Source organism: Pleurodeles waltl, chromosome 4_2 (genome assembly GCF_031143425.1).
Source record: "Pleurodeles waltl isolate 20211129_DDA chromosome 4_2, aPleWal1.hap1.20221129, whole genome shotgun sequence".
In the NCBI taxonomy this organism is placed as follows: domain Eukaryota; kingdom Metazoa; phylum Chordata; class Amphibia; order Caudata; family Salamandridae; genus Pleurodeles; species Pleurodeles waltl.
The window spans coordinates 32,749,539-32,893,717 of NC_090443.1; the positions used below are offsets into that span (position 1 = coordinate 32,749,539).

At 45.8% G+C, this 144,179-nt stretch overlaps 1 protein-coding gene across 2 annotated transcripts; it reads right to left on the reverse strand.

The window, feature by feature from the left end:
- Positions 1 to 13,663: 13,663 nt before the first annotated feature.
- On the reverse strand, positions 13,664 to 99,676 carry CCDC65 (coiled-coil domain containing 65). 2 transcript variants are annotated; one of them, XM_069230497.1, is made up of 10 exons: positions 99,624 to 99,676; positions 91,337 to 91,374; positions 87,920 to 88,068; positions 84,646 to 84,813; positions 65,623 to 65,792; positions 51,083 to 51,221; positions 37,452 to 37,649; positions 36,548 to 36,766; positions 15,986 to 16,138; positions 13,664 to 15,314 (listed from the first exon to the last, which is right to left on the reverse strand). In XM_069230497.1, exons 3-10 carry the CDS (start codon positions 88,058 to 88,060, stop codon positions 15,009 to 15,011), a joined length of 1,494 nt encoding a protein of 497 aa, XP_069086598.1. In that variant the 5' UTR covers positions 88,061 to 88,068; positions 91,337 to 91,374; positions 99,624 to 99,676; the 3' UTR covers positions 13,664 to 15,008. The 2 variants fall into 2 exon arrangements, with proteins under 2 accessions (XP_069086598.1, XP_069086599.1); XM_069230498.1 differs by lacking the exon at positions 99,624 to 99,676 and having other exon boundaries at positions 14,877 to 15,314; positions 91,347 to 91,374.
- Between the last annotated feature and the right edge of the window lie 44,503 nt (positions 99,677 to 144,179).

The following is a 144,179-nucleotide window of genomic DNA, read 5'->3' on the forward strand; positions in this document are numbered from 1 at the left end:
AAAGGCTGCTTTTGTCTCACCTGGTGGCAAGGAAGAAATAGTCACTATCCATTTACTCTCAGAGAAGCCTACGGTCACTGACATAGGCAATCAGAGTGGAGCTCTCTAAATTTCTGATTATCTTGGATTAAGAGGCTTGGGGGCAGATGATCGTACGTTTGGAATTGCGAGTTCCTAATTGCAATTCAATGCGATTCGCAATTAGGAAACCGCATTTCCAAATGTTCAAAACTCCACTGAGTTACATTTGTGATTTCCAGTGGGTCGCAAATAGACCTACCTCTTTAATATTCATGAGGTAGGTCTCGCTTTGCGACCCACTGGGAATCGCAAAACATCACAGGGATGGTGGCCTGCTCGGGACAGCAGACCACGATGTCTGTGATTTCTTTTAAATAAAGCAATCTTTTTTTTTTTTTTAGATGCAACCCGTTTTCCTTAAAGGAAAACGCGTGCGTTTAAAACGAAAATGAAAAGTTTTCCTTTAATTTTTTAAGAGCAGGCAGTGGTCTATAGGACCACTGCCCGCTCTTAAAAATGTTTTTACAGACATTCACAGAGGATATACTTTACCATCAACTTGAAGTTGGTGGTAACCTGTGAATGTTTTGCGACCGCATTTCAGTTGCAAAACATTCAATCAAACCACTGCGATTTGTTTTTAAAAAGAGACGCCCTAAACACGTTCCTTCCTAATACTGAATCACAATGCCAAATTGCGATTCGGTAACAGGTTACAGTATCAAAATTTTGGATTTGGGACACCCAGGCACGTTTTTAGCAGTCACAAATGGCCCAATTCTGTGAATCGGACTGTTTCGGACTGCTAAATAGCTTTGATCATCTGGCCCTCAGAGTTCTGAAGGTTTTCCCTTCATTTTTTCTAAAGGGAGTGCGTGCAAAAAATGTACAAAACTGTAAAAAAAACTATTTTAGAATCTTGATGTGCAATGTAGTCACACACATTTCCTACTACTGCAGATGATCGTTGGTTTAAGTACCAGTTCAGAAAGATAGATGGTACCTGTAAACACCTGTTTAAAGTGTGTAGTGCTGTAGAGTCGCAAGGTCTGCTCACTCCTGCCATCTAGTGTTGGTTGCGAACACTTGCAAGTTATTTTTCTTCCTAAAAGTCTTTTGAGTCCCAAGTTATATAGTGACTCTTGCCTTAGCTTGCAATGCACATGGGCACCGACTCCATGTTAAAAAATGTTGTCCCAGGGGGTGAGAGTAGCATGGAGTGGTGAACATACAAAAGCCTGATTTAGATTTTGGAGGGCGGGTTACTATGTCACAAACATGATGGTTATTTCGGCTGTATTACTAATTTCCTTAGGATAAAATGGAATCATAATACGGCGGACGGGATATCCGTCACATATGTGACAGAGTAACCCCCGTCTGCCAAGATTTAAATCAGGCCCAGAGTGTGGTGCACATGTGTGCAAAAAGATCATAATTTGAAAAGAAAAGAGATCTGTGATCACACCCACATGCTCCTGGGGATGAAGGTGGGCACGTGAATCTACAGCTCTAAACTCCATGAATAGATGCTAATAGGGTAATTAGCTTTTTTAAATTGTAGGATGTATTGCTGTATATAAACAAGCTCTGCTTAGACTGTAAAGCAGTAACCCTTGCAAGCAGTGGCTAGCATGTACAAGAGGCAGATATCTGAAATTAAGTCCTTAGGATCGTCTGGCCAACCATAGTCTGTTGTCTAGCAGGGACTTCCACACAGTAGTGTTTGGTACACGTGTGGGGTTGACTAGGTGGCTGCTTCACAAATGTCTGCAATGAGAATGTTCCTAGGAAGGCTATAGTCGCAGCCCTCTTTCATGTTGAGTGTGTCCAGAGTGTAACAGGGAAGGCCCTCTTGGCTTTGTGGAAACAGGTGTGAATAGATTTAACTATCATTTAGTAATACCTGCTTTGGATATAGACTGACCCATGTGAGGCTTCTGGGGATGAAATAAATAGCATATGATATGCGGCACAGCAGGTTTTAAGGGATTAAGGTGCCTAGGAATGCAGTAGTGGACACATCTCTTACACTTTGCTGTGTTACAAGCTCATGCAGTTGAATAGTTGGTCTACGAGCCTCGCACAAGATGCGCATACATTCTTGTGGGAGACGTAGGTATCTGAATTTTAGGATCTCAGGAGCCAGATTGCTTGATTGAGTTGCTTGGAGTCTGGGTGCCTGATCTGCCCTTGGTTCTTGGTGAGAAGTTCTGGCCTGTTGGAGAGCTTCTCTCGGGGACTGATAGACAATTTAAGGAGTGCTGAGTACCAAGGCTATCTGGCCCAGGTGGGGACTATAAGGATGAAAGTCTGAGACATTTGCTGCATCTTCTTTATTACAAATGCAAGGAGTGGGAGAGACCGAAAAGTGTAAGCAAATATCCCAGATCTGCCCATCCATAGTGCATTGCCCAGGGATGGTGGGTGTAGGTACCTGGTGGTGAAGCTTGATCATTTTCCATTCTTGGGGAAGGCAAAGACGTCTATTTGTGAGGTGACACAGCGGTGGAGGAAGCTGTGGAGGATGTCTGGATAGAATTCTCTCTCCTGGACTTGGTGCATCCTGCTGAGCAAGTCTGCTTGTTGTCCACTCCTGGAAGGTACTCTGCCATCAGGTGAATACAGTGGTGGAAAGCCCAATGCCAAATGCTTTGAGCTAGCAAGGAAAGAGATAGAGAGTGAGGGCCTCCTTGCTTTTTTAGGTCATACATGGCAGCCATGCTGTCTGTCTTGGCTAGTACGACTTTGCACTGAATGAGGGGAAGGAAGACTTTGAGGGCGCGCAGGAATGCTTGCAACTCACTGTAGTTGATGTAATTCCCATGTTGATGTGAGGCCCACATTCCCTGCAGTGTAGTAAGATTCAGATATGCTGCCCAGTGTGCTTAAGAGGTGTCCGTAGTTATGGCAACTTGTGGGGTAGGGTCAAGAAAAGGCTTGCCCTGCAAACGTTGTTGCTGTTCCTCCACTGCTGAGAGCGATGTATGCTAGGTAAAAGTTACCGACACTAGATACTTGTGAGGAAAGCAGTTTATTATACAGTGTGGTTGTGTGACCTCACAGTGTAATAAACTCACAAACCCATCTTGGATCCAGTTGGGTACATTTGCAAAACCTTAGCTCAACCCGGGGTGGCTGTGGCTTCGAGCAGTCAGGCTTTGTCAATGGAGCAAGTGCAAAGCATTTAAAACTACCAAAACAGTTGAATAAGAAAGCAGGGCAACACAAAGGAAATCTGACACAAATGTATAACAAGCATTGGCAAAGCACTTCTATACAAGAGTTATTGGCTTTGACAATGTGTTTTGCCATGTTGTACACCAGTATGGCTGATGTTCAGCATGGCTAAAAGTTATTGGCGTGGAATGTGATAGAGTGGAGTGTGGGGGGAGTAGAGTATCGGAGAGTGGATATGTTGGAGTAGAGTGCCAGAGAGTGGAGTGGGATGGTAGAGATGAGTAGAGGGAAGTAGAGTTCAGTGCAGAGGGTGTTGTGGAGTGGAATAGGGTGGAGTGGGTTGGAGTGGATTGAGGTAGTGGGGTGGATTGGATTAGGGTAGAGTGGTGTGGATTGAGAGGAGTGGGGTGGATTGGTTTTGGTGGGCTGGATGGGGTTGATTGGATTGGAGTGGGTGGATTAAAATGGGGTCAGGTGGATTGAATTAGAGTGATAGGACTAGGGTGTGGTGGATTGGATTGGAGTGGGGTTGGGTAGATCGGATTGGCCTGGAGTGGGGTGGATTGGATTGGACTCATTGGTGTGTGGTGGATTGGGGTGGATTGTACATGAGTGGGCTGGATTGGTCTGGAGTGGAGTGGGTTGAATTGGAGTGCAGTGGGCTGTATAGATTTGATTGGAGTGGGATGGATTGAACTGGGGTGAGTTGGATTGGACTGTGGTAGAGTCAGGTGGATAGGAGCAGATTGGATTAGAGTGGAGTAGGGTAGATTGGATTGGAGTGGGCTGGATTGAAATGGAGAGGGGTGGACTAAAGTGGGGTGGGTTGGATGGACTGGGGTGGATTAGACTGGAATGGGGGGAATTGTTTGGGATTGCAGTGGGGTTGGTTGGATAGATTGGATTGAAGTGGGGTGAACTGTAGTGGGTTGGATTGGATTGGGGTAGAGTTGGATGGAATGGAGTAGAATGGATTAGAGTAATGTGGAGTGGAGTGGATTAGGTTGGCTTGGATTGGTGAGGGGTCGGTTAAATTGGGGTGAGGGGGTGTGGGCTGGATTACTGTGGTACATTGGAGTGGGGTGGATTGTATTGATATGGGGTGGATTGGATTGAGTGGGGTGGATTGACTGGAGTGGGATCGATGGAATGAAGTGGGGTGGATTGGAGTGGGTTGTGTGGAGTGGAATGAATTGAGTTGCAGTGAGGTTTATTGGTTTGAGTGGGGTGGATTGGGAGGGGTGGATTGGCTCTGGTATATTGGACTGGAGTGGCATGAATTAGATTTGAACGGGATGGAGTGGATTGGAGTGGGGTGAGTGGGAAAGGGGTGGGGTGGATTAGAGTGGGATGGTTTGGATTGAAGTGGGGTGGATTGGTTTGCTTTTGTTTCGGTTGGGTTGGATTGGTGTGGGTGGATTGGATTGGGGTATATTGGACTGGAATGAGGTGGATTGGAGTGGAATGGATTGCGGTGAAGTGGATTGTGTGGGGTGGACTAGATTGGATTGAGTTGGATTGGATTGGATAGAGGTGGATTGTATTGGAGTGGGACGGATTGGTTTGGGTTGAGGTGAATTGGATTGGAGTCTGGTAAATTAGATTGGAGTGGGTTGGATTTTTTTGGAGTGGGATGGATTGGGGTGGGGTGTATTTGATGGGTGTGGAATTGGATTGGGGTAGTGTGGTGTGAAGTGGACTGGATTAGAGAGGGGTGGATTGGAATGGAGTGAAGTAGGGTGGATTTGAGTGGGTGGATTGGAGTAGGGTGGACTGGATTGGATTGGGTGAATTGGATTGGATTGGGGTGGGTTGGGGTGGATTAGACTGGATTGGAGTTGGGTAGGGTGATTAGAGTGGGTGAATTGGATTTGTGTGGGGTGGATTGGATTGAAGTGGGGTAGATTAAGGTGGTTTGGAGTGTGGTGAATTAAAGTGGTTTGGAGTGAATTGCAATGGGGTGGATTAAGGTGGACTGGATTGGAATGGAGTATGGTAGATTAAGGTGGATTAGATTGGCGTGGGATGAATTGTAGTGTGGTGGGTTGGTTTGTAGTGGATTGGATTGGAGTGGTCGGGTTGGGTTGGATTGGAGTGGGGTGAGTTGGAATGGGGTGTGGTGGATTAGAGTGGGATGGTTTGGATTGGAGTGGAGTGGGTTGGCTTACTTTTGTTTGGGGTTGGTTGGATTGGATTGGTGTGGAGTGGATTGGAGTGGTGTATATTGGACTGGAGTGGGTTGGACTGGACTGAAATAGAGTGGATTGAAGTGGAAGGGATTGTGGTGGAGTTTATTGGGTTGTGGTGGATTAGATTGGAGTAGTGTAGATTGAATTTGGGTGGATTAGAGTGGGTTGACTGGTGGATTGGATTGGAGTGTGACGAACTGGAGTGGGGAAGACTGTTTTGGATTGGAGTGAGGTGGATTGGTGTGAGGCAGATTGGATTGGGATAGATTGTTTTGGATTGGAGCAGATTGTTTTGCGGGGCAGAATCATTTGGATTGGAGTGGGGCTGAATCTTTTCGATTGCAGTGGGGTAAATTCTTTTGGATTGTGTGGGACAGATTTGTTTTGAATTTGAGTGGGGCAGATTATTTTTGACTAGAGTGGAGCAGATTGTTTCAGATTGGAGTGTGGCATATTGGAGCATGGCGGATCGTTTTGCATTGGAATCGGGTGGATTGGTTTGTAGTGGGTGGATTGGGTTGCAATGGATTTGATTGGATTGGAGTGGGCTGAGTTTGATTGGAGTGGGCTGGTTTGGATTTGACTGGACTGGGTTGGATTGGACTCAACTGGAGCGGATTGGAGTGCTATAGATTGTGGTGGATTGGTTGAAGTTGATTGGACTGGAGTGTGGTAGATTGAATTGGGTGGATTGGATTAGAGTAGGGTGGATTATAGTGGAGCTGATTAGAGTGGGGCAGATTGTTTTGGATTGGAGTGGGGCAGATCGCTTCTGATTGGAATGGGGCAGATGGAGTGGGCAGATTGGTTTCGATTGGAGTGGGGCAGATTGGTTTGGATTGGAGTGGAGTAGATTGTTTTGGATTGGAGGGAAACAGATTGCTGGGGTTTGGAGTGGAGCAGATGGTTTTGGATTGGAGTGTGGATGATTGTTGTGGATTAGAGTAGGGCAGATTGGACTGGGACCGGCTGGTGTGGGCCACATTGGAGCATGACAGATTGGTTTTGGGTTGGAATGGGGTGGATTGGGGTAGAGTAGGGTGATTTGGATTGGATTGGAGTGGAGTAGATTGGATTGGTGTGGGGTGAATTAGATTTGAGTGGAATAGATTGTGGTGGATTGGAGTGTAGTCAATTTGGATGGAGTGGGGCAGATTGGAGTGGGGTAGAAAGTTTTGCATAGCAGTGGGGCTGATTGTTTTGTATTGAAGTGAGGCGGATTGTTTTGGAGTGGAGAGGAGCAGATGAGAGTGTGGCAGATTGGATTGGATTGGAGTGGGGCAGATTGTTCTGGACTGAAGTGGGGGCAGATTGGAGTAGGGTAGATTGTTTTGGAATGGTATTGGGCAGATTGTTTTAGATTGAAGTGGGGCAGATTGTTTTGGGTTGGAGTGGGGCAGATTGTAGTAGAGCAGAATGTTTTGGATTGGAGTGGGGCACATTGTTTTGGATCAGAGCAACAAAGATTGGAGTGGGGCACATTGATTTTGGTTGAAATGGGGCAGATTGGAGTGGCCAGGTTGTTTTGGATTGGAGTGGGGCATATTGTTTTGGATTGGAATGGAGCAGATTGTTTTGGTTTGAAGTGGGGCAGATTGTTGTGGATTGGAGTGGGGCACGTTGTTTTTAGATTGGAGTGGGGCAGATTGTTTTGGATTGGAGTGGGACAGATCTCTTTTGATTGAAGTGGGTCATAGTGTTTTGGACTGGAGTGGGGCAGAATGATTTGGATTGGAGTGGGACAGATTGTTTTGAATTGGAGTGGGCAGAATGTTTTGGATTGGAATGGGATGGGTTTGGGAGGACTGGAGTGTGGTGGATTGGATTGGGGTGAGTGGTTTGATTGGAGTGGCTTAGATTTGAGTAGGGTGATTTGGATTGGATTGGAGTGGAGAAGATTGGATTGGTGTGGATTGGATTGGTGTGGGGTGAATTGGATTTTTGTGGAATGGGTTGTGGTGGATTGGAGTGGAGTCAAATTGGATGGAGTGGGGCAGATTGGAGTGGGATAGAAAGTTTTGCATAGGAGTGGGGCTGATTGTTTTGTATTGGAGTGGGGCGAATTGTTTTGGACTGGAGAGGAGCAGATTAGAGTGTGGCAAATGAGATTGGATGGGAGTGGGGCAGATTGTTTCGGACTGAAGTGGGGCAGATTGGAGTAGGGTAGATTGTTTTGGAATGGTATGGGGCAGATTGTTTTAGATTGAAGTGGGGCAGATTGTTTTGGGTTGGAGTGAGTCAGAGTGTTGTGGATTGGAGTGGGGCAGATTGTTTTGGATTGGAGTAGGTCAGGTTGGAGTGGGAAAGTGTTTTGGATTGGAATGGGGAAGATTGGTTTGGATTGGAGTGGGGCAGATTGGAGTAGAGCAGAATGTTTCGGGTTGGAGCAGGCAGATTGGAGTAGGGCAGACTGTCTTTTGGATTGGAGTGGGGCACATTGTTTTGGATCAGAGCAAGAAAGATGGGAGTGGGGCAGATTGCTTTTGGTTGGAATGGAGCAGATTGTTTTGGTTTGAAGTGGGGCAGATTGTTGAGGAGTGGAGTGGGCACATTGTTTTGGATTGGAGTGGGGCAGATTGTTTTGGAGTGGGACAGATTGTTTTTGATTGGAGTGGGTCATAGTGTTTTGGACTGGAGTGGGGCAGAATGATTTGATTTTCTCAGATTGTTTTGAATTGGAGTGTGGCAGAATGTTTTGGATTGGAATGCAGTGGGTCTGGGAGGACTGAAGTGTGGTGGTTTGGGTGGGGGCGAGTGGTTTGATTGGAGTGGCTTAGATTTGAATTGGGTGGATTGGATTTGTCTGGGGTGAATTGGATTGAGTGGGGTGGATTGAGTGGCTGGATTGATGTGGGGTGAGATGCAGTGGAGTGGAGAGGGTTGTACTGGGGTGTACTGCACGATTATGTGTTAAAGCATAATTTTGGAAATCACACATAAGAAAGAACAAGGTCACTTTGCAATATTTAGAACATGATAATCATCACCTTTTGAGAAAAGTGCCCATGAGCAAATACAAAAGAAAACATGAGTGCAAAGTGAGAAAATACTTGGCAAACTAAAAGAAAAGAGTTAACTATAGAAAATAAAACTTTACAAATTTGTCTTGCTGGTCACACACACCTTCTGTCTGCAGGGCCCTGGAAGTTAAAAAGAACAAAATAGTACCTCAGTCACGTCCGGAGCAGCGGACGGGCACTGATTAAAATAAATCAATCAGTGCTTGGTCCCTACTTCACGGAGAGGAATGGAAATGATGATATGCCTGCAGTGACCAATTACGGGGCTGTAAAGAAGAGTGCCATACAAGCCAACAAATTGTAAGCAACAGGCGGGCTCCAAGAACTTTTCTGTTTACAAAAGTGTCTTGAAGGCCAGACGCATTTGCCAGCACATGCTATCACAGGCTCAACCCTGAAAATAGCTCCTATTTTTATGAACTGTTGAATACCAAAGCAAACAAAATCCACCAAGGGGTTCTGGAGATATAACTTTTTAGGCATATGAAAAATCACTACTTTTCGTTCAAGCTGTGGTTAGTAGTTACTTTAAAAACCTTTGTGTACAACTACTTTGGCCCAGTCTGAGTAATCAACTTCAGCAGGTAGCAGGGCACAGGAGCCAATGAGGCTTGGTAGGACAGTTACCTTACAGCGAAGGCAGTCTCCAGACCAGTTACAGGTTCTATAGGCAAACCACCAGAGACTTCAATTGAGGGGTCCTAATGCAAGGGATTAAGGATGCTGATCGGGTGACAGGAGTCTTCCTGGGGTTACTCTATTATCAACAGTCACTGTAAAGCAGTTAACACAGGCCTACTAGTCTCCAGTTATAGCAAAGCCAACATGTAATATTGTAAATACACATTTAACAACAGAGCACTAGGATCCTGGTGGTAGAGGGAGCCAGGAGAAAAGGAAAAGGTGGTGGAGGAACTGGATGGGGAGGGGGTAGAAACAGAAGTGAAGATAGGAAGAGTATTGTGTTGAGGGAGGTTTCCTGTGCTCTGACAGTATCTGAATAAATGCATAACTTCAGATATTGGGTGTTGTCTATTTTATTATTGTGTTCCAGATACTACAACTGGCAACGAAGGAGGGCACCCACTGTGCTGCAGCATCCGTTACCACCACTGCAACACTTCAGAGGAGAAACGCAACTGCGGGAGCCCACCTCGCTCTATTCACCATTACTGAGTGCCACGCAACCACAGGAGCCAACCCCGCTTCACTGAGGTATGCTGCGACAGTAATTAGCACCATGCAACTGTAGGAGCCCACCCTGCTCTACAAATCGCCAGGCAATACTACATGACGGTGGGAGCCCAACCCTCTTCGCAACCTGACATCCAGAGCGCCATGCTATTCATGCATCGCTAGCCCACCCCGGTTGGGCGCCATACCTGAATGGACTTCTGTCCCATGCCATCCGCGCAGCACCTGGGGTAAGCTGGATGACAGCCATTTGCCAATTTGCTGCATTCCCCTAAGCCGACTGCTGTCATGGCTGCATTCCCACGGGTTTTGCTCTCTTCTATGCAACCATCTTTAGATCAGGCAGCTCATCCAATGAGTTGTGAAGGACTGGTGGTGGCCATCTTAAAGTGAGGCAATCACATTATCTATTGAGTTTTCTTATCCAAACAGTCTATAATGACTGCTAACTCCCATCTACTCCTCAAAAAATATTACAATTTAACAACTTGACTTCATTCCCATTTGCCACACGCATAAAAAGGATAGATTTGTTCAATGCCCAGCATCTCTTTATGCAAGAGTAACTGCAACTATTGCCCTTTGTCAGCAAGTCAGCATATAGATATTATGTTGACCCATATCTGTGTGCAGGTGCCTTCTCCTCTCAGGAGCACATATCAGCTTCACAAGACATCAGCCTTACAAGGCTGATTGTGTCTCTAGTCATCCAGTGTTCTACATAACTTCTGTGCCTCACCTCAACAGCGGTGCTCTCACTTAGCCTAGACCTGTGTCGACACCGCCAGACTCCACACAGAACGCTCAGATGGGCTAAGCTTGGTGTGTCATTCCTACACCCACCTGAGCCGCTGACTCTCATGTCTGTCAGTGCCATGAGGCCTCAATGGCAAGAATGGCTAGATGATATTGAAGCAGTTATGAAAAGGTCTGAATTAATTGACCCAAATCAACAATTCATTGCCCTGTGCAGCTTAGTAGGTAAAGATGTTGGGCAAATCATCAAAGAATTACTGGCCGACTACAACATTCTATCAAGACATATGTGAGGCGCTCAACAGAAAGTTTCTCCACAAAACAAATGTTAACTATGAAAGATACACTTTCAAGTTAGTTTCTCAAGAAAAGGATGAATCTAAGTGGGAGTTCATCACATCTCAAAAGACTAGCAAGCTACTGTGACTTCGACAGCATTATGACGGAAGATGCCATTTGCCTCAGACCTTAGCAGGATGTCAGTTGGAGCCTCTACATCAACGTCTCCTCCTGAAGAAAAGTTACTCTCTGGATGAAACAGAAGAAATTACCACAGTCAATGATTGTAGGGAGCTGGGTTCTGGTTGCCCCACACACACACATTTTCACCTGGTTTTTAAATGCAACTTTGACTGAAGTGCATTGGATTCCTGCTAACCAGGTCCCCCAGTGCCAGTGCTTCTTCCCCAAATCAAGACATGTGGTCACTTGATCCCCATGTAACCAGGCCCTTCAGTCCCTCTGCAAGTCCCTAGTAAATAGTACCCCTGGTACCTAGGGCCTGGGTACTGAAGAGGGCCCCTCAGAGCTGCAGCACAACTTGTGCCATTCTGAGGGAGCCAGCACCAACCTTATGCAGACTGCCATTGCGGTCTGTGTGCCAAGGTGCTCCCAAAATTGAAAACATGACATGGCACACATTTCCCCTAAAACACTGCTTGTAATATTTTTAAGTCACCCCTACAGCAGACATTCAGCCCTAAGGCAGGGTGCATTATGTGACAAGTGAGGGCATATATGCATGAGCAAATATGCCCATACTATGTCTTTGTCGATTCTTAGACATAGTATGTGTGTAGGGAAGCCATTTTAAATACATCTGCTGGACACTTGTCAATATGAGTTCCCCAGCTACATGATGGTTTCTCTGAACCTAGGGATGTTACATCTTGTACTAATAAACCCTCACTGATTTCAGTTATGGATATATTAATACATGCACTCAGAGGGCACCTTAAAGGTGCCCCTGAAAAACCACCAACTGCTGGTGAGCTCACTGACCGTTTCTAGCCTGTCTGCCACCAACTGAAGAGGATCTGACCGCCCAGGATGAGAGCGTCAGCTCTCCAGAGGTCAGAAACAAAAGCCTATTCGGGCTGCAGTGTTACACATCCCTTCCCACAGGGTGACCTGCATTCCAAGGCAGGAGCTTCAAAGAAGCCCACCGCTTTTGGTATACAGATCTGCCCTTCCTCAGAGGGCGATGCCAACCCCTTTCCCCCATGGCCCATCTGGCACTTGGACAGGCTGGAAAATTAGCTATGCAAGAGGTGTGTCACACTTCCAGACTGGGAACACCCCAAGGTGACCAGCCAGAAGTAGACACGACTTAGGAAATTCCGCCATCTTGCCTATGGTGGAATTTAGGAACTCTGGACAGGGTGATGCCCACTCCACACAGGAAGTGTTTATCTGGGGGGGTGTAGTGAAACCAAGGGTAAGTAGCACATTGGCTACTACCTTTCACTCCCCGTAACGCCCCCTAAATTGAGTGTTTAGGAAACCCTCTGATACCAGAGCCTCAGGTCTTTGCTGCACCCAAAAGAAGGAGCGGACAAGAAGCCTGCTAAACCAAGGAGCATGACTGACTTGGTGCCAAACCTGCTGGCCTGGAGGCTGCAGCCAACCCTTGAGGAGCAACTGACCTGTCCTGCCGCTGCAGCCTCCAAGAAACTAGGAGAGCTGCTAGTGCTTCACCAATCTCCAGGAGGAACTTGCTGGGAGTAGAGGAGCTGTTCCCCTGCATCCGCAGGCATCCAAGAAAGACATAAGAGGACCTTGACTGTCAGAAACCCGACACCAGACATCACCACTGCACCTGAGTCGCCCAGCCCATGTTGAAGTGGGACAACAGTGTCAGCGTGGTTACCAGGCCCTCCAGAAAAGAAGCTCACCCTTTGCTCGCCCACTGTGAACTTCATGACGGTGTCTGCAGACTGCTTCTGCAGACCCCCTGCAACCACAAGTGACAAGGAGACAAATACCCGATGCCCTAGGACACCTCTGCACCAATCTGCCCGTGCTGTGTGATACTGTTTCTGCCAAAATCACGCTTGATGCTAAGGGCTTCATTGAGGTTCCCAAAGGCATAGATTCATCGGGAGGCTGGAGCTCTTGGGGCTCGGAGTCCGAGCGGGAAGAAAAGATGGCTTCTGGATTGGGTGATGGTTGGTGGAGCGGAAGGCTTGAGAGCCTGGCCTCTTGGCTTTTCTCCACGCCAGGGGAAGGCTGTTCAATGAAAATGTTGGGGTGTCGTAAGAAGCCTGCCTCTATCTTGTGGTATGCCCACCATCTCTTCCGCTGATATCAAAGCGTTTTCTTCACACGGAAGGTCAGGCAGGTCTACCATGTGGTGTCGTCATGGTCGGGAGACTGACAAAGGTTACACTCTAGGTGGTGGGTGGTCCAGGGTAACCATGCATGGCACTCAGGACAGTTCCGAAAGGGTGCCTGTTCTATTACCCTGTGTACATTTTCCATTAAGAAGACATTGAACGTCATTGAGGAGACGGGCACAATGGCTCAGTCAGGCACGTGGCTCTACATCACACAGTCAATTGAGAAATGTGAAGGATGAAAAAGAAGGTAACGCCTGTTATTTTCTGGATATCAGAGTTGAGGAATATACTGATTGGGCCCAAACAGAAGCAAAGAAACATGTTGAACTCTGAGCCTCAGCCATACAAGTCTGAGCCTGATGGAAGAAAAAACAATGTAACATGGAAGCTGTGTCCATGCTCTTTGCGAGCTAAGGGAGGAGTCACTATATACGTCTTTGAAGAAAAACAAGCTGCAAGTGTCTGAGCCCAATACTAGATGGCAGGAGTAAGCAGGGCATGTGTATCTACAGCAACAAATGCATTGAACAAAGCAATCCACTGGGCATTCGCTTGAATGTTAATCTGTGATCACACCCCATTGTAACGTTGACTGGAACCCCAGAAAGTCCTGTCACTGTACTAAAATTGAACATTACGGAAGCTAAACTTTGCACTCACCCCAAGGAAACACACACACACTTTTCATGGACAAATTTATTCTTCTTTTGACATTTATCATTGGAAGTTTGTCCCCAGCTATGATCACCCTGCCGCTTGCTTATGGTGTGCAGGTTAGCATTTTTCCCTTTTGACTGGCACCTGATCTTGGTCCTTTTTTCTCCTCATGAAAATTGCACTGTAACTCCGCATTCAATAAAAACTTGTGTGGCAACAAAATACATTCAAAGCCTTTCCAACTCAGCCAAGGAAAAGTAAAGGGCGACGTTTCATCCTGAGAAGCTTTCCCAGTTCCACACCTTGAACATTGTTGATACTTTGACCTGTAACCACACCCACCAAAGTTTTACGAGTTGCTCCTGTAAGTTACTACACTTTATTTGGAATCACACATGAAGTTCTGAGTCAAGGTCAGTTTTAATTGCTGTACTGCCTATTTGATATCTGCAGCAACACAAAAGGATGATGGACGGAGTGCTGAACAATGCAAACACTCCCCCCAGTCACAGATTTGGGTTTAATCCATCGTTCTTTTACTCACCATGCCACCCTAGTTTGGACCCAGCCATATGCAAATCAGTCTTGACCCTGTTCCTCATGGGAACAGTCCAGCCCGAACTGCCAAGCCAGGTCCTCCTTGGACCGGAAACACGCATCCTGGGACCGGTTTCAGGGTATCACCCTTCATCAGCCAGGCTAGCTTGAATCCAGTGGCACAGCGAGCAAGGGACCCACATCTGGGCATACCCTTCCCACTTAGGGCAACTTTAGCAACACAAAAGGGTGATGGACGGAGTGCTGAACAATGCAAACACTCACCCCCAGTTGATATCTGCAGCAAGCTCTGTCTGTACAAGACATTTGGTCTGTCCCTCGGAAGGCTTCTCCTTGGACTCCCCTCTCTACAATGTGCTTTATTTTGGACTCTCTCCTTTGCTTTCCAAACTCACACCCTTAATTGCGTGAGACTATACTCATATATGCAAGTTTCAGGCAACACTAGAATTTGTTTTCGGCTTTTATTGACTTTTTAGTGGGATCATACCAGTTGTTCTCAAGTCATTAATTATATTTTGGCCCAGATCCTGGAGGTAGGATTTGAAACACATAGAGGGGTGCAAACACCAGTGGTCATGCACCTCTTTGGTGTTTGTTTCTATTCACAGTGTGCGTTATACCAGTGGGTTCTTGTGCCATCATGCATCACATATTTCAGAGCCATATCAAGAGTTTGCTCAAATCAGTTGGTGCCACTTGTGACAAGCATGCAAGGGACATCCCACAACGTGCAACAGAGGGCAATGAGAAGTCAAGAGGCAACTCCTCTGGCTATGGAAAGGTGTCCCTGGGCAGGGACAAGGAACCAAGTTTCACAAGGTGCGGCTAACCACGTGAGCAGCCTCAATGACGGTGTACACAGGCCTCTGCACCCGGCTGTCTGTGACAGGCACGCGGGGCAGGATGTTGCTTTGGTTGTTGACGATCAGCAGCGGATTGCGGGTGGATAGGACCTCATCACTCACAGAGATACCATCCAGGTACTGCTTCAGCAGGAGCCGCAGCTTCTGATTATCCTGGCACAGCACTGCCTTCTCACGCTCCAAGGCCCACTGATCCAACAGGGCCTTATTATAGCGCTTCCAAAATAGATCCAGGGCCACATAGTCCTGCATGAGCTGTAGAGGAAGGACAGAGACCAGACAAGGTCAGAGCTCAGCAACACGAAGAACCCCACCCAAAAAAACAGATCCTAATTTGACATCCATTCACCAGCAGCTAATCAGAATCTTCAAATCTAACGAGTGTGCTGGCATGTTGGTACTACTCAATTATCAGCATCACCAAAACTCCTCAGACGTCAGCTGTTCTCAGGACAAAAACAACCCTAAAAAATAGACACTCATGCTCTTCTATTTATAGGCGTTTAGCTTAGCTGAGATTATCCCACTGTATACCATGTGCTGCCTATCAGCTCTCTCCAGTATCTTCTAGTGGACATTAAGTTCATCCAGAATCTAACATTGTGCCATAATCTCTTCGAGTCTGTGCTAGTGGACATTAAACTGCTTTAATACCATATGCTGGAGGATTCATGTTTTACTATGTAAGCATATCCGTCCTCTAAAATTTCACACGGGTCATTAACTCCCACTTTTATCGGGCATTAAGGACCTCTAAAGTTCACAAGAGGGCAGCAATCCTTTTGAGATCCACTACTGGGCACTACCCTGCTGTAGTAACTCTGAGTCTTGTTTCTTGAGTCGCCTTCTGCTGTTACCCCATACCACACCATCAACATGCTCCTTTTCCATAATTTGCCAACATTACCAAAGCAGCGCTTCCTCACCTGCGCCAGATTCTCAGTAGGCTTCTCTGTGCTAGCTTGCTCTGCCTCCTGTTGCTCCTCAGCACTCAGGGTTGAGGGGTAGAATGGCAGCACCTTCTCCTCTTCGGTTTCCAGCTTACGGCACATTTCAGCGAATCGTAAAATACGCTCTCCCTGCAGAGGGATGAAAGAGATGAGAGGGCGGGATTAGCACTAGATCAGGAGAGTAGAGCAGCAAATACGGTGCAGGGCCAATGTCATGCCTCTCATAAGGACTAAGGAGGCTCCCATCTGTAGCACAGTGCCCTCTCCCTAGATTGACTGTCATCCTCTTAGCTATTTCCACTGAGCAACTCTCCAGGTCAACAGCCTCTGCCATGTTTAATTCTTCCATTTTGGTGGCAAAGTCAGTAAGCATTGGTGAATATACCACGGGCTATTGCCTGATTGGTTGAAAAACCTAGGGGCATATTTATACTCTGTTTGCGCCAAATTTGCGTCATTTTTTTTAAAGCAAGTCCGGCACAAACTTAACTCCATATTTATATTTAGACGCTAGACATGTCTAGCGCCAAAATATTGGAGTTAAAGTCATTTTTTGCCTGGGGAAATCTATCTTGCATTAATAAGATGCAAGGTAGGCGTTCCCGGGCAAAAAATGACTCAAAGGCCCTGGCGCCTTATTTATCCTCCTGTGCAAAGATCACGCGCGGGAGGAGGAGGGCCTTAAATAATGGCGCTAAGGCTGCTTAGCACCATTATTTAAGGTCTGGGTCAGGGCAGGCGTTAGGGAATCTATGGGCCTTTTTCCATGGTCAGAGACCATGGAAACAGCTCACAGGAGCCCTTCCCTGCCCCCAGGGACACCCCGACCCACCCGCACCCACACCTGGAGGACACCTAAGGATAGGGGGGGACCCATCCCAGGTAAGTCCAGGTAAGTATTTTTTTTTTTTGCAAAGTGCCACAGGGAGGCCTAACTTGGGCTCCTCTACATGGCACTGTGCCCAATGGCCATGCCCAGGGGACTTAAGTCCCCTGGGCATGGCCATTGGGCTTGGGGCATGACTTCTGTCTTTACTTAGACAGGAGTCATGTCCATGGGGGTTGTGCATGGAAATAATGACGCTAATCAGGTTAGAGTCATTTTTTTTACTCTAACCTGACTAGCGCCATTCTTTTCTGCACAACCTCCAGTTTCCCCTACGCATCCCCCACCCAGTTAGCGTCAAGAATTTTGACATTAACTGGACCTTACCGCCGGCTAGCGTCATAACTTAAATATGACGCCCGTCTGGCTTCCAGAAATGGCGCTAGCCGGCGTTATACTTTTTGACGCAAACCTGCACTGGAGGGCATTTGTTAGGCCACTGGTCTAGTGTCAAAAAGTGTGGTTGAAAATTTAAAAGCTATTCACCACCATAACATCTTGCTTCCCAGCCTCGAAGCCTCTGCGTGAAATACATGGTGCTAGAGGGAGCTCTTACTGTTACAGCCTCCACCCTACTGCCATCTCAATTTAAGGTGGCAAGAGGGTGGAGGGGGTTACAATAACAGCTTCCTCTTGTGTCATATATTTCACCAGATAATCATTTGAGAGTGAGATGTGGGCAGGAAGCGCGGAGGCAGGGGAAGGTTGAGGTCACTCGAGATCAGTGGTCCCTGCGATTGGGTGCTATTGAGAGAAAGCAGTCCAGGAAAACTGGGGAAGGAAGGTGCAGAAAAAGGTACTGCAGGGCAAAGGGGGGAAAATGGGAGACAGGATGGAAACAGTGCTCTAGGGTGAGTGCCAAGGGTGGCAGTAGAACAGATGCCACAGGGAAAAAAGAGAGAAAAAACAGTGCCACAGGTGGTTAGGGGCAGAGAAACGAGTGCCACGAGGGCATGGTAAGGCAGGAGGACAAGTGTCACTGAAGAGAGGAGACAGAAGAATGACTATCAAAGGAAGCAGGACATTTACTTATCAGCTGGGTCTCAGTCTGGTATTCTCCTGCCTGCTATGGTGGCTTGTTTGGAGGTGGGATGCATCTTCACAGGATACTCACAGTGGCATCACAGGCTGCACAGTCGAGCGAGGAAGAAAACATCTCTCTCCGGCCCAATTCTCTTTTACTGCCCAGTAGCAGCGCAGGATCAATAGAAGGATGATCAAACCAAGGATTTTTAGATTTTGCAAAACAATATTGCATTTATTTTGCAAATCTTGTAAATCGTGAAATCCCGGAGTGTATGACTAGGATATAGTGGCTGTTGCCGATTAAATGAATGGGACTATTTTAACCAGTGTTGCAGGCTTCACGAGGCCTAAGGTTCAACAGGATCCCAATGTCAGTGAAGCCCTCAATTTTCATTTCTTAGGTTTAATTAGTATGACTGGTTGGTATTTGATACCGTCAACAGCCAGTGTTGGTTTGCAGAGACTCAGTTCATAAAGGGTTGACAGACAATCATGTACAATTTAACAATGACAAGATCACAGTACTGAGAAGCCTGCAGTGATTTGTAATGCAGCAGATGGATTCTCCTGTTCTGGTGGCAACTGTGGCCAAAAATCACTGATCCACAGGAGTTTTCTTGGTTCTTTTGATCTTGGTCATACTAAGGCCACTGGTGTCCTGAGACTCCTTTTTCTCATGATCGGGTAAGGTAGGAATCTAAAAAAACTAGTAACTTATGTATGTAAGTGGACTTAAGAGTGAATCTAGCTGTAGAGAAAGAGAGTGATTGTTGTGTTTTTCTGATGCCCCTGGAATGCCTTGGGATTCAAGCACCACACAGACAGGGTGTAATGAATCTCAAACATTAGTGGCCTGGACCTTGCAGTCAGGGCGACCAGGAAATCTTCTTTTTTATGTTTTATAATTGAAAAAAAAAAAGTAAAAAACGTCTTCCATTACCATTCTTGCCCACTTCAAACTTGGTAGATTCGCAATAGAGTTTTTGTTTTCCCAGACTGGATGGTGCTAACTGCATTGTGACCCACTTTAGATGGGCATGGGAGCCTTAACCATTAAAACAGGCACATCAGGGTTTGCAATCACTGGATCCCATGATGAGGTTTCCAGTTGCTGAACCTTGATGTCAGGTAGGTTGGAGAGTAAAAGGAGCCCAAGGTGGCTCTAGAAACTCTTGGAGTGCAAGTTTGTATTTTATTCCCCCCAGCTCAGCGCTACACTGAGCACAGGAGGCATATTGCAGTACCTCAAGGTTCCAAAAACACATTGATATCTGGGATGATTTTCATTAGGTATAGTTATTACTCTGGTTGCTCACCTACACTTGTTGCCATTTTGGCAACCAGATCAGATCTCTGTCATGGCACAGCTCGGCGAGGTTCCTGGGGATGGCACATTTGTGTCAGGAGGCAGGCAGCCTGGCCCTATGTGGCACTGATCTTCTCCTCTGGGAGTAATTCTAGTCCACAGACAAGCATTTTAGGCAGGCAGGCACAATTCAGGGTCTAAACAGAGCTTCTTTCAGTCTGGCCGCCGGCAGAAATAGGTGGCATTTAGCTCAAACACAGAGGAAGCGCTGTCCAGTTGCACTCTAGTCTTAGGAGTGTAATTCATCTGAATACTTGAAGTTATGGGCTAGTAATATTTCATTTCAATCGGTTTGTACAGTGGCCAGTAAAGAACTTCGTTTGAAATTTACCTAAGGAATGGGGAGTGTTTACTGACACCCTTTTTCAGACAAACGGATGAAATTGGCTTGGGTTCGCTAGATGTGTATTTCACCCAGAAACCAAACATCTCAATAACAACCCCTAGCTCATCATAGAAGATGATTACTTAGGAGTGGACATCTGGTGGAGCGTCTGCAGGCATGCAATAAAGCAGCCATTAATCCCTTGGGCAGGTTTGGCATTCAAGACAATGTGGCCAGTTACTAGAAAGGCATGGTCAGCGAAGTTTACCCCGGGGAGTTCAGACGACCTCACCCCTGCTTTTATAGACTGCTACGCAACAGGTCGCCTCTTTACATGTAGTCCAGGTTGAATACTCTCTTGATATTAAACAGGGGACACACTGGGAGCCCTTTAACCAGTCAAAGCCTAGAGCTTCCTTGGTATTGAGCTGGCACTGGGGTGGTCTCTTGTATGAGAGAACAACAGTTGAAAGAGTGTTCTGTTATTACTACTGTAGTGCACTTCAATGTCATTGGGTCAGCTTTTAAATGAAAAGAAGTAGTATACCACTGGTCGCTTACATCTACGCAGCGAAAGGGGGGGCGGGTCTGTCAGGAATGTGGAAGTAACCATCCTCTAGGTCTATAGTACACTACCATGCACCTTGGGAATTCTAGCATCAGTGAGGTTTTCTTACAGACCCAGAGGCTGTTTCATTGATTTCTTTTCTTTGACTGCATGTGCACCAACTAATATGTTCCATGAAAAAGGCGTCCCCAAAAACAAGACCAGAACAATATTCTCAAATGAGGTGCTTACCCATCTGTGGTGCAATTGCACGGGGCTCCTAGGAGTGTAGTGCCTCAACACAAGTAACAAACTTGACGTCAACTGGAAGTGTGATTTTGGAAGGGGAGAAAAGCTGCATCTGTAGACTCACTGGAAGTATTGGGGAAAGGGACACTGCTGGACCTGTCCCTTTTTACAGGGTCATCCCCAAACATTTTGCCTTCCTCTTCCTATTTTTTCTGGCCCCTTTTTGTTGACGTTAGGACTCTAAGCACTTTATCACTGCTGATCAGAGCTAAAGTGCATGTGCTTCCCCTTCTGGACTTAGTATGATTGGCTTACACCTGATCGGCACAAAAGTAGCCTTTCAAACCTGTCTCAGGCCTGCCACCGCAGAGCCTGGGGCACAGTTTACTGCCACAGGGACCTGGCATCTAAATTCACTTGCCAGGCCTAGAACTCTCCTTTTACTACATATAAGTCCCCCTAAGGTAGGCCCTAGATAACCCTATGGGCAGGGTGCTGTGTATGTAAAAGGTCGGACATATGTCTTTATGTACTACATGTCTTAGTGGTGACAAACAGCATATTTGGTTTCTCAATACTGTGAGCGCTGCCTCTCACAGCACTGCATTGGAAATGCCCTAACATGTCTAAGTGGCATTGTCTGATCTATGAGGGGTGGCATAGGCATGTTCGGTATGGTTGTAATGCTAGTGAGAAATGCTGCGTTCGATGGCATCTGTCGCTGTAGATACGCATGTTCTGCAATAGCTCGCCATCTGGTGTTGGGCCGGAGTGTTACAAGTTGTTTTTCTTCGAAGAAGTCTTTCGAGTCACGGGACCGAGTGACTCCTCCTTTTGTCTCCATTGCGCATGGGCGTCGACTCCATCTTCGATTGTTTTTTTTCCGCCATCGGGTTCGGACGTGTTCCTGTCGCTCCGAGTTTCGGAACGGAAAATTAGCTAATTTCGGAAGATTTTCGTCGGTATTGTTGCGTTCGGGATCGGCGTACTTAGATTCCACACCGCATCGAAGATCGAAGAGCTCCGGTGCCCTTCGGGGTAGTTTTTCGATCCTCCGTCGGGGCCTGGTCGGCCCGACCGCGTGCTGAAGAACGCCGATGGAACGGACCCCGTTCCGTTTCTGCCCCAAATGCCACAATAAATACCCCTACACAGACCAACACTTGGTCTGCAACCTGTGCCTGTCACCTGAGCACAGCGAAGACACCTGCGAGGCCTGTCGTGCGTTCCGGTCCCGAAAAACACTCCGAGACCGTCGAGCCAGAAGACTTCAGATGGCGTCCGCACCGACAGCCCAACGGGAGTTCGAGGAACAGGAAGAGGAAGGTACCTTCTCGATCCAAGACTCAGACTCCGAAGGATTCGACGATACACAAACCGTGAGTAAGACGTCGAAATCCACTCAGAGGAACATTTACAAGGCTCAGGGGACGCCACTGCCACCAGGCCATGGCTCGACCCATAAATTCGGTGACCGACCGTCGGCACCGAAAAAGGCCCAAACAGTGCCGAGATCGTCCGACTCCGGTCGAGACACCGGCACGCAGCCATATCGGGACCGAGAAAGTGCTGGAGACAAGCCTCGACACCGAGATGCCGGTGTGGACACGGCTCGACGCCGAGACAGCGGCACCGAAACAGATCGACGCCGAGAGGTTTCGGCCCCGAAAAGGAAAAAAGTCACCTCGGAGCCGAAAAAACACGCAGACAAAGTTTCGATGCCGAAACAAACTGCAAGCGACCCAGCTTCAGGCTCTTATACAGAAGAGCACTCGCTAACCTCCCAAATGCAGAAGCATAGGTTTGAGGAAGAGCTACAAGCAACTGATGTGGACCATACGCAAAAGCGTATCTTCATTCAGCAGGGGACAGGAAAAATAAGCACCCTTCCCCCCATTAGGAGAAAGAGAAGGTTGGAGTTCCAGACGGAACAAACACCACAACCAAAAGTGGTGAAAAGAGTTACACCACCACCCTCTCCTCCGCCCGTGATTAACGTTTCACCAGCACAAACTCCATCACACTCCCCAGCTCACACCACCATGAGCCAGGGTGACCAAGATCAGGACGCATGGGACCTATACGACGCCCCAGTGTCAGATAACAGTCCGGAGGCATACCCTACAAAGCCATCTCCACCAGAAGACAGCACCGCGTACTCTCAAGTGGTGGCTAGAGCAGCACAATTTCACAACGTAAGCCTCCACTCAGAACAGGTCGAGGATGATTTCTTATTCAACACACTCTCCTCCACCCACAGCTCATACCAAAGCCTGCCTATGCTCCCTGGTATGCTCCGGCACGCAAAAGACATCTTTAAGGAGCCGGTCAAAAGTAGGGCAATCACACCAAGGGTGGAAAAAAAGTATAAGCCGCCTCCTACGGACCCGGTTTTCATCACTACACAGCTGCCACCAGACTCTGTCGTTGTAGGAGCAGCTAGGAAAAGGGCCAACTCTCACACATCTGGAGATGCACCACCCCCAGATAAAGAAAGCCGCAAGTTCGATGCAGCTGGTAAAAGAGTCGCAGCACAAGCTGCAAACCAGTGGCGCATCGCGAACTCCCAGGCACTACTTGCGCGCTATGACAGAGCCCACTGGGACGAGATGCAACATCTCATTGAACATCTGCCCAAGGACTTACAAAATAGGGCAAAACAAGTGGTTGAGGAGGGACAGACCATCTCCAACAACCAGATACGCTCCTCCATGGACGCTGCAGATACAGCTGCACGGACAATTAATACATCTGTAACTATCAGAAGGCATGCATGGCTCCGAACGTCTGGATTTAAACCAGAGATTCAACAAGCAGTTCTCAATATGCCTTTTAATGAAAAAGAACTGTTCGGTCCAGAAGTGGACACAGCGATTGAGAAACTCAAAAAAGATACGGACACTGCCAAAGCCATGGGCGCACTCTACTCCCCGCTGAGCAGAGGGAATTACAGCACATTCCGTAAAACGCCCTTTCGAGGGGGGTTTCGGGGTCAAAGCACACAAGCCAGCACCTCACAAGCCACACCGTCCAGTTACCAGGGACAGTATAGAGGAGGTTTTCGGGGACAATATAGAGGAGGGCAATTCCCTAGAAATAGAGGAAGATTTCAAAGCCCCAAAACCCCTACTACTAAACAGTGACTCACATGTCACTCACCCCCTCCACACAACACCAGTGGGGGGAAGAATAGGTCATTATTACAAAGCATGGGAGAAAATCACTACAGACACTTGGGTTCTAGCAATTATCCAACATGGTTATTGCATAGAATTTCTACAATTCCCTCCAAACATGCCACCAAAAGCACAAAATTTAACAACACACCATTCCAATCTCCTGGAGATAGAAGTGCAGGCACTATTGCAAAAGAATGCAATCGAATTAGTGCCAAACACACAAATAAACACAGGAGTTTACTCACTGTACTTTCTGATACCAAAGAAGGACAAAACACTGAGACCAATCCTAGACCTCAGAGTAGTGAACACTTTCATCAAATCAGACCACTTCCACATGGTCACACTACAAGAAGTATTGCCATTGCTAAAACTACACGACTACATGGCAACTTTAGACCTCAAGGATGCTTATTTCAATATACCAATACACCCATCGCACAGGACATACCTAAGGTTTGTATTCAAAGGAATACATTACCAATTCAAGGTACTGCCTTTCGGATTAACAACCGCACCAAGAGTCTTTACCAAATGTCTAGCGGTAGTCGCTGCACACATAAGAAGGCAGCAAATACATGTGTTCCCATATTTGGACGACTGGCTAATCAAGGCCCATTCGTTCATACAGTGCTCAAATCACACAAATCAGATCATACAAACCCTCTTCAAACTCGGGTTCACCGTCAACTTTACAAAATCCAACATTCTGCCGCGCAAGGTACAACAATACCTAGGAGCCATAATAGACACATCAAAGGGAGTAGCCACTCCAAGTCCACAAAGAATTCTAAATTTCAACACCATCATACAACGCATGTATCCAACACAAAAGATACAGGCAAAGATGGTATTACAACTCCTAGGCATGATGTCTTCATGCATAGCCATTGTCCCAAACGCAAGACTGCACATGAGGCCCTTACAACAATGCCTAGCATCACAGTGGTCTCAAGCACAGGGTCACCTTCTAGATCTGGTGTTAATAGACCGCCAAACTTACCTCTCGCTTCTGTGGTGGAACAACATAAATTTAAACAAGGGGCGGCCTTTCCAAGACCCAGTGCCACAATACGTAATAACAACAGATGCTTCCATGACAGGGTGGGGAGCACACCTCGATCAACACAGCATACAAGGACAATGGAACGTACATCAAACAAAACTGCATATCAATCACCTAGAACTTCTAGCAGTTTTTCAAGCACTAAAAGCTTTCCAACCAATAATAGTTCACAAATACATTCTCGTCAAAACAGACAACATGACAACAATGTATTATCTAAACAAGCAGGGGGGGGACGCACTCCACGCAGTTAAGCCTGCTAGCACAAAAAATTTGGCATTGGGCAATTCACAACCAAATTCGCCTAATAGCACAGTTTATACCAGGGATCCAAAATCAACTCGCAGACAATCTCTCTCGAGATCATCAACAGGTCCACGAATGGGAAATTCACCCCCAAATTCTGAACACTTATTTCAAACTCTGGGGAACACCTCAGATAGACTTGTTTGCGACAAGGGAGAACGCAAAATGCCAAAACTTCGCATCCAGATACCCACACAAACAATCCCAAGGCAATGCCCTATGGATGAACTGGTCAGGGATATTTGCTTACGCTTTTCCTCCTCTCCCTCTCCTTCCTTACCTGGTAAACAAACTCAGTCAAAGCAAACTCAAACTCATATTGATAGCACCAACTTGGGCAAGGCAACCCTGGTACACAACGCTGCTAGACCTATCAGTGGTACCCTGCATCAAATTGCCCAACAGGCCAGATCTGTTGACACAGCACAACCAAAAGATCAGACACCCAGATCCAGCATTGCTGAATCTAGCAATCTGGCTCCTGAAATCCTAGAATTCGGGCACTTACAACTTACCCAAGAATGTATGGAAGTCATAAAACAAGCCAGAAGGCCATCCACCAGGCACTGTTATGCAAGTAAATGGAAGAGGTTTGTTTGCTACTGCCATATTAATCAAATACAACCATTACACACAACTCCAGAACATGTAGTGGGTTACTTGCTTCACTTACAAAAATCTAACCTAGCTTTCTCTTCCATTAAAATACACCTTGCAGCAATATCTGCATACCTGCAGACTACCTATTCAACTTCCCTATATAAGATACCAGTCATTAAAGCATTCATGGAGGGCCTTAGGAGAATTATACCACCAAGAACACTACCTGTTCCTTCATGGAACCTAAATGTTGTCCTAACTAGACTTATGGGTCCACCTTTTGAACCCATGCACTCCTGCGACATACAGTTCCTAACCTGGAAGGTGGCATTTCTCATCGCCATTACTTCCCTAAGAAGAGTAAGCGAGATTCAGGCGTTTACAATACAGGAACCTTTTATACAACTACACAAAAATAAAGTCGTCCTAAGGACCAATCCTAAATTTTTGCCAAAGGTTATTTCACCGTTCCATCTAAATCAAACAGTGGAACTTCCAGTGTTCTTTCCACAGCCAGATACCGTAGCTGAAAGGGCACTACATACATTAGATGTCAAAAGAGCATTGATGTATTACATTGACAGAACAAAAAACATCAGAAAGACTAAACAACTCTTTATTGCATTTCAAAAACCTCATGCAGGAAACCCAATTTCAAAACAAGGTATAGCCAGATGGATAGTTAAATGCATCCAAATCTGCTACCTTAAAGCTAAACGACAGCTGCCCATTACACCAAGGGCACACTCAACCAGAAAGAAAGGTGCTACCATGGCCTTTCTAGGAAACATCCCAATGCAAGAAATATGTAAGGCAGCCACATGGTCTACGCCTCACACATTCACCAAGCACTACTGTGTAGACGTGTTATCCGCACAACAAGCCACAGTAGGTCAAGCTGTATTAAGAACATTATTTCAGACTACTTCCACTCCTACAGGCTGATCCACCGCTTTTGGGGAAATAACTGCTTACTAGTCTATGCAGAACATGCGTATCTACAGCGACAGATGCCATCGAACTGAAAATGTCACTTACCCAGTGTACATCTGTTCGTGGCATCAGTCGCAGTAGATTCGCATGTGCCCACCCGCCTCCCCGGGAGCCTGTAGCAGTTTGGAAGTTACCTTCAATTATTTATATATGTGTCATCTCAACCTTAAATAGGTGCATACTTAGGGCCATATGTACGAACACTTTTTCCCATAGACACAGAATGGGTAAAAACCTTTGCTACATCTGGCCCTTAGTCACTCCATTGCATGGGCACTATTACTACAATTCAACTCCTACCTCACCCTCTGCGGGGAAAAACAATCGAAGATGGAGTCGACGCCCATGCGCAATGGAGACAAAAGGAGGAGTCACTCGGTCCCGTGACTCGAAAGACTTCTTCGAAGAAAAACAACTTGTAACACTCCGGCCCAACACCAGATGGCGAGCTATTGCAGAACATGCGAATCTACTGCGACTGATGCCACGAACAGATGTACACTGGGTAAGTGACATTTTCATTACTGGTGTAAGTGGATTTTTTATTACCATTATAGAAATGCCATTTTTAGAAAGTGAACATTTCTCTGTGCTTATGTCTCTAGTGTTTTGCAGCTTGCCTCCAATCCACGCCTGACACAGAGTGAGAGCTGGGCTTTGTGCATACTTTTCGGGCAGCCTGTATACAGGGAGGGAGGAGGTGTCATAAGAGTGCATCTGCATAGTGAATTGTCTTCCTTGGCTGGGAGAGGTAAAGGCGGGGTACACCTGCATCTGTAAAGGCTGTCCCCTGCCCTTACACAAAGGGATTCTTTACCCCCCGATCTCTGGAGCCAATGCTGGAGGAGAGGGGGGACATTCCTGGAACCGGTTAGTGCTGTTGGCACCCCTTTTTGTGGAGGCTGCGCAAAATGAGTATAAGTACAGGGGGCTGCCCCCCACAATATTAGAGCACTTTTGGAACAGGGACCGAACCTCGGCCAGAGTGTCTGCCTGACTGCACAAATGACACATCTGGACTGCTCTTCTTTTGTTGGCCTGCTGCCTAATGGTTGCCTAATGGCCAAAAGGACTCATCTGGATTGCTTTTCTGCATGTTGCCCTGCTGCCAGCCTTTCCCCTGACTCTGGACTGCCAAGGTTCTGGGGGAGTTAGAAGGAACTGCCACCTGAATTTCTTGCTCTGTGTGCTGGCCTATCTGCCTCTCTGTGTGCCCTCCGGTGCTTCCCAAGGAGCCCCTGGTATGGGGAGCGTTGTGCCCAGCTCCTTGGCCCTTTACACACACTTGCCCATGAAGAGTGCTTTATTTCCTCGTCTTTGCAGAGCATGAGGAGCATTCCACTCTTTTCCCTACAGTGCAGGAAGAGCGCTTCACCTCACTGGCTTTCAAGAGTTTTTCTTTTTGTTTTCACCTTTGGGCACAGGAAAGCGCCCCAGGGTCACCTTCTGTGAGGCTCCCCCGTTGCAGGAGCGGTCGCTAGGAGCCCCACTCGACTACACAGATGAGCGTGATTCCATTGGTGCCCTAGGGGCACAAGGGGGCATCCATTTTGGGAGCCTGTGACCACCTTGGCCCGCGCTACAGGAGGGAAGAAGCTGGCTCCCCCTTGGAGATGCTGCACTGCCTAGGCCAGGTCACCTCAGTGAAGAGGTGGGTGGTGGTGCAAGAGGCCCTGGAGGGCTTCACCCGCACTACCCACCGAAGGAGACCAACGGCGACTGCCAGAGGGCCCCAGGAGTCCGCAGTCGTGCCGCAAGGACGGAACCTCGACGTGGCCACATTCCCATGGGAGGTGAAATACTGTCCCCTGTGGAAGAGAGCGCAGAGGCTATAAAGGATGCACTGTAATGTTTCACTGACAATCTTTTTTCACATGTACAATGAGGGAAATTATTCTCTTTATTTTGCACACATGCTGCTGATCTGACAACTGCTGGTCTAGCAGAAGTATCACTGATTTATGGGATTGTGGTCTACAGTCTAATTAGGTTCTTCTTTTGTGCCATATGGGAATGTTTCATTTTATGTGCACTCCTGATGATGTCTTGGTCTCTCTAATAATATGTTTTTCCTGACCAGGGAATTGAGGGAGTCTGACCTATGCCTTATAGGAATGTTTCATTGTATGTGCCTTCATGAGGATGTTCTGGCATTCCTGATAATGTGTTTATTCTTACATGTGTCTTTTTGGTGGTAATGACAACCTGACTACAGCTTGTGTTTCAGAATACCAGTAACCTATGTGTTTACCTGACTACTGCTTATTTTCGCAGAGTACTAGTAACCTGTGTGATGTCCTGACAACTGCTTGTGTAGCAGGGTATTACTGATATATGTTGTGTTTGGTCTAATGATGTTTTATGCAATACAGTTTATTTTTACATAACTTTTTGTGTTTCCTTTGTGGTGTATTTTTGTGTCACCTGTGCTGCTTGTGTTGTGCAGACGCTTTACACATTGCCTGTGGGATAAGCCTGACTGATTGTGGCAAGCTACCAAGGGGGTGAGCAGGGGTTATCTTGGGTGTGTAACTCCCTAGCCCTGACTAGAGTGGTGGGTTCTGCCTGGCTGAGGTGCATACCCTAGCCAACCAGAAACCCCATTTCAGACACAGGTAAAACTGGGGTAAAGGTACATGGGTGTCTTCCTTCATTACTTTGGTGATGGTCACCTCTCTCCTGAAGATTCGCTCTAGTAAGTTCTAAAGAGGGGCTTGTGAGGGTCCTGTCTCCTGAACATGCACACCTGTTTTTATTTCTGGCTAGTACGCAAAAGGTCTATTAGCATTTCTAAAAGAGGGGACTCCTTGATCCTGAGAAGAGATCACTGAAGCTACCTGATCCTTGGCAGAATACTGTCAGGGGAGATCACCACCAAGGATAAATTGGGTAAAAATCCCAGCATGGTAAGCTGCAGAAAAAATGTAATGTAATTTAGGTGGACAGTTGTGGAAATAGTTTTGAAGAGATACAAGATACTGGCAAAGCAGTCCAAAATCTATTTATATGTGGATTTAATTCAACTATGGTTGATGACATTGTGATTCATAAAAATGTTCAGGCTGCACATTTGAACTCTGATCACTGTGACAAACCACTTGAAGACACTATTAAACAAGTTATTTATCTTCGGTAACGCATTATCTGGTAGAGACTCTAGCTAGCTGCAGATTCCTTACCTTTGATTTTCCCCGGGCGTCAGACTGGATCCAGAAACTTTTGCTCGAGCAATACCCTTGCGCGCATTGTCGGGTGGCTCCATTCGGCTTCACGTGGCATCGTTGGTGCCAGAAGTGACATTGCGGTCACCTATATAGGTGCCACCCAGTTACTCCGGTGTCAGATACTTTAATCACAGCTTTACATGCCAGAAGCACAGAGTCATGACAAAAACTGACACGTATGTGTCCAAATTAGGGCCCTGAAAAAGGGATCACCCTAACCGTAGTAAACAAGTCTGCAGAGAGGGGAGGCATGGGCGGGTGTAAGGAATCTGCAGCTAGATATAGCCTCTACCAGATAATGCATTACCGAAGGTAAGTAACTTGTTCATTTGATAGAGATTTTTAACTGCAGATTCCTTACCTTTGATTAGATACCCAAGCAATATCCTCCGGACGTTGGGCTGGGGACTAATGTTTTTAGACTGGAAAGTCCTGCAGGATCGAACAGGTGAAATGCCCGTCCCTGCAGACCTGACTGTCCAGGCAGTAGTGTTTGGCAAATGTGTGCAGGAATGCCCACGTTGCTGATTGACAGATGTCCAGAATTGGGACTCTACCAACTAACGCAGTGGTTGCAGCTTTTCACCTGGTGGAATGGGCTCATAAGCCCTTGGGAGGCTGCTTCTTAGCCAGAGCATAGCAGTTCTTAATACAGAGAATGACTCAGCACAAAATGGTTAGTTTCTGTACTCGCAAGGGGGCTCTTTGCCGGAGATCTTTTAAGAATCGATTGTGGCCGGTCGAGAAAGAAGTGAAGTGAAGGATTGGTAAACAGGAAAAAATAAAAAATGTCTAGAGGTAAAAATTAATAATTTTAATACTCATGACTCTACCTCTGACAAGATTAAAATCAAATAAAGCTGGGAATTAGTGGAATAATGTCCATAATTCCCATGAAAGCTAGGTAGGTATAAACGTCAAAAGACGGAGCACACAGGGTCCCCTGTGTCACTCTATATAGTTGGTCAACATGTTTCTCGCTTATTACCAAGGAATTACCTTATGCGATTCGTCAGGACCTAGTAACATACCTAATCCTTTAAATTGTGAAATTGTCACATATGAAAATTTCACACCTACCTAGCTTTCATGGGAATTATGGACATTATTCCACTAATTCCCAGCTTTATTTGATTTTAATCTTGTCAGAGGTAGAGTTTACCAATCCTTCACTTCACTTCTTTCTCGACCGGCCACAATCGATTCTTAAAAGATCTCCGGCAAAGAGCCCCCTTGCGGGGCCCGTCAGGCATTGCAGTGCCGGCCTGACGAGGAGCTGGCCCTATGATGAAGCATGTCACCGGATGGTGAGTGAGGGCTCTTGCTTCGATAAAGTTCGCTTTTCATTGACTTGCTGAACTATTTTCTTGAAAGAAACCCTCAGTATTAGGTGGAACCGTGTGTAATCTTTTTTGATTTCTTGTCTATTGGGAACCTTACACACGGGACCAGGAGTCACTCTCCGAATATCCCATTTTTCATGCCCCTCTTTTGTTGCTTTTTTGATAGTTTCTGTACTGCCAGATACTTCTTTGCTCCCACATACCCCACAAAGAGTCGTCCACCCGGAACTCTTTTGTGTGGTCAAGGTACAACAACGCTCTTTTTGGGTCCAGCTGGTGGAGTCGCTCCTCTTCCTTAGAGGGATGCAGAAGAGCAAAGAAGGTGAGCAGGGAGACAGTTTGACGCAGATGAAATGGAGTCACCACCTTTGGAAGGAAAGAGGCAACCTTATCTGGAAATATTGTGAGATATGGGGGCCTGGATGACAAGGCCTGTATCTCACTCACCCTCCGAGCAGATGTTATTACCAGTAAGAAGGCTGTCTTGATGGTAAGCAGCCAGAGGGGCCAATTGTGCAGTGGCTCGAAGGGAGCACACATGAGGTAAGTGAGAACTAGATTAAGATCCCACTGAGGCATGATAAAGGGTGTAGGGGAAAACATATGTACGAGCCCTTTTAGAAACCTATATACAATAGGAGATCTAAATAAAAAGGGTTGGTCAGGCAGCTGCAGAAAGGCGGACAGAGCAGAGAAATAGCCCTTCAGAATGCCCAGAGTGGAACCCTGGTGGGCAAGAGAAAGAATGAAAAGAAGACTATCAGATAGAGAAGCAGAAAGATGATTTACTGACTTCTCTGTACAACATTTTACAAATTATTGCCATTGGCAGGCATATACTGTTTTGGTGGGGAAACCCCTGGCTGCCAAGATAAAGTTACAGCCTTCAGGAGGAAGGTCGGAATCTGTTAACTGTTGCAGCTGAATCTCCATGCATGAAGGGGCACAGTTAACAGGTTTGCGCTGAGAACCCTCCCCTGCTACTGTGACAGAAGATCCTCCCAAAGGGGCAGCCTGATCAGAGGATCAATGCTCATTTTCAGAAGCTCGGGATACCAGACTCTCCTGCCCAGTCCAGAGCCACAAGGATTACTTGGGCCCGGTCGCTCTTGATGTCCTTGAGAACTCTGGGCAGGAGTGGTATGGGTGGAAAGGCGTACAGGATACCAGAGCTCCACTCACAATGAAAAGCATTGCAGAGCGATTGCCACCTTGGAAACTGCAACGCGCAATACTGCTGACATTGCGCATTTTCTTTGGAGGTGACTAGACCTAACCAAGGCACCCCCACTGCTGAAAGAGACCTTGCACCACCTCTGAATGGAGATGCCACTTGTGATCTGCTAGGCATTGATGGCTGAGTTATTTTGTCAAAGTGTTCAGCGAGCCTACCAGGTGTTGAACCACTCAAGTTATGCCCTGCTGTTCCAGCCATATCCAGAGACACAGGGCCTCTTGACAAATGGTACACAACCCCACCCTACCCTGTGTGTTGAAGTACCACATGGCGGTGGTGTTGTCCGTGAACTCTTGCACCAACCTCCCCTTGACAGAGGGAAGAAATGCCTTCAATGTGAGTCGGATCACTTGGCACTCCAACATGTTGATGTGGAGTCTGGATTTCGTCGGAGTTCAGAGTCCTCTGATCTCCACCTCTCCCGGATGGCCACACCATCCCAGAAGTGACGCATCTGTCACTACTGTAAGGTCTGGTTGGGGAAGGGAGAGAAGCCTGCCTCTTACCCAATTACGGTCCATAATCCACCACTTTATGTCTTTCGCAGTTCCCTCCAAGATCTGGACTATGTCAGAGAGATTTCCCTGATGCTGAGCCCACTGGAACTTCAGGTTGCACTGCAGAGCTAACATATGCCATCTGGCATGTTTTACCTGCAGGAGGCCATGAGGTCCAGCAGCCTCAGACTCAGTCTCACCGAAACCTAGGATAGAGGCCGAAACACCAGTATGATGGCCCGAATATCCTGGACTAGCTGCTCGGGAGGATAAGCCAGAAACTGCACTGTGTCCAGAACAGCTCCTATGAGAAAGTCTGAGAGGGAGTAAGGTGTGACTTTGGTAACCCCAGTGAATGCAGGAGGATCGCTGTAGTCTGGAGTTGGGAGATGACAACCTGGAGTAAGCCCGCCTTCAACAGCCAGTCGTCGTGGTAGGGGAAAACTGAAACCTATGACCTGCACAGATGAGCTGTGACCACTGCCATCACGTTGGTGGACTCCTGAGGGGCACTGGTAAGACCAAATGGCAGTATGGTGAAATGAAAGTGTTCTTGGCCTACTCTGAACCACAGGTAATGCCTGTGGGCAGGCAGGATGGGAATATGAAACTACACATCCTGTAAGTCCAGCGCTACCTACCATTTTTCTAGGTCTAGGGCAGACACAAATTGAGCCAACGTGGGTATCTTAAACTTCTTCTTGAGGAAGAGATTTATGGTCCGTAGGTCTAGAATAGGGCAAAGACCCTTGTTCTTTTTGGGTTTCAGAAATTAGCAGGAATAACAACCACTGCCTACTTCTGATATCGGACCCTTTCTATGGCTCTCTTGGACAAGAGAGCTGTAACTTCCTCTTGAAGCAGTGACAAATGATCCTCCACCAGACATTCGAATCTTGGCGGTATATGGGGAGGAAAGGATTGGAAAGGCGGGGCATAGCCCTTCCTGATGATCTGCAGTACCCATGCATCCAATGTTATGAACTGCCAGTGGAGGAGATGATGTTGTATTCTCCCTCCACCTGGGCCAGCATGGTCCCGCAGAGCCAAACTAGGAGGGCTTTGAGGCTGCAGCTGCCGGGGTATGGGTCAGATTAACCTGGCATCAGCTGTCTACTTCAGAGCCTTTCTGTCCAGAGCGTTTATTATCCCATGAGGGTTATGTGTTCAGGGAGGCAGTGGGCGTTGTAGGACAAGTGGGGCTCTAGTCTGGAGAGTACACTATCTGCAAGCTGAATCAAACTGAACTTTTTCCCTCCCTTATAAAAATTAATCTGGCTTGAAACTGTGACCAGCTCCCCCTTCTAAGCAGAGCTGCTGTGCAGCCAGTGAACTGACTTTGGAGAGAGAAAAAAGTGACATACACTGAAATGTTTAAACCTAACCAAGAAAAGTTCCTCTTGGAAAGAAGCCTTATATACTTGATGCAGCAGAGAGGCGATGATTAACCTCACTCCAGTTACTTCTAGCACAGACTACTTTTCCCACTGGAGCAGCAGTTTTGTAAAGGGCTACAGCGCCTAGGCCTGCAGAGCTGACAACGCAGCAGAGAGCCGCTATTTGCAGCATCCGCAATCAATACAGTTACTGAGGGCACCCGGATTTTACTATAGACATTATTTGCACCTCTTACCCTCAGGTGTGCATGACTCCAAAGTGCCCAAATGCGAAATATAGACACTTTGGCCCTCACTCTAACATTGGCGGCGGCCGCCGCAGCTCGCCTGGCGGGAACCGCCATATGGCCACTCTGCGGTCGAAAGACCGCTGGGGCCATTCTGACTTTCCCGCTGAGCCGGCGGGCGCTAGCCAATATAGCGCCCGCCGGCCCAGCGGGAAAGGGGCCTGCAACACTGAAGCCGGCTCCGAATGGAGCCGGCGGTGTTGCAGGTGTGCGACGGGTGCAGTTGCACCCGTCGCGCTTTTCACTGTCTGCTAAGCAGACAGTGAAAAGCATACTGGGGCCCTGTTAGGGGGCCCCTGCACTGCCCATGTCAGTGGCATGGGAAGTGCAGGGGCTCCCAGGGGCCCCAGGACACCCGTTCCCGCCAGCCTGTTCCTGACACAGGCTGGCGGGAAGGGGGTCAGAATCCAAGCAGCGCCGCCATGGCGGATTTGGGCAACCGGGGGAAATCTGGCGGGAAACCGCCGGACCCGGTTTTCTGACCGCAGCTTTACCGTCGCGGTCAGAATGGCCCAGGAAGTACCGCCAGCCTGTTGGCGGTGCTTCCGTCATTTTAGCCCTGGCGGTCTCGGACCGCCAGGGTTAGAATGACCCCCTTTGTGTATGTGCGCTACACACAGCCCCAAAATGTCCCTGTGGTCCACTGTGCCACTGTGTTCCTGCCTACTACACACAGACCATGTCTGCCTGGTGGTACACACAGCCTCAATGTGCCTGTCTGGTACATATGACATCCGGTGCCTTTCTTCTACAAGCAACCCCAGCGTTCTGTGGTGTGCACTCAGCCACAGCACCTACCTAGTTCTCAAAGCCTCAATATTACAACATGATACACGCAGCCCCCACTATACGTGCCTAGTTCTCAATGCCACAGTGTGCCTAGTTTCGACACGTGAATTCAGCATGCCCTGTGGTACACAAAGACGCAATGTGCATGCCTGTCCTTTCCCTAATCAAACTAAAAATCGAAAGAAAATGTCATAAAAAGGCTATTGACGCCACAATGCGTGCTTTATAAACCCCAAAATAATTTCAGCTAGTAACAAACCCAAAACACCATTTGAAATCATCAAATCACAAGCTAATCTCTTCTTCCCTTCCGGAGTGGATAAAACTAGATGCATCAAACTTACTTCATTTTTCTCCAGCAAAATGACCAAAATCCGCTGAGCTTTGTCTAATTTGAATGAAATTAGGAAAACCAGAGAAAGACTATCCAATATAAATATAAGGTTGTTAACCGTATTGCTCTCGTGCAAAGAGCAGCCTAATAGTATAACTATGTAATCCTCAAAGCTCTATGCTAAATATGTCCGGTCTGACAGTCTTCATATGCATCTGGCTGAGATTTGCTGACAGAGTCTGTGTTCTTGTTCTTCATATAAGGAACTTGAGTCCAGTGACTTCTACAGTAATTATCCCTGTTTCTTGCCCCACTATCTGTTCTCGATCTAGGACTCAGAAATGTCAATATGCACTGTAGGTTCTCTTTAAAATGACCATTGCCATGCCTTTATTAACCTGCTACAAAAGTACTCCTTCACACTATCTATTTACTCCATTTAGCTATGTCCCGTTGTAATCCGCCAAGTCATGGTTAACATTACCTCTAACTTGTTTTTTAATGTGAATTATTCTTACTTTTGACAGTAATTTCTCATTGTATGCCCGCATTTCTTCTATGTTGATGTTAATCCTTAATTATCTAGAAATTGTTTTACAATTCCTTTATCATGTTTCTATTTTTCTGACATTGAGTACATCTTTGGACATGTATGTCCTACTCGAATTGACTGCTTCATGTAGGATAATGTTACTCTTCAAATTGTTTCAGTCAGTGCTTTTACTCTTGTATGCCAGTGCGCTGTACAATGCTCTGAAACCTCAAGGTGTGCATTGCACACAACAGTAAACAATGTATAAATAAAAACATGAAGTCCAAGCATGCTTGGGTGTGAACACAGGCCCAGTGTGTCCAGTAGACCAGACCTCCTCAGTGCTCCCTATTACCTTTTCAATAACAGCCTTGAGCTTCTTGAGAGCATAGTTACTCTCCAAGGTGAGCTGAGACAGACGGTTGCGCTCAACGCCACGGTTTCCCGTCATTTGGCTCTTCAGCTTCTGGAATTGTGTATGGACCACCTCCTTCTCCTCTCGTAGTCGGCGGTTCTTCTCTTCATTCTCCCGGGCATGCGCTGCGATTTTGTTCTTCACATGGTTGATGGAATCCTGCATTGAGTAATACAGTGTCAGCAAGGATTTCAGCAATGGTCTCACTCTCACCCATCATAAAAACAGGAATTGGAGGTGGTGGAAAGGTGCACACTCTAGCACATCACTCAGGAGAGGGGGTGAAGGGAAGGGTTGGAACATCCTTGGCCCATCAAGGAGGCACGGCACTGGAGGGAAGGGGCAAGACGGGAGCAGGCTGGAGGAAATGCGCACTCTCAGGGCAATCACGAAAGATAGGTTCATAGGTGCAGGGAATGGGAATGGGAGCTTTCTGGAAGCAGCAGACAGTGGAGGTGTTGGGCCCATCAAAGAGAAGAAAGGGACTGTAGGGAAGGACCTCACACTGGCCCATCATGCGGGAGAGGAGTTGAACTGGAGAGGTGGTGTTTCCTCTATGCCAACATTCAGGAGAGCGGTTTGAGTTAAGGGCACTAGATGGAAGGAGCTCAACCTCAAACAAGGGCTGTGGGAAAGAGGTCGTTCTGATCCACAATGAATGGACAGCGGCTGGAGAGAAGTGGTTCGTCCTGTCCAATTATGAAGGAGTGGGGGCTTAGAAGAAAAGGGCAGGGCTCTCTCTGAAGTGGGACTAAGGGTATGTATCAGCTTCTGGCATGTGAGAGTAAAGGAATCCCTCTGGAGCCAAGGGCTGCCCTTGAGGTGAGTGGTGTGGTGCACTCACCTGTATACGTTGTAGCTTCTTCATCTGCATCTCTATCTCTATTGCACTTTTGTCATCACGCTGCTTCAGTGCCTCAAAAGCGATCCTCCGGTCCTCTGTACTGTCCGTGTAGTTCTTCAGCGCCAACTGGAACTGCTTCCAAAGCTGCTCCACCCTCCCTTCTAGAAGCACACGCAGAGCATGCTTCTCTTCCAAGCACTGCAACACAGGATGTGACACACTTAGGCACAGTCTTGTTGCCAAGTGATGCTCACTCAGATATCTATTTAACCTTCACCTCATTATCCTGGTACAAAAATGCTTTATCTGTCAAATACAGCAGCAGCAAGGATGATGCCACGAAAGTGATGGAGTTTCTTCATGCACATGATTTTGTGGATGACTCAAAGTGAAGGACATGAATAGTACTAGGTCTGGTCAATCCAAACACTCCAGCAGGATTGGGTCCCTCTGGATGCTCAACCCTGTTCTCCAAGACACACATTTGAGTGACCTAGGGTTATGACTGGTGTCAAAGACATTAATTTGGGGGTAGGGATTAGGTCCCAGGTTGTTGATAGCCCTACAGAAAGCTAAGACATTGAGGTAACATTTGTGTGAGACCCTATGAAGTCTGACAGTGGAACTGTTTGCCATGATGCCAGTGCCGTGTACGTTGTCATTGGTTGGCTTCTTTAAGTGAGCCTGCCTGTGTGCTTGGTCCCTAGCCCTTTTACGTGCACAACTCACTGTGCTTTTGGCCAAGCTGAACCCAAACTCTTCTAATGCAACTCTGCAGGTCCCCACCCTCCCCATTTTAGGTTAAAGACAAGCACAAGTGAGAAACAAAAAAGAGAGAAGCAAAGCAATAAAAAAAACACAAAAGAAGGGGTTAGGGATAGAATCAGGGTCACATATAGGGAAAGGCCATAAGTGCTAGGATATGTGTAGTTTAGAGTTAGGGTAAAGGCTTGAGGGCTTAGAAAATAGACTTAATAGAGTGACTGTAAGGGTAGGGGTTAGATACTGGGAAGCCAATGTATGGGGAAGGTTAGGGTTCGGTAAAGATTTATAGCCTGGAGCATGGTTAGGAACCCTTAAGCTAGGGGCCATGTAAGGGATAGTTTAAATTCTAGAATTAGGTTTAGGGGTTGGGGTAGGTTTAGGGTTATGAGGTCTCACTTAGGGGTTACATTTGGAGGCTAGTAGAAAACACCACAGTTACAATTAGGATGAGGTATTTTCTCTTTAATGGAGGTAAATATTAGGCATATTTAAATGTGTAAAAAGAAATCCAAGTTCGGCCTGATCAACCGAGCTAGGGTACACAACCTGCGTTTCCTTTGTTTCAGCACATGAAATCCTCCCGCTAATTCCAAATTATCAGTGTGTACCAGCTTACCACTGGGCACGCACTATTGTATAAGTTACTTACCTTCGGGAACGATATGTCTGGAGAAACGTATTCTAGTTGCAGATTCCTTACCTTAGAATTTCCCCAGGCTTCCGACTGGATCCGGAAATCTTTTCTTCGAGCAGTACCCCTGCGCGCCGTTAGGTGGCGTCGGTCGACTCCGCGGGCGTCGTTGGCGTCGTGGTCGCCGTGAAGGCGTCGCAGTTGTATATATAGGCGCCAACCCAGTGCGCTGACATCAGTTTCTTTTCACGACTTTCCACACCAGTAGCACTGAGTGATGAAGAACACTGAGAATGATGCGCCAAAACTAGGGCCCTTGGAGGGAAGTTCCTGTCCCTAGAAATTAGTTTGCAGTGCAGAGAGAATGGGCGGGTCGGTAAGAAATCTGCAACTTGAAAATGTCTCTACCAGATAAATCGTTACCGAAGGTAAATAACTTGTACATCTTATAGAAACTTTGAGTTGCAGATTCCTTACCTTAGAATAGATACCCAAGCAATACCATTCCCTGTGGTGGGCTGCGAACTAAGATCACACAAAAAAGTCCTGCAGGACCGAACAGCCAAAATAGCAGTCCCTGTGGACCTGACTGTCCAGGCAGTAATGCTTGGTGAACGTATGTAAGGACGCCCAAGTTGCGGCCTGGTAGTCATCCAGGACTGGAACTCCGCGTGCTAACGCTGTGGTAGCAGCAGTTGCTCTGGTTGAATGAATGCGCAAACCCTCAGGGGTTCCTTTTTCACCAAGGCGTAGCACATCTTGATGCCGAGGACTACCCATCGCAAGATGGTCCTCTTCTGCACCGCCTTCCCTTTCTTCTCACCCACATAGCCCACAGAGTTGATCGTCCACCCGGAAATCTTTGGTACCATCTAGGTAGAACTCCAATGCTCTTTTTGGATCCAGGCAGTGGAGTCCCTCTTCCTCATAAGGGGGATGGGTGTAAAAAGTAGGCAAGGTGATAGATTGGCCTAAGGGAAAGGGCGTAACCACTTTGGGAAGAAAGGAAGCCCTGGTACGAAGCACCGCTTTGTCAGGATGCACTGCTAGGAATGGTGGCTTCGAAGAAAAAGCCTGAAGCTCACTTATTCTGCGAGCAGAGATGATGGCAACCAAGAAAGCTGTTTTTAGGGTTAAGAGCCGTAAAGGACAGTTGTGGAGTGGCTTGAAAGGGGCACACATGAGGTATGTGAGGACCAAGTTTAAGTCCCACTGGGGCATGATGAATGGGATGGGAGGAAACATATGAGTGAGGCCTTTAAGAAACCTCCCAACAATAGGAGATTTGAAGAGAGAAGGTTGGTCTGGTAGCCTTAATAAGGCAGACATGGCAGACAAATAACCCTTGAGGGTGCCCAGAGCAGAGCCCTGCTGGACAAGAGCGAGAATAAAGAGGAAAACCTCTGAGAGAGGTGCAGAGAGGGGATCAACGGATTTGTTGATACATCATGCCACAAATTTCTTCCAACGACAGGCATATACCGTTTTGGTAGAGGGACCCCTGGCTGCAAAAATGACAATACAGACTTCGAGTGGAAGGTCAAAAGCAGGTAACTGACGCTGCTCAATCTCCACGCAAGAAGGCAGAGACTGGACAGTTTTGGGTGAATAACTGTCCCCTGCTGCTGTGACAGAAGATCCTCCCAAAGGGGCAGTCTGATCGGAAGATTGTCGATGAACACCTGCACCACCTTCCCTTTGAGAGAGGGAAGGAATGCTTTCAATCAATCAATCAATCAATCAAGGAATTTGTATAGCGTGCTACTCACCCGGAGGGTCTCAAGGCGCTGGGGGAGGGGGGACCGCTACTGCTCGAACAGCCAGGTCTTGAGTTGCTTCCTGAAGGAGAGGTGGTCTTGGGTCAGACGGAGGTGGATGGGGAGGGAGTTCCAAGTCCTGGCTGCCAGGTGGGAGAAGGATCTTCCTCCCATGGTGGCTTTTCTAATGCGTGGCACGGCGGCGAGGGCGTGGCTGGTCGATCGTAGCTGGAGGGTGGGAGTGTAGAAGGTCAGGCGGTTGTTGAGGTACCTGGGGCCCAGGTCGTGGAGGGCCTTGTGTGCGTGGATGAGGAGGCGGAACGTGATTCTCTTGCTGACGGGGAGCCAGTGCAAGTCTCTCAGGTGTCCGGAGATGTGGCTGTGTCGGGGGATGTCAAGGATGAGGCGTGCGGAGGCGTTCTGGATGCGTTGGAGTCTTTTCTGTAGTTTGGCCGTGGTTCCGGAGTAGAGGGTGTTGCCGTAGTCCAGTCGGCTGGTGACGAGTGCCTGGGTGACCGTCTTCCTGGTTTCGGTGGGGATCCATCGGAAGATCTTTCGGAGCATGCATAGGATGTTGAAGCATGATGATGAGACGGCGTTGACTTGTCTGGTCATCGAGAGGGAGGAATCCAGGATGAAGCCCAGGTTGCGTGCGTGGTCCGTTGGTTTGGGTGCGCTGCCCAGGGCAGGGGGCCACCAGGAGTCGTCCCAGGCAGAGGGTGATGATCCAAGGATGAGGACTTCCGTCTTGTCTGAGTTCAGTTTCAGGCGGCTGTTCATCATCCACTCGGCTACGTCTTTCATCCCTTCGTGCAGGTTGGTTCTGGCGGTGGCTGGGTCGTTGGTGAGGGAGAGGATCAGCTGGGTGTCGTCGGCGTAGGAGATGATGTTGAGGTTGTGATGGCATGCGATGGCTGCGAGGGGGCTCATGTAGACTTTGAAGAGGGTGGGGCTGAGTGATGATCCTTGTGGTACGCCGCAGATGACTTCGGTGGCCTCGGATCTGAACGGGGGGAGGCGGACTCTCTGGATTCTTCCGGCGAGGAACGAGATGATTCACTCTAGTGCCTTCTCTTGAATTCCGATGTTGCTGAGGCGCTGCACTAGGGTGGGGTGGCAGACAGTGTAGAACGCTGCGGAGACGTCCAGGAGGATGAGGGCCGCTGTTTCCCCGTTGTCGAGCAGGGCTCGGATGTCGTCAGTGGCTGCGATGAGGGCGGTCTCGGTGCTGTGGTTGGCTCGGAAGCCGGACTGTGAGTGGTCGAGGGATCCATTAGTCTCGAGGAAGGCGGCAAGCTGTCTGTTGACGGTCTTCTCGATGACTTTGGCAGGAAACGGGAGGAGCGAGATGGGGCGGTAGTTTTTGAGGTCGGTGGGGTCTGCTGATGGTTTCTTCAGGAGGGCGCTGAGTTCGGCATGTTTCCAGCTCTCCGGGTAGGTGGCGGTGTTGAAGGAGCAATTGATGATGTCCCGGAGATGGGGTGCGATGACGGAGTCGGCCTTGTTGAAGACGTGGTGGGGGCATGGGTCGGTTGGTGATCCGGAATGGATGGTGTTCATCATATGGATGGTGTCTTCGGTGCTGACCGGGGTCCAGGCGCGGAGGGTGGTGTTGGGGGGCATCGGTTTGGTGGTTGGGTGCGTGGTCTGTGCGCCGAAGCTGTTGTGTATGTCGGCGATCTTGCGGTGAAAGAACGAGGCGAGTGAGTCGCAGAGGTCTTGTGAGGGGGTGATGTCGTTGTTTCCGGCGCTGGGGTTGGAGAGCTCTTTGACGATGCTGAAGAGTTCCTTGCTGTTGTGTGCGTTGTTGTATAGTCGTTCTTTGAATGCTGTCTTCTTGATGGTGTGGATCAGCTGGTGGTGTTTACGGGAGGCGTACTTGAGGGCGGTCATGTTGTCTGTAGTCGGGTTTTTTCGCCAGGCTTTTTCGAGGGTGCGTCAGTTCTTCTTGGAGTTCTTGAGGTCGTTGTTGAACCAGGAGGCTTTCTTGCTGTTGGGCCTGATGGGATGGGTTTTCAGAGGTGCGAGGTTGTCAGCGCAGTTGGTGATCCACTGTGTGAGGTTGTTGGCTGCTTGGTTGGGGTCCGCTGAGCTGGCGGGAGGGTTCTGGCTCAGTGATGTGGAGAGCTGGTCGGTGGTGATCTTGTTCCAGCTCCTGCGGGGAGCCTGTTGTGGGTGGTGGTGAGTCGTGGTTTTTCTGAAGCTGAAGTGGACGCAGCTGTGGTCTGTCCAGTGGAGTCCGGTGGAGTGGCTGAAGGAGATGTACTTGCTGGAGGAGAAGACTGGGTCAAGCGTGTGTCCGGCGTAGTGGGTGGGGGTGTTCACCAGTTGCTTGAGTCCGAGGTTGTCCAGCAGGGTGGTGATGTTGTTGTTCTCCAGGTGGAAGTTGAGGTCCCCTAGGAGGATGTAGTCAGCGGAGGGGAGGGCGTGTGGGCTGATGAAGTCTGCGATGTCTTCGCTGAATTGTGTGTGGGGTCCTGGGGGTCTGTAGATGAGGGTGCCTCTGAGTGTGGTCTTTGGGGTCGGTGTGAATCTGGAAGTGGAGATGTTCGGCAGCTGTGAGGGTGTCGTCGGAGTTGGTCGTGATGCGGATGGTGTTCTTGTGGACAATGGCGATGCCTCCTCCTGTCTGGTTGACGCGGTCCCTCCGGGTGATCTTGTATCCGTCCGGGATGGCGATGGCGATGTCGGGCGCTGAGGAGGCATTCATCCAGGTTTCTGTGAGGAAGGTGACGTCTGGAGATGTGGTGTCGAGCAGGTTCCAGAGTTCCACGGCGTGTCTGTGGATGGAGCGGGTGTTGAGCAGGATGCACTTCAGGTGGTTGCTGCTGGTGCTTGGTTTGGCGGGCGCGGTGCGGGTCTGGATGCAGGAGAACTTGCAGGATTGGCAGGTGAAGGGTCCGTGGATGCGTCTTGGGGCGGCACGGCAGCACCCGGGGATCCGGCCGGTGTTGAGTGCGAGGAGGGTGGCGGCGCTGTAGGTCTTGCGGGTGGGCTGGCCTCTGCGGGGGCCAGGGGGTCTGGCGCTGGGCGCAGGCCAGGCGCTGACGGGCGCAGACGGGCTTGCCTTAGGCGTGCCTTCGGCGCGCCAGCGGCGCGGCCTCCATAAGAGTGGGAGAGGGAGGGAGGAGCAGCTGGGAGGTGGGAGTGGGCGGCCAATGGGGAGCGAGGGGGGCGGAGCTACGGGACGCGCGGCGGGAAACAGGGGGAGACGCTGGGTGCAGGGACCCAGAAACAGGACCAGACTGGGCAAAAGATGAGGAAAGCGAAAAGGCGGCAACAGGACACAGGTAAGGAGCAGCGGTCAGCGGTCACACAGGGGCTGCGTGGCGGTGAGGGGAGCGACCTGCCTGGTGAACAGGGTCAGAGGTCGCTCTCTCTACCGCTGCGCGGCCTCCATAAGAGTGGGAGAGGGAGGGAGGAGCAGCTGGGAGGTGGGAGCGGGCGGCCAATGGGGAGCGAGGGGGGCGGAGCTACGGGACGCCGCGGCGGGAAACAGGGGGAGACGCTGGGTGCAGGGACCCAGAAACAGGACCAGACTGGGCAAAAGATGAGGAAAGCGAAAAGGCGGCAACAGGACACAGGTAAGGAGCAGCGGTCAGCGGTCACACAGGGGCTGCGTGGCGGTGAGGGGAGCGACCTGCCTGGTGAACAGGGTCAGAGGTCGCTTTCAAAGCAAGTCGGATCGTACGGAGCTCCAAAAGGTTGATGTGGAGCCCGGACTCCACCGGAGACCAGAGGCCTCTGATCTCTGTCTCTCACATGTGGCCACCCCATCCCAGGAGTGATGCATCTGTCACTACTGTGAGATCTGGTTGGGAAAGGGATCTGCCATTGACCCAATCTGTATTCGACAACCACCACTGCAGGTCTGTCGCAGTTCTCTCCGAGATCTGAACCATGTTGGAGAGATTCCCCTGATGCTGCGCCCACTGGAACTTCAGGTCCCACTACAGAGCTCGCATATGCCATCTGACATGTTGGACCAGCAGGATGCAGGAGGCCATGAGGCACAGCAGCCTCAGAGTCATTCTCACCGTAATCCAGGATAGAGGATGAAACAGCGGTATCATATCCTGAATATCCTGGATTCGCTTTTTTGGGAGGATAAGCGGGAAACTGCACTGTGTCCAGAACAGCTCCGATGACAGGGAGCACCTGAGAGGGAGTCAGGTGTGACTTCGGCATGTTGCTAGTGAACTCCAGCGAATGCAGAAGATTCGCCATAGTCTGGAGGTGGGAGATGACTTTCTGGGGTGTGTCCGCCTTCAGCAGCCAATCATCGAGATAGGGGAAGACTGGAACCCCTAACCTGCGCAGATGAGCTGCAACCACTACCATCACTTTCATGAACACCCCAGTGGCACTGGTAAGGCCAAAGGGGAGCACAGTGAACTGAAAGTGCTTGTGACCGACCACGAATCGTAGGTAACGTCTGTGGGCTGGTAGGACAGGGATATGAAAATAGGTGTCCTGCAAGTCCAACGCAACCATCCATTCCCCAGGGTCCAGGGCAGAAAGGACCTGTGCCAAGGTTAACATCTTGAAGTTCTCCTTCTTGAGGAAGAGACTGAGGGACTGGAGGTCTAGGATAGGGCAAAGGCCCTTGTCTTTTTTGGGCACCAGAAAGAAGGAGGAATAGCAACCACGACCTACTTCTGGCACAGGGACCCTCTCTATGGCTTCCATGGCCAAGAGAGCTTTGACCTCCTCACAGAGAAGTGCCAAATGATCCTCCGACAGGTGATTGAATCATGGTGGCATGGTTGTAGGAGAAGTCTCGTAATGGACGGAGTAGCCCCTTTGGACGACCGGTAAAACCCACCTGTCCGTGGTAATGGATTCCCAGTGGGGCAGATGACGGCGAACCCTGCTGCCAACTGGTCCCGAATGTCCCAATGGACAAGGAAGGTTTTGAGGCAGAGGAGGGGGTGAGGGTGGACTGGGTGGCCCCTGACTCCCTGATCCACGAGCTCTGTGGATCCCGCGTCCACGCAGGGGCTGTACAGCACGCGCGGGTCGGTGGTCCGGTGGAAATGGACGCAGTTTGGTGCCCCTTTCGTGGCCACGAAAGGAGCGAAAGGTGGACTGAGGGAGGCGAGGAGTGGCTGCGAGGCCAAGGGACCGAGTCGTAGCCTTGTAATCCTTAAAGCGCTCAAGTGCTAAGTCTGTCTTGTCTCCGAAGAGACGAGTGCCATCAAAGGGCATGTCCATCAAAGACTACTGGACATCCCCCGAAAAGCCAGACGTCCTCAACCAGGTGTGGCGTCTCAATGCCACCGTTGATGCAACCAATAAGCCTAGTGAGTTGGTTGTATCCAGTCCACAATGGATCATGAACTTGGCTGCATCTCTCCCATCTGTCACGGCTTGGAAGAGAACGTTCTGGGCCTCTTCAGGAACTTGAGACAGCACTTGTGTGACCATATCCCAGAGAGTATGGGAATAGCGGCCCAAAAGGCATGCAGTGTTCACAGACCGCAGCGCTAGACTGACAGAAGAAAGCATCTCCTTCACTAAATTGTCCAGTCTCTTTGATTCACTGTCTAGAGGAGCAGTAGGGAATGCACCAGAGGAGGATGAAGCCTGAATGACAAGGCTTTCAGGCGTAGGGTGTTGAGTAAGGAAATTTGGGTCATTTGGCGCGGGCCGATGGCGGCAGGCAATCGTCCTATTCACAGAAGCCCATGTGCTGAGTTTGGACCAGGTCCCCAGTAGGACGTCCGTAAGTGCATCATTGAAGGGGAGAAGGGGTTCCAAGTTGGAGGCCCCAGGCTGAAGCACTTTGGTCAGGAGGTTAGGCCTGAACTCCACAGAAGGAAGCTTGAGGTTCAAAACCTCAGCCACCCTTCTCACCACCAAGAACAGGACGATCTCTCCTTCGTAGCTACGGCACATGGAGAAAACAGAGTCAAGGGAGGTGTCCAACCCAATGGCATCACCCAAATCCTGTACCCAGTCCAGTTCAGGCTCAAGCTGGTCTTCTAAAAGGTCCAGCGACTCCTCTACACAATCCCCGTATCCATACCCATAGTAATAAGGATCAGCATCAACCCTGGCCACAGCAGAGCCCATGGAAAACAGAATCAGCAGCAATTTATGTCATTCCGGCTCCGGGTTGTCTGGAATGAGTATAGGGTCGATGTCGATTGTGGGCCCAATCGACACCGGGAGCGACAACATCTGACCCTACGCTGGGGAAAGTCGCTGTGGCATGACCGGTGTCGGAACGGATCCAGAAGCCGATCAAGAGGTGCCCTCCGGAATCGGGTCCGAAGTTGCCAACTGTGAACCCGAGGAGGCTCTTACTGACTCTCTGGGCCCGAAGGCACAGAGGGTGGGTCGGGCTGCCCAAATATGAGGCGCATGGCCTCATAGAACTCCTTGAGTTGGGCAGGGTAACCCCGGCTCCCAGAAAATCGGGGAGGCACGGGGCGGACCCAGACTGATGCTCCGAGGACCGAGGCCTAGAGCTTTGACGCTCTTCCCGTGTCGCGTCGTGCGAGTGACGGGGTGAAATCGAAGAACATTGTCTTCTTTTACTTCTTCTTACCCGAATCTCCAGATGACTTGGACAAAGAAGAATGGTGGTGACTCCGCGACCGGTCTCTTGACCTTCCTCTCGAACGGGACTGGGAACGGCGCGAGTGTAGGGCCGCCATGAGCTTCAGGGACCGCTCCCTCAAAGCTTTCGGGTTCATGGACCAACACTCGGAGCATGACTTCGGATCATGGTCGCGCTCCAAATAGCAGAGGCACACGAGGTGCGGATTTGTTACCGACATCATGCAGTGACAGGAGTCACAGGGCTTAAATCCGGTCTTATGGGACATCCCTCAACGCAACCAAAACTCATCTAATGTCACACAGGGGTACTGCTCGATGAAAAAATCTCCGGATCCAGTCCGACACCTGGGGAAATTCTAAGGTAAGGAATCTGCAACTAGAAGTCTATATCAGATAATTGTGGACTTTATGGCCATAAAATTGGATTGCAAAAGATAGTCTAAAGGAGATAAGTCACCCAACACATCATTTTCACGACTGCAAAAGTCGCTGTTAGCCATTGTAAACTACATACAACAGCAAATCTCTATGAATTTCAGTAACTGAATGGAGCACCCATGATCATTCCACATACATTTTCGTGGGATCCAACATAGGGTATCCTGTAGTACTGCTAAAAGACAGACAATTCAGCAGTGTGGTCCTCATGATGGCAAAGGGTAGTGTGATACGCAAGATAAACTGAGAATACCAACAAGCAAGCATCGATTGCAGCAGAGGCACATAGCATGTAACAATCATTAAAGGTGTAAACCCAAGAGATCAAATGGCTTAATCGGTCTCGGCAACCTCACGCCCTCTGGTATACACAAACATGGCACCTGTGATGACATAATCACACTTTCACTACACTGATAGATATCAGAGCTGTGAACAGTGACTGTAAGCTTATGAAATATGCAACCACTTTCACTACAGTGTTCCTCTGAACTACTTAGCCCTTGTCTCATATATATTTTTTATTGACAGATAAGTAAGAAGCAGTCTCTTACACTTCATACACTACAGATGAGATGTCAGAAGGTAGGTGCTCACACTATTAAGTGACTCACTTTTGCACACTCATATAGGGTATAGGTAAAGAGCCTAAAAAATCTCTTCTTTCATTATGCCACATGAAAATGCTTACTGCACCAGTATATGTCCTGATAAGACCATGAAACTTGTAATCCAGATCAAAGCTTGTTGACAGCAGGGGGAAGTAAACGCAAAAGTACACACAAACTGCTATATGGGGCTGAGAACTAAATGAAGGTGTAAACAGGCTCCACAATTTAGGTTTCTTTGCCTATTAGAATAAGGAGGTTTTTAGTTAAATCATAGACTATTAGGCCCTCCCAGATGCCAAGCAAATTGACTGTGAACTGGCTAAATAATTTATATAAAATAAAAAACAAATGAAAAGGACTCTTTCAATTGATGTTCTATATCTCTAAAATTAAATTCTAAGTGTTCATGTACTGTCACGGTTTCTAAATTATAGAGTCACAGGCATGTCCTTTTCGGTTGGCAAAGGTGGAGCCTATAATACATAAGGCGGATAAGTGTCCTTTGTTCAACCATAGAAACACCACATAGACTTAAAACTAGTGATGATTATCATTCTTTAGTCCATTTTAAATAATTACAACACAAATATGCTTACCCCATCCATCCCCTTAATCAGACATTCAGAGGTGTTTTAATTATTTTAGCAGTGTTCCTATGCAACTTATAGAAGACCCCATGGTGGCCCGTAAGCTGCCATATGCCGGAAAATCATTAGAAACATAATAAACATTAAATACGATATTTGTTGTAAAAAAACAACTTCTCAAGTCAACAGAATCTTTGGATAAAACAAAACAGTTTTTGTAATTCTTTTTGTCTTAACCCTATACGTAATGAGTTATCTCTCCACTGAGTGGATCTCTCTGTTGGATTCAAATATATTCTGGTACGGTCACTCGGAATCAAATTTCCTTTCAGATTTTTGATGCACCTCTTAGTTTATACAATTCAATTAGTTTCAACCTCTGTAAGTGAGCATGAATTTAATTGAGGTCTTCCTCAGAAGTAAGATCTTGTACTTCCTTATCAGTTTTCTTTTTAATCAGTGTTAAAATTATGGTCGGGTTGCACTGTATGACCTATTGAAGTCGGCACATTTGCACGCATGAGAATGCTAGACTATGATTTGTTCTGCTGTCTGTTTTTTTCAGCCGTGAGCTGGCACAAGAGTGAACTTACTCCCAACTTTTCCTTGATGAGCCATCTGAGCCAATCATTGTTTAGAGAAGGTTCCTCAAGAAAAAGCTGGGGATCCAATTCCGCACGAGCTGAAAAAATAGATTGAGGTATTCCTATTTTATGATGCAGTTCTAAGCAAAACAAAAACGCAAACATTGGCAATGCCAACAGGTCTGTCATTAACAGAATATTGTTTGGTAATGTGAAACATTACAAGTAGATAGATTTTGAACGAATATGCATTTGTGTGGAAGCAAAGAACTGTAGAATAATACTGGTGTGTGTTAAAGGTCAAGAGGCAGCTGCACTGTCAAGCCAGACCTAAAAATCCATGTAGGTTAATGATTCCCTCCTCCCATCTGTCAGATCTGTCAACATTAATTATCTAGTTATCTAACACGCTTTAATGGCATTAGAATGCCATGTGTGTGTCCCTGAAAGGTCAAGCTCAGGCAGCTGGATAAATAAACTAAATTATCACATCTGTGTAGAAGGCAAGCACTTTTCTGTGGAAGCACACAACTTCTACCAAATCAAAACAGGTACACCTGGCTACCAACATGTGGGCTGAGCCAAAGCCCCTATCTAGTACTGTTCTCATAATTGTCTGGTGACAGCTGTGCTGTCGAGCTACACTCAAGGGTTGTGCTTTATGATCAAAAGGGCATTTAAAATTGTTAAGAAAACCATTTGCATTAACTGGTGTTTGCTAAGTTCACATCCACAACATTTGACCGCAAGGGGGTACTTTGTTTTGCCTTTTTATCATTACGTAGGCGCAGCCATTCTGGTCATAAACAAGTCATTGACCCTTTATCTTTTTGACATCTTACAATCTGGTACGGCACTCAATAGGCAATCGCAACTGGCACAACTTGCACTGCACTGTGCTCTGCTTGGCTGAAAAACACAGCACCTGAGGAAGCCAACACCATACACAAACCCACAACATCCTCAGACGGGAAATCAGGAAGTGCAAATAATAAACAAGCCTTCTTACAGAGAAATATCCCAGGAAATGTCAAGTGTACGGCCATTGTTTTACTCATCTTGGGTCAGAAGGTTATAGCAATGCTGTTTTCAGCACCTGAAAAGATTATAAGGGGTTTACGTAGCACCTTGTGTCCGTCTTCTGTTATCACAAAAAGGAGCTTCTCCCTCTCCCTTGGAAGAAGGTCTGTGTATAACAGGGAATCAAGGTGCCTCTTCTTGTCCGGTGCCTCTGAGTGGTATTTTTTAGGGTCTGTGCACCTCTGAAGACCACTTAGCTGAGAATTACTGGAGATTATCTTGGCTCTGGGATTTCATCTGTGGGTGTATTACGTCCATATTTTTCTGTGGGTTAGTGTGCCTCTCAGGATTATGTGTGGCTCAGGGCATCGCTATAGCTATCATATTAGAAAGAACTTATGAACTGTGCTACGTGTCCCGTTGGGTCCCTCAAAGTGCATGTTCAAGGAAAATAAAGTGTTTTTTTTTTTTTAAGAGAGGGAATTGCATAAAGAGATGAAAGGATTAAGAGTGTACTCATGCCCTGTATAATAATTGCATCTTCAAAGCATTTCTAAATCTTTCTTGGTCGAGCTCAGTGGGCAAGAAAATACAAGGTTATTCCAATGCCGAACAACCCACTCTCCAAGGGTTCGAGTATCCGAGTCCCCAGTCTCCTCTTCCGGTCTCACCTTGTTCTTGATGTCGTCACTGGTGCTCTGAAAGTCGTGCTTCGCTTCGTTCTCATTTTCTGAGAAGTTGTGATCCATGGCCAGCAAAACATCTTGCAGGTACAGCTCCTCCTTCTCCCTCTGCGCAATCAACATCTTCCTGGAAGGGCAAAACATATGAGAGAAGGTAGGCAGCAAGGGAGGATGTCCTAATGGCATGAGGACCCTGTCCCATACCTAGTAGCCTAAGGGCACTAGTCATCAGTAAAGGTGCCCTCTTTACAACTACAATGTAAGGGATTGCTAGGGCTCTATGAGGCCTGACCGAACCATCTGGAAGTCTGTTGGGAGCTATCGGACAAGTTCTTCTGGTGCAGAAGGAAGGCTTCCTATGCACCTTGCACATTCTAATTACTAACACATTTCTCACACACAGTTCACTTTTCCCAAACAGGACGTTTTTTGCATTGCAGATGTCCTCTCACTCACCATAGCAGGCTTTGTTTTTTCAGTTTACAAGGAGCTAGATACCGGAGCAGCTAGTCAATGGTATACAGTCCGTTTCTTATGTGGCATAGAAGTTAAAGGCCTGTTACACAGTGGCATGGATCTGTAAGCACCACTGTGAAACACACCATGCAGACACTCGATGAGATAGTTAAACGTCTTCTATGGAGTGCTGAGCTTTGTCTTTCCTATCAGAATACTCACAGTTATAGCACTAACCTTCTATGGCAGGAACATGAATTAGACAGAAACAACGGACATATTAATTTGCCTGACATTAGGGTCATGGCTGCTCATAGCCTTATTGTCCACATGCTTTCAGCCATTACCAACTGTCCTTTGTCCTCACACTCACCTTCTCCTTAGGTCCATAGCCTTCATAAAGGCAATTAATAGTGGATAATGACATTATTAAGAACACAGCAATAACTCAATTATGTTTATTCAAGCCACACCAGTTGTTGGGACGGAAATGTCTCCTACATTTCACCCAGAGCCAATTCAAACAGGTTTCCCTGCAATGATTGCACGACTACATGTGTATCTGATAGCCTGACGTTTATTTTAAAACTGAGATCAAACTAATCTAGCGTATGCACAGAGGCCTTGACTGTCACTGCCTATGAAAAGTCCAGGGCTGTCCTGTGATCTTGAAGGGCACACCAGGTAGGCCCTCATGGTCGACAGAGAATACTGCTGTCCCTTTCCTATGTGTAACACATAACGCAGTTGTAGGAAAGCACCCTTTTTGACATGATTAGCCCCCACTTTTTGCCTGGTTTCTGATGTGGCTTTGACTGTTAGTGCACTGGGTCCCTGCTAAACAGATCCCCAGTGCCAGGTCTCTTTACTCAAAACTGCACACTTGGCAAACTCTTTAGCTACCAATGTAAGTCCCTAGTAAATGGTACCCCTGGTACCTAAGGCCTGGGGTACTAACAATGGTCTCTGAGGGTTGCAGCACCAATGGTGCAACCCTCAAGGACCCCTCACCTACCCCACACAGTGCTGCCATTGTAGACTGTATGTGTTGGTGTAGGCCAAATTGAAAACATGACCTGTCATACTCCTCTGAGTGTCAGGTCCCTTATCACTGCATGTGCCAGGCGTAGGTCACCCCTAAAGCTGGGTGCATCCAAACACATGTGAGAGCATATATGCATGAGCAGATATGCCCCTGTTGTGTCTCTGTCGATTCTGTGACATAGTAAGTGCACAGGAAAGCCATTTTAAATGCATGCGCTGGATACTGGTCATTACAAGTTCCCCAGCTACATGACGGCTTCTCTGAATCGTGGGATGCTTGGTATCAAACATCTCAGAATATTAAACCCTCACTCAGCGATGGCTTATACCTTTTTGAAGTGGTGGGGCGAGGGAAGTGCCCCACCACTTCGCAAAAAAAAAAAATGAAATAAAAAAAACAACCTCCCTCAAAAACCCCAACGTAACCCACCCCTCTGCCCTAAAGCCCAAATAACACTATAACACAACCCTACACGTACATGCACTACACACTTACGTGTCTACACACATACATAACATTACACATATTCATTGCACAAACATTACACATTTTTAAAAAAAGGCACGTCCTCCGTGTACTTCTGCTCTACGATGCCGGAAGACCTCCCCTAACCAATCCAGGCACCTCTCTCATGCTGTTTACCAGCATGAAAGAAGCACCTGGATTGGACAGAGCGTCCTGACTGGAAGCTTCTTGTGGTCCCTAAGGCCTGTGTCTGGTCTCCACCCATCTGTCTTAGACAGCTGCGTGGAGAGATTCAAAGTGTGCAGGTCAATTTAGCTGGCGCAAAGCAGCCAGCCAAAATGACATGCGCTCTTTGGAGCATCCCTGCCAGGGACTGCTCCAGTACTCTGCTGCCAAAAGCAGAGTCAATCCTTTGTTGCCTTCAGCACAGAACACGCCCAGCATGTTTCTGGGCTGGTGCGCCCTGCGGGGGGAAAAATAAAATGGCAATTAAATCTTTTCATTGCCATTCTATTTTTTTCATGCACAGCTCGCAGCGGGCGGGGGGGGGGGGTGCTCCACCGCCCTCGGGAAGAAACCGCCACTGCCCTCACTGATCCTAGTGATGGATCTATTAATAAATGCACACAGAGGGCACCTTAGGGGTGCCCCTTGAAAACCTACCAGACTACTGGTGTGTTCACTGACTTGTACAAACCAGTGCAGCCACCCTAGGCTGAGATCTGGTCCCCTGAGGTGAGGGCCAATGCTCTTAGAGGCCCAGAACAAAGGCCTGCTCTGGATGGAGGTGATAACACCTCATCCAGAGCAGAATGGCAATCCAGGGTGGGGAGTTTTAAAGGCCTTGCTGCCTTTGAAATGCAACCCAGGTCTCTCCAGATGGCAGAGATGACTGACCCCAATCTCCTGACTCCAGATTTGGCAGCAGCACAGGCGGGAAAATTAGTTAAATTAGGAGTCGTGCCCACTTCATGCCAGTCCCACCCCTAAGGTGGACATGTTGAAGTGGACACTACTTTTAAAATTCCTCCATCTTGCTTGGAAAGAATTAGGCCACTAGAGTTAGGGTTTTGCCCACTTCCCAGCTGAAGTGGTCATAAGAAGGGTGTAGTCACCCTAAAGGTGGTTAGCCCATTGGCTACTGCCTTGGCGCTCTCTATAATGACCCTAAATTGAGTATTTAGGTGGCACCCCTGAACCCTAGAACTCTGATCCTGACTACTTATGAAGAAGAAGGACAAAGAAGAATTAACCCTGACTCAGCACCAGCCCTTCTGGCCTGCCTGCTAACCTCATCAGACTCTGCACAAAAGACTTGTCCTGCAGGTGCAGCTTCAAGAATCCCAGGAAGCCTGTCTGCCTTCTAAAAAGACTCAGACTCCCGTGAGCAGTGGATCTGATCAGCAACAAAATATCCGACAAGGACTCTGCCGCCTGGAAACCCAATACTTGAAGTGACCTCTGCACCTAACGACCTCAACCCGGTGAGAAGCCGACCAACGGTGCCAGAAGGGATCCCCAGCTGTCCTGAGCCTGAGTCCACCCAAGTGTCACCCGCAGCCCCTGTATGCAGGCCCCCGCCCCTACAGCCTGGTGGTGAGAGAAAACTCGACACCTACAGCAACCACTGCACCCGTGACCCCAGCTGAGGTGGGTAATCGGTGCCAACAATGTCCCCTGGCTCTTGGGGGCTCGAATTCTCCCCAGGTTGACCCCTGCCGGACTACCCCACAATGCCTGCAACCTCAACTCACAGGACCCCCTGAATGTGAGGGCTATCAGACGATAAAACCCGATACAAAAAGACACCCCTGCATCCATCGTCCTGGGCACAGAAGATAAGGACCAAAAGTGCACCTACATCCCTGAGCACCCCGAGTCTCCTACCTACCTGTCTGTTGTCCCCAACTGGCTTTCCAGCCAGATCCAACAGCCTGTTTTTCACTGGGTCACTCTCCTATAGGAAACCATTGGGCACCCGATGCCATACTGCACCTCTGCACCAGGCCGCCCCAGTGCCGCCGGATGTGACCTGTTGGTGTGGTTCTTATCAGTGAGCAGTACCTACCTTAAAACCCTGATATTGGTTTTGTAAGTCATTGTTAACCCTGTGTTTGCTGAACATTGTTTTTCCTCCACAGGATAACATTGAGAGAACTTTGAAAATTGCACTATACCTATTTTTGAAACTGCAAAGTATTTATGCTTGAAAGTCTTCTTAACTGATTATGTAGTTCTTGGGTTTGAAACATATAAAAATAATATTGTTTTCTAAATTGGTCTTGGATTTATTCTTTGAGTGTGTGTCTCTGTGAGTACAATAAATGCTTAGCACTACCCTCTCATAAGCCTACCTGCTCACTCACACTGCCACAAATAAAGCATTAGTCCTATCTACTTTTCTCTCTGCAATACCAATTGGGGATCCACTGGAGTCTGCACAATGTACGTCATTTTAGTGCACTATATAGAGAGACAGCTTCCTACCAAGTCTGTAATAGAGTGGCCTACAGGCCCTCTAGTGTAATGGTTTACTGGTAAGTGAATATCCAGAATCTTGCATTAACATCCTGTGTCCATTTTCAGTGTGTGTATGTGTAGTTTGCACATGGTACATGTACTACAGTGTATATGAGTATGAATATGACTGTTTATGTATAAGTACTGAATCTAGTAGGATCCATTTTATATGCCCCTGGTTTAGCATGGTGTTGGACCCGGCTCTTTTTACAGGGTCATCCCAAACTTTTTGCCTTCCTCCTCCTATTTTTTCTGACCCCTTTTTGTTGATGTTGGGACTCTGAGCACTTTACCACTGCTGATCAGTGCTAAAGTGCATTTGATCTCCCTTCTCAACTTGGTATGATTGGCTTACACCTAATTGGCACATTTAATTTACCTGTAAGTCCCTTGTACAGTGGTGTCCCTATACCCAGGGCCTGTAAATTAAATGCTACTGTGGGCCTGCAGCACAGCTTGCGGCACCCACAAATGTACCACAATGTAGGCTTTCAAACCTGTCTCAGGCTTGCCACCACAGAGCCTGTGTGCGCAGTTTACTGCCGTAGGGACCTGGCATTTAAGTTCACTTGCCAGGCCTGGAACTCGCCTTTTACTACATAAAAGTCACGCCTATGGTAGGCCCTAGTTAGCCCTATGGGCAGGGTGCTGTGTATGTAAAAGGTAGGGCATATGTCTTTATGTACTACACATCCTAGTAGTGACAAACAGCCTATTTGGTTTCTTACTACTGTGAGTGCTGCTCCTCTCATAGGGTTGCATTGGAAAGGCCCTAACATATGTCTAAGTGGTAGTGTCTGATCTATGAGGGGTAGCGTAGGGATGCTTGGTATGGTTGTAATGGTAGTAAGAAATGCTGCTTACTGGTGTAGGTGGATTTTTTATTACCATTATAGAAATGCCACTTTTAGAAAGTGAACATTTCTCTGTGCTTATGACTCTGGTGTTTTGCAGCTTGCCTCTAATTCACATCTGATACAGAGCGACAGCTGGGCTTTGTGCATACTTTTCGGACAGCCTGTACACAGGGAGGATGGAGGTGCCACAAGAGAGCATCTGCATACTGAATGGTCTTCCTGGGCTGGGAGAGGTAGAGGCGGGACAGACCTGCATCTGTAAAGGCTGTCCCCTGCCCTTACACAAAGAGCTTGTTTACCCCCACTGATCTCTGAAGGCAGTGCTGGAGAAGAGAGGGGACATTCCTGGAACCGGTTAGTACTGGTTGGGGCCTCCTCCCCCTTTTTGTTGAGGCTGCACAAAATGAGTATAAGTACAGGGGGCTGTACACCACAATTTTAGATCACTTTTGGACCATGGGACCGAACCTCTGCCAGAGGAACTGCTAGACCGCACAAAGGACTCATCTGGACTGCTCTTCTTTTGTTGGCCTACTGCCTGGTGTCTGCTGGGTGGCCCAACGGACTCATCTGGATTGCTTTTCTGTATGTTGCCCTTCTGCCAGCCACCTTCCTACTCTGGACTGTCAAGGTTCTGTGGGGCTGCTAAGAGGAACAGCCACCAGTTGCCCTAGTGTGCTGGCCTGCTGTGTGTTACTCCCACCAGTGCTTCGCCAGGGTCCAACATGGAGAAAAGGTACCCTGTAACTCCCTGGTTCGCCGTGTGCCCCTGGTCCCTATCAGCCACATATTGAGAGTGCTTCCTTTTTCTTTTATTCTGGCCCACCCTGTGCACAGAGAACGCGGCCTGTGGCACTCTCTAGTATCCTAGTGAGCGGTGTTGTGAGGCCCGTGGAAGCGTTAACTTTCTCTCTTGTCTGCACATGCTGATCATTACCTACAGGAGCCACTGCCTACCCTCTAGATTCTAGGCACTCCGCCAGCTACCGCTGAACCAAGGGCCCTGATCACCGTGGGACTTTTGTTTGTGGCAGGACCTCTCTACCCGGGCCTGAGGCGCAGGCTCGAGTTGAGGACTCTGCAGAGGGCCCAGGTGGTGAGTGTTTGGCTCTCTACCTCCTCCTTTCAGCATGAGCAGATTGTGGGGCAGTCCAGCGTGGCTCCTCCTGAGGGAAGTTGCCATGCCGAAGACACGCTTGCCCGAGGGGTGCCAACTCAGAGGAATCAAGCGTGGCATATCTCACACCTCTCCTATGGTCCACATTAGGAATTTGGGAAAAGAGCACCTGCAGGGCATACCCGCGGCGGCTGCCCTTCCCTCACTTGCAAATGGGAGGGAGCTCTCTGCCCCCCACCGACTTATGCCGAGAGCCAGGAGGCTCAGAGCCCTTACCGTAATTATCCGAGAAGGAGATCGGGAGGTGGCAGATTGTGGAGGACAGCAGCTGCACCGTCGAGAGTGGCGGCCTAGTTGTGTCCCCTCCATGTGGGAGAAGTTGGCAGGCACTGCTTTCCCCCTAGTAGGGGAGCCTGCGAAGTCCATTACAGCCTTGCTCCACTTTGGATGCGGGAACCCAGAAATGTCTCTCCTCACCCATGTTACCCATATGAGCCCTCCCTACTCCTCGGGGTCCATCTGTTGAAGTAGGAGCCTCTGCCTCCAAAGACTACCACCCGGGCGGGAAAGGATCCTTATCGGAGGCCCCCATCTGGCTGCTCTCTTTTCAAGGAGAGGGTTGATCCTTACTCTCTTACAGAGGTGCAGGTGCACCCAATTGCCTTGCTGGGGCAACATTTCTCTTTTAGGATTGCAGGGCAGACATGGGGGCGGGTGGGGAATGTTCTATGACATACGCCTTATAGGAATATTCCAGCAATGTTTTCCAGGTAATGTTTTACACAATACATGCAACCTGGATATGTTTTCCTGTTATGTGCATCTATGTTGGTGACACTAATTACTTGCCTTTTGGGGAATGTTTCATTTTTAGTGCATTCAGGAGGATATCTTGACACTTATGATAACATATTTATTCTGACTTGTGCATTTCCGGTGATAATAACAACCTGACTACTGTTGGTGTTGCAGAATACCAGTAACTTATATGTTTACTTGACTACTGACTACTTTTTGCTTTCGCAGAGTACAGGTAACCTGTGTAATGTTCTGATAACTGTTCATGTAGCAGGGTATTACTGATACATGTCATGTTTGGTCTAATGATGTTTTATGCAATACAGTTTATTTTTATATAACCTGTTGTACTGTTTCCTTTGTGGTGTATTTACTGTATCATGTATGTGTTGTGCAAACGCTTTACACATTGCCTCTGAGATAAGCCTGGCTGCTCGTGCCAAGCTACCAAGGGGTGAGCAGGGGTTACCTTGGGTGTGTAACTCCCTCGCCCTGACTAAAGTGGTGGGTTCTGCCTGGCTTAGGTGCATACCCTAGCCAACCAGAAACCCCATTTCTAACACATGGTACAAGAAGAGAGGATAAGGACAGCTTCCCCAAACAGCTTTCCTGGGGTGTGAGGTTCAAGATCCACACACTGAAGTAAGGATGATGGAGACAGGGCGACCTTTGGGTCATATGTATTATTTATGGTTTGCAAAATACTTATCTCAACTTCCAACCAGTATTTATGCGACCAGTAAAGATTTTAGGAATGAACGTAGATACTATGTAATATGTAATATCTCATTTCTTAAAAATCTGCATCATAGCGGATCGGAATCCAACCTACCTCAAGCATATCAATAAGATAGGTCACAAATTGCAACCCACCATGATTCATTGTCATCACAGAGATGGTGGCCTGCTGGGGTGAGCAGTCTGCTATGTCTTTGATAGCTTTTAAATAAAGCAATCTTTTTTTCAATGCAGAACAATTTCCTTTAAGTAAAATGAGCAATCTCTGTGAATCACTGCCTATTCCTAAAATGTTTTTTTGACAATTCACAAAAGTGAAGGGGGTCCCTTGGAAACCTCTTCCCATTTGCTAATGGGTTTTCAGAAATCAGTTGGAAGGGGTGCCCTAAACATGCTTCTTTCACATACTGAACCGGTATGGTTTTCCTAAACCCATGTAGGGATTTAATAACCTGTTACCAAACCACTTAAGTGATTTAGTCCATTCGGAAAAATTGCAGTGTTTGTGACTAGTAAATGTATTTGTACATCTGCCCCTTTATTTAGCAAAAGGCTGCTGATCAATTCTTCCTGAGCATTGTGATTTGGTGGATGATAGGGTTAAAGGGGCGGACTGCAGTTTCTGTTGTTCAAGATGAGGTAGTTTCTGGGTCAGGTCTGCTCTTTTGTCTGCTTCGGAGAGGCTGATGATGGCCAGGTGCAGAAACCTTACACTTTATTACTTTATTGTCCCCATGTTGTGTATGCTAAGTTTATACTCCGCTCCAGAACTATCTAATATGAGAAACATCACTTTACGCACAGGTTGGTCTGGAGCGCAGCCAAAGAAAAACACTTGAAAGAGAACCACCTTAAACTAGTTCTGCAAATTGACACAGTGGATCCACATCCCCTTTCTAAAACATGTATATAAAAGTGGGACCTAAACTACCTTACTTTGTTCCAGTTCCAAATACCTCAAAACCAAGGAAGAGAGTGATCTGCAGAATAGTCGAAGCACTGCTATATGACCAGGACTAGTGTCTGTCTGACAGACAGTTTCCCAGGGGTGGGGGGACATCACCTGCTGAAGGAGCTAAGGGTCTGCTTAGTGCCTAGAAACTTTCCTGCTTGCTGAAAGAGAGCAGTCTGCCTGACCTTGCACAAGGAGAGACAAGAGAAGAAGCCCACCATGTTCCTGGTTTGTGGAATTCTCAGGAAAAGCAGACTGCCTGAGACTGAAGCCAGGAACCACCCACGTTGAAGGGCACCTCCTGGTTTCTCTGAGGTTCCTGTGAGAACTGTGAAAAGTCTACATATTCCCACACATTGGCTCATTTGGGGTTGCTGTTACCTTGCTGTTTGCATTTGCCCAATCAGGACTGCAAGTGGCTTGGTGTTAACAATGGCCCAAATAGAGCTGCAACTGCCTTGGTGCTCGAATTGGCCCAGGCGGGGCTACGAGTGCCATGGTGTTTGCATATATTCCAGTCTGGGCTGCATCTGTTGTTGTGTTCGCATCCCAGCCCAGTCGGGTTGCACCTGCATTGATATCCTCACTGGCCAGAACAGGACTGTTGAATGAGCATCTGTGCAGTGATGCAAGGACAGCTACTTGACACCAGATTAATCTGGTTAGCTGTGTCTGGACAGACAAGGGCTGCACCCAGTCATCTCTGCAGCCTCTGAGTAACTGCAACCTAGCAACATGTCCTCCTCCTGAGGTGAGATCAAGCCACTGATTTTGCACTGGTTGAGCACAAATGAGTAAAGGCGTAATTTAGATCCTGGTTGTCCTACCACCAATCCTACAGGGGGGTGGCCTAGTGAACACTGTCCACAGTGTTCCGCTCGCGTTATTTAGATGTATTGCGGCTGAGCCACCAACTGCCATGACGGAGAGCTCTTCCTAGCTGTCAGGCAGGCAGGTTCCTGCTAACCATATTTAGATGTTACAGTCCAGCAGGTTGTGTACTGCTGGCAGATTGCTGACGGAGGGAGACCATCTCTGGACCCGATGGACACAAGACAATTGTAGTGACTATAGAATGCAGGTAAGTCATGCACACAAACACACTGTATCTAGCCCAGGTGTGTACGCCTGCATCACACACAGCACAACACACAACATACACACTTGTATCCATTGCCATTCTATTGTAACACGTACATGGCACAAACACACACTGACGTACATCCATGACACTACAGACACTATTGACATTGCACCCATACACGACACAACCACAACAACCAACACAACTACACACTCATCTACACAAACACACACATTCCCAGACACAACTACATACATCACAACATCGACCGCCACACAACACTCACATGAATGTTGCACACATCAACACAATACACAACACAATATACACAACAACATCAAACCCATATGCATGTGGCACACATACTGACACAATCACATCACCCATTCCAGCTGCCTTAACCTCAACCAGCCACTCAAATCATACACACACACACACATACACGTACTGACTCACATACACAACTGGAAGCACAACATGACAGATGGAGATCCCCTTGCAAAGTGCACACATAGAAACAGTGGACCAGGGTGCTTGTACTGTCAATGTGGTGCCAGCATACAATTGGCAATAATTACTGACACCAAAATTAGTTATGTATGTGTGTGATACGTGTCATGTACCAGTGTGTGTGTCCCATCCATGTCTGACCCGATTATGTCCCGACATATGCATGTCACAGTAATTAAAAAAATTACTGTGACATGTATATGACTGCAGTGGTTCCGAGCCCATATGCGGTGCACAGACAATACCTTCGAGTCTGGCGACGGGTGGCTCATGTTCCTCTGTGGTCCAGTAGTAGCAGCGACGGAAGGTGTTGTCCAGTCGTGTCCAGTCGAAAACGCAAGTATATTCTTGGAAAAGGGTAGGTTTTCACCCCATTTACCCCCCCAGTCCGCCAACTCAGATGTGGCGGTTGGACCACCACAGATGGTTAAGCGGTAAGACACATTCAAATATGCATGGCAGTAAGGATGGCTGGAGTCCTGCCATCAGCAACTATTTCCTATGGCGTCAGTGATGCAGATGGGAATCCTTGCCAGAGTCGGCGGGACTCGAGCGCACTTTCAACTATGGAACCGCCAACATCTAAATCAGGCAGGTGGACTGCCAAGGTGGCAGACAAATTTTTAGTTGGAAAACCTGTGCCGTCAAGATTTTAATTTGGCCCCAAGAAACTGAATTTACAGCCGTAAAAAGTAGAGTAAGCGAGTAAACTGAATGCGTATTTGACTTGTGGGGCACTAAAATCTGTATTTGAGCCTCATTCATACATCTACCACACATTGCTGGGGGACTGTGTCATCTAGGATCCTCCAAGTGGGAGATAGCACCAGGGGACGTAAGGGGTGTTGCACGACAAGAGAGACATGACCAGGATCATTACCCTGAACACTGGCTTGAATTATGTGGTATTCTGTACTGATGTTATTGTGTCCACTGGTTGAGTGATGAATTCTGAGCTCACGCCACCATACTACCTCCCTAAGAAGCCTGTGATTGCTTGTTCTCACTACCCTCAGAGTTAAATGCAGAAAGGGTTGCCATTAGCTCAGTTTGCAAAGCCATAGGAGGATGGACCAAAGAACACCAGTGACAAACAACCGCAGTCACTTGGATTGGGGCTCAGTAGCAACAGTCTGCCGTGTGGTTCTATGATTTGAGTTTGACACAAAACATGTGCTATTAATAATGAAATGTCAGTAAAATGAATAACCTTAATAACTCCTGCATTCACAGCCCTTTAGTCATTTTAATGTGGTTTCTTAAGTATAGACATATTGGAGTAGGTACCAAAATACCTAAAGAGCTTAGGAATCATGAATAACTAACCACTTCCAGTCTGTCCTCTGCTCTCACCCACCTATCTCTCTCTCTCTTTAGTGCTTTACAATAAATTCAATAAAAACTTAGAAGACCTAGTTCATCAGTATCTAAAAATCCAGACTAAGAAGCCTAATGGTGGAACTAGAGAGGCAGAACTGGAAGAGCCTGGGATGGGAAGAGCCAGACGCTCTAATCAGTTTACGTTCCTAAGCTATAAAACTGCCAGGGTACTTGTTCTAGTACTGTCCAGGGATAGGAGGTCACTCCAATTGTAGGGCCGAAGTGGCGGTCGTCACTAGGTAGTTATAGTTAGGACCATGTTTCCATAGAAAAAGCATTTTTTTACTTGCCTATATGTTTGGCACCGTTTGACGAACCTTCATGAAATTTCCTGAAAAAAGTGTGCCGGTGATTCTTGTTCCCCAGAGAAAGTTTTGGGGTGATCCGCCAGGCAGGGGCCGCGAAAAAGGGGAGGGGTCAAAAAAGTTGTGTTTCCCATGTTAATTCCCATAGGACATTTTAACAAGGCTACAGCCCGAGCCGCTGAACAGAATTACACCAAATGTGGCAGAAAGCTAGCTTTCAGTAAGCAGATTATGCTTTCACTTATTTGGTGTAATTCTGTTCAGTAGTTTTTAAGAAATTAAAGGGTAAATAAATTTGTATATTTCTGACCGTGACAACTTCACGAATAACAATGAGCTCATGCAGGGAAATGCACAGCTATCAAACAGCACTCCCTCGCTGTAAGGAGAGGTTTCCTCTATTTCCCTGCCTGAGGAGATGCAGGGAGACAGAGGACACAGTTACTGTCACAGAGAGGGAGCTGCTTTAGCTGTCTGTGACAGCAATGCTGGCTCTTGTAGGAGGCGGGGAGCCAGCTGGGACCGTGGGGGCCTTCAGGCTCCCCCCATGGTCCCAAACATTGTTACTGGATGCCCTGGGGGGCACCCAGGTCACATTGCCATGCCTTGGGTGATGGGATCGCTGGGCCATTATTGGCCTGAGGAGGGGGGCCATGTGCCCCCCCCCCCACACAAAATAAAATATTTAGGCTGGGCCTCAAGGAATGGGGTCCCCAGGGCCGAGATCGGCCAGGGGAGGGGGAGCTGTGTGGCTTCCTCTCCCCTAAAAAAATCTAATATTTAGGTTAGGCCCTGAGGGATGGGGTCTCCGGGGCCGTGATCGGCCTGGGGAGGAGGGGCCGTGGTTGGATTAGCCTACAGTAATGAAAATTACTTCAAGTTAAAAAAACATAGACATTCACTGAAAAAAACAAAGGTTACAGTGACGTTATAGTTAGGAAATAGAATTAAAAAAACGTATAAGTTCAATGAAAAAACAAAGGTTTCAGGGATGTTATAGTCAGGTTCTGAATTTACTCATACAAAACCAAATAAATTCAGCAGTTATGGTTAGAGTTCTTTCAAGTAACAATAACTTGCGCCCTAAGGTAATTATAACTCTCGCCCTCACCACGCACTGCTAATTACCCCAGATATTACAGCAGTCATGAGAACTTCTATGAAGTCCTTAAAAATGTGTGTGTTTGTCCTGATTGGCAAATGTCTCCCATAATACTGCTGCCCCTTGTAGCCCTCAGGCTCAGCTAGATTCTTTGCTAAAGCTTGTTCTATGTGAGCTCTTTCTTTTGGTAGGCTTTTACCCACCTGTAATGCACGCATTATAGATAAACAAAAAAGAGTCTCCACTCAGGAGGGAACAGGGACAACTGCCAAAAATCTAACTGGGGTCCCCTCCTACCTCTGTTATCTCATTCTCCTTACCAGATCAACCAGGCTCAAGGTCTTGCCTTCCCTTCTATTTTTTCTCAGCTAGGAGCATTTAATGGGAAGGTGTTGCTTTGCAGTGAAGTGTGTAAGCATAATAAAAAATGTCTGTTGCATGGGAAGGAAGGCAGAGAGGAGGTTGCCTTTTACATGACATGGAAGCAGTCCTGTGTCTATTGGCCAAGCCCTCTTCACACAAGAGTTGTGTGAGAGTCTGTAGAAAGGTGTGTGAAGGTTTGTATGAGTTATATGTCTATGAGTTCATGGGAACTATGGAATGCTATCTTTTGTACTGCTTGATGGTTTTTGTGACAATTTGCTGGGGGTCATCGCAGAATATATAGAGGTTTTGTAATACGTAAAGATCTATCTACATGAGGATCACTTTGGGCAGTGTCAATGCCTACCAATAGCAATGCCAGAATCCACTCAAGACTTTGTGAAGAACTTTTGGGTATAAATAAAGGACTGTTGGGAGCCATATAAGAATCTATTGGAGATGTGAAAATGTTTATTTGAAACCATGTGAGAATCTGTGCTTCTGAAAGGTTTCTGAGATTCTGCTGAGAAGGTATATTGGGAGCTGTTGAATATCTGTTTGGCCTGTGTGAAGGTCTACTGGAAACTAACTGACACTTTGATTGAGCCTAAATGACAATATGTTGGGGATGTTGGAGCTACACTGGGAGCCAAGTGGTGAACCTGTCTGAACGTCTACCGTCGGCTTTGTGATTGTCTATTTGTGGCTGTACGAACAGCTGAAAACTGTATGATGATGACTGAGTTTCAATGAATTGCACATGGTTGAATGATTTTCTGTTTTATGATGGTGCCCTTCTCCTTCCAATGCTTGGTCACGACTTGACGTGCTCCTACCTTTCTGTCTCAAACTCGTTCTGCATAGCTTCCAGTTCTTCCTTGTACTCGTCCTCCAGGGTCTGCAGCCTCTCTCTCTGTAGGTGAATCAGATTGTCTATGTTCTGGAGGTGACTCCGCAGTGCGTGTGCATACTGCTCCTCAGCCTCGTGCAGATCCTTTGCGAGGGACTGATGGATACACAAGAGGTTATACAGTGAATATCCACAGTCAAATGAACACAAACATGTATAAGAGCGAGAAAACATTGAGATTACATAGGCTGTATACGCCTGAGCAAGGGGACTTCAGGCTACCTCCAATACAGGAAGCAGAGTTTGAACCCAGCTCTCCTCAAGCACTGAATACACAGAGCCTGTGGCCAAAGAGTCTAAACCAGGCACACACTAATTAAAGTGAAGAAAGCTAGGAACAATGTTTCGCTGAACTCAGCTCAGAGCACAGCACAGCCTCCCTCGGCACTCAGAGAACACAAATTCCGGACCAAGTTCTCTCTGGCAACAAATACTTGACTCCTAATTCTCACAAAGTATATACTCCAGATCAACCTCTGAGCTTGCATACCAGCAAACTCGAAGCCTGGCCCATGCATCCTCTGACAACAGCAAGCACTTGGTTTGCGGAAGACATTGTCATGTGAGGGGTACCTTAGTTTAGTTGATGCATGTGTGCAAATGTTGAAACATACTGCATATGCTGGCAGAGATTTAGATTGATTCCTGGGTTCGCCTTTCCCCTACATATGTAAGTTTGTTAACATTACATTGGGGAACAGGACAGCCTGCCCTGATATGGACATGAACATATGCATCGCTAATAAAGACTGAAACATGTCAGAAGACGTTTGGAGCACTATATTTGGTATCATGAGATGAGAGGAGGATACATTGAAATTATGTTTAGACATAATAAATGGATATGGGATATCTGATTAAAACTGTCAGAGTCAGATCACTGGAGTTTGGAGCCAACCAGAATGATGTACACATTGGATCAATGAAAATGACTGCCATCATATCAGCTATAAAGGATGGTGAATTTTGGTACCTACATCACTTTGTACGTGAGGTGGCGCATGTCGCTGCATTGGCCCAAACTGTTCATCCTTCGCCCTGCAAATTGAGAAAGCCAGTAGGGGTCAAGCCTCATCTTAAAGGGGTGTAAGAATTTTCATTCTTGCTAACTTCACTCACATGTTAATGACTGGTTACTCTCCGAATGTATGTAAGATCTGGAAATGTACTATTACGGGGTCTCACCAGTAGTGTTGACATTTTGTTAAATTACTACTACTGTCAACTGAAGTAACATTATAATCCCATTGATCTGGGTGCGTCTGTTGTTTCTCGTTCAAAAAGGGCATGTTTGCTGTAGATATTGACACCTGTCCAAAACAATAGTAGACAGCACCAAGCCCAGAACCAGCCCCTTCTGACTACAGCAAGCACAGGATTTGACCGAGCTCCCTTTGAACTCGGAGAGCAAGTTCCCTCTTAGCACAGTGAGCAGAGAGTCTGACCTAAGCTTCCTCTTATAAGACAGCACGAAAATAAGACCAACTTTCTTTTGACAACAGCAAACTGAGTCTGACCAAAGTTCCCCTGAGCACAGAGAGTGCAGAGTGCAAACCAAGATCCTTCTTACCACAGTAAGCACAGAGTCTGGCCCAAGCCTCTTCTCACCACTGCAAAGGTAGTGCAAGCCCCCTTTAAGCAGTCAAGAAGAGCATCTAGATCAAGTGTCCTTCAGACAGAATTGTGATGTATTTAATTTTGTACTGAGCACTAGCTGCAGGAATGCTGGCACTCACTGACATGTTACAAATCCCAATTGTCCAGGCTAATGAAAAGCTACATATGACACTAACCCAGATGTGTATTGTAGATGTCAATGCCATTGATTAGGTTTTACGTAGACTTTTCAGGGAGCTATGCCTCTGTATTTGCGAGGATGAGCCCTGACATTTTACTCCCTGCCGATAGGCCCACCAGAGAGAAGAGAAGGCCGGGACCAGTCAAGGCCGAACGCCCTTCCTCCCAAACATAAGGCACATATTTCTATGAGCTAGGGATCCTGCCGCTTTTCACCCAGTAGATCCAGAGATAGAGACCACAGATTCTAAAGGTGTGCAGTGGCAAAACTGTATCTCTAGCAGCCAATTCTGCAAGTTAAAATGTGTTTTTTTCAAACATACATTTCTGTCATAACCCGATAAGCAGTGTGGGGTGGACACAGAAACATCCAGATGTAGGTTGGGTGCAGTACTGTGATCAAATGAAACCTACAGGAGGACAGTGTTACCAATAATGGTGGAGTATGGTGCAGGGCAAAGAGCTTATTAAACTCAAATGAATTACTTTTTCTCTAGCTGAATGGAAGGAGGTTAAGATCAGAGGCAGGCATTTGTGTAGTGCACGACCTGAAATAAGGTTCAGCAGAGGGGGGCGTGGCTCTATGTCAGGTATTAAAGTGTATGTCCGAACCATTCTGCCCTAACCATTCTGTAGAAATCATTTTCTTGTCTTGGAAATTATAGGTTATATTATTTTAGTTTAAACAGCACAGCGTTCATCACAATTGAATATGACAAAGGAGGAAATGTTTACCTGAGTGTGAAAGTGTTACAATTCTGTGTTGTATAGAAAAGTTAATTTTAATACGAGGAACTATCTGACTCAGACAACCCTTTGTGACTCACCAGTTATGTGTGCATAACTGATTGAATCAAAGGATAACAGTACCTTCTTGTAGCACTGGAATAATTCTACACCTATTGTCAAACATAGCCTTCAGGCTCTTGCACATTAAATAAAGGGGAGAAAGGGAAATAACAAGATGCTTGATGATTGTTTAACCACATTAGTAATGCACATACGGTGAACAGCTCACTCCATGTCATCAAGGACAATATTTTAAATCCTGGGCTTTTGCCCCATCAATCATTGTTATCACGTGTCATAGACTAATTAACTCAATGGAGGCAAACTTAGAGTGCAAAGCCCAGAATGCATTTGGATGCCACATTAAAACCATAGGACTAGGAAAAGTACTCATGATATCATAGGATGAGGTGGCCATCGTAAACATATGCAATGCCCAAATAGGGTCTCTTGGTCCTGACGAAGGTCTCTACAGAGGCTACAAAAAAGACGTTCCTGGCTGAAGCCAAAGAAAATTGAAATCACAAACACTTCTTAATTACGTAGGGTATGTCTCTGGAGGCAAGAGCTCAAGCTGCAGACAGCCTTAGGTCCACAACATAATGGAGTCATTGTGATCCATCGTTCAGAGATACTTCCTAGCTTGCAGAGGTTATGGTGATACTTAATGCAGGACTCTGTAGCATGTTTTAAGTTTTTTTTTATCTTTCTCTAAAAGGCACAATGTACTCCCACAATCTCCCTCAAAAGATGTGCGTTATTGTTTCTACGTATGTTACTTATTAGTTGTACTTTCTATGGGGTTTTATAAATGAATATTTTCCCAACAATGTTGCCAAATCCTAGAATAAACACGTAGGCTGATTGTGATGAAACCAATATTCACGAAAGCTTCCTAATTGTACAGATTTGAGCCTAATACTTTAAACAGCTTTATGTACGTAGTGCAAAATTATTAACCAACTGATTTTGCACCGAGATGTCTGCCATAAAAGTATTTGCAGAGATATGTATCCCAGTCCTCTGCAGTTGTAAAATGTTGAATGCATCACTTATTTCTGGCTGTGTTTTTCCAATCTTTAGGAATGCTATAGTCACACAGCCTGATCCACTAAACGTATTTAACTACAAGCCAATCTTTCATCTGCCCTCTGGCTAAATAAAACAGAGTGTTAGTCAGTCAGCAAAAAAAGTGATGGGTGGAGAGTTTGAATTAATCTGAGTCACTATGGGGAGCATTTCTGCCTGTTTTTAGTTTATCTGTGCCATCACAGACAGGGACCAACAATATACAAATTAGTTTGGGCTCTATCCCACAAGCGATAGCCAAATTTGAACAGTTAGGGCACATCTCCTCAAAACGAGAGCACAAGAAATGCCAAATATTTTACGTTCTGTTAACCACATATTATTATGTATATAAGGTATCATGTAATTGCTACAAAAAATCCATTGTATAATGTAAAACAAATAGTCCTAATATTGGAATACTATATCCTCATGAATGTCTCCCCTTTAAAGTCCCACTGTTCTAGTTGTGTCTCCTAGAGCTATCATTGTAAGAATACAAGCCACCGAAATCAATCAATCAGTTTTTGTAGAGCACAACTCCTCACCCGTGAGGGTCTCAAGGCGCTGGTGGGCGAATTCAGGGAGATGGACCGAGCCTCACCCAAAGAGCCACGTCTTTGGGGGGACAGGAGTGGATGGGGGCAGGAGGGCGGACCGAGCCTCACCCAAAGAGCCACGACTTGAGGTTCTTCCTGAAGATGGTGAGCAATGTGCTTTGCCTGAGGTGCATGGGTAAGTTGTTACAGCTCTTTGCTGTGAGGTGGTGGTTTTCCGTATGCGTGGGATGGTGGCCAGTGCCTGCTGGGCAGAGCGGAGGGGTCTGGCAGTGTTGTGGAAGGAGATGTGGTGATTTAGGTAGGCCGGTCCGATGTTGTGATAGGCTTTGTAGGTGTGGGTGAGTAGATTGAAGATGATTTGTTTCTCCACTGGAGCCAGTGGAGGGTCCTCAGTAATGGGAGATATGTTCATGGCAAGAAAGGTTCAATAACGAGCCTGGCGGCGATGTTTTGGATGAGTTGCAGCTTTCTGGTGTTCTCTGTTGTGGTGCCGGCGTAGAGTGCATTGCCGTAGTCGAGCTTGCTTGTGACTAAGGCATGGGTGACTGTCCTGGGAAACTATTTAAACTAAAATGGCAGATGTCGTACAGCACATGACATGCCATCTAGCATCTACAGCCTAAAGTATGTTAATTCATGGGGGGTCATCTTGAAAATCCTCCTTTTTGATATGGCTATGGATATCACCATCTAATTAGTCTACAGAACAAATCTTAAATTTGTTTCCTCATAATGCGAGAGTACCATTTTCAACTTTTGAGACTGGGTGTTCTTGTTTTTACATATTGAACACAATGTGGGTATTAGATATATGTCACCAATGGCACCAGCTCTCTAACAGATTGAAGAGTCATTTCATGTTTGCCATCTTTAAAGTATATTTGATGCTGTAAAACCTTATGTTTGTGTTGTATAATGGAAAATAAGATTAAGCCAGTTCTTAAACACCAGTTGATATTTATTTCCAACTTCAAAAAATAAAGTATCTCGAAATTAAACAAAGGTGTTCTTAAGTACACAATCTATAATGCATCTGACGTACTATGCATCATGTGTTTGCATACCATCTTCAATAAATGTTTCCCAGAGAGCGTAGGAGTCCTTAGAAGGAACAACATATTAGCATAACTTAAAAATCATAATAAATGTTGTTTCTGTAAATATTCCTCAGTTAAACAGCTACACTATTGTTATTGTATTTTTATGAACTTTCTAATAGTTATTATGGAAAACCAATCTTGCTTTTCATGTGTAAGCCGTTTTCTGCTCTCCCTAATGCACAGTTCGAATTTTTGTATCTATCTTTTCTGTTAAATGCAATCCCAATGGTGCCTTGCTTTTCTTTGTTCGATCGGCTGATTTATGTTCATGAATTTGAGTCTAAATTCAGACCTATGTGCAGATTCCACTTACATAGAGGAGCTAAGGACAAGAAATAATGTATATCACACTACTGTTCTAAAATGTGGCCACATCATATGATTGAATGTATAACCTTGATAAGGCAAGTCCAAAAGAGTTATTTGCCCAACTCTTGGCATTTTTTTAAATATGCATTTTAAAAATGGTAGCCATAGGAGACACACGTAGAAGAACAAGATTGCAAAGGTGGTCTCTTCATGAAGACAGAGAATTCCGATATTAAGATGATATATTTTTTCAGACAAGTAAGTCCCTCTTCTTCTCTGTAGGGATTACTGACTGCCTCTTAATATGAGAAAGGAGAATACTAATTTAAATACATGAAGATGCTCACAGATTGTGTCTGAGGGTGTTTTACCTTGGATTTACTGTACCATAGACCCGAGATCCCCCATTAATGTGTGTCTCATAGCTATTCTTTTGTGACCCACAGCTATTAATTTACCGGATGGAGCAAAGGAACAAAAGTGAAAAGGCCTACAATGTTTTTAAGGGCAAACATTTTGTCACATTTGTTTGAATAAATCAAAAATTCAACACAGAAGTTAACAACCAAATTAAAAAGGTCTAGAATCTTCTTCATGGTATTGATAAATCAACAGGTAATGTTGGGTCTTTTTATCTGTAGTGGCCAAATGAACATACTAGTCTGGGTCAGTGTGGCACTAATTAATAAGGGGAGAAGGCCAGGTTATATTGAAGGGTATGAAATATTCCTTTCTTGTATCCTTTCTCATTCAAAAACCTTTTCTCTAGACCCTGAGGTGATAAGTTTCAGACAGTGAGACTTGAGGTACTGCTTTCCACTTAGTATATTCTATTTTTGGAGAAGAAATACTTTGAATTAGCATGCGCTGACAGGATTCATACACAGAGGACACTCTTTGTGACAGAGCACTAGCAGTGTACTATGATTCTCTGCAGGCCATGAACTCCTGCATGTTCAAAGAGACGGTGGCCATCTTGGATATTCAGGTATAACTTTCCTCATGGTTCACACTACCTTTTGCTACACAGTCATGTTAAAAGTTAGAAATTCAGTAGAAACTCTACATCTTGCACAAACAAGAGTATAGTGACAAAGGCTGAGGTATTTCAAACAAAGGTACAGGTGTTAGTGCCTATGTATTATTCAGATAGTTCTTTTTACTTGTGTTAAGCTTTCAAGAACTTCGAGTTCCCGTTGAAGAATAGAGAATTGGCTAAACAGAGATGTTTCTAAAGTAAATCTATTCATTACAGTTACTTTTAGTATTCTAATGACAAATTACTTAAGACATATCTTTATGTTGTAGCGCTACACTACAACCTGCAGACCTCCTAAACCCTAGACGAGACAAAGCAAAGTGCAGATTTCTGTGTCTCTTTTTCTGTTATCTCATTCTCATTTCCGTGGTTCTACCACTGGTCCTCATATCTTAGTACAAGTGGTCATTGGTAGGGATGGTAAGAGATGGAAGAGAGCATCACTCTTCTGGATGCTGCACACAGGATTAAGACAACCTGATAAATTGCTTAGTGTATGTTATTATCCACCCTGAATAATGGCTAAAGACACTACTCTGCCAAAAGTCCTGGAAGTCATAACCAAATTATAACAGGACATCAGTTTGGTTAAATCAGAAACTTTATTTAGAACTAACCAACACTGAGCAGGAGATAGGTAATTTTAAGAAGGCGGAGAAACACAAAAAATATCCTTGACTAAAGATGATAAAAGTACATGTTCACAGAAATTGCCACCTCTTTGAGAAGTTCTCTGGTGATCCAAAAAAGTTTGCATTGTTTCTTAATCAGGATCAGTTACATTTCTGTGGTGCAAAAGTGCAACTTTCCCAGATGATCAAACCAAAGTGGTCTTTGCCTGTCATATTCAAGTGGGAATGAGGCAAATTGGAGTATGCCATTGGTAGAAAGAAATGTCCCTGTACTTTACTCCTTTATGTTTTTTGTGATCAGATGTGGAAATTGTTTGATTGGAAGTACATACTCTTTCTTTAGATGGTGAGTTGTTAGGTCTGAAACAGGGCAATTAAGAGTCTGTCTATATTGATAAATTGAATTGATTGGTAGTGTAGATGAGTTGACCAGAAGTGAAAAGAGAATCCTTAGTTTATTCAGGCCTTTGAAGCAAGTAAAAATATGTCTTTGTGCAATAAGGGAATCCACCTACTAAATGTGATGAGCTTATAGTATACACTCCGACGACTTGGTGCCACACGTCTCTACTCGTCTCGTCAGTTTTTTTTACTACAGGCTTATCAGGGCCTGCTACACCTGCCTTTTCTTACGTGTCCATGACCCCACTCAGCCGTACTATCAATAGGCCCACTCCTAGAAGTTCTAATCGACCTTCCAAAAGCCCACTCAACTGATCACGGGGCACCCTCGTTACTTACCTTCGCTACGTACCATTTTGGCCGGACGGCCCAGCCTTGATGAAGTCACCTGTGTGACGAATCACGTGTTGGCTGTATCTCGTTGATGGCACAATGATTTCTAGCTTCTACAAATAAAGACACCATCTGCAAACAAGACCTGAGACTCCATTCAACTTTTTCACTTCAACAACATACTATCAGGGATACTTATCCCTGCCACACTATTGAACTTTACATTCTGTGTGCTGTGGCCATCTTGTACAAAGCTTATAGAATTAGTCGTACAGTTGAATCATTGTTTTTCTCAAAGTAAATCATAAAACACAAAAATATTAGTAGTTCGCCCTAAGGCAGAAGAGAGTACGATATTGGATTCTTCACAACCAATGCAGTTGCGCGGTATAAGAGGGCCTATATCTAAAGAAGAGAACACAAATATATGTATAACTTGTCTGTGTTTGTGCTGTAGACAGTCGGGATGTTTTCTAAAAGATTGCAAAAATGTATCCTAGGCTATTAAATGTCAGGTGGTGCTGGCTACGGATAGCTAGCAGCCACTAGAAAAGTAGATTTCTTGAAAAGGGGAATGTTGATGACGCATAGAATACAGGACTCTCAATAGAATTATTGTGAATAATTGTTACCACTTGCCTTTGATATCTGTCTATTTAGATCACATCACAAATGTCAAAATATTCACTAAGTTGGAGTTATAAGGAGCTTATCACATAGTCAAGCCCTGAGAGGTTGCTCAGTGGAAGACAGTTTGAATACCAGTCCATGTTTTTAAAACTATGAGTAACATTACAGTATTCTTTTGACAAAGTATTGAATTGTTTTAAGGGCATGCTTATTTAGCTAGATAATATTTTAATCGACTCTGACACTTTCTAAACTCATGTATCACAAGTTAAAGAAGTACTACAATGCTTAAGGGGACATCATCCATTTGCAAAAATGGATAAATGTCTTTTTCACACCGCTACTGTAGAGTTTTTGGAGTACATCAATACACACGAGCGTAGCAATATGGATGGAAGGAAAGTAGCAGTATTATTACAATGGCCTACACCCACTTCAGTTAAAGCAATTTGTTTTTTTTGGGACTTTCTCCATTTTTTGAAAGGTTTATTCATCAGTTTTCAGAAATTGTTAGTCCCATCATTAAGTTACTAGGAAAAGGAGTATCTTTTGTTTGGTCAAGCAAAGCAGGCCAGGTATTTTGTTTTTTAAAAGAACACTTTTCAAGCGTCACAATTTTGCAGCACCTTAATGTAGTGTCCCTTCATTGTTACAGATGCTTTCTATAATATGATGGTGGTCTTTTTATCATAGAGAGATCCAAATACTAGCTGCTTTTACAAAGACGTAAGTTGCTGACTTAAATCCTGGTGGACGAAGTAATTAACTTTGCCATGGCAGAGTACTTTACTCCTGCCATGGTGAGGGTACTCCGTCATCATATTTAGAGATGTTTACCGTGCCTGCAGCCATCGCTTGCATTTTCTGGAACCACCATCACAGCAGTTCCTGCAAATGCACTGGAAGTTGGACAGACCGCTCTGTCAACATGACAGAGCCGTATATCAAACTGACAATTTTTAAAAAAAGAAATTGCTATTGAAGAAGAAAATTCCAGAGCTGGATCTTCTTTTTGAAAAAAAACCTAATGACCATCCTTGCCATGGGAGCATTCTGCCGTGGCACGGGGGTCATATAAGACTTCACTGCTCCTCTCCACTACGTTATTTCCATGTATCAGTCTAAATAGGGCGGGCAGGCACATGGCCAAACTTGGATAGCCCTTGCTCCATCGGACCCTTGAAGATGTATGCAGGTGGCAGTGGTGAAGTAGTCTCTGTAGTCTACTCACTGAAGGTCTGCCCAACTGTATAGTGGGTGGGAGTTCAGGTTGGGGGAAAGGACACTTCGTTACCGTTTTCTGCCAACATCTAAATCAGGCCTTAAGTCGAGAACCGGAAGAGTGAAGCCTTATCACAAAAAGATAAACTGGAGAGTGGAAATCAGGTGACTGAAGATCACCATTCATTTTATCTCCAAAAGTTTTGCATGTTCATTCTGTTACATTAATCAATGTTGATTCATTTCTATTAGGGTACAGCAAGCCAAAATGGAGATAAAAAGAGCTTTGGTTAATAGAGTAAGCAGTAAGAAGACAGTTTATGTTGAAGTTAAAACCGATGTACAAACATGCTAGACTTATGCTTAAATTAAGAGTTCACAAAATAAACTAGTGGGAACAGTCATTTGCCTGTTCCAGCTAGGCCTTGACATACGGTGTCATTCAGCTGTATTGTAAAGTTGCCCAAGAGTCAAGATCATAAGATGATTTTAGTGGCTGTAGACTCTTTCATAAATATGTCATATCACTGGTTGGTCTGCCCAGAATTGGCCCATATGTTTCACAAAATATAATTTTTTTCATTGTGTGCCACATGTTTTGATTACTGATAGAGGATTCCAGTTCGTTTCACATTTCTTGTGTGAATTATTAGCACTGGAAGTTGGCTCTCCGCGGTTACCATTTTTTGCTGGATAGACAGACTGAAAAGATTTATCAGTGTGTTGACAAGTATCTGAGCTATCAAGCCTCAGGGCAAGAGGATAATTGGAGAAGAAACTCGTAATGCTTGGTGGATTGCAAGGGTTTTGGTCCTGAAGAACGATTATAGGAACCACGTTCCAATGTTCACTCTATATGATTGTTGCTAGGTTTTTATGCAAAACATTTTGACAACCCAAAAGCCCAACTGCTGAAATGGTGGCATTTGTGGGGGAAAGCACTGCTAGGAGGTGGGATGGAAGTACTGTTTGTTCTGTTAGGATGCTTTGTGTGTCAGCAAGCAGTACTTTGAAGTCATCCTTGCTGACTGCCTTCCAGCGAAGTAAAAGGTGTCAGTCATCACAGACCGCAGGTGCTGACTGGTTGGTGCTGAGTGGTGCTGTGTGTGCACCAATGAAGTAATGAGCTGCAGAGAACTAGCAGTAAACAACAATTCACAGCAGGCCACTGATTCTTGCATGCTTAGAAAGAAGGCGACCAACTTAGATCTTCAGGTACAACTTTAAGCGTGACTCCTAGTGTCCTTGGGTTGACAACAGTACTACAGATTTACACCAGCCAGGACCTCACAACGTGGACATTGGATTTTTAGTGCCAAGACCCATTGTTTCCTAAAGGAGTATTCTGTGGACATTTTGGGTTACAGAGAAATATCATGAAGTTGTGTGCTTTTGAAAACTTCTGAACTATCCCGTGCACATTTATTTGAACTATTTAGTCTGAGCTATTTATAATTATATGGAGGCTCGGGCTGTGAGTTCTGCTACATGTTCCTGTGAAGGAACATTACAGAATCTTCAAAAAGAGAATTGCCTAAGTGCAAATACTCACAAACGTTGTGTACAAGAAATTTTATTTTGAATCTGTGTATGTTTTGCTAAGAGTAGCCAACAGGATGTTAATGGCTACCTTTATTTTGCAGCTCTACACAGGTCAATTAAACTCTATTCTCATCTTCCACAAAAGAGCATAAAGTGACAAAGCTTGAGGTAGTTATTCTAAGCATAGGGAGAGGTGGGATGTATGACGGAACCACGCATGCCTTTACAATGCGGACACTACAACATGTGTGTCATTACCACACGTGCATTTACAACAAATGTTTTTACCATGCATATGCCTTTACCACGCATGCCTTTAGCACGAACATTTCGCCGTAAAGGCATGGTTGGTAAAGGCATATGTGTGGTAAAAACTAAAGTGGTAAGTATAAGCCATATATATATATATATATATCCTTGACACCCATCCTTGACACCCAAGAACCACTTACCACTCAAAAACCCAAACCCACCCTAAAACATAAAAACCCCTTAACACCCAAAAACCCATACCCACCCTAAACCCTAAAAATGCCCTTGCCACCCAAAACTCATACCCACCCTAAGCCCTAAAAACCCCTTACCACCCAAAACCCCATACCCACTTCAAACCCTGGAAACCCCTTGCCACCCAAAAACCCATACCCACCCTAAACTCTAAAAATGCCCTTACCACCCAAAAACCCATACCCATCCTAAAACCTGAAAAAATCCTTGCCACATAAAAAAACCCATACCCGCCCTAAACCCTAAAACCCCTTCCCACCCAGAAACCCATACCCACACTAAACCATAAAAACCCATATCGAATCCTAAAACCTAAAAATGCCCGTGCCACCTAAACCCATACCCACCCAAAAACCTAAAAATTCCCTTGCCACCCAAAAACCCATACCTACCCTAAAACCTAAAAACCCCTTACCACCCAAAAATACATTCCCACCCTAAAACCTAAAAATGCCCTTACGACCCCAAAACCCATACCCACCCTGAAACCTAAAAAACACTTACCATCCAAAACCCATAGCCACCCTGAAACCAAAAAAATACCCTTACCGCCAAAAGCCCATACCCACCCTAAAACCTAAAAATTCCCTTGCCACCCAAAAACCCATACCCACCCTAAAACCTGAAAACCTCGTTCCACCCTAAAACCCATACCAACACCAGGAGTGGATCGTTATGAACTACCCCCACACTTCCAGACTTGTACTGCTGCATTGTGATTGTCTTATCTTGAAGAGTTGTACTTGACATGTTAATAACTTGAAAATAATAAACAGATTTGATCCATAAAACCCATACCAATCCTAAAACATAAAAATCCACTTACCACTCAAAAACCCATATCTACCCTAAAACCTAAAAATGCCCTTACCATCTAAAACCCATCCCCACCCTAAAACCAAAAAAACCCTTAACACCCAAAGACCCATACCCACCCTAAACCCTACAAAAATACCTTTACCACCCTAAATTCCATTCCCACCCTAAACCCTAAAAACCCCTTACCACCGAAAAACCCCACACCGACCCTAAACATTAAAAACCCCTTACTATCCAAAAACCGATACACACCCCAAAACCTAAAAATACAATTCCCACGCAAAGACCCATACCCACCTTAAAGCTTAAAACCCACTTACCACTCAAAAACCCATACCCCACTTAAAACCTAAAAATGCCCTTACCACCTAAAAACCCATACCCACCCTAAAACCTAAACTTTCTCTCTCCACCCAAAACCCATACCCACCCTAAAACTTAAAAACCCCTTACCACCCAAAAACACATACCCAACCTAAAACTTAAAAATGCCCTTACCACCCAAAACCCATGCCCACCCTCAAAACTAAAAAATGCCCTTACCTCCCAAAAACCAGTACCCATCCTAAACCTTAAACCCTAACTATAACTACTTACTCGCACCTTTGCCGTGCACAGCTAATTAATCCACATATATCATTGATGACGTATTCTATGCCATCTTTCATATTCTCACTGCAACAATTGCAATAAAACTATAGTGCTTGGCGAGTGCGCAAGTTATAGTTACCTTAAGGCGCGAGTTTCAGTTACTATTCTACTCTATGGTTTTGTACGAGTAAATTCAGAACCTAACTATAACGTCCCTGTAACCTTTGTTTTTTCAGTGAATATATATATATATATATATATTTAATACTCGAAAGGAAGATTTCGAAAGAAAGTGCACTGGGTTCCTACTAACCAGGTCCCCAGTGCCAGATCTCTTACCCAAAACTGCACAGTTGTTTCCCCAATTGGCAAAACCTTTAGCACCCTCTGTAAGTCCCTAGTAAATGGTACCCCTGGTACCTAGGGCCTGGGGTATTAAAGATGGTCCCTAAGGGCTGCAGCACAAACTCTGCCACCCTAAGGGACCCTTCACCAAGCATGTCAGGCTGCCATTGCAGGCTGCATGTCTTGGTGCAGACAAAAGAGAAAACACGACATGGCACGCAGCCTATGTGCCATGTCCCCTAACACTTCGTGCAATATATGTAACTCACAACTATAGCAGGCCTTACAGACATAGTAAGTGACCAGGGAAGCCATTTTAAATTCATGTGCTGGACACTGATCAATACAAGTTCTCCAGCTACATGATGATAGGAATGTTTGGTATCAAGCATCTCGTATTGCTGAACCCACACTGATGCAAGTTTGGGATTTACCAATACATGGACCCAGAGGGCACCTTAGAGGTGCCCCCTGAAGCCCCACAAGCCTCTGGTGTGCTCGCAGACCGGTTTCTGCCAGCCTGCCACCTGAGACACCGTTCTGGACCCCTAGGGTGAGAGCCCTCTGCCCTCAGGAGGTCCAGAACAAAAGCCTGTCTGGGAAGAGGGTTAACACCCCCTCCCACGTGATGACCTGCTGATTAGCCTTCCTAAGGCGACAAGCCTCAAAGGGCTGCTGCCTTTGAAGTGTGAATCTGGCTCCCCTCACAGGAGAGGAAGCCAAATAGCTAACAAAGTTTTTAGCACTGGGCACTCTGCTTGTAGCGAGGAGTTTGACCAAAAACTTTGCTAGCCCCGCCAGCAGAGTGGAGTTCAAACATGCGCATACAGCACAAGCGCAGGCAGTCTGTGCTTGCATTGTGTGGCCCATAACTGGGCTGCAGTGTGCACTCTCGGGCGGCATGGAGCTGCTGCTGGCGCCCCCTCTGGGTCCAGGCCTCCTTCCTCCAGCAGCCTGGGAGCAGGTGGGCGGAGGGAGGCAGACAGCCAGGCAGCTGGGAACGAGGTCCCCCTGGGAGGTCCCAGGTAAGTCCTCGTTTTTTTTTTTTGTGCACAACAAGCCAGAAATGGCAGCTTTTGCTGCCTATGGCCCTGAATTCAGGCCAAGGCTGTAGGCAGCAAAAGCTGCCGTTTCAGGCCTCTTGTGCACTGGCCTGCCCCGTGTGCAGGCCTGAAAGGGCAGCTTTCGCTGTCTACAGCCCTGTCCTGAATGCACCTGATCTCAGAAGCGCAAAGCAGGGTCGGGCTGACCCTGCTTGGCGCTTCCGAGATCGGGTGCATTCAGGACAGGGTGCCACTAGGGCAGGCGGCAGTGGCACTCTGGCGCTCACAGAACTCCGCCTCTGTGGAATTCTGAAACGTTTTAAATCAAATCCGCGGAATTCCGTGGGGTGGAACTCTGTGAGCTCTGCCCAGCCCTACTCAAAACCTCCCATGAGCAGCGGGCCTGATTTTCAAAAATCTCTAAAGAAGGGACTCTGAAGCCTCTGGAACTGCAAAAACCCGACACCTGAAGTCACTTCTGCACCTACAGTGTTTGACCCAAGGTGAAGTGGACCACGGGTGCCAACAAAATTCCCTAGCTCCCCAGAGAACGAGGCCATTGTGGTTTCACCCCTCCTGGACTCCCCAAAGTGACCTGCAGCCTCTGCCGCAGGCCGCCTCTACCACTGCCTCTGTGGTGAGAGAAACCCACACCTAAAACAACCACTGCACCCGTGGACTCCATCCCCAAGTTTAGGTGGACCCTTGATGTCGACGAAGTTCCCCAGCTCTCCAGAGCTCAAGCCCACTGTAGTTTCACCCCTCCGGGATTCCCCAATGACACCTGTAGCCTCAGACCACAGGCCCCCTCAACCGTGAGTGCTCCCATACACAGAAACCAAACACTAAAGGACACCTCTGCACCCATCACCCTTGACCCATAAAGAAGAGGACCAAAGGTGCACCTATGTCCCCAAGCACCCCACATTTGTAACCTACCTGTTGGTTGTCCTCGACTGGTCTCCTAGCCAGAGCCTGCAGTCTTTTTCCACAGAGACCGGTCTCCATTAAAATACATCGGGCACCCGAAGCTGTACTACACTTCTGCACCAGGCCGCTCCAGTGTCACCCAGAGTGACCTGTTGGTGTGGTCCTGACCCTTGCCCAATACCACATAAAAGGACAGTTTCCTACTGTATTGATGAAGGGTAGTCAAAATAAATAACTGATTGACTTGAAATGAAATATATAAAATGTTATGAAATTGCTTATTGATAATTTGCTCCATTTTATAATCACTCCCTCCTTTTTCTCTGATACATGATGAAACTAAATATGAAAAGACCTGAGGGACGTTAACAAAGGAAACAATGATAGTTAAAACACTGTGCTGACTAGAAATCATGCCTGACTTGTAAAACATCATGAATAAAGTAGAGGTTTATCAATGTTTCATGACTGAAAAACAGAGAGAAATCATTAATATTGCTGTAAATGAAATATATGAGCAATGAAATATATATATTGAAGAATTTTCATTGAAATATACGTTATGCAGTCGAGAGAAATTTGAAATAAAATTTGCAAATTGAAATGTAATAAATAGAAGTCTTTGTGGCATAATTTGTAATGTTTCTGATATTTGTGAATCAAGAGAATGATGGCTGATGTTGGTATTTAAATATAGAATCCTGTCCCCAAACTCCAGTAATTTTTTTTCAGGGACACCTTCCATTATCAACTAACAGAGAGCCAGAGGCGTATGCCTAGAAATACAGCTCGTGTTAAAGTTAACTCACTGGGATGGCAAAAAAGCGATGGACTACATGATTGAAATAATCTAAGCCTGTGGTTCCAACCTGTGGTCTGGGGACCTCTAAGGGTCCGCAAAGTCGCCTCAGTGGGTCCACAACTGCTTATTTATGTGTTTGATAAATGCTTGTTTCTGTATTTTTTGTGTATTGTTTTGCATTTCAAATAATCAACATTGTTTACGCCGGGGTCCCCGGCTTTAGCAATGACCCAGAGGGGGGGGGGGGTGGTCCCTGGGTTCCAATAATGATTCAGTAGGCTTCCCCGTGTTCCACTAATGATAAAGTGAGGATCCACAGAAGTCAAAATGTTGGGAACCACTGATCTAAGCCACTGTTAATCACTCTGAGATGCAATTCAGTGCATCATTTTTAGCTTGTCTGAGCCATAAGAGGTGGGGACTATCCTTATACAAATGAATCTGGTTCGGGAAATCAAGCAACCCTTGACTGGTTTCGACCTTGTGGGCCTCATTAGTGAGGATCCAGTTAAATACTGTGGGACCAAGAGCAGGGGACTCAACTCAGGGCTCACCTGTCACATTAAGCGAAAATCACTTGCCACATAAAGTGATGGATGACATGCTTGAATTAATCTCAGCCGCTGGTAATCTCTCTGTGTTGATTGCTAATTAACCACTTAATCATTTATGTACAGCAATAAATTCTGGACTCTGGAGAGGCTGGTTTCAATTGGCCCAGCCATTACAGCCATGCTTCAAAGAGATACAGGAAGCAGTTATGTATTGGCACTACTTTTAGTATGTTTTGATATAATCAACCATACAGCTCCTGAAAAGGAACATCGAATATGGAACTCTACATTAGTATATGAAGAGGTTGCAATGTTTTAAAGTGAATTACACAGGTTGTTGTTCTACCTTTTTTTCAGTCTCAATAACAGAGGATGACTTGTGAGTTCCTTGGAATCCATTCTGTCTGCTACCCTTTTTAATATTTATGTTTTTGCTACCCTTTTTAACATCTATATGGATCCTTTCATTAGACTCTCGCACTTCTTATTTACATTCTTTCCAGTTTTCCAGGAAAGCAAGACACAGATCGAATTGTATCTTCTAACAACTGATGTGGGTTGGGGAAAAATGTTTATACAATTCACCCTTAGGGAAATAGAAATTGTAATGGTTGGAGGTCCTGTCGTTTCTAGGGCATTGGAACACTGGTCCAACAACGAGGTTTCTAAATAAAAGTGAAAAAAATATCAATCATAGTATGAAAAAGCAGAAGGTGAAAAACTCAGTAGTCATGATGCATTATGAGTATATGATGGTGGTGCTGGCAGAGCAGAACGTTTTCATTTACTTACCAACATTTTTATATCTGAGCTTCCTGCATCGATTGCTGTCCATCAGAACACTATAGTGTGACTGGTATTGAATTATGCCAGTAGCCCCCTATTCGAGAATAACATAATATCAAATGCACAACTGCAGCCACATAAGTCCTTCTGGACTTGAAATGGCGGGAATCATGTGCCCCTTACCAAAAGCATGGAATTCAAATGCCTATCTACTGTATGCCAGGTGATCACTAATAAGACCCTTCATTTTCTGTCTCCATAATTCTCACTCTGCAACCCGCTGCTGCTCTTCACTCCGCTAATTCATGCATTGCTATGTCCAAGGTCTGAAAAAGCAGAAGTGGGGGGCATGCTTTCTCAGTAAGGATGGCCTAAATTTGGAACAAATCACCTCTTTATATTAAGCACATTCACAATCATTTGAGTTTTAGTGACTGGCTCAAAACATATTTCTTACCATCAGAAATCTGAAGAGATAATAGGCTGTGGATATATGTTTGGGCTTCTGTCTCACTGCACCAAGAAGCCATTTGTGGAATAAGTTGTGTTTAGAAATCTCCTGAATGTAGCAACGTAACAGTGGTTAGCTGTGTCACTCATTGATGCCCTCCTTTCTGTTGGGAGCTAAAAGAAAGTCTGCGATAGGTCTAGCAAGGCAGAGGCATGAAACTATTTTTGAGACAGGCACACCTAAGACATACCATTGTTCCCCGGGTTAAAAGGGCAGTAAAACCTTGCACATAGGAATAATACGTTTGGATGCTTGTAGAAACAACATGGGTTGTAGAAACATGGAGACAGCTACTGCCTTCATCCAGCTCCAATGAAGTGATAGTGAACAGGTTCCATCTAAACCTTCTAGGATGTTTGCCAGTGAAAGAAAGAGGACATTCGTTTTATTTAGCGTTTGACTGACAAGATACACCTTCAAAATGGACCGGATACCCATTCACCATATTTAAAGTGCCACTGACTAATGCCCTGTAATATTGCAGAAGGTACATCTGCCTTATTCCTGATTGAGTGCCGTGTCTGCCAACATCTAAATAAGGGACTAAAGGTTAACATAGAATTTTATACGAAACCCTCCCAACTTTCGGAAAAGGGATCACCTTTCCAGGCTATGGAGTTGGTCCTAGCTGTGTCTCACCTTGATGACGCTGTCCTTGCAGTCCACCACCCTCTCAAAAGTCTGACTCAGGATTTCAATATCCTTGCGCAACTCTTTGGCTTTGGCCTCCCGTAAAACATTCCTCCACTGCACGTTCAATTTGTTCAGATTGATAGCAGTGTTCTTCTCCTCCTTGCCCAGCTTGTCCTAGAGGGGGAGAAGATGATGATATAGCCATTGCAATTACACAGCAGTGCAGGACTGATCTATGAAGCACTGAAATGCCAATTAAGAAGCTGACATATGCACATTTTTTAGCAGATGATGAAATTAAATCCAAATTATTCACCACATTTTGTGGAATTGATATCCAGCTACTGTGGCATTTTAAGCCGCATTAATACAAAATGAAACCAAAGCTGCAGGAAAAAACTGTGTTTCAGACATTCGTCAGTCCCTATTCAAACTCATACTCACCAACAATTTGGGATTTTGTCTTGAACATTGAAAAAAGCTGCAGACAGAGGGCCTTATTTACAGTTTGGATGATGGGATACTCTGTCACAAATGCGGTAGTTTTCCCTTCCACTATATTATAAGTGCATTATAGTCTATGGCACCTGCAATATGGCAGACAGGATATTCGCTACATTTGGGATGGAGTATTTGTTAATACCTCAAATTGTGGAATATGTTTCAAGTGAGGCACGTCTATTACCGTGTTCAAACACAGCTCCTAGGGGCGTGGCCAAGGTGTCGCCCGTATCGGAGTGTATTTGAGGATCTTCTCTGCCCGACAACCTCATCTGTGGCCCCGGCCAGCCTGCAACAACCTGAGCCCTGACAGTCTGCGGGGGAAGCCATCCAGAGTAGTTAAGAGTCGGCATGCGCTGTTCAGGGCATTTAGCATAGCCAGGAGCGACTGTGCGAGCCAGTGGCATGAAGAGCAGATCTGCGTGGGCGCCCACCTCGAGAAAAGAACAACAGCTGGGCCCAACCAGACACAGCACCCTTGCACAGGCTGCGTTGTGACGCTCCACAGAGCTGGACCCATGACAGGCTGGGCATCCCACCATCAGGGGGCAACAGAGACACAAACTTCATGGTCTGAGGAAGATGAAGAACCTCACAGAAATTTGCCGTAGCCAGGGTACACACCAGGGATGCCCCCTCTCCCCACTCCTATTCGCCCTCTATATGGAACCACTAGTGGAAAGAATAGGAGCATTATGCACAGGTCACAGGCCTAAATATAGGCCGCCAGGAATATAAAATAGCTCTCTGCGTGGGTGACATAATGGTTGTGATCATGCAGCCCTTCACCTCTCTGCCAGCTCTGCTTCACGCCTTAGAGGAGTTCAGTAGCATCTCTGGCTTTAAAGTCAACATCCAACAATCGCAAGCCTAAACCTCACAGTTTCACAGCACAGTTGGCTCCTACTGGAGTGAGTTTCGCTTTCTGTGATTAAGCCACATGGTGCCATACCTGAGACGTAACGTCTCCCCCACCCCAGAGAAGACAGCAGCTTGTAACTACACAGACCTTTTCAACACAGCCCACTCATACCTACAGATCTGGAAGGGAGGTGGACTCTCCTGGGTGCGTAGAATAGCTGCAGTGATTAATGTCTCTTTTCCCCACGACACTCTTTGTCATGCACACCCTTCCACAGCAGCTGCCTCCACACCTCACTGGTAATCTTCACCATTTGAGAGAGAGCTATGTTTGAGGGGCAAGAAGCCCCACATGGCTAGGACGAGTACTTACCTACCCTTGAGGGAGGGGGGTCCTAGGCATTCCACACCTCACCCACTATTACATGGCAGTTCAACTTCGGAATAGGTCACTCACAGGAAAATAATGATGCTTCATAGACAACGGCATTACTGGGATTCATATCTGGAAGATCTCATGGCTACTCATAAAACACCGTCTCCCCAGGATCTACATCTCTCTTATTACAGGGGCTACAATGGATGCATGGGACAGGGTCATGCTCTCGAAGGGTCTATCAACCCACATTTCCCTCTCACCTCAATCACTGATAATCCAGCATTCCCTATCGCCATGACAGATAAAGAGTCCCACATATAGCAAGAAGCTAACTGTAAAAGGATTGGTGACCTCTTTGGCCACACGGGCCTTACGACTTTTTCCTAAATATAGGAAAATTATGGCATCCCAAGCTGGGCACTCTGCCATTAAACACTGGGTCACCCAATCCTCGATCTGCTCCTCCAGTAACAGACCACTTACAAAATTCAAAAAAAGGCTGTTCACTAGAAGTAGCAATTAGGGCCTTTCCAACATTCCTAAATAGAGCTCCGGAAACCAGTAAATCTCCAGCCCAGTGGATATGGACTGAGGAGTTGGATCGTTCCTTTTCCTCTAAAGAATTGACAGACGCCCTTCATAGAGAGATGATATCCTCATTCAGTGCAGCAGGGAAAGAAGTAATACTTAAAGTAACACATTATTGGTACTAAAAACCTGTCTGGGTGGCGAAATAGAAAGCAGGAAGTTCCGACCTCTGCTGATGCAACTGCTGTCAGATGGTCACTAATCCACTACCAAAGGTGCTGCCCAAAACTTAAAAGATATCGGGAAGCAGTGATAAGGGATGTCAATGGGATCTTCACTTCAACACAGATATTCCCAAGCTACAACCTTATAGGGTTACTAAATGCATTAACATACCCACTGCACTCCCATAAAGAGAAAGCAATTGCGACAGCACTGCGCAGACAAACAAGTTATTACATCCAGATGGGACACCAACTGCATTCCAGACCATCCTGACTGGATACACGAATGATGGGACATTGTAGAAATGGAGAAACTCCCATTACAAAATGTGAGATTCTTGCATCCGTTTCCTGGCACGCGATTTCTGTGAGCTTTCTTGCCTGAAATATTTCCATATCCTTAGACTCTTACAAGATGAGAACAGAAACAACCACCACAATAAGGGACGGTAGACTTGAACCTGGTGCCCAGTGCAATCTACATCCACAGCTCGACAATTGAGAGGAAAAAGACACTGTTGAGGTGGAGCTCACATCCTCCCCTTGGTTTGACTACTACACATTTATCTACCCCTTTGTACCCCAAAAGACCTTTCTTTTCACCGCCCCTTCCCTCCACTATCCCCATTTGCCCCCTTCCCAACTGTACCTCAACGGCCGTTGGTTGTCAGTGAGTGGATGTGTTATTGGTTAAATGAATAAAACAGATTTGAACCATAAACTACAGGTGCTGCACAATTGTTGAAGCCCTAGCTATACCATGCTTGCTATATTGCATCCCATTTACCTTGAGGAACTGCATGAGCATGTCCTCCTTCTTCTTGCTCTGTTCCTCGTCAGCCAGCAGCTTCTGCTGCATATAGAGTAGCCGCTCCTCCTCGCTCATCTGCCCCATCTTCCCCGACTTCTTTCGCGCCTTCTTAGGCATGGCTGTATCTGCAAGTGTGAAGGGGAGAACATCATATAATTGTTATAGAATGATCTACACTTCTACTATGATCATTGTCCCCAAAGTCCAACCCGTTGCACAGCCAACCAAGTGTCTCTCGTTGTAGTCTGTTTCCCAGCCTTAAGCTTTGCCATTTCAAGGGCCCCCTGATCCAGTGAGCTGACGAGCTCTGGTTGCAGCACCTGTGTGCCAGTGAGGGGTACTGAGAGGACTTTTGGCTGCATTTTCAGCATCCCCAGAGATAAACCTGCTGCTGTCTGCGGATGAAAGGCTAAACCCAGAAACACATGTCCAGCGATATACAGCACCACCTGTACCTACAAAGGCGAAAAACTATAGACTACTTAATGAAGTAAGAACAAATTTGTACTACATTTACCATAATGTAGTGGGGCTGACTGCATGCTGGAGAGTGAGGCAGCGTGCCCCCAACTGTTTCCTCTGCCATTTCAAGAACTGATCTCTCAGAGCTTTGCTTCTCAAGTCCAAACCCCGAGGTTTGTCAGTCAATGGCACAGCACTGAAATTCATTCTCAAAGGACTCAGCCTTGTCCTCTCCCACTGAACCCTCAGTCGTGATACTTTCTTTTAAGGCAGCTCCTATCCGAGATCTGCCATCCAATGCCAGCATTTAATTCTGACACCCACGGTTCAGCACTGATATCTCACACACACACACACACCCCTAAGGATCCAGTTCTGAGTCCTCAAAAAAATGAGACCAAACAATGTTTAGATCCTTGCAATTGTTAAATCAACCTTTCATTCTACTTAAGATAACAAAATGGATCTCTCTGGAGTAAAATTACTTGACACCGTTAAACATAAAAAACAATTCTATTTCGTTGGTCAATAGCAGTGAAAATTCACAAGTAAACATCGCCCTGCCCAAGACCCCTACCATTCAAGTGTTAAGCTATTAGCAGTGCCGTCCAACTATAAGCACAGTCTCTAGCACGGCTAACCCAATTTAGCACGCAGTGGCCCAGGACAGAAATTACCTTCTCCCACGCAAACAACCAGCCTTCGGTGTTCAGTCACATTTAGCAGCCCAATTCTTTGATTTGACAATGCAAGCAAAGTCCTAACTTCTGCCACCCACTGGCTCTAAGATTTGGCACGAGAGAGTCCAGGCCTTAAATATGAAATCCAATGGCACACCCGGGGTTTTTTCTATTAGCATCCAGTCCGAAGTTGTCCTACTGAACCCCCAACACTGACTTATGCCATTCACTATCAGAATCTGGGCTCTTTCATAACGAACATGAGCCTTCTGGAGTACTCATTCTTTAGCAATGCTGTTCAAAGTCCAGCCCTGACATCAGAGACTTAGGCCCATATTTATAATTTTTTTGCGCCGCAAAAGAGGCGCAAACTTACAAAATACAATTATATTTGGTAAGTTTGCACCGCTTTTGCGTAAAAAAATTACGCAACTGCAGCGCAAAAAAATTATAAATATGGGCCTTAATATGTATACTTAAACTCCACCATCCATTCTGAGTTCTGTCACTCAAAAGTGCAACTTTGACCTCTGCCCCTCAACAACCAGATCTGAATTCTACCATCAAATCTCCAAACCTTAGCTCAGAACCCCAACACACAAGCAGGTCTGAGCTCTGCCCTTGAGTGCTGCTGAACAGTTCAACACTGAGCTTTTATAATAAGCAGTCCAGCCCTCCGCCCTGTCATGAAGCAGCCCAGACCTTAGCTCTGCCTCCGAAAGACTTTGTCATCAACTGTGTCAACCAATGGTCAACCCTGAGCACTAACACTCAAGAATCAGCCCTGAGGTCTGCCACTCCACTGTCAGACCTGTGCTATTCCACTTAATGGTCCTACTTTGAGATATGCCACTCAGATCCCTGCCCTGAAATCGGAAGTCTGCCATTTTATGCCGGGCACCAAGGTCTGCCATACAAAGTCTAGTATGTTCCCTGACACTCAACATCAGGTCATTAAATCTGCCATTCAAAACACTGCATTGTGTTCTGCCACCCAAATTATCAGCCGTGACATTTGTCATTCAAGAGCTAGCCTGAGGTCTGTTATTAAATACACAGCCCTGAGGTATGTCATTAATCGTCCAGCTTGATGTCTGCCATTTATTGTGCAGCCTAATGTCTGCAATTCAACCGCCAATCTGAGATGTATCTGCATTGAATTCCCGGCTTAAGGCTTGGCATTCAACATGGAGCCTGAGGTCGGTCATTTGATGCACAGGCCCGAGGCCTGCAATTTTAATGCCTACTGTGAGGTGTACCATTCAATGGCCAGTCTAAGGTCTACCTTCAGTGCCCAGCGTTAGGTCTGCCATTGAGTGCCCAGTTGGAGGTTAGCCATTCAATGTCCGTCAATTAATGCCCTGCCCTGAAGTCTGCTTTTTAGTGCCCATCCTGAGGTCCAAAGCCATGAGGTATATTTTTCAACGCCTTTCCTCTAGTCTACCATTTAATTTTCATCCCTGAGGTCTGCAATTCATTACCCACCCTGACATCTGCTTTTCAACACCAGGCTCCGAGGTCTGCCATTCAACCCCTAGCTCAATGTCTGCCTTCGGCAACCAGTCGTTCAGCAACCAGCTTATAGTCTGCCATTGAATGTCCATTTCTTTGCAATTCAACGTCCAGTCTGACGGATGCCAGTCAACTCTTATCCTGAGGTCTGCAAGACAACGACCATTGTGAGGTTTGCCATTCCACATCTAGTATGAGGTATGCACTTCAAAGCCCAGCCGGATACCTGCCACTCAATATCGTTTCTTAACGTCTAGGCCTCAAATGGACAGTCTTGAACTCTGTCTCAATGCCAAGCCTGAGCTCTGACACCCATAAGATACAACTCTGATCTCTGCCACTCATTTCAGAAGACCAGTAGGATTATTAAGAGGGTTGTATGCTTTCGTACTTAGAAGACGACTGATAAGCCAGGAGTAAGGAAGCAGGCAAACACTGAAGGTACAAAAGAGTGCATAACTTTATTGGTACAACTGTACAAAGGATAGCTGTACAGTAGACAGAAAAAAGACCACAAAACGTTTAGCCACCTCGTGAATGGCTCTTAACGAGTGAGCATGCTTGAATGTATGTAAGAAATGTTCGTGGCTTCTCGCATAGAGACCTGTTTTTTAACTAGAGCTTACTAGTGCATTTTCAACTTAATTTTTAGCAAATATAGCCACGAAGTTATGCGTTTTCCAGGCATTTCCTGGGGGGCACTCAGAAAATAATTTAAAAAAAGGCAGGGTCTACTTACAGCTGCTCACCTTCCCTGGGGGGCTTGAAGGTGTTTACCTAAGAAAAAAATGAGACCAAACAATGTTTAGATCCTTGCCGTTGTTAAATCAATCTTTCATTCTACTTAAGATAACAAAATGGATGCACACCCGTGGTGACAAACCAAGATAAATGTACATTAGAACTTATGTCATGGAATGTTGCCGGCCTGGCAAAGAAACTAGATGATGGTGAATGGGCCTCTTTTATTAAAAAAACAGACATATGTTTGTTTCAGGAAACTTGGGCGGAGGATGCCACCAATATAGATGGATTTCTCTCATTTAGTGCACCTGCTATACCTCCAGAGAAGGGGAGGGGCCGGGCAAAAGGTGGGCTCTTATTACTTGTTAACAAGAATTTGCAGTGTGACTACAAGCTTTTGGGAATTGATTCTGTAGATCTAAAAGCCATGTGTATTACGTTTAACAGAAGATTATCAATTGTTATTGTTAATGCTTATATACGATCGGTCCCAAATGGCTCCGAGTCCCATACCCTGGCTATTCTGTCTGAATTTGTAGGCAGCCTCCACCCCTCAACTATTCTAATCATAGCTGGAGATTTTAACTGTACCTTCGAGCCTTCTATTCTCACAAGTGGTTTAACTGATGAAGAAGATGAGCAGTGGGGGATCCCACAACTATCTATTACCCAGCCTTGCAAAAAATCTCGGGTGGCCATGCAATTAGCCACATTATGTTTAAATCATGGCCTTAGGGCCTGTAACGGTAGAACTCCATCTGATATGAACAGCGCACCTACTTTTAAAAGGGGCATGTCGACAAGCACTATTGATTACTTCTTGGTAGATGTTAGGTTGTGGCCCCAATTGGTAGATATGAAAATAGAAGTAAGATGTGACAGTGACCATTTCCCCTTGCTCCTTACTCTTTCTGGAGAAACGTTCAGGAGAACACTTAATAACCATGTCACAATCATTCCGCCATCTTGTTGGAACAACAAATTCACCAAGATTACATGGCCAAAAGTGGTGTCCAACCCTCATCATATCAGAGCAATATATCAGATTTTTTTAAATAATTTGGCAGAGTATGAAGACCAGGCAGTGGGGAATATTCCGATTCTCAAAATACATGACAACATGTATACCCAACTACGGTCTTTTTTTTATAAAACAAGGCGGTCAAAGACACATGAAGGGAAAGGGGCAAGCAAGGGATGGTTTGATGAGAGGTGCTCAAAGGCTAAGTCTGGGTTAAGAGTTGCAGTAATGACTGGTTCCCAGGGGGAAATTAAACAAGCCAGGTCCCTATACAAAGCAACTTTGTCTAATGCTAAAAAGCAGTGGGAGGATTCCCTGTGGCAGGAATTATTAGATGCTTCCAGAGAGAAGAACAATAAGCGTTTCTGGGAGCTTCTGTCTAAAAGAGAAAATGGAGGTAGGAGTTGTCCCAGCAACCATATCCAACCAGAAAGCTGGGTAGAGCATTTTACTACTCTCTATGCCCTACCAGAGGGCCCAATGGACACCAATGTGGCCCACTCTCCAACAGAATTGTTGGAACCAAATTCCCGTATGGCCCCCCAAGTGGAGTCTCAGTGTGTCCCTGAGCGTTGCCTCATTTTTAAAATAGAAGAGACCCTTGAGGCTATAAATAGCCTAAAACCTGGCAAAGCACCTGGACCAGATAAGCTCCCTGGAGATCTTTATAGATCAGAACCACATATCTGGTCCTGGTATATAAATGCCATTTCAAATAGTATAGCGGCAGGGGGGCAAATTCCAGGTACATGGAAGGGGGCAGAGATCATACCCATTTATAAAAAAGGGAATGCTAATCTCCCAGCCAACTACAGGCCAATTAGCCTTATAGACAACCTACAAAAGATCTTTGCAAAACAAATTTTACAGAGGTTAATCAATTGGGTTGAGGAGTACCAAATCCTTTCCCATCTACAGGCAGGGTTTCGTGCAAAAACAAGCACGATAGACCAGGTTTTTCGATTGGCCATATTGCATTGGAAATATGTACTTGTGGCCAAACAATGCCTGTATGTGGTACTTATAGACCTGCGATCGGCTTTTGATTTGGTCCCAAGAGCCAAACTGTGGGAAGTGCTGGATAGATTGGGAATCCCAGAGGATCTATTACTCCTGTTAAAACGACTGCATGAGAACACTTATGCCCAAGTGAGGTGGGGTGAACAAGGCGAACTGACAGAACGGATTCCAATCAGAAGAGGAGTTCGCCAAGGCTGCGTGTTAGCCCCCCTACTGTTTACTATATTTATCAACGAAGTAGTAAAGGCTGTGTCCACAGGCCAGAATGATGCCCCTTCCCTGAATACACAAAAAATCCCTATCTTGCTCTTTGCCGATGATTCACTCCTCATTTCTAAGACACCAATGGGGTTGCAGACCCTTGTTGACCGGTTTAACCAATACTGTAGCGATTATGGGCTGGAGGTTAACATTAACAAAACAAAATTGATGGTCTTATCCAAGGGACCTAGGAAAAGATGTTCCATCCACATTGAGGGAGTACCGCTGAAGGAAGTAAGCTCTATAGATTACTTGGGAGTTAGGTTAACCAGTAAACTACTATGGGAAGAGCAGATTACGAAAAGTGCAGGGCTCCTTCAACATAGAGCCTCATCCATATTGCGTTTTTATCAAAGCTCCTTTACAAAGGTTGTTTCCCCAGCAATAAAAATTTACACGGCTAAGGCTCAAAGTGCAGCCCTGTACGGAGCGGAGGTATGGGGTTATGCTAACTGCAATAAGATCAGTGTGGGGGAAAACAACTTTGCAAGGGCTTTAATTGCATGTCCACGCACTACACCCTTGCTTCCAATATTTCTAGATCTGGGGCTAAGCCGAGTAGCAGATCTAGCTACTCTAAGACCTCTCCTTTATTGGATTAGATTATGGACAACCCCCGAACTAGATATATATAAGACCGCATTACTCGATTTACTGAAATGCCAAAATGCTAATACTCTTCCCTGGATTCGCCATGTGGCCAATTGGCTTAGGCTTTTGGGCTTGGGCGACTATTGGGAAAATCCCCACAAATTAGAGAGACGGCACAAAAATGTTTTAAAGTTAACCTATTGGTCTTATGTTAAGGACAACTACATAATCCATAAATCCCATGGTCGCTTAACTAATTCCTTTACTGATATTAAATGGTCCCCAAAGTTTGAATCCTATTTGGATGTGATACCGGACTTGCAAGGCAAGAGCTTATACGCAAGGTTTCGTTTTGGCTCACTGCCCCTGATGTCATTGATTCATAGGTGGGGGTTGATTAATCTTCCCGATACATGCCCTGCCTGTGGCAGTATTTTTGAAACCATTGAGCATTTTATGTTCTTCTGCCCAGCCTATGCGATTCCGCGAACAAAATGGATCCGCAAGATTTGCAGGGACATGGGATTCAAGAATTGCTCCTTGGCTCTACGGGTTCTAAAAAGCCATAATTCAGCTGACGTAATTCTTTCAGTAAGTAAGTATTTAGCAACAGCTTGGCGCATACGTTGCCATCTTCAAAAAGTTATTTAAGGTCTTATCTCTATATAGGTAAGATTTAGAGCCATATGTGCAAATCAAGTTATTTTTTTAATATTTTACACCTATTTACAGACATGTATTTATTTATTTACTTAAGAATTATTATATTCTGTTTTATGTGCTTTTATGGTCATTGATGAACTAAGTTGATGATGAAGATGATCTGGATGAAGTGGGTTGGATAGGGCTCGGAATAGATTTTTCAGACATTATGTAGGTAATCATTATGTGTTTCTGCCATTTTAACACTAGTTTTAGCCATAAAGAGCTATTTTTTATGCATCTGTCTGGCACTCGTGCCATTTTAACATGAATCCGATAACCATTTTAAGTTAATATATAAGCTTTTTATCACTGTGTCTTAACGACTTGACAGTGCTTAAATTTGCCAAATGATTGTGCCGGTAGTAGGCTCTCTTTGTTAAAGTATGCCATCTAAATTATTAAGGAATTATATTATTATGTAACATCAAATCAACACTTTAAATTTTTACATCTTGGGTCGGATAGTTTGTATTTATCTTGATGATGATACCATCTGGGAAATATGTATTTTGAAATCACCCCATATTGTTTTAAGAGTTTTAAATATTTGTACTATTTTAACGTTATGAAGTAATTGTCTCAGAAACCCTGGTATCCAAATGTATCGGGATCAATGGTGGATTATAGTAGGCCATTGCCTATAGAAGCTTTTCCTATTCTAAACCTTACTATTTTCAGCCAGTGTAAAAGTATAATGAAGAAAACGTACCTTTTTTGTACAATCTAATATGTAACTTTTATGACCTATGGTCGAATAAAGTATATGATGATAATAATGAAAAAATGGATCTCTCTGGAGTGTAAAATTACTTGACGCCGTTAAACATAAAAAACAATTCTATTTCGTTGGTCAATAGTAGTGAAAATTCACAAGTAAGCATATAAAAACAATACTGGAATATGTTTAATAAAAGTGACCAGCCAAGTATGCAATACTTATCAATACACACCTGTCAGAAAATGAGACATTTTCCTAGAGAAAAAAGTTGGGCAAACCAGGTGTGGATTAGTCACAACATTGTTATCAACCACTCCAAGAAACAATATGGTGTAAAAACGTGCAGCTGTGTTATCGATAGAATAACAATACATGTAAGGAGAGTGAAGCAATCGCTTTACATGTCATTTTCACTGGCGTTCCCTTAAATAGCTCAGGGTACTATTTCTGAAGAAGGCTTGGCCGATACCGGATTAGAGCAAATAAAATACACTAACAAATTATAGGATCAAAGAACAAGGCCTGAAGGTAGCTCTCGGGATATAGGTTGGCAGTGTAACGTTCATCTGGTTGCTGTTTGCTGCACAAATGTAAAAGTGCCTGCTCTGTATTTAATCTGAAGTGCAAAGACTAGAGAACGAAAAACATTAATTTGTGTGTAATTCATAGTTATGTGTGAAGGTACAGTCTTTCACAGCATTGTCAATTTAGTCATCTCTATAATGCATTTATGAATTGTATCTTCCTAATGTGTTTGCATAGACACAGAAAATCTCTGGCTGCCTCGTCAGTACTCTGCTGCTCAGTTGGGTAGTGGAGCTACTGAAGACCAGTGAGAGGGAGCCCTGCTGCACCCTCAGCGACTTTGTCAGCTCAGTCTGGCTTTGAAACGTGGCCAGGTTTCATGCACACCAGCTGCTCTCTTTTACAAGGTTAAAGACAACACATGTTGCTGCACTTCACTCTGCATAGCCCGCCCACATAAAGAGCTATGGGAAGGCCCTTAAAGGTTTGCAGTTCTATACAAAGAGGTAGCCAGTATGTGTCACAGGCTTGTGGACTTCAACTCCCATGAAGCTGCAGTCTTCCCACGATATACAATGTGCAAATGAGCTGATGCTGTCTGCAAAGACTTGGCAAGTGCCCCCTGGTTTGACTCTAGCAGCTATGGGCATCACCTCTGCATGGGTCCCAACAGCAGCCCCTCCCCCCTCCAGCTGATGGAGCAGAGGGTTCACTAATTCTTGGTCACTTCTACATGCTATCTTAAAAATGCCTGTTACCACTATAGTCCTAAAACCCTGCATGAAAAACTGACCTTGTCTTTAAACTGTTAATTGTTTCATTTACTTTCTTTCAGATGATGCTCTGCCTACTTGCCATCCTCCGCATGCATCCTCTCTCTCTGGGCATAGCCTACTCTAATTTGCATCACAAACTGCCTTATTCTCTTTTATTGTACTTGTACAATTAATCCACACCTCCTTTCATACATCAATACTGCTCCTTCTTTGAAACCATATTCCTGCAACCTAACAATACTTGACCTCTTCTATCTTGTCTATTCATCCCACCAAACATTTGCATGGGCTTATATAGCCTACACTAACGATCACACCTAACTCCTATTCATTTAGTCTACCACAAATAAACTCTAATACATGCTTAAATGGTTTCATTGAGAGCACAAGACTAATCCCAAAAATCAACCAGTGTTGTTGTGAACCACTCACTTTGGCAGCTTAATTGGGGGGTAGAGATCACACCCCATGGCCTGGTAATCTGCAAAATGATAACAGAAACTGGAAACGAAGAAGCGGAGAAGGAAGAAAGTTAAAGAAAGAAAAAGTGAAAGAAAGGACATGTAAGGGGAAACAGTGAAAAGCACAAAGGCAGCAAGGGTACATGAATGGATGGATGAAAAGGGTGGATCGATGGAAAGGCGAAAGGGTGGATGGATGGGAAGATAATGGATTGCTGAAATAATTAAAGGACAGGTGGAAAGGTTTTCTGTCTGTTTTCTATTTTCTTGTTTTTTCGCCCTTTCCCTCTCACCTCTCCCTCCACTTTATCTAACGATCCTGGCTCCCTTTTTCTTTCCTCCCCTCCCCCCAAGAGTTTGACTACAAGGGACACCACCCCCCCACCCCCCCCCCGGAATGACCCAGACCTGAGGCTAATCGCCCCTATTTCTAGGGTAAGTCACCACTGCATGTGTTTTTGAGTGTTTTGATCTTTAACCTTGTGTGTCACCACCGTGTGTGCTGTGTTGTGTGCTGTGGTGTGCCACTTTGTTTTATTTGATTATAATTATTAGTTTCCCAATCTTCCGTACAGACCTACCCAAATAATGAACCAACTGTTCAGGTAGGCCTTCATACCTCCTTGTTTTCACTTAGTGAGCACACCCATTAGCAGCTGTGCTTTAGGGATCCTAGACCCTGACGAATGCCCCTGACCTTCCAGCACATAGAGAGGGCAGAAACATGTTGGTCATGATTATTTTTTAGACTCTAAGAGACATAATACTCTATTGAGTCTCTCCCCCATTTTTATCTTTACCTGCATGCACCTTTATTAAATTTAATCGATTGAAATAGGTGACACGCATGGTAATTTTATTCTAACCCTATCTGGATCCCTGAGACTTATCCAGTAAGATTCATTTCAGCACTCCCTCTTGTTCTTTTAACAAAGAGGTTGAGGTAGTACCATCTTACCTGGGTGGGGCTAGGTGGTCAAATGATGAAGCATGACACTATTATGTGTGTGAGACCACCTAGTCCGTAAAAGGAACTCCCCTTGGCTGAATACAACCACCCTGATAGAGACACTCATCACACATTTCCAACAGCACGGACCCCCACCTAGCCGGTATCAACAACTGAGGGTCTACTGATCAAGTTCCACCCTCTACCTTTACCACCCCACACCTTCAGTGGTTGACGGAAAGGTGAAAGGACCAGTGGAAGGGTGGGAGAATGAATGATAGATGGATTTAAAGCTGAAGAGAAGCATTCTTGCTTGTTTACTTGCTTTGCTCACTTTCTGTCATTAGAGGTTTGGTTCAGCGTGGGGATATTTTAAGTTTCTGGCTACTCTTTTGTAACCAACTATAACCATTGGCTTAACTACTAGCCTTAGGATTCAGAGTAGCATTCTAGTCGTCGTTAATCACCTCAATGCTTCGTCAGAGGCAGAAAGCGCTATTAAAACGCAAGTAAGATACAACTGACAGCAAATTATAAAATGTAACTGCTGCAGACATTTCTGTATAATCTCTACGTCACATGCTTCAGTTTGAGGAAGACAACAGAATGGGTTATTCGTGTCCTCCACACATGGAGCGACATGTTAACACATAGTACGCTAACTCAGGGGTTTGAAGTGCCAGCAGCAGACATATCTATCTAACCCAGTGCTTTAAATGGAAATAAAGAAGTGGTTCTCACTCTTTGGAGTACATGTTTGCTCTTGAGAAGAGGCGGTATTCACCCATTAAATGTACTGCAAGAGTGCTGAGAAGTGCAGACAGTCTGCCTTTCAAATGAAAGAAGTGCAGGTACTAAGTACCGGACAGTACCTGCCCATTTAAAGCACAGCGCACTGATCTAACCTGGCTAGGTGTAACAGGTTTGGATTTGAATTTATCTAGAAGTTTTCGTGTAATTCTATAGAATATGCCCTCGCTGCTCACGCTATAAATTAAAAAAAGCGCCTCTTCGCTATATCTGAGGGCTGCTCAGAAATGCGCTAGTTTCCCAGAAAAAAAGATAAAGGACTCGGTCCTCCTGGGTACTCATTCTTCACTTTCGGAAAAGGCTCAGCTTGGCTGTCTCCAATACCCGTGACCCCTTCCAACTCCCCCTTCGAAAGTCATGCCTATAACCCCATCGGTGTCTTAAAGGTAAAAGCGCAGACCCCGCTTCCCTAAGAACCATGTCTCTCCACCCCTTTCTTCCTTACCTGTCTGCTTCCTTTGCTCTTCTGCGTTGTTTATCACTGTTTCCAAGCAACGTGACGACAGAGTGCAGTAGCTGGCAATCTCAGGATTTTGGCCCGCCTTTTCCGGTCAGACAACCGCACAGCAGGCGAAGCTTTTGATGTCAATCAACATGTAGCAGGCCGCCTTTCTGACGACGGAATAGCAGCAGCAGCAGCTTCTCCTTTTATATCAATCACCGGAAACAGCGGCGTGTTGGGTTTAGTGGCCCAGAGAACTGTTGGCACTGCTACTGTCTATTTGTAGGGTTCTAGCAGGCTTTTCCACTCAGGCTGCTGAGGAGGGTTACCGCCTTTCCCGAAATATAGCTCGTCACGTTTTAACATTCTGCAAAGGCGTGGGCATGATTTTTAAGTAGAACTTTATATCATATCGTCTGTATTCATTTTTTAAACATGAGCTTTCTGATTTTGTTTACTTTAATGATCAGTTAGGGGTGGTTAGGACAGCTGTAGAACACAATCTAAAGTGTTTTCTCCTCACTTTATTGTTTGAATTAATTACTGATAAAGGGAAAAAGCAGGCTTCATCTAATTTTGATGATCTTTGTACCAGCACGGCCATTAAAATATTAGGCATGCCGGTATAAAACCAGCCAGTTGGTGATTTACTGCTGGGAGAGGAAGAAATGCAGCTGTTACTTAATGTCAGAGGCATTCCAAACTGAAAATAGCAGACTTAAAACAAGCATTTGCAATGCAACGGGCCTTACATTTGCTTGAGTTAGAGCTTTTGGCGTTGTAAATTCATAGCTGGACTTTTCTTGCCACATAAATTGGTCAAATCTGTCTCATAATTTCATCTTTTCCTGCCATATAATTCCAGTGGCTCTGCATATAACTAAAACACTCCCATTTAGCTTCTTCCTCTATCTGCAGCCAAAAATTAAAATGCTGCCATTTACCATCCTTATTTAGATCTGCCATGCTAGTTTCAACAGAATACCACTTTCACCACCCCACCATCAGAGTTGCTGGCTGGCCTACACAATTCCCCCAAAAAAGACACAAGACAGCCACGGACGGAGGAGTAATAAGAGAAATAAACTAGAAGGGTCATCCAAATATATCAAGATTGTTCAAACAGTCATAGTGTAATAAGGATGTTAAATTGGCCTGAATTATGGTCATAATTGCAGTATGAAGAGATTAATAAAACATATACAATTATCTTATGAACCCAATAAAAACCTTTATCAGAAATAAACTTTTGACATTAGACTGTAATCCTCAGACCAGTACCTAAAGGACACCGGAATGAAAATAACATTTGTATTGTAAGAAACATGGTCATGTAATCATATAGTTAACTCCTAGAGTACATAACCACAGGAAAGGAAATTACCAAAGGTAATGCAGTGCAACCATAAATTTAGCCCCTAGAGAGCATAGTGCATTACATATTTGCAGGGCTAGCATGTCTACTGCATTGATATTACAAACAAGACCCTTAAACCTCAAATTACTCTTAGCTGTAAAAAAAAAAAAAGTTCCAGACAAGAGAGAGGGTAGAAAGCCACTGAATGTTGGAAGAAGTTATTATTTTGGGATCCCCACTAACCTAGTGTGAGACCCAGGGGTGATCTAGACAGAAAGAGCAGGTTGTGGAAAACGTTTTGAAGGTGGTCCCATTGTTCTAGGACTACCAAAGGCTGAGTTATGAGCAAAAATGTTTTGTAAAAGAACGCCCTGCAAAGCATTATGGGATGACCGAGTGCAGCAAATATTGTAGTGTGTTGTCTGCAATGCCCTGAACAGCCCCTAGAGAACACCACAATAAAAATATCATTTGTAAGACTCATGGTCATGTAACCATATAGTTAGCTCCTAGAGGACATGACCACATGAAAACAGAATTGCAGAAAGTAATGAAGTGCAACCATATATTTAGCCACTAGAGGAAATAGTGCATTACATATTTTTCAGGGCTAGCAGCCCTACTGCAATACTAAGCCCCTTAGAACACAAAATATTCCCAGATGTAAAACAAAAGTTCCCGCCATAAGAGCGCTTTAAAAGGAGCCGCATGGTGGGAGAGATTATTATTTTGTGGTCCCCACTAACCTAGTGTGGGGACTCAGAGATGACTTAAACAGAAAGAGTGTGTTGTGCTGAATGTTTTGGTGGTGGTCGTATTGTCCTAGGAACACCACAGGCTGAGTTATGGGCAAAAATGTTGTGAAAAAGAATGCTTGCAAAACATTATGGGTCGAGTTTTCCTGAGTGCAGTGAATATTGTAGTATTGGCTCTCCTGCTGTGTCGGGAGAGCTGTGTTGTGGGTTTCTGTGTTTTTAGTAAAGTATTTACCAATTATAAGTGTTTTTGGGAAAGCTATGGAGCTCGAAGTGGAGAGCCAAAAGAAATAACTCTGATTAGGTAACAGTGTGAACAAAGTGACCAACGCTCAATACCGCCGATGGAGTTCACGCTGTTGGTGCTGTAAGTGCTATGAGGGCCATGGCTGCTATGGAGCATGAAGGGTATGAACAAAAGAAAAAGATAGTTTGCCCACACTGAAGTATATGGCAACCGTGCAATTATCCATGGAACAGGGTCAGTCTGCAAGGCGGTAACAAAACCACCCCAAGGCAGGACAAACGTAAATTATTTACCAATGACATGACAGGTTTTTGGAAAGGCAAGCCCGCCAATGAGTGAAAGTGATGGGCGTGAGATGGGTGTGGTTAAAAGCCCACAGAGACATAGCAACAGGACATAAAGCACTTGCATGCTCGACCTAAGAAAACTGTGATGGTGTACAGCACTGCAAACCATGCTTGGTAAAAACTAAATAAAATGATAGGAAACATTGGTGAATACTTAGTAATGTGTAACAATAAAAGACACACAAAGCCTGAAACATATGACCTGGCACAGACCACAAACATTTACCCAGTATAATTAGTTATTTTATAAAGGCCTTGTTCTGTGTGCAATCGTGGTTTAACAATATTTGTTTGTTTAATCACTCCTAAATTACATTATTGTAATTAGCACTATTGAACCAACTTCACTTGCCTTTTTTCCTTTTAGTGCCCCTTTACAGGTGGTAGGCAGAGCTATGATACAGTATGATTAAAGACAGGGCTGTTTGATACATCAACATTTGGTTCAGTATAATCAACACCACTGAAATTATGCAGCAACGGAGGACTAAATTATGTGGCAGGGTAGAGTATATTTTGTGGCAAAAAGGCAAATTATGCTGCATAGAAAGGCACATTCTCCAGCGGTGTTAGCTTGTTGTTTTCTCATTTTAACATAATACTATATGACCAATCTTTCACCTCATTATTAGCAGTTTAAAAAAAACTGAATACAGCAATCAGCAAGTGAAAGATATCCAGCTATTCTTTCTAAAGGGTCTGCCACTCTGAAGCACTGTATATCACATTTTTAGGAACTTTAGACATGTTTGCACTAGAATTTTCTGTTGTTGACATTTGCAAATGTGCAGCAGATAGTGGATTATGTTGTATGCACAGTAAATCCATAATTATTTGGCAACACCACAACCACAACATCAATGGCAGCAAGTATAATGCAGTGCAATATTGTAACTGTAATTGTATATATACAGCTTTTACTACCCCTGACAAGGCATCGAAGCGCTATTTGACGATTAGCACACTACTCCGGAGCCCAAAAAGATTAGTGTATAATGTGGATGGATTACACTACATCACAGTGCAGTAAAGTTTGTAAACTCCACATTTTTTCATTTCCTACCTACAGTGGCAAGTATGTCACATTAGGGTAACAACGGTAATTAGTTGTACATTTATTGTTGATATTTGTAGTGCAGTTTTGCCAATAGGATGGCCTTGCAGCACTGTTGCATTTGGGTGCTGTGAGAAAATGTGCTATTATTATTTGGTGTGGGTGACTACCCACATCAAAGAATACTCACTGATCTCTCAAAGTCACTAAATTAGCCAGAGCTCAACCACTTGTAGCTAAGGTATAGAGAAGACAGGCTTCACTTAGGGTGGTGTGTAAAGTATTTATGCAGTACAAAATCAGTAAAAAGTAAAAATTGCAAAACAATAAAAATCTCAAATCTATTAGAAAAGCAGAGCAAAGTTCAATAAACAAAATTACACCAAAATGGGGGCGTGGTCTGGTGGACAATGATGGCAGATGTTTGAACTGAGGCTCTGTCATCCTTCCCCACAATCTGTCACAATCCAGCACCCCTGAGACACCAATAATCACTGTGAATGGAGTGAAGCGCATCTACTAAGCCGCTCGATCCCTACAGAGGCAGAAATCTAGAGATGTCCGACTTAACAACGGCACGACGAGGCATTGAGGAAATGCATCCTAACTTGGCTTAGTGGTTTGGCCGAGGAGGGGGAGTGCAAGTCCCCTATCTGAGCCCCAGTGATCACAGGAGTGACGGTGAAGCCCGGGCTGTCGAGACACAGTCAAACACCCGGATTGGGGTGGTGCAGCCTCCTATACACGTGAAGGAACCAAGTAAGCAAAGTGGCAGTGGCTAAGGGATCCTCACGGTTGAGTGATGCAGCATTGACTTGTTGACCAACAAGGGTATCTGGCCACAGTTCCTCAGGCGCTTTAAGACTTGACCCACCACAGCACCGACTAAGATCAATAGAGAGAGCACAGACCTAGATGTGATTGAGAGGCAGGTGTGATCAGCAAGGAGATCCCTCCACTGAAAGATAAATCCAGGAACCCGGTCAGAACAAAAATGGATAATTATACCAAGGCAATAACAGGCTCAGCTCCTGCAACACAAGATGGATCACAAACCACACTGGTGCTTTACTACAGGGGATCAAAGACAGAAGAACTGCTTTAGGGGGCAAAATGGAGGAAGTCTGTATGGACATGATCGTGCTGCACCAGGACCTTCAGAACACAGTTGAAAGAGTGAGTGATTGAAGCTGAGATCCACTTGTCCAAAGTGAAGGACCAAACTCGTACTATGCTGGGAACCTTGACTCAGCTCACAGCGTTTCCAAGTGCCTTGTAGACATCGTGGAAGATGCTGAGGGATGGGTGAGGTACAACAATGTAAAACTGGTGGGCTAACCAGAGGGCACAAATCCTGAGGCTTTCTTTCCTACATGGTTCCGATCTTGGTTTCCCAGGACAGCCTCTCCCATTGCTTTGTTAATCAGCAAGTTTACCGGCTGCGGTGCCACCCCACAGACTCAACATAGCGCACCTGCTTAGCCAGGATTGCAGGGCTTCAATTTTAAGAGCATCCAGGACAGCAGACACAATACTGTATGAAAACACCAAGATAATGCTCTTTCCAGGCTACATGTATGTGGTACAGCATCAGCACCCCTCTTTTACCAAACTAAAGCAAAAATGAAGGTAGTGGAATTTCCTGTGCCCTGATGTTCATGGCCAAGTTGTGTGTCTAATTTAATGGCAAATCTTTGTTCTTTGACTCCCCAAAGCAAGCATGGTTATGGGTCAAGGAAAGAAAAGTGCTACAAAACCCAAAGGAAAGAGACAGCCCTCAACAGCATCACATGGCTTATCATGACCTTACAAGGCCTGGAAACAGGCGTGTCCACTCCCAACCTAGAGATCCATCTCATGACAGTGGTCCTGAAAATACTGCCCGTGATTCGCCTGATAACAACCCAATAGAGCTGCCTATGTCCAATCGTACCTCACCAAACGTAATGGGCAGAGAGGTTTCCCCATCACATTGAGAGCTATGAGAATGCTCACCTGTTGTCACACAGAATATTTAAGCATTCACATTTTTGCAACCTATTCCAGCACCTCAACCTGAACATTGACTTTGAGTGCCATATAGACCTGACATTCCACAGCCATCCTGGCAATCACAGGGGAAAGTGAAATGATAATCTCTTTTCCCTTTTATTCTATACTGTGTTCGACTAGTTTTGTTTTAACCTTGCTAATTTGGTACTTGGGGGTGAGACGTGCTTTATGGACTGAAGTGTGGGGTGTAGGGAGTTTGGGCAACTGAGTGTAGTTTGTTGTTTTATCGTTAGTTGTTCTGTTAGCAACCCTGAATGATAGTGTGTATTCCACACAATTGACAGTAGAGCCAACCAGTGGTGACATGCACGCAGTCCACTGATGCTGGGGGGTTCCATGCTCCTCCTCACTATATGGCTCCCAATATCTATGCCAGCTGCACGGCTAAACTCCTAGAGCACAATGTTCAGACGTAATATATACTTCAACATGGAAGGTGCTCCCTTAATTTCTGGTTTACCACCTACAAAGTACCCATGGATTGCCGCACCATAATGTCTTGGAATATCAATTCGAACTTGACAAAATCAAAAGGGTTGTCCTCCTGTACGCAAAAAGGCACACCCCTGATATACTTATGCTGCAGGAGACCCATCTTATGGTGAAGCAGTGACATTTCCTAATCTTACATGAGGAGCATTCGACTGCTCCATGCTGGTTTCACTAGGGGCCCCTAAGGTGGGAGGACATATTATTAAATAAAACATTTCCTTTTACATCACTTACGGTATGTATGGATCTTCTCAGCCAATATGTTGTCCTTCATCGTACACTAGAAGGGGTACACTGGACATTTGTTAGTGTGTACACTCCCCCAAGGCTGCAAGAGTCCACTTTCAATCAATCAAACAGGATTTTTTAAATGCAGGTAATCACCCACAAGGGTATACAGGCGCTGAGAGCCTTTTTGCTTAGGGAAGGTTCAGTTGAACAGCCAGATCTTGAGTCCCTTCCTGAATTCCAGAGGAGAGAGTGAGATCCAGAGTCGAAAGGGGAAGTTGTTCCAGGACTTTGCAGCAAGGTCGGAGAAGAAGCAAACCCCAGAGTTGCTTCGACAGGTGTGGTGTGTGTGTGGAGGGTTGATGGAAGTTTATGCAGTGGTTGATGTATGCTGGTCCTTGTTTGTGAAGGGCTTTGTAGGTGTGGATCAGCATCTTGAATTCACATATCTTCTGAATGGGGAGCCACTGGAGCTCATTGAGGTGAGGGGTGATGTGGGTCCATTTGGGGAGGTTGAAGATGAGTCTAGCTGCTGAGTTCTGTGTGGTCTGCAGTCTTTTAAGGAGGTGCATGGAGAGTGCGTTCTCGTAGTCCAGCCTGCTGGTGACTAGGCCTTGAGTGACGGTACATCTGGTGCTCATGGGGAGCCATTTGAAGATCTTGCGGAGCATGCAAAGAGTGAGGAAGCAGCCAGAAGAGAGTGCGTTGATCTGGCTTTTTATGATGAGCTTGCTGTCCAGGATAATGCCCATGTTGTGGGCACGGCTTGTCGGAGTGGGTGAGAGTCCTAGTTCAGAAGACTACCAGGAGTCGTTCCACGAGGAGGTGTTGTTTACAAAGATCAGCACTCCTGTTTTGTCTGTGTTGAGTTTTAAGCAGTTGTTTCTCAGCCCGTCAGTGACGCTGATCATGCACCTGTGAAAGTTGCTCATCATGGTGGAGGTGTCTTCTGATAGCGAGAGGATGAGCTGGGTGTCCTCTGCGTAGCTTCTGATGTTTATTCCATGGGTTGTGACAATGTTGACCAAGGAGGTCATGTAGGTTTCGAACAGTGTAGGACTGAGGAACAAGACTTAAGGGACTTCACAGATGATGTTCTTGGGTTCCGAGGTGAATGGTCGTAGACGGATTCTCTGGGTTCATCCGGTGAAGAAGGAGGTGATCCATTTGAGGAAGTTTCCTTGCATTCCAATGTGATGAAGTCTCTTGATATGGGTGTGTTGGGATATGGTGTCAAATGCTGCTGAGGGGTCGAGGAGGATCAGGGCTGCCGTTTCTCCCCAGGCAATGAGGGTGCTGATGTCATCGGTGGCAGCATTCAGGGTGGCTTGGATGCTGTGGTTGGTGCGCAATCCGAGTTGGGAGGTGTCTAGAATATTATTGTTCTCTAGTTGTTCCGTGAGTTGGTGATTGATGGACTTTTCAAGGACTTTGAGAGGAAAGGGGAGCAGAGAGATGGGACAGTAGTTCTTGAGTTCGCTGGGGTCTGCAGACATTTTCTTGAGAAGTGGCTTGACTGCTCTGTGTTTCCATTTTTCAGGGAAGATGGCCATGGTGATGGATGTGTCGAAAATGGCGGTGAGCTAGTTGCTGATTATCTTGCTCCCGAGGTTTAAATGTGGTAGGTGCAGAGGTCCATTGGTGCTCCTGAGTGGATGGAGTTCAGGATGGCTGTGGTGTTCTGTGCCATGAGCTAGTCCCAAGCATTGAGCAGGTGGTTGGGGTTTGCATCTTTGGAGGCGAGGAGGCTGAGGGTTTCAGGAGCGGTGGGCTGGGTTTGAAGTTTCCATAGATGGTGGAGATCTTGTTGTGGAAGAAGTCCACCAGGGCGTTGCAGAGATCTTATGAAGGTGTGATGGTGTTTTCGTTGGCTGAAGGGTTGGAAAACTCTCTGACGATGTTGAAGAGTTCTTTGCTGTGGTTAGAATTGGCTTTGATGCAGTCAGCTAAGGCGCTCCTTTTTGTTTCTTTCAGTAGTTGGTGGTATTGGTTGAGGGGTGTCTTGAAGGTGGTTCACTTTGTGGGCTCCCTGCTGGTGCGCCATTTCCTTTCCAGTCACTTGCAGTTTCGTTTTGTGGATCTCAGTTCTGTGGTGTACCGTCTGGCCTGTTTGGTGGATCTCTTGAGTAGGGAGGGCTTGACTTAGGCGACTCTGTTGGGCAATCAGTGATCAAGTGGGAGAAGTTCTTGACAGCCTGTTCTAGGTTGGTTGCCGTGTCAGGGAGGAAGGGGTTGAGGTGCGGGCGGCTTGGTGGTGGTGCTGGGGGAGCCTTTGATGGTGAAGTGGACAATGTTGTGGTTTGTGCAGGTGAGCTCGGTGACATAGAAGTAATTGAATTTCTCCCTGCTCAGCTCCTAAAGGCACCTCTGGGAACAATAGTGATGAATAGTGACTTCAATTCTGTAATGGACCATGCAAAGGACACTGTTACCAACGCTTTGTCCCGCAGGTGGAGTTACGTGTTAGTCTGAGCCTCCTCTCGAAGAATGGTCAATACTTGGTACAAATGCCACAAGTACACCAAACAATTCAGACTTCTCCCATTGCTCAATGGTCCAGAATAGACTATGGGCCAGATGTATGACGCATTTTACAGCTCACAAATGGCCCATCTGCATTTTCCTACCTACCAACTGTATTTTGCGAGTAGGTAACGCTATTAGGAAGGGGTGTGTCACACTGGTATGTATGAATTTTTTGCGACCGGAAATGCAGTCGCAAAACATTCATACTTTACCGACTTCATGAAGGAGGTGGTAACCCATTCACAAATGGGTAGGGGTCCCCAAAGGACCCCTTCTCCTTTGTGAATGGGAGAGCCAATATTTTTTCAGAGCAGGCAGTGGTCCCATGGATCACTGCCCACTCTAAAAAAATGAAAATAAAACTTTTTATTTTTATTTTTGAAAAGCATCCCATTTTCCTAAAAGGAAAACGGCCTGCATTTAAAAACAAAACAAAACAAAACTGCTTTATTAAAAAAACAGTCGCAGACATGGTAGTCTGCCGACCCCAGCAGGCCACCATCCCTGTGCGTGCTGGCCATTCCCAATGGGTCCCAAATTGCGACCTGCCTCATGAATATTAATGAGGCAGGTCCCTTGCAACTCATTTGTGAATTGTAAACAGTGTCTCAGACACTGTTGTACATCAGTGTCTGCATCTCTCAGTTAGCGAGTCACGAAAAATTGCAAATTGCGACTTGCAAACACTGAGGGTCGTACATCTGGCCCTATATCTTTGTTTCAGTTACAGATATTGTGGCAATCTCAGGTGCCCATATACTCCCCAGTGATTTTCGGATCACTCCCCCATCAAAATTATGCTCTGGAATCAATAGGCGCTTACTGAAGAATGTGGAGGTTGAATAGCTGACATGCTTCAAGATCCCCAATTGAGAGACCTGCTTTGCGATGGCGTTGTCGAGTTCTTAAAGGTCAACTCGGAATCAGTCTCTTCATGAGTAAACTTGTGGGAGGACTTAAATACAGTTATCAGAGGTAAAGTTATGTCATACTGCAGGGGTAGAGTGAGGGACAGGAGACGAGAGACAGTAGATTTTGAGAAACAGCTTTGCAGTGTAGAGGCCGAATTGGTTGAAGTTCTAAATGATGCTTTAAAGCAATAAGTACTGACAGCTAAGGAAGCCCTCCACACCAACTTGCTAGATACCAATAGATAGGCCTGGCTTCTTTTACAACATGGAATATATAAATGGGAAGACAAAGTGGGCAAACTTCTGTTTTAGCTGGCTAAAAAAGATAGTGATACGAGAATAATGACAATGGTCTAAGAGGCTAAGGGACAACCAGTTGTGCACGTTGCAGAGATGAAGCAAACCTTTTCCAGATACTTCCAAGACATTTATGCATATAACTCCCTTGATAGAGTTGAAGTGTCCCATTATTCCAGACCTTTCAATACAAGTGCTCTTGATTCCGGATGCAAATTAACTTGTATTGTCACTTTCTGAAATTGACAGACAATCAATCAATCAATCAATCAGGGATTTATAGAGCGCACTACTCACCCGGTAAGGTCTCAAGGCACTGGGGGGGGAGAGATACTGGTCGAAAAGCCAAGTCTTGAGGTGTTTCCTGAAGGATAGGAGGTCCTGGATCAGGCGGAGGTGGAGCGGTAGGGAGTTCCAGGTCTTTGCGGCAAGGTGAAAGAATGATCTTCCTCCGACGGTCGTGCGACAGACACGAGGAACGTAGGCGAGGGCGTGGTTGGCGGAGCAAAGGTTGCGGTGGGGGTGTGAAAGGTGAGTCTGTCGTTGAGGTAGGCGTGACCTGTGTTGTGGAGGGCCTTGTGTGCGTGGATGAGGATTTTGAAGGCGATCCTCTTTGATACTGGTAGCCAGTGTAGGTCTCTGAGGTGGGGTGAGATGTGGTCACAGCGTGGGATGTCCAGAATGAGGCAGGCAGATGTGTTCTGGATTCTTTGCAGCTTTGTTTGCAGTTTGTTTGTTACTCCTGCATATAGGGCGTTTCCGTAATCCAATCGGCTACTGACCAAGGCGTGGGTGACGGTTTTCCTGGTTTCGCTGGGTATCCATTTGAAGATTTTGCGGAGCAGGCGGAGGGTGTTGTAGCAGGAAGAGGAGATGGCATTGACCTGCTGAGTCATGCTGAGTGTGGAATCCAAGATGAAGCCCAAGTTGCATGCGTGGGTGGTGGGTGAGGGTGCGGATCCTAGGGAGGTGGGCCACCAGGAGTCGTTCCAAGCTGAGGGGTTGGTGCCGAAGATGAGTAATTCTGTCTTGTCTGTGCTTAACCTGAGGTGGCTTGATTCCATCCAGCTGGCGATGGCGTGGAGTCCGTTGTGGAGGTTGTCCTTTGCAGTAGTGGGGTCTTTCGTGAGGGAGATGATGAGCTGAGTGTCATCAGCGTAGGAGACTATGTTGATGTGGTGTGTTCGTGCAATGTTGCAGAGGGGGGCCATGTACACGTTGAAAAGTGTGGGGCTGAGCAAAGATCCTTGAGAGACGTCACAGGTGATATTGGAGGCTTCTGATAGGAATGGGGGGAGGCGGACTCTCTGGGTCCTGTCCGTGAGAAATGACGAGATCCAGTCCAATCCTTTGTCGTGGATTCCAGCGCTGTGGAGGCGTGTGCGGAGAGTGTGATGACATACCGTGTCGAAAGCTGCGGAGAGGTCCAGGAGGATGAGTCCTGCTGTTTCTCCTTTGTCGAGCATGGTCCTGATGTTGTCTGTGGCAGCAATGAGTGCGGTCTCGGTGCAGACAAGGTGCAGTCTCTGAAATGCCTCCAAGGAAAACAGCCTGGCCTAAAGATATCTCCTTGAAGTTCTTTCAAAAATATTCTTTGTTATTAATCCCCCATCTTCTTGCCACCAAGAGATATAGGACACAAGTGAGCTACCATATGACTTGAGCGGAGTCAGCATTGTACTTCTCCTCAAACTCAGGGCATCCATGCATCTCTATGAGTCACATAGGCCAATTTCCCTTATCAACATTGAACCAAAAATCCTGGCTGATAAAGAAGATTGGCACCATTGTTGACACTGACCAAAGCAGCTTTATGCCAGATAGAATCACCATGCACTGCCTGTGTAGACAGCAAGTTGCCTTAACAAAAACCCAAAGACTGCAGGAAGATGCTGGCTTGCTTTTGGTTGGTTTTCAAAAAGCCTTTGATACAGTACACCGGCCACACATGCTAGCAGTCTGAGCAAGGATGGGGCTTGGATGGCACATTCTTGAATTTGTGAGGGCCCTCTACTTCTCCCCTTGGGCTTAGGTTACGTTAATGGTGCCCTATCATCTCCTTTCCAGATTCCCAGTGGCGCTTGCTTGGGTGCCCTTTTCCACCCCTTCTGTTTGCCCTTGTCATTGTCCCCCTTTCAGAATAGATTAGACAGAACGCAGATGTCTGGGGATTCTGATGGACAGAAGATCCAAAGGACAGAGTCTCACTTTATGCAGATGACCTCTTCCTTTTTGTTCAATGCCCTGAACTCACTTACCTGGAGAGATTTCCACACGTTACTGGTCTTTGAAGACAAAGTAAACTGGTGGAAATTACCCCCCCCAAAAAAAATAACTCATTTTAAATACTTGACTGTGATAATCACAACAGATCCGAACCAGAGGTGGAACCATAACATCAGCCAATTACAAGGAAGAACCCAGAGGGACCCTGACAACTGCTGTAAACTCCCACACGCTATCGTAGGCTGCAGTGATCTTTTTTTAAATGGCAGCACGCCCACAAAATCTGACAATGGAGGATGGGCAGGAGGGGCTGGGGAAGTATGCTGACAATGGAGGGTGACTGGGAGCGGATGGGGCAGCAAACTGACCACAGAGGATGAGTCAGCAAGCTAACAGTGGAGGGTGGGCTGAAGGGGCTGGGGAAGCAAACTGTCAATAGATCTGGGGAAGTAAACTGAAAATGCACAACTCAGGGTGGGCAGGAGGTGCTGAGGGAGCACACCAACAACAGAGGGTGGGCAGGCAGGAATGAGGGAGCACATAGACAACAGAAGGTGGTCAGGAGGGACTGGTGAAGCAGGCACACAATTGAGGGTGGGTGAGAGCAGATGGGTCAGCAAGCTGACAGAGAGTGAACGGGAGGGGCAGTGGCAGCAAACTGACAATTGAGGTTAGGCTGGAGGGGTTGGAGAAGCCAACTGGCAATGGACAGCAGAGTGTGGGTGGGAGGTTAATAGGGGAACACTAGGACAACAGAGGATTGGAGGGAGGAACTGAGGGAACAATTTGACAAGAGAGGGTTGGCAAGAGTGGTTGCGGAAGCAAATGTACAAAGGAGGGTGGGCAGAAAGGCATGGGAAAGCAAACTGGCAACGGGTTGATGGGGTAGCAAGCTGACAACAGTGGGTGGGGCAGGAAGGGGATGGGGCAGCCAGCTGACAATGGAAGGTGGATGACAAGGAATGAAGGCAGCAAGCTGCCAACGAAGGAGGGGAGGGAGCAGCAAAGTGGCAATGGATGGTGGGCAGGAGTGGGTGGGAGAGCCAGCTGATGACGTGGGGTGGGAGGAAGGGAGGAAAGCAAGCTGACAACTGACTTATGTAGGGTGGTCAGGAGGGGCTGGGTAAGCACACAAACAACAGAGGGTGTGTGGAAGGAGAATAGTGAAGCACACATACAAAGGAGGGTAGCTGTGGGGCGGAGCAGCAAGCTGACAATGGAAGGTGGGTAGGAAGGGCTGGGGCAGAAAGCTGACAATTGAGTGCATGCAGGAGGGCCTGGGGATGCAAACTGACAACGGAGGGTGGGAGGAGCTCAGGAAGCAAACTGACAGTGCAGGGTGGGCAAATGATAGCGACGAATCACACAGACAACACAGGGTGGGGGTGGTGCTCAAGAAGTACACAGATAACAGAGGGTGAGCAGGAAGGGCTTGAGAAGCACAGAGACAAAGGGTGAGTGAGCAGGGATGGGGAAACACGGACAATGAAGGGTGGGCTGGAGGGGCTAAGGAAGCAAATGGACATCAGGAGGTAAGTAGGGGTGTCTGGGAAGCAAACAGTCAAGGGAGTGTTTGGGAAGCAGAAACTGCAATGGGAGGGGCAGGGAAGGAAGTAAGAACGCAACTGATGTAATGCGAGAAAGAGAAACTCAGAGGGGAGAAGTACATGAGGAAGACAGCTGGAAAATACATGTAATCTCATAGAGTGCTTCACCAAAAAGAAAAAAGTAGCACCTGAAAAGGGAGAAGTGAAGAATACAGATAATGGGTCCATACCCAAGTGGAGGAAGGAAAGCCTACAGAAACTGACAACAAAAACAAGCAAATGAGTGTGACAATGAAGCCAACCACTGGTAAGCAATGGACGAGCTCTAAGCTCACTGTAAGCTAACACTATGGTGGTCATTCTGACCCTGGCGGTCTTTGACCGCCAGGGCGGAGGACCGCGGGAGCACCGCCGACAGGCCGGCGGTGCTCCAATGGGGATTCCGACCGCGGCGGTAAAGCCGCGGTCGGACCGGCACCACTGGCGGGGTCCCGCCAGTGTACCGCCGCCCCATTGAATCCTCCGCGGCGGCGCAGCTTGCTGCACCGCCGCGGGGATTCCGACCCCCCCTACCGCCATCCAGATCCCGGCGGTCGGACCGCCGAGATCCGGATGGCGGTAGGGGGGGTCGCGGGGCCCCCGTAAGAGGGCCCCTGCAGTGCCCATGCCACTGGCATGGGCATTGCAGGGGCCCCCGTAAGAGGGCCCCTACATGTATTTCACTGTCTGCTGCGCAGACAGTGAAATACGCGACGGGTGCAACTGCACCCGTCGCACAGCTTCCACTCCGCCGGCTCGATTCCGAGCCGGCTTCATCGTGGAAGCCTCTTTCCCGCTGGGCTGGCTGGCGGTCTGAAGGCGACCGCCCGCCAGCCCAGCGGGAAAGTCAGAATTACCGCCGCGGTCTTTCGACCGCGGAACGGTAACCTGACGGCGGGACTTTGGCGGGCGGCCTCCGCCGCCCGCCAAGGTCAGAATGAGGGCCTATGTCTTGCAACAGTCAGAGTATGGCCCGTCTTAGGCGAGTCCTCAAATGGCTGGGGTTAGCTGTTGTATCATCTTTGATTTGAAGTGTTAGCCCCCATTACCACCAGCATTGTGTAGCATGGGCAGGCACCATTCATTTGCTTACCTAAGTTGCACAAAGGTGTCTGTCCTTAAGTAGGTATTCCAAAAGAGACTGTTTCCTCAGTGGTGTAAAATAAAATCCCCCCCGCAGAATATACGGCCCTGAGTCTCACAAATCCCACATATATTTGTTGGCTTTGGACAGAATGGGACCCCTCTGAAGGGTTTGGGGCCCCTCAAGGTTTAGGTGGTTTCTTGCACCACAGGGGCTGCAGGGGTGTCTGTCACGCCCCTGTGTTTCCTGTCAGAATCAGTGCTTCTCTCTTTATAATGCACACCGGAGACTTGCACAGTTAGTTCACAATGTTGGAAGCACTGAGCACAGCAAGAGCTGCAGCCGGTCATGCTATAGACTGTAGCAAGATTCATTTCAATCAGCTATGGTATGGGAAACCGCAAGGCAATGCAGCTCGTGAACTAAACAGTCTTAAGTGAAACATCATCTCATGCTGCACATACTCATTAGGTCGCAGCCTACCAGATAGCTAACGACATCTTGGGGACATTTGGAAAGCATTCCTTGGAATGAATTCCACCCATTGCATACCATTAGCACTGTGGTTTGTAACTCACGCTTGCATTCTATTTGCTGTCTCTATTTGTTTTAGGCTGTCCAGCTTGAGTTCTTCTGGTGCAGATATTTCAGACTATATCAGAATTAGAAAAGCACAAATCAAGAACATTTTGTGGTAATTCTAAAGTGTGGTGGAAACAAATATGTTAATACATTCAAAACAAATCAGAACAATAGTTGATGATATGTCTACACATTATCGTTTGTGCGCTGTATAGTTTTATCAGTAAAACTATGTCTTTGCAAATGTAATAGTCATTTCAACTGAAGATGTGTTGTCTGTAATGGCAGTGCGTTACCACACCAGGCATAGTCCACTTTACCTCACTCCACTCTACTTTGCACCACTCCACACCATGCCACTCCACACTGCATCACGGCCTTCTACTCTACACCACTTGACTCTACACCTCTTCTCTATGCCAGTGCACTGTACCTCTCAGTAGTCTACTGTGCACTGTACTGTGCATCACTGCACTCTTTTCCACTGCATTCTACACTACTCCACTCAGTGCAACTTCCCTCTATGCCTCTGTACTTTACAACACTGACCTCTTTGCTACTGCAATCTTTGCAACTGTACTCTACTGTGTACCCCTCCACTCTACGCCTGTGCATGCTATGCCAATCCACTCTATGCCACTCTAATCTACTCTGCACTCTACACCACTCTACTCTACCCTGTACCATTCCACTTTACTCTGAAACAATCTCCTCTATGCCACTGCACTCAGTGCCACTCCATTCCATGCCACTCCACACTGCATCACTCCCCTCCACTCTACACCATTTCACTTTATGCCTCTCTACTACACACCACTCTACTCTATTCCAATACATTCTACCCCACACTAGTCTACTGTGCACCACTGCACTCTACTCCACTCCACTCTGTGCTGCTCTACTCTGCAACACTGCACTCTTTGCTACTGCACTCTATGCCACTGTACTCTTCTCTGTACAGCTCCACTCTATGCCAGTGCACTCTATGCCAGTCCACTCTGTGCCACTCTAATCTACTCTGCACGCTTCACCTTTCTGCTCTACGCCACTGTACTCTACCATGCACCACTTCACTTTACTCTGAAACAATTTACTCTACATCACTGCACTCAGTGCCATTCCACTCTGTGCCACTCTGGTCTGCCCTACTCCACTATACTCTGCATCACTGCACTCAACTCTGCATCACTGCACTCTACGTCACTGCACTTACTCAAAACCAATGCACTCTACACCACTGCGCTTTACGCCAATCAACTCTGCACCCCTGCACTCAATGCCACTATACTCTACTCTGCAAAACATTATGCTACTGCACTCTACACCATTGTACTCTACTTCACTGCCCTCTATACTATTCTACTCTGCACTCCTGTACTTTACTCCACTGCGCTCTATGCCACTCTACTCTTCTTCATTCTACGCAGTGCACTCTATGCCAATGCACTTTACAACACGCTACTATACACCACTACACTCTGTCAGTCTACTCTGCAACACTGCACTCTCTGCCACTGAACACTATGCCATTGCACTCTAGTCTTCCCCCCTCTACACTACTCTATGCTAATGCACTCTATGCCACCACTCTCTGCAGTACTCCACTGTACACCACTGCATTCTACCCTGCATCACTCCACTGTACTCTGCACCACTTCACTTTACGCCACTTCATTCTACTCCACTGTGCGCTGCAACACTGCAATCTTCGCCACTGAGCTCTAGAACATTCTTCTCGCACCACCTCACTCTATGGCACTCTACTGCACTCCTTGCTAATGCACTGTAAGGCAGTACACTCTACGGCACTCTACTCAGCTTCACTCTACTCAACACCACTGCACTCTACTCTACTTTAATCTACTCTGCACCACTGCATTCTACAACACTGCACTCTACGACACTGCACTCTACTCCACTCATCTGTACTCTGAAACAATCTACTCTGCGCCGCTGCACTCTACGCCACTCAAATTCCACTCTGCTGCATTCCACAATACACCATTCCACTCTACGCCACTGCAACCTACCCTGCACCACTCCATCCCACAACACTCCTTTCTACGCCTTTGCACTCTACGCCACTGCATTCAATGCCAATGCACTCTCATCACTTTACTCAAAACCAACACACTCTACGCCACTGCACTCTACACCAATCTACTCTGCACCACTGCACTTTATGCCAATATACTCTGCAACATTCTACTCTATGCTACTCTACTCTACAACATTTCACTCTACACTACTTTACTCTGTGCCACTCTGTGCCACTGCACTCTACACCAATGCACTCTGCACCACTCTACACCACTGAAGTCTACTCTGCACCACTCTACTCAACACCACTTTATTGCACTCTATGCCAATGCACTCTCTACCTCTACACTCTATGCCAATCTAATCTACTGTGCACCACTTCACTCTATGACACTGCATTCTATGCCACTTCACTCTACCCCTCTCTCTGCCCTATTCTGCACCAGTCTATTCTATGCCAGTTCACTCTACTCTACTACGCACCACTGCACTCTTTGCCACGGCACTTTACACCACTCCAGTCTAGGCTTCCACTCTACTGTGCCCCACTCCACTCTACGGCACTCAACTCTATTCCATTCTGCTCAGCAACACTGCACTCTATGCCAATGCACTATATTCCAATGCACTCTATTCCACTAAACTATGCCATTGCACTCTACCGTGCACCACTCCACTCTACCCTGTACCACACCCCTCTATGCCACTTCACTGTACTCTAAAACAATCTACTCTACACCAATGTACTCCAAGCCACTCTACTTCACTCTGCGCCACTCTACTCTGTGCCACTGCCCTCTACCCCACTCCACTCTGCACCACTCCACTCTACACCGCTGCGCTCTACGCCACCATTGTATGCCATTGCACTCTACCCTGCACCTCCCACTCCACACTACTTCACTCTACTCTGAAACAATCTACTCTATGCCAATGCACTCTATACCCTGGTACTCTATGCCACTCCACTCCACTATGCGCCACCTCCTTCTGTGCCACTGCACCCTACACCAGTGCACCCTATGCTGCGCCACTCTGTGCCACTCTACTCTATTCTGCACCACTCTACCCCACCACCCTCTAGACCACTCTACTCCAAACCACTGCACTCTGTGCCAATGAACTCAATATCACCTTACTCAAAACAAATGCACTCTATGCCACTGTACTGTACACCAACTACTGTGCACCACTGCACTTTGCACCACTATACCCTATTCTGCAACACTCTATGCCACTGCACTCTAAACCACTGCACTCAACAACACCTTGCTCTGCAAGACTGCACTCTCTGCCACTGAATTCAACACAATTCTACTCTGCACTACTGCACTCTACACCACTGCATTCTGTGCCACTGCATGCTATAGCACTCGAAAATCTTGCACTCTATGTCACTTCAGCCTAAGCCACTCTATTCTACTCTGCACTGCTGTACTCCATGCCACCGCTCTCTGCACCACTCTACTCTGCGCCACTCTGCACCACTGCACTCTACAGCACTCTTCTCTGCAAGACCGCACTCTCTGCATCTGAACTCAATGCCACTCTGCTAGACAGCACTGCACTCTACGCCACTGTACTCTACACCACTCTATTCTGCACCACAGTACTGTATGTCACTGCTCTCTGCACCACTCTACTCTGCAGCACTCCACTCTACACCAGTGCACTCTATGCCACTTTACTCTTTGACACTGCACTCTCCACCCCTGAACTCAACACCACTGTACTTTGCACCACTGCAATCTACGCCACTGCACACCATGCCACTCCACACCATTGACCTCTACATCACTGCACTCTGCGTCACTCTATTCTACTCTGCACCACTGTATTGTACCCCACTGTTCTCTGCACCACTCTACTCTATACAAATGTACTCTATGCCACTGCACTCTATGCCACTGCACTCTACTCTGCACCACTCAACTCTACGCCACTCTAATGCACTCTATGCCACTACACTCTGCATCACTCCATGCCACTCTAACCTGTTTTGCACCACTCTACTACATGTCACTGCACTCTATCCCAGTCTACTCTATGCCACTGCACTCTACGCCATTCTACTGTACACCCCTGCACTCTACCCTGCATCACTCTGTTCAAGCATGAAGCACTCCAATCTATGCCATTTCACCCTACTTTGAAACGTCTACTGTATGCCACTGCACTCTATGCCACGGCAGTCTACTCTGCATCACCCTACGTTATGCCACTGCACTCTATGCCACTCTACTCTACCACACTGCACTATACACTACTTTACTCAAAACCAATACACTCTATGCAACTGCACTCTACGCCAATCTACTCTGCACCATTGTACTTTACGCCATTTCACTCTAGGCCACTCTACTTCAGTCCATGACACTCCACTCTACAGCACTCCACTCTATGATACTCCACTCTATGATGCTCTACTTCATTAAACTCTACTGCACTCTATAACACTCTGCTCCACTGTGTGCCGCTCCACTCTACAATACTCTTCTTCACTCTGTACCACTCTGCAACACTACTCCACTCTACGATGCTCTGTGCAACTCCCTCTATGCCACTCCATGCCAATTTAGTCCACTCTATTCTATGACACACTGTTGCACTCCACTACAATACTCCACTCTATGCCACTCCACTCTGACACTCTATGCCACTCCACTCTGCGCTACGCCACTTGACTCTACAACATAATACTCCACTGTCTGCCATTCCACTGACACTACTCCACTCTATGCCATTCCACTCTATCACAATCTACTCTGCTCTTCACCACTCTATTTTACAACACTCCACTGAACACCTGTCATGCCACTTCACTATTCCCAATACACTCCTCAACACTCTATGCCACTCCACTCTATGACACTCTGACACTCTACTTCACTCTATGACACTCACCTCTATTCCAGTCTACGCCCTTCCACTCTATGGCACTCTACTCCCTCCACAACACTCGACACCACTCCATTGTACTCCAGTTGACGCCATGACACTCAGCTCTACTCTACACCACTATCTGCCACTCCACACCACTCCATAACACTCCACTTTACTCCACTTTACAACACTTTACTTTACGCCACTCTCTTTTACCCCACTAACGTTTAGCCCTGCTGAACAGCAGCCATGCTGATGTGCAACATGGTTAAAACATATTGGCAAAGCCAGTAGTTCTTGCATAGGCGAGACCTAGTGGTTTAGCCAATGATTGTTTAACAATCTGGATGACTTCACTGTAGGAGCAATTGCAATGTGAATGTTTTTTTCACACACAGAGCACAGACATTGTGCCTTACTTATTTTACTTACTTTATTAAAGCAGCATATGGGTGCACTTTTCTTTTGTACTTTTTCTGTCGAAGATGTAGACCCACAAGTGCCAGAATCCAAGTCTTCTCTGCTACAAAAAACCAACAGGGCTAGTTTAAGGTGCTTCAGGATAAGTTGCCACAAAAGACTCTAAGAAATATAATAGGTGCCACAATGACACTGCATAGAAACATGCCTAATTGACAATAATTGTTCTTAATTAATCTCTGTATCAAAACATTAGTGTAGAATGGAGATCGAGAGGTTACCATTATAGCCATTCTTGATTTTTTTCTGCCAGAGTTAACGGTTGTGTTTGGACAAAATATTGAGTTTTGAATATCGGAAGACAGAAATATTAAAAATAAAATATTGTGATATATAAACATTGTGATACAAGACAATCGCTGTCAAGAATATCATTTTTTAGGTAAGTAATATAATTTTTAAGACTAACCTTTTTACTATCATTTTCAGTAATATAGTTTAAAAATATTGTTTTTTAATTATTTTAATGTGTTTTAGTTCATATATTAATACTATGTGCTACTATAGTTTGGATAATTGTTATTATATTTTTAAGATTGTTTGTAATTTTAAGTGATAAAGATTGCTTTATTAAATTGTTATATTGTGTTGTAGCAGGTTGTTGGTGTTATAGGGGGAGAGAGTGGGAAGTTAGTTAAGTAACTATTTTCAATTAATTATGTGATCGATATTAATTATGTATCAACTGATTGATTTTAGTTATATTTTAGGTGTGTGTTGCTAGGTTAGAAGTGGTATAGGGTGAAAGGTTAATTAAGTAATAATGATTTATCAATTAATTATTCATGTAGAATTATTTATTTAATAGATTATTAATTATATAAATTGTCTAATTCTTATATATTTTATTTATATTTTAGGCGCAGGTTGCTGGGTTTAAAGGGGTATTGGGTGTAAAGTTAATTAAGTAATAATTAACTAATAATTAAATATTGTTAATTATTTATTCTATTTATCAATTATGTAAATTGTGCTATACTTGTTAATTTTAGTTTTAGCTTGGGTGTGAGCTGATAAGTTTGTATGGGTCTGGGGTGAAAAGTTAATTAACAGTTACATTTTTTTAAATACATAATTATTTAATTGATTATTAATTATGTTAATTGTTTATTTTTTTTAACTTTCATAAAGATATATTTAACGTTAATTAATAGTGTTTATAGTAATATGTTTACATTAATGTTTTTCTAAATTAATAGGGTTATTAAACTATGTAATGTGTTTGAAGTGAAGTACTTTCCCTACTGCTGCTTAGACTTTAGTAGGAATAGTAAATGTAACCCCTCCAGAGTGCTATGCTTTCCCTACCGTTGCACAGACTGGAGTAGGAATAGTAAATCTTCCCCCTCTGAAGTCCAACGCTTTCCCTACTGTTGCACAGACTGGAGTAGGAATAGTAAATCTTACCCCGCCGAAATCCAACACTTTCCATACTATGGTGCTTTTTGGGCTAGGAATAGTAAATGTAACCACTCCGAAGTCCAGCACTTTCCCTACTGTAATGCTGACTGAAGTGGGAATAGTAACTGTAACCCCTCCAAAATCAAACGCTTTCCCTCCTATTGCATAGACTGGAGTGGGACTAGTAAATCGAACCCCTCTGAAATCCTACTTTTTCCCTACTGTTGTGTTGACTGGAGTACGGATGGTAAATGAAACCCACCTGAAGTCCAACACTTTCCCAACTGTTGCGTTGCTATGCAGAGGAATAGTTAATCTACCCCTCCAAAATCCAACACTTTGCCTCCTGTTGAGCTGTTTGGATTTAGAATAGTAAAGTTAACCCCTCTGAAATCATTCTGTTGCATAAACTAGAACAGGAGTAGTATATCTGAAATTCCCAGTCTCCAACACTCTTCCTAATATTGGTTAAATATATGCATTTTTTTATAATTTGATTATTTTGTTAAATTTGATATCCTTTTTATATATATTTTTTTTTTAATCTTATACTATTGTTTGTAATTGTGCTTTTTTTGGTTTTCATTATTTTTATATTTTCTTTATTTGGTAAATTATTTAATATTTTGTAACTGAATTAATATTATTTTTGTTTTATTTATATACAGATAGATATATAGATAGATATGTGTGTGTGTGTGTGTGTGTGTGTGTGTGATTTTCATAGCAGTAAATTTAGAACATTTTTAAAAGTACATTTGACATAATGTAAAACATATATATTTAATAAGAGTGTTACACTATATATAAATATAAACCCAAGTATATATGTGTGAGTGTTTATATAAGTATATATTTATATATAGTATTAAGTATCAATAGAAGTTATGTAATTGACATTACATTAATGTTATATACTAAAAAAACAAGATTAACTACTTTAAACTATATATATATATATATATATATATATATATATATATATATATATATATATATATATATATATTATTTTTGCATTTATAGGGACACAATATTGTTTACCTCAACATTGTGTCAGTGATCCATTAACAGCAGCCAAGCTCATACAAATGCACAATTACTTTGAAAAAACAAATCCATGAACGTTAATAAATAAACTTTGGAATTCTTAATCCAGTCAAATAAAGTGTAATATTTCCAATCCACCAAAAGCACTCTAATGACTAGCATTATTTTTTATATAATTTGTAGCAACAAATATGGCCAATTCCTTTCTGTAGCCCTTCAAAATATTAATCTCCTGTAATACAGTTCAATAGCTAGTTCAAGTTCTATTAGCACTTGAATGCCAAAAGACTGTGGGGGTCATTCTGACCCCGGCAGGTGGCTGGGAACCTCCAGAATACCGCTGCGCGGTCAAAAGACCGCCGCGGGTATTCTGGGTTTCCCACTGGGCTGGCGGGCGACCGCCAAAAGGCCGCCCGCAAGCCCAGTGGGAAACACCCCTCCATGAGGATGCCGGCTCCGAATGGAGCCGGCGGAGTGGAGGATGTGCGACGGGTGCAGTGGCACCCGTCGCGTATTTCAGTGTCTGCAAAGCAGACACTGAAATACAAAGTGGGGCCCTCTTACGGGGGCCCCTGCAGTGCCCATGCCATTGGCATGGGCACTGCAGGGGCCCCCAGGGGCCCCACGACACCCCTCACCGCCATCCTGTTCCTGGCGGGCGGAACCGCCAGGAACAGGATGGCGGTGAGGGGGTCGGAATCCCCCATGGCGGCGCAGCAAGCTGCGCCGCCATGGGGGATTCCTAGGGCAGCGGAAAACCGGCGGGAGACTGGTCAGAATGCCCTGCGGGGCACCGCCAGCCTGTTGGCGGTGCTCCCGCCAGCCCCGGCGGTCCTTGACCGCCGGGGTCGGAATTACCCCCTGTGTCTGCAGCATTAACAAAATAATAGATTTGTATACTAGGATAATCCATCTCAAAAGCTGTGCTATGACTATGATAGCAGAGAACATCCTTGTTTGTTTCTTTTAAATTAGCATAAAGTAATGGCATCCCACTCTGCAATGAGCATCACTGAAGCACCCAGGTCCAAGTCTATTAGTGAGTGGGAGGACCTTGCCATTTAGCACGTGTAAAGCGACTGCCTGCCTGATCAGACTATGAAGAGTCTGTCAAGCTGACCTTTTCTTAGCCTAACAGACACACTTCCTGCTGGAAAGAGGTGCAGCAGTGGGACCTCTCCGTCTGTAATGACAGGCCTTGGCTGGAGGGTGGTGTGGGCATTTTGGATGGAAAGGTGGCCAGAAGATCTGAGAATTTATCAGTGAAGTTCTTGGTCTGCTGGGAAGCCATTAGATGAGATGGAAGGTTGAGCTCATAGTTGCTCATAATGGAAAATGGCATGTCAGCAGCTCCATAGATTTGAGTGTTACTTGCTTGTCTAGGGTACAGGACCAGGAGAACTTATGCATGACAGCCTCCTTCCTTTTATGAGTGTGGCCCATGCACTGCTGCTATGTTGTGTGAATTTATAAAGTGCACTATTACCCACGAGGGTATCCTGGCGCTGAGCAGGCGTGTGTGCCTAGACCCGCTTATTGTAGGTTGGTTAACTGAAAATGTATGCATGGGATGTGTGCAAGTAGGATTTCTCTCCTCAGTGGAGTTGTCTGGGTGGTTATTGGAAGGAGATGTGACTATTCAGGTAGGTGGGGCCTGACTTGTGTAGTGCATTGAATGTGTGTGTGAGGAGTTTGAATTGGGCATGTTTGTGTTTCAGGAGCCAGTGTAGTTCCCTGAGGTATGATGTGATGCAAGTCCTGTGTGGAAGTTTGAGTATGAGTCTAGCTGCTGAGTTCTGGATGGTTTGGAGTCTTTTGATGATTTGCTTGGTGATCCCAGGCATAGAGGGTGTTTCAATTGTCTAACTTGCTGGTGACTAGGGTGTGAGTGACACTTTTTTAGTGTTACTTTGGAGCCATTTGAAGATTCTCCCTCAGCATCTTCAGGGTGTGGAAGCAGGATGCAGTTACGGCATTGACTTATGCAGTTGTGTCTAATTTGCTGTTGATGATTATTCTGAGGTTCCTGGTGAGGGTTCCGGGTGTGGCCGTGGGTCTGAGTTTGTCCAGCCACCAGTTGGAGTCCCATGGTGTCACAGGGGCAAAGTCTCCCCCTAAGCCTGAGAACTCAGGGGCTCGATCTGTGGAACTTTTACATCGGGATGTTGTTGATGACAGACACCGTCCCTTAAACAGGACTATCCTGGAACTCAAGGGGTGTGGCTGGAAAGCGGGGCCTGGAGCGCCATAGTGGAGAAGACGGAAGGAGCAGAAGAGGTCGGAGGTGTTGGGAACTCGGAGAGAATCACATCAGAAGAGGAGGCTTCTTGCTGGTGGAGTTCAGAGACGGAGGCGCGGCATCCTGAACAGGAGGATGCAGAGGGAGAAGATGTCCCAACCTGCCAACCGAAGGACAAAGCACCTCACCAGTTGGACACCATTGCCAACCATGCTCCAGAAGGAGCTTGGCTCTTTCAGGTGCGTGCTAAGGTCCAGGCCTGGGAAGAGACAGGAAATTGCTAAGCTGCCTTAAAGTGAAGCAAGTGGCGTCCGCATGTTGAACTTGAGTTGTTTTTTTCTCATTTTTGCTTGCACCTTTCTTTTGTTATTCTGCTCCTTTTCGCACAGATACAAGTTTTCTACACGGGTGATGGGTTGGTGCTTTGAATGTTCTTAAAATAATTCACATAGGTATAAAGACAGGGAGCACTGAGGCACTTAAAACATCAAGTAAGATTCACTACCTAGCATCACCTCGATAAGCAGGCACGTGCAAGTAGGAAGGTGTTCTCCTGCTAAACTGAGGTAGACTAAATACTTACCTGCCCTTTTTGTTTTTATACCGAGGAGACTGGCGGGTGCCCTCCTTTGAGAGATCCCTAAGACTGGGAGAACTGGACACTGTGCTGCAATTACTACCTACAGGAGGACCAATCCTTATCTGTACTCTCAATAAAATACCTAAGTAAGAAGTGAGGTATCTCCAGTACCTCCTTGCCCTAAGAATAAGTGGGATCATATCTAGAAAGCTTGCACATGGTAAGCTGTTCTTGACGAAGATCACTACTTCTGTCTTCCAGTGTTGAGCTTGAGACAGCTGTCATTCATCCAGTTAGTGACTTTGGTCATGCAAGCGGTGAATTTGTTCCTTGTGTTGTGGGTCTTGATTGTCCAAGAGGGAGAGTATGAGTGGCATGTCATCTGCGTAGAAGAGGATGTTGATTTTGAGTCTGCAGATGACATTGGCCAGCGGATGCTGTAGCCTGTGGTAAGGACATCTAGGATGTGCAAAGATGTGGGGACGAACCAGGTTTCTGTGATGAGGAAGGTGTTAACCTTGTCATAGGTGAAGAGGTCTACCATGTTTGTTGCATGCGGTACTGCAGAGCAAGTGCTAATAAGCATGAATTTGAATGTGTGTTCTGTAGATTGAGGGTGTGTGACAGTTAGTGTGGTGTGGGTGAGATTGGGTGTATATTTTGTGAAAATGCTGCATGAATGTTTGGGCTGTCTATGTCTGGGTGTGATTATGGGAATTAGCAGTATGGGGTCCTGGGTGAGGCACATCATTATATCTTACCTTGTTACCTTGTAAATTTGAGGTTCTAGTTCAAGGCCCTTCCAGGACCATACAGGCAAAAACAGGTGATGCCCTTACTTGTGCCCACCTTTTGATACGGATGCCCCGGTGGTGGTATCCCTGAAGAGTTGATTGAATTAGGGAGAGGGCAGGATGTAATGTAACTTCCTGTGAAGGTGAATGATGGGAAATGCAGTGATGTCACTTCCTGGGGAGATTGATGATTGGGAATTAAGTCTTCCTGTCTGTCTTCTTCTTTTAAATACGGTTTTGGCAGGGATCCAGTGATGTCACTTGCTGATGGATGGTGGGAAATGAAGTCCTCTTTCCTTGCTTCTCATTTTAAGGATGTTTTAGGTGAGAATAAAAAGATTTCCTCCTAATGTCTCAAGAATGTTCAATTCTATTAAGGACTCCCAGTTGTATAATGTTTCCCATCACTTTATACACCAATAGGAGCACACCAATAGGCTTACCTTCCAGTGGAATATGGCCTGCAGGTATAGTAGATCGAAAATTATTTACTGACCTTTTTCATCCCTTTTGGCCGGAACAAATGTATAATAAAGTGTAAATCTGCCTGTAGCAGGGTCGGCGATACCCCGCTTCCCCAGGGGACAATGAACAATACCCCAGGGGCGCCTTACAGCACGCAGACGTGACGTCAGTTGACACAAACCCGGAAGTTAATAAGGATGCCGACAGCACGGAGCGGACGTCGTTGTGTGAAGAGGAAGTGGTCAAGCCGAAGGAGCCGGAGAGGACCGATAGTACAACGTCGACGGGGGAGAGGCGAAAAGAACCAACAAACCGAGTGCCTCGAGGTGAACCGTCGTCCTCCAGTGATTGGACAGGCGTCAGAGCCAGCCACGTCCCTGGAGGGACGTGGCTCACTCAGGTACGTACCTGCTTGTGGAATCTATAAGGGTATCACTGGTAGTGGGGCTGTTGGTATTCGTTTTGTTTTGATTTTTTAGACAGAGTCACTCGCTAATTTGGAGATATCTACTTTGCACAAACCAGGCTCCACAGGGCTGAGTGTTTTGGAGAACAGTATACGCTTAAAGATGCTCTGTGGATCTGAGCCGAATGTCGACTGTTCCACGGAGCACTCGCCCTTCGCACAAAACACTAGTTCATTAAAGGATAAGAACTGCCATTTGAGTTTTATTCTCACTAAAGTCGTGGTGTATCCCTGCACTCCCTATCCCTTAATTGATAAAGAGGACAAAGAAAAGTCCACTTACCTGTGTCTCCGGTTTTCCGTTATTCTTTGGGGTCCCACGACGGAGAGACGCTCCAGCCACGGTCCTCTACAAACAAAAAGAGAAGGAAACAGTAAAGAGATAGCCGACCCAGAGAAAGGAAAAGAGGAAAAGAGAATCGAAAAGAAGGAGAAGAAAAGGAGAGACTGATCTAAGAGAAAGAAACCCAACGGACATTTACAAAGTGGACATTTACGACCATATAGACTAAAAGAAAGAAATAAACAATACTAAAACCTACAATAATATTGGGTGTCTTCTATTTTTGTAGAAGCACAACCCCTACAATGGTGTCAGAAGTGGAATGTTAAGGAACACACCTAGGAAGAACGCCAAAACAGCTTCAAAATGGAAACAGAGCCAACACTCGAGGAAATGATACAGAGGTTAGCAGATGGGCAGCGCCACCTCCAGATTGTGTGGGAAGAACAACAAAGGGAGGCGAAAACTGATAGGGAGACACTTCAGAATGCACTTAAGAGTCAGGCTACGATAATAGCCAACAACCAACTAGTGCACGAGACCGCACTGCAGAAATTAACGGATACTTTTGCGGCAACGAGAATACATCCCAACGTGCCCTGCAAAAATTCCAAGATGGGAGGACCCCGACGCGTTCTTTACCAACTTTGAACGCGTAGCCACTTCTGCCGCCTGGTCCGAAGATAGGTGGGGCCAATATGTTGCTCCTCTACTAACCGGTACTTTACAAGCTGCCTATCAGGCCCTTAATCATGGGGGTACTACCCCCTACCCGGATATTAAGAAAGGAATATTAGAGAGAGTTGGACTCAACACTGAATATTATCGGATCAAGTTCCGAAAAACTAAGTGGTGTCCTATGGAGAATCCTCTGGCTCTCTATTTTCGCATACAAGACCTCGGTTTAAAGTGGTTAACTCCCATCGGTACCGATAGAGAGGAAGTTATCTGTCAGGATACTTCAATTCGATTTCCTCAGAAGCAGAAGATAACTCCTCAGTCCCGACCCGAGCTACTCACAACGAATATTAATCCTTCGTGCTGAGTACCCCGGAGGAGGAAAGGGGAATGGGATGGTAGAAAGACTGCCACAGAGATGATGAACGCCAGTACTCAGTCTGCCTCTTCACATCTAAGATTGGATGCAGCACCTGCAAGAGTCACAGTCGCAATTACTAGGGACATGCAACATCAGTTTTTCACTTTCCACTCTCAACACTTAATTCTCTTTAATTCTATTATTTCTTCACTCACCCTGAGTTCTCTGTAGCCTTGCTTCTCTCTATAAATGATAGCTCTTCTTAAAAAATGCTTATTACTGATTCTGGAAGAACTTCTCAACCTTTGTTAGAGATTGGTTTTATGTTGCTATATATATATATATAGTTGGTGATAATGTGTTCTTCAAATCAGCTGATGTTATTTAATTTCTCCTGTTTTATTGTGACTTCTGTCAATACGTGTATTTGTAAATGCTTGTTTATTAAAGTTCGTTTCTCCTTTCTTACTTCGACATTTGTTGATAACTTGTATTTGTAAATGCTTGTTTATTACAGTTAGTTTCTCCTTCCTTACTTCGACATCTGTCGATAACTTGTAGTTGTAAATGCTTGTTTATTTAAGTTTGTTTCTCTTTTAAACTCTATTTTGGTTTATTACCATTGAATTTGTAAATGCTTATTTGTTAACAGTTCGTTTCTCCTTTAAACTTGGCCTTTGTTTATAACCTTGACATTTGTAGATACTTGCTCTTTTAAAGTTCGTTTTTTCTTTGACTTTAATATCTTAAACAAGAACCTTGTAAACATAAGGTTAATTCATACATTAACTCTGTAGCCTTGCCGACTTCCACTGGAACGGTCTACTATCAAACTCTTCGAATAAACCTTGACAATATTTATCCGTTTTCTGTAATATAATCTTCAAATGTAATTTTACCTCACAGGAGTTTCTGTTCTGAAGCGCGCTCTCTCTCCACACAGCTGATTCCTGTCAGACCTCAGTTGAAGTGCAAGGCTTCCAGCTGGAGAGCTCGTAACCTAGCAACCAACCGATTGCAAGACTAGAACTGTAACTAACCTTCAGGACTCACAGCGGCCATCTTGGATTTTCTCTTCTTGATTCTTCCTTTGAAATAAGCGCAAGATTACACTGCAAACCTTCTTCCAGTTTGGGCTTTGCTGTCTCCACTGAGGATATCTCTTTGCTTTTCTCATGCACTTCTTTGATTTGACTTGGCAAGTTTGTGTGGTCATGACAGTACTCCCCCTCAAGGAACAGTTCTCCAATTTAGGTTTGCTTGGGTAGGTTCTATGAAAGTTTCTCACAGTGCGGCTCCCAGGATCGTTCCTCTGGACCATAACCTTTCCAATCAATTAGATAATAAAGCTGGCCATTACGGATTTTGGAATCTAAGATTTGATTAACCTCATACTCTTCTGCAGAGCTAATCTGGATAGGAATTGGAGGGGAGTTTTGACGTAAATTTGGAGGACTGTTCTTTAACAAGGAGACATGGAAAACAGGATGTATCTTTAGATGAGCTGGCAACTGCAATTTAACTGCCACTGGATTGATCATCTTGTCAACTTTGAATGGGCCTATAAATCGTGGCTGAAATTTGCGATTTCCTTTGAGACGTAAATGACGAGTGGATAACCAAACTTTGGGGGTCATTCCGACCCTGGCGGTCGGCGGTGAAGCGGCGGTAAGACCGCCAACAGGCTGGCGGTCTTTTTTCATGTATTCTGACCATGGCGGTTACCGCCATGGTCAGCCGCCGCTTCACCATTCCGACCGCCACGGCGGTAACGACCGCCGGGCTGGAGACCTGGGTCTCCAGCCCGGCGGTCGTCACATACCGCCAGCGGTATTCCAACCCGCCTGACCCCGGCTTACCGCCATGGATTTCATGCGGTTGGGGACCGCCATGCAATCCATGGCGGTAAGCACTATCAGTGCCAGGGAATCCCTTCCCTGGCACTGATAGGGGTCTCCCCCACCCCTAACCCCCACCCCGACTCCCTCCCCTACCCCCCACCACCCCTGCCACCCCCAGAAGGTTGCAGGACCCTCGTCCCCCACCCCGATCCCCAACATATACACACACATACACACATACAGGCACGCATTCATGCACATACACACACCCCCCGCATTCATGCACATACACCCCCCCCCGCATTCATGCACGTATTCATGCACATACACACCCCCCCCGCATTCATGCACGCATTCACACGCCCCCTCAATATACACACACGCACACCCCCATGCACGCACACAACTCACAACACCCCCACACCCCCCTTCCCTAGCGGACGATCACCTTACCTGTTCCTGGTGATTCTCCGGGAGGGAACGGGCAGCTCCGTCGTGATTCACTGGGCGGTGTTCTGTTGGCGTGGCGGTGGAGGTGGAGCTACCTCCACTTCCCCGCCTGCCGCCAGTATGGCTGTTGGCGGCTCTTCGTCCTGAAACGGGCGGAGCGCTGCCAACAGTCAGAATGGCCCATGCGGAAGACCGCCAGCACTGGCGGTCTTCCGTACGGCGGTCCCTCGGCGGTCTATTGAAAAGACCGCCGAGGTCGGAATGACCCCCTTTGTCTCCTTTCGAATAAATGGGGCTCTCTCTTCTTTTTCTATCAGCCTGAGTCTTATATGAGTCTTTTGCTTGAATGATGTTTTTTCTAGCCCTAACTAACGTGGTCTGCAAATCCCTCACCATCTCTTCTACTGCAGGCACTGAATCATCTTCTTTACCCAACATTACATTAGGATGTCTACCATGGTTCAGATAAAAGGGGGTGAACCCAGTGGTGGAATGAACAGCATTATTGTAAGCAAATTCAGCTGCCCACATCAACTCGGGCCATTCCTTCTCTTTATCGAATAAATTGAGTCTTAAATACTGTTCTAACTCTTGATTCACTCTCTCTGTTTGCCCATCGGTTTCAGGATGGTAACTGGTAGAGTAACGAGAATCAATTCCTAATCTTTTACTAAAGGCCTTCCAAAAGCGAGAAACAAATTGGGACCCCCTGTCTGAAACTAGAATTTTTGGGATACCATGGGCGCGTACTATGTGTTGTGTAAACAACTGTGCAACCTGTGGGGCTCGAGGGATTTCTTTCAAAGGAATGAAATGCGCCATTTTAGTGAAAGTGTCTACAAAAACTAGGATAGTGTTAAAACCTTGGCTACTAGGGAGGTCCACTATAAGATCCATAGTAACAGTATGCCATGCATGGGGTGCAGTGGGCAAAGGTCTTAACAGACCTTGTGAAGCTGTTCTATTTGATTTCCCTCTTTGACATTTGTCACAAGTTGACACATATTGTCTTATCTGAGTTTTCATTTTTGGCCACCAAAATTCCCGTTGTATTAGATTTTGAGTCTTTTGAATTCCTTTGTGTCCAGCCAATTGATCGTCATGATAAGCCTGAAGAATTTTTTCTTGCAGCTCCACAGTCGGAAAATACAGTGCACCTTTAAAGTATGGCAAACCTTTTTTGATTTCTCTTCCTTGGCCTTCTTTGGACCACTTCAGCATTCCTCCGAATGTTAAGTTTTCTTGAATTTCTTTGGTTAAATGTTCATACAATATGGCAGACATGAACTTCTCTTGTGGAATAATCAATTCTTTTTCTGGAGGCTCTTTAACTGCACCGGTATCAATTCGAGATAGAGCATCTGCCTTCCCATTTACTTTTCCTGGTCTGAAAGTGATAACAAAATCAAAGTCTGCAAAATATAGGGACCAACGCAGTTGTCTAGCTGTTAGAGTTCGAGCTGATTTTAAAAACTGTAAATTTCGGTGGTCCATGTAAACGGTCACGTTATGCTTAGCTCCCAAAATGTAATGCCTCCACTCACGAAAAGTTTCTTTGACTGCCAATAGCTCCTTATCCGCAATTGAATAATTTATCTCTGGTGGTGTTAATTTTCGAGAGAAATAGGCCACTGGATGTAATTCACCTATATCTTTATGACGCTGGGAAAGGATACCTCCTATGGCAACATCTGAAGCATCTGCCTCCACATAATATGGCTCATCTGGATTGGGGTGGAGCAAGATTGGAGCTGAGACGAAGGAATTCTTCAAAAAATTAAAAGCATTTTCAGCTTCTTTTGTCCACTCAAACTTCACTCCTTTCTTCAACAATCGAGTAATGGGTGTAACTGTTTGAGAAAAATTGGATATGAATCTTCAATAAAAATTAGCGAACCCCAAGAAACTCTGGATCTCTTTGACATTGCAAGAAGAAGGCCAATGTTGCACTGTCTTTATCTTGGCAGGATCCATACTAACTCCTTCTGGTGACAAAATGAATCCTAAGAACTCAACTCGTTCCACATGAAATGACACTTCTCCAATTTTACATAGAGATGGTTTTCTTGCAACCTTGTGAGGATGGATCGAACATGGGAAATGTGCTCCTGTAGATTGTCGGAAAAGATTAAAATGTCATCTATATAAACCACGGCAATCCGATCGAGGAATTCTCGTAATATATCATTAACGAAATGCTGGAAGGCAGCGGGAGCATTGCATAACCCATAAGGCATCACTTGATATTCAAATAATCCGTATCGAGTCCGAAAAGCGTTTTTCCATTCATCCCCTGAAGCAACTCGAATCAAATGATATGCTCCTCGCAGGTCCAATTTGGTGTAGATTCTAGCATTCTTTACTTGATCTAATAAAACTGACACTAAAGGCAGTGGGTATCGATTCTTGATGGTAACCTGATTGAGGGCTCGATAATCAATGCAAGTTCGAAGACTCCCATCCTTCTTTGGTATGAAAAATAGTGTGGATGACACTGGAGATTCAGAGGACGAATAAAACCATTAGCAAGATACTGATCCAAATACTCCTTTAAATGTTGATTCTCTGCTTCGGTCAATGCGTATATTCTGCTACATGGCAATATCGCACCTGGCTCCAGTTCAATTTTGCAGTCGTAGGGTCGATGTGGTGGCAATTTCTCAGCCTCCTTTTCATCAAAAACGGCGACTAAATCCTCATATTCTTTTGGGATTTCTGCTGTCTTTAGTGCACAGATCATTGAAGAGTGTGATGATAAACAGGCCGCTTGGGACTTGGTGGACACTTCCACTCCATCATGAAAGCAATTCTCTTTGCAGTAAGAGGAATTCATCTTGATCGTTCTTTTGCTCCAATCAATTTGTGGATTATGTTCTGTAAGCCAGGGCAGACCCAAAATGAGTTGAAATTGTGGAGCATCTATCAAATTAAAGATTATCTGCTCCTGATGTCCACCAAACCTTGCATCTGAATTGGTTCGGTCTCATGGGAAATGGGTCCATCCACAGCTCTTACTACTTCCAAAGTAGATTTCTTGATAAATCGAATACCCATTTTACGAGCGTATTTGATATCACAGAAGTTGCCCGTAGCTCCAGAGTCTATCATAACTGAGATCCCTTGAATTTCTTTCTCAATGGTCTTAACTGATACTGTTTGTACCAAATGTGGCGCTGCGGTTTGTAAGGTATTCGCCACTCGTTGATCTAAAGGAGTTGTCTTGGGTTCTGCTTTCATCAGGGCAACTCCCTCTACTGATGAAGCTGGCCTTTTCCCGACTGAAGAGCTTTGGGTTTCTTGGGGCAGTTTTTAACAAAATGCCCAGATGCACCGCAATATAACCATAGTTGATTCACTCTTCTTTTCTCTTTTTCTTCCTTAGATAAAGGACCTCGGATGGAACCAATTTGCATTGGTTCTTCTATCGTTATCCCTTCTCCGGCTCTCGTATGATAATTTCTTACACGATCAATTCTCAGGGGAAATGGTCGATACTCTCTTCTCTTTTCTGCTCTTCGTTCAGTTAACCGGTGGTCAATCTGTAACACAAGATCAATTATCTCCGAAATTTCGGTGGGTCTATTTGGAACTTGTGCTAAGGCATCTTTCAATTCATCTCTCAGTCCACAATAAAATATGGCGGCTCTTTTTTACTCCGGCCAGGCAGTCTCTACAATGAGTTTATTGAAATGAGCCAGATAGGCTACTAGATCTTTATTACCTTGCCTGATTTCCAGTAGTTCATTGTCAGTGGCTTGAGCTGCAGTTCGCCGATCAAATATTCTTAAGAACTCTTCCTTAAAATTTTGAAAATTATATAAAACAGGATCATTTCTGGAAATTATTGGCATGGGCCATGCGGCCGCATCTCCTGTCAGATAAGACAATATAAATGCCACTTTGGACTGGTATTTGGAAAAAATGACTGGTCTACATAAAAAATGCAATGAGCATTGGGTCAGAAAAATCTGCGCCTTATTTGGATCCCCACCGAAGCGCTCGGGTTGAGCCAAAGGAATAATAGGGGAAACCGCATGAATTACTTGAGTGGATATACCTGCAGACTGTGAAGGGCTAGGGATTTGTGAAAACACAGATTCATTTGATTTAGCTGTGTTCCCTAACTCATTTATTCGCTGTTTTATTTGGACTGTTTCTTCTATGGTGTTATTTAATTGTTTCTGTAACCCTTCGAAAACGGTGGCTAATGCTTTTATATCAATTCCTTCTGCCATTCTGCTCAGGAGGAAATCTGTTTTTTTCCCTAAAATTAGGGTGATGGCACTTCAATCTGTCAGGATACTTCAATTCGATTTCCTCAGAAGCAGAAGATAACTCCTCAGTCCCGACCCGAGCTACTCACAACGAATATTAATCCTTCGGGCTGAGTACCCCGGAGGGGGAAAGGGGAATGGGATGGTAGAGAGACTGCCACAGAGATGATGAACGCCAGTACTCAGTCTGCCTCTTCACATCTAAGATTGGATACAGCACCTGCAAGAGTCACAGTCGCAATTACTAGGGACATACAACATCAGTTTTTCACTTTCTACTCTCAACACTTAATTCTCTTTAATTCTATTATGTCTTCACTCACCCTGAGTTCTCTGTAGCCTTGCTTCTCTCTATAAATGATAGCTCTTCTTAAAAAATGCTTATTACTGATTCTGGAAGAACTTCTCAACCTTTGTTAGAGATTGGTTTTATGTTGCTATATATATATAGTTGGTGATAATGCGTTCTTCAAATCAGCTGATGTTATTTAATTTCTCCTGTCTTATTGTGACTTCTGTCAATACATGTATTTGTAAATGCTTGTTTATTAAAGTTCGTTTCTCCTTTCTTACTTCGACATTTGTTGATAACTTGTATTTGTAAATGCTTGTTTATTACAGTTAGTTTCTCCTTCCTTACTTCGACATCTGTCGATAACTTGTAGTTGTAAATGCTTGTTTATTTAAGTTCGTTTCTCTTTTAAACTCTATTTTGGTTTATTACCATTGAATTTGTAAATGCTTATTTGTTAACAGTTCGTTTCTCCTTTAAACTTGGCCTTTGTTTATAACCTTGACATTTGTAGATACTTGCTCTTTTAAAGTTAGTTTTTTCTTTGATTTTAATATCTTAAACAAGAACCTTGTAAACATAAGGTTAATTCATACATTAACTCTGTAGCCTTGCCGACTTCCACGGGAACGGTCTACTATCAAACTCTTCGAATAAACCTTGACAATATTTATCAGTTTTCTGTAATATAATCTTCAAATGTAATTTTACCTCACAGGAGTTTCTGTTCTGAAGCGCGCTCTCTTCCACACAGCTGATTCCTGTCAGACCTCAGTTAAAGTGTAAGGCTTCCAGCTGGAGAGCTCGTAACCTAGCAACCAACCGATTGCAAGACTAGAACTGTAACTAACCTTCAGGACTCACAGCGGCCATCTTGGATTTTCTCTTCTTGATTCTTCCTTTGAAATAAGCGCAAGATTACTCTGCAAACCTTCTTCCAGTTTGGGCTTTGCTGTCTCCACTGAGGATATCTCTTTGCTTTTCTCATGCACTTCTTTGATTTGACTTGGCAAGTTTGTGTGGTCATGACAGTACTCCCCCTCAAGGAACAGTTCTCCAATTTAGGTTTGCTTGGGTAGGTTCTATGAAAGTTTCTCACAGTGCGGCTCCCAGGATCGTTCCTCTGGACCATAACCTTTCCAATCAATTAGATAATAAAGCTGGCCATTACGGATTTTGGAATCTAAGATTTGATTAACCTCATACTCTTCTGCAGAGCTAATCTGGATAGGAATTGGAGGGGAGTTTTGACGTAAATTTGGAGGACTGTTCTTTAACAAGGAGACATGGAAAACAGGATGTATCTTTAGATGAGCTGGCAACTGCAATTTAACTGCCACTGGATTGATCATCTTGTCAACTTTGAATGGGCCTATAAATCGTGGCTGAAATTTGCGATTTCCTTTGAGACGTAAATGACGAGTGGATAACCAAACTTTGGGGGTCATTCCGACCCTGGCGGTCGGCGGTGAAGCGGCGGTAAGACCGCCAACAGGCTGGCGGTCTTTTTTCATGTATTCTGACCATGGCGGTTACCGCCATGGTCAGCCGCCGCTTCACCATTCCGACCGCCACGGCGGTAACGACCGCCGGGCTGGAGACCTGGGTCTCCAGCCCGGCGGTCGTCACATACCGCCAGCGGTATTCCAACCCGCCTGACCCCGGCTTACCGCCATGGATTTCATGCGGTTGGGGACCGCCATGCAATCCATGGCGGTAAGCACTATCAGTGCCAGGGAATCCCTTCCCTGGCACTGATAGGGGTCTCCCCCACCCCTAACCCCCACCCCGACTCCCTCCCCTACCCCCCACCACCCCTGCCACCCCCAGAAGGTTGCAGGACCCTCGTCCCCCACCCCGATCAGAACAGTTTCGGGAGGCTCTACCCGCATACACCCACAATTGGATCAAACAACACCCTAAAATAGACACCACCACCGCTATAGACCTTGCCTGTGCATATCATTGGGCCCCTGAGTTTAAGGCAGGACTACAAAAGAGGCAAGGCATAGGACATAGACCCTCTCTTACTTACCCCCGACTGAGACAGACTAAAACCCCAGAAGAGCTCTCAACTTTACGAATCCCAGAGAAAAACCCAAATCAATTACCCCAATGTTACAATTGCGCGGAATGGGGGCATATCGCGTGTAATTGTCCTCACAAAGGAGACACCCCAGAACCCATGGAAATGGGGGTGACACGGGGTAGAGTGTTTATATGAGGAGAGACATCAAAAGCATACGTATCAATGGACAGTCCGCAGTACATCAAAAGCATACGTATCAATGGACAGTCCACCCGGGTGGTAATTGATTCCGGGTTTAGTCAATCCGTTATTAGAGCCAATTTGGTGGATGAATCAGTGTTGCCCACAGAGGAAACCGTATCTATTTGTTGTATCCACGGAGACCTAAAACAATACCCAGTAGTCCCAGTGTCGATCGAATGGAACAGACAAACAGACACAATTATGATGGGTGTTATTAAACAACTTGTGGAAGAAGTTATCGTAGGAACAGATTACGATAAATTTTCTGAATTGTTAGACAGTATTCAGAGTACAGATAAGACGAAGACCTGGTGGGAAGAAGCCCCTTTTTCTCACACAGACATTTCCCCTGGAAACGAGAGACCCAAATTAAGCAGAGCAGAAAAACAGGCAGGAAGAAAGTCATATCAAAACAAAACCACATCCCTTTCGCATCCTGGTCTGGAGAAAGTAGCATTTTCTTCAGTACCCCCTTTCCGTCCTAGTCAACAGGAAGACCCTACTCTGAGACATGCTTGGGAGAATACGGTAACAGAGAAAACCGGACAGGTGGGTCCGTACTGTCTGGTAAAAAAGGTTTTATTGTATAGGGTGACCAAACATCATGAAATAGAGCGACTTCAATTAGTGGTACCACAATCCTTCCGTACACAAACCCTACATTTAGCCAACAGTCAAATGGGGGTGGTCATTTTGGGAGAGAGAAAACGAGGAATATCTTTTAAGACGGTTTTATTGGCCTGGGGTGTTCCCAGATATACAGTGATTTTGTCAGCAATGTCCCCACTGCCAGCTAGTGAACCCCGGACCCCAAAAGAAAAGCGCCCCTATTTCCTTTACCCATTATTGACATTCCCTTCTGTAGAGTGGGAATGGATTTGGTAGGTCCCCCGGTTCCCTCTTCCCGTGGTTATATGTATATTCTCGTGTTAGTAGACTACACAACCAGGTACCCAGAAGCCGTACCCCTCACGAGCATGACTACCAAAAGCATAGCCCACGCTATGATAAGATTTGTTTCTCTGGTTGGTTTTCCCAAAGAACTACTTACAGACCAAGGTACTCCATTCATTTCCCCTCTAATGTCCCAAATTTGTCAACTCTTAGGGGTGACCCAAATCCGTACGTCTGTCTATCATCCACAGATGGACGGACTTGTGGAAAGATATAACTGCACACTTAAAACCCTATTAAAAAAAACTATCAACGATTCCGGGAAAGACTGGGACAAGAAACTACCCCTAGTCCTTTATGCAATCCGAACCCACGTCCAATCTTCTACCGGCCACAGTCCCTTTGAATTGGTTTTCGGTTGCCAACCCAGATCCCTATTAGATATGGCCGCCAAGAAATGGGAAGAGGAAGAAAATGAGAATAAAGAGCTGTTAGAATATAGTCAACAATTAAAAGATCAATTGCATACAGTATGGGAGGATGTGCGGATCCACTTAGAAAAGGCCCAAGAGAAACAAAAAAGGAATTATGATAAAAACACGACCCTTAGACGATTACAACCTGGGGATAAAGTCTTTATTCTCTTACCGAGTTCTGAAAACAAACTATTAGCCAAGTGGCAAGGACCATTTAAAGTGGTTGAAACCATTGGTCCTGTCACGTATAAAGTTCAACTATCTGACAATCCGACAAAAACCCAAATCTATCACATCAACCTACTAAAAAAATGGGAAGAGGCCGACGATTTAACAGGACCATCTAGAGTTGGCTGTCTTATCAACAATACAAAACCACTAGAAATAAGTTTGTCCCCACAACTTAATGACTCCTTAGTGGCATTTCCTTCCACGAATACCAATCTTCTTCCAACCCAACGGAAACAGTTGTCAGAGCTAATACAACAACATCAAACCCTGTTTTCAGTCATACCTGGAAAAACCCCAATGATCCAACATCACATTAAGACCCAAAGGGATAAGGTAGTACGACTCGTCCTTATAGAATCCCGGAAGCACAAAAACAACTGGTAGAACAAGAAGTTACAAAAATGTTAGAACTAGGGATCATCGAGCCATCCGTCATCCCTTGGTGCTCTCCAGTTGTTTTGGTCCCTAAACCCAACGGGGCAATTCGGTTTTGTATTGACTTTCGGCAAGTCAATAAAATATCACAATTCAATACTTATCCCATTCCTTGTGTCGATTAATTATTAGAAAAACTAGGGAAAGCAAAATACATGACCACGTTGGACCTCACTAAGGGATATTGGCAGATCCCCTTGTATCCTTCAGATGAAGAGAAAACAGTGTTCTCTACACCATCGGGGATGTACCATTTTACGGTTCTACCTTTTGGGTTGCACGGAGCCCCGGCACCCTTTCAAAGACTGATGGATAGGCTGCTAAGAATTCACAACATGTATGTAGCCGCTTATCTTATATTGTAATTTTTAGTAATCCTGGGAAGACCACCTACAGCATCTGGATAAGGTGTTTCGTACTTTAAAGGAAGCAGGTCGCACTGCTGTAGGAAAGTACCATCTTGCCTGGCATGTTACCACCATATTTCACTCTATATATGTTGTTTTAGTTGTATGTGTCACTGGGACCCTGCCAGCCAGGGCCCCAGTGCTCATAAGTGTGCCCTGTATGTGTTACCTGTGTTATGACTAACTGTCTCACTGAGGCTCTGCTAATCAGAACCTCAGTGGTTATGCTCTCTCATTTCTTTCCAAATTGTCACTAACAGGCTAGTGACCAATTTTACCAATTTACATTGGCAAACTGGAACACCCTTATAATTCCCTAGTATATGGTACTGAGGTACCCAGGGTATTGGGGTTCCAGGAGATCCCTATGGGCTGCAGCATTTCTTTTGCCACCCATAGGGAGCTCTGACAATTCTTACACAGGCCTGCCACTGCAGCCTGAGTGAAATGACGTCCACATTATTTCACAGCCATTTACCACTGCACTTAAGTAACTTATAAGTCACCTATATGTCTAACCTTTACTTGGTAAAGGTTGGGTGCTAAGTTACTTAGTGCGTGGGAAGCCAGAGTGCCCCCACATGGTTCAGGGCAAATTCCCCGGACTTTGTGAGTGCGGGGACACCATTACACGCGTGCACTATACATAGGTCACTACCTGTGTATAGCTTCACAATGGTAACTCCGAACATGGCCATGTAACATGTCTAAGATCATGGAATTGCCCCCCCAATGCCATCCTGGTATTGGGGAGACAATCCCATGATCCCCTGGGTCTCTAGCACAGACCCGGGTACTGCCAAACTGCCTTTCCTGGGGTTTCACTACAGCTGCTGCTGCTGCCAACCCCTCAGACAGGTTTCTGCCCTCCTGGGGTCCAGCCAGGCTTGGTCCAGGAAGGCAGAACAAAGGACTTCCTCAGAGAGGGTGTTACACCCTCTCCCTTTGGAAAAAGGTGTTAGGGCTGGGGAGGAGTAGCCTCCCCCAGCCTCTGGAAATGCTTTCATGGGCACAGATGGTGCCCATTTCTGCATAAGCCAGTCTACACCGGTTCAGGGATCCCCCAGCACTGCTCTGGCGCGAAACTGGACAAAGGAAAGGGGAGTGACCAGTCCCCTGACCTGCACCTCCCCTGGGAGGTGCCCAGAGCTCCTCCAGTGTGCCCCAGACCTCTGCCATCTTGGAAACAGAGGTGCTGCTGGCACACTGGACTGCTCTGAGTGGCCAGGGTCAGCAGGTAACGTCAGAGACTCCTTCTGATAGGCTCCTCCAGGTGTTGCTAGCCTATCCTCTCTCCTAAGTAGCCAAACCCCCTTTTCTGGCTATTTTGGGTCTCTGCTTTTGGGAATTCTTTAGATAACGAATGCAAAAGCTCATCAGAGTTCCTCTGCATCTCTCTCTTCACCTTCTACCAAGGAATCGACTGCTGACCGCGCTGGAAGCCTGCAAAACTGCAACAAAGTAGCAAAGACGACTACTGCGACCTTGTAACGCTGATCCTGCTGCCTTCTTGACTGTTTTCCTGGTGGTGCATGCTGTGGGGGTAGTCTGCCTCCTCTCTGCACTAGAAGCTCCGAAGAAATCTCCCGTGGGTTGACGGAATCTTCCCCCTGCAACCGCAGGCACCAAAGAACTGCATCATCGGTCCTCTGGGTCTCCTCTCAGCACGACGAGCGAGGCCCCTTGAACTCAGCAACTCTGTCCTAGTGACTCCCACAGTCCAGTGACTCTTCAGTCCAAGTTTGGTGGAGGTAAGTCCTTGCCTCCCCACGCTAGACTGCATTGCTGGGTACCGCGTGAATTGCAGCTGCTCCGGCTCCTGTGCACTCTTCCAGGATTTCCTTTGTGCACAGCCAAGCCTGGGTCCCCGGCACTCTAACCTGCAGTGCACGACCTCCTGAGTTGTCCTCCGGCGTCGTGGGACCTTCCTTTGTGACTTCGGGTGAGCTCCGGTTCACTCCACTTTGTAGTGCCTGTTCCGGCACTTCTGCAGGTGCTGCCTGCTTCTGAGTGGGCTCTTTGTCTTGCTGGGCGCCCCCTCTGTCTCCTCACACAATTGGCGACATCCTGGTCCTTCCTGGGCCACAGCAGCATCCAAAAACCCTAACCACAACCCTTGCAGCTAGCAAGGCTTGTTTGCGGTCTTTCTGCACGAAAACACCTCTGCAAGCTTCTTGACGACGTGGGACATTTATCCTCCAAAGGGAAAGTTTCTAGCCCTCTTCGTTCTTGCAGAATCCACAGCTTCTACCATCCAGTGGCAGCTTCTTTGCACCCACAGCTGGCATTTCCTGGGCATCTGCCCACTCCCGACTTGATCGTGACTTTTGGACTTGGTCCCCTTGTTCCACAGGTACTCTCATATGGAAATCCATCGTTGTTGCATTGCTGGTGTTGGTCTTTCTTGCAGAATTCCCCTATCACGACTTCTGTGCTCTCTGGGGAACTTAGGTGCACTTTGCATCCACTTTTCAGGGTCTTGGGGTGGGCTGTTTTTCTAACCCTCACTGTTTTCTTACAGTCCCAGCGACCCTCTACGAGCTCACATAGGTTTGGGGTCCATTCGTGGTTTGCATTCCACTTCTAGAGTATATGGTTTGTGTTGCCCCTATCCCTATGTGCTCCCATTGCATTCTATTGTGACTATACATTGTTTGCACTGTTTTCTATTGCTATTACTGCATATTTTGGTATTGTGTACATATATCTTGTGTATATTTGCTATCCTCACACTGAGGGTACTCACTGAGATACTTTGGCATATTGTCATAAAAATAAAGTACCTTTATTTTTAGTATATCTGTGTATTGTGTTTTCTTATGATACAGTATTGTGCATATGACACCAGTGGTATAGTGGGAGCTTTGCATGTCTCCTAGTTCAGCCTAAGCTGCTCTGCTAAGCTACCATTTTCTATCAGCCTAAGCTGCTAGACACCTCTTCTTCACTAATAAGGGATAACTGGACCTGGTGCAGAGTGTAAGTACCCCTTGGTACCACTACAAACCAGGCCAGCATCCTACAACTGCCAATCCTGAAAATTGTAAATTAGCCGGTGATAACATCGCATATCTAGGGTATCACTTTGGGAATTGACAAATTAGACCCCAAATGAATAAAGTAGAAGCAATCGTACAAATACCCACCCCGACTACAAAGAAAGAAATACGTTCTTTTTTGGGATTAGTCGGTTATTATAGACGACTCATTCCAAACTATTCTACCTTGGCTTCTCCATTAACAGACCTCCTTAAAAAAAGGACCAACCCTCCCAAGTTGCCAACCTTAAGCTCTATACAACAAAACAGTTATGAAATTCTTAAACATTGTCTTACCTCTAAACCTATATTACACTGCTCTGACTTTAAGAGACAATTGCATTTACAAGCGGATGCCTCCGACGTCGGTCTAGGGGCTGTTCTATATCAGAAAGATGAATACGATAACAACCATCCCACAGTATTCATCAGTAGGACGTTGTTGCCAAGAGAACAACGATATCCGATTATAAAAAGAGAATGTT

What these genes read in the sequence shown, in the direction of transcription:
- CCDC65 (XM_069230497.1), bottom strand. Translation starts at nt 88,060, where the DNA reads ATGCCTAAGAAGGCGCGAAAGAAGTCGGGGAAGATGGGGCAGATGAGC. An exon ending in AACGAGTTTGAGACAGAAAG is followed by an intron (nt 51,222 to 65,622) that starts GTAGGAGCACGT and finishes TTGCCCTTCCAG; the next exon opens with GAAGATGTTGATTGCGCAGA. An exon ending in CTACTGAGAATCTGGCGCAG is followed by an intron (nt 15,315 to 15,985) that starts GTGAGGAAGCGC and finishes CTTCCTCTACAG; the next exon opens with CTCATGCAGGACTATGTGGC.